Genomic DNA, 144,179 nt, shown 5'->3' with positions numbered 1-144,179 from the left:
CTCCAGGACACTCGAGATAGGCGACCAAGTCCTGATGCGGGTCCTCTCTAGGGAAGGGCTGCATAAGCTTTCACCAATGTGGGAGGACCCGTTTAAGGTCGTCCACATCTCCAGTCCTGGCGCCGTGCTCCTAGAGACACAAGATGGAGTACCAATCCAAAACTCCTGGAACATCCGGCACCTCTGGAAGTTCTACCCATGAGGCAAGGCCCAGAGCCTCTGAAACAAGGCCCAGAGCCTGTGAAACAAGGCCCAGAGCCTGTGAAGTAAGGCCCAGAGCCTGTGAAGAAAGGCCTAGAGCCTGTGAAGAAGGCCCAGTGCCTGTGAAGAATCGCCACCTGTGACACTCACGTAATAATGAGTTGGGGCTGTACATGCCCCGGAGTCTCAGGGGTGCCGGCCTCAGGCCCTGGGGCTCCCGCCCACGCCTAGTGGCAGCACTTAGCTCCGCGCCGGTGAGAAGACTTGAAAACTAGATTAGGTGCCGGGCGTGGCTTTTCATTTGCTTTCCGTAGTTGGCTTCCTTTTTCTTAATCGAAGTTTGCTTTTGGCGTTCCTTGCTGATCTGACCCCCTCACCTCTCACTGCATTTTTCTGGCTCGGGTTCGCTCACCCTCTCTCTCTCTCTCGCATGCCTCGCAAGGGGGCTAGGCAGGTGCCCTCGCGAGCATTTTCTTTCCCCTTCCCTGCCTTCTCGCAAGCCACCCTCGTTCGAGCCCAAAAGCCGGCGTGCTTCTCCTAGTCCGTGCCCCTCGGGTACCGCAACACAAAGCGCCAGGTCAGGGCCAGTGTGATCGACAAATCTTTTAGCGCACTTCCTAACGAGTTTTTGCAGTTCCCGAGCTAATGCAGGCCGCCAAGGCAAGATGGACACGAGGAAATGAGCGCCTTGTGAGGAAGAGGGCGTCCCGAACGTACCAGGGACTTGTCAAGTTGTGCAGTTGCCGAGGCAGCATGGGGAAGCGGAGACGCGGACGTCCAATCAACTGCCATGCATCAACCAAGGCCGCAGGCTTTTGGGGGCCAGCGGTGCTCCGTACTTGACCCTTGGCTTCGCCGCGAAGCCAAGCCCAAACGCACCTTGGGCCCGGGGGCTACTGTCGACGTTCTGGGAATGGGGGTCCCCAGACTTGCCTGCCTGCAGCCCGCGGCGTGGCTAAGCAAGCGGGCCATGCGGCCCATCTTCATCAACAAGGCATCCAAGACCCTCGCGAGGGGCCAAGCCTCGCGAGGCGGACGACACAAGACCTCCTATGGAGTGGCCTAGTCGGGCAGGCTCGCGAGGGGCGGTGATAACAAGGCGAGGCGAACCTCACGAGGCTCTCATGACGTGAGCCGTGAGGATCGACACCAGGCGAGCGCCATGCAGACGCCAACGCGCGCAGCATCCTTGTTTCCTCTTTGTTGCTAAGGAGGCCAGCGCAGGCGAGGAGTACCGAGGCATCAGGCAAAGGTTGCCATATCGGTGCAACAAGACCAAGACCAGAAGGACGGCAAGACTGAGATCATTGTGGAGCCCAAGACGGCGTCACCACCAGAGCCTTTCACAGGCGGAGACTACCTTTGTTAGGATAGTTCATACTAGTTGCCCCCTTCAAAATTGCCCGCCGTTGTTGGCTCCCTTCCCGCTCAATATTTGGGAAGAGGACCACGGCCTTATAAATAGGACTAGCCACCACCATAGGCAGGGGAGAGCCTGAAGATCATCCCCACACACACAAGTTAGCCAAGCACGAGAACACCTCACTCTCAGGAGGTTGTTCTTCCCCTTGTATTTTTCATCATCAGTCCAAGAGGCAATCCACCACCACCACACTGGAGTAGGGTATTACACCACAATGGTGGCCCGAACCAATATAAATCTTGTGTCTTTATGTGTTGCGAGTTCGTCGAGTTCGTTCGCGAGATCTTAGCGAGCTAGGGCGTAGATCGGTGGGAGGAAAAGACTTTGCGCGCACCCCAGTGTTCGAACCTTAAGGGTTTGCCGGAACCCCACATCCGATAGAGCTACCCATTATAAAGGATCTGAGAGCTAAAAAGTTAGCTACCCTTGTTCTCATGAATGAATTTGATCACATAGTACGGGAAGCTAGCGAAAATTTTGATTTTTATGGCATGAATCATGAAAAAATGTTAATAGATGAGATCCTTTATAATAGTGATTATATGTTAAGACATTTTCTTGGAAATAATAATTTTTTTAATGAGAGCCTTAAAAAGGAAATCCCAGTTTTATATGTGATCCAACAAGTTTTTAATGATGTTAATCAAAAATACTCTTGGATTGTAGCCGGTAATCAGAGGGGATATAAAGATGGACAACTTTAGAATGCTAAAATTTCTATGGAAAATGTATTTCAAGATATACTTGAATCTATTCTTTGTGCCTAGCTAGGGGCATAAAACGATATCGCTTGTTGGGAGGCAACCAAATGAATAAAATTTATTTTTGCCTGTTTCTTTCTATTCTTGAGTGTTTGCACAATTATGCTACTATTATGATTGTGTTTTTATGTTTTAATTAGTGTTTGTGTCAAGTAAAGCCTTTGGGATAATGTTGGGTGATATTTGATTTGATCCTCTTGAAAAAAAAGAAACTTTTGCGTCTAGTAAAACAATCGTTTTCTTTGCATTGTGTGCTTATTTTGATGATTCTTTGGTTTGTATCGGGGGGCATAAGCCATGGTAAAGATAGAATACAGTAGATATAATGCAAAAATAAAATATGAATGGGTTTGCAATAGTACTTATAGTGGTGATATGCTTTCTCATACTAACGGATCTCACGAATGTTTTGTTGAGTTTTGTGCGATTAAAGTTTTCAAGTTTTGGGTGAGATCATGATGGATGAAGGAGTAAGGGGGTAAGAAAATCCTAAGCTTGGGGATGCCCCACGGCACCCCAAGTTATTATCCAAAGAAAAACAAGCAACTAAGCTTGGGTATGCACCGCACGACATCCCCTCTTTCTAGTATCGACCATCGGTATTTTACTTAGAGCTATATTTTTATTCGTCACATATCATGAGTTTTGCTTGGAGCGTCTTCTATTATATGAGTCTTTGATTGTTTTTCTTTTTAGTTTGTGTCATCTATCCTTGTTGGACACACCTATTTGAGAGAGCTAAAATTATGCTATGATTTGTTAGAATTTGTGGCACCCCGGCTCAGAGCAACCGGTTTACCATGCATTGCCAGACCAGAGACCAAGTCTTCTGGCAACACACAACATCTTGGTACAGAAAACAACCACTTTATTGATGCTAGCGGATCAAAGTTTACATTACAATAGGTAGTGAGGCCAAGCGGCACGCACAGGGCGGCTGAATAATATGTACATTATTTAGTGAACATAAAGGCCTCAATCATAACAACTATGCGGCAGCGGAACAACGTCGTAGCGAAAGCTCCATAGCACAAGGACATCGATGTGGACACGATCTACACTCGGACAACACTCCTCTCCAATAAGGCTTTTCCTGACATCTCGCACTACACGCCAAGTCAATACATTGAATGTACTTGCAAGCTCACAACAGACATAAACATAATGACAATCAATATCATGATATTTAACCAATTATTAATAATGCAACAATATATTCAACATGCTGTGATCATATCCTTATAAGGAAAAATTCCTCTTACCAATGGAGATCACTTCTTGGATCACCACCCTACCAACCTCAACATCTTAACCAGGAATATCTCGTGATCCTTCCGGCGATCACAACCATGACCCATACTAGGCCTAAAACAATGATCCTTCCGGCGATCACAACCACGACCCGTACTAGTTCTAAAACAATGATCCTCCCAGCGATCACAACCACGACCAACACTTCGTCCTGACCAACCCGATGGCCTTCCCTCCATCGTCAACAGTGCAGAGTTCATAACTTAGTGTGCAAATTTTATTAAATGTTGACCCATGGTGTGACCTACTTTCAAGCGTGTCCGTAACTATGGACTCGGCTATCGATAGATTAATACATTCTGGAGAGGTAGCGCACTGTACCCACACCACGGAACCCATGGCCTCGTACTCCCATTTGGGTGGACCAACGGCATTCCGACGAAATCACTCCATTGCCATGACACTCTCTCGGCCACTTCGACCCACTCCCAACTGGGCTAGTCCTGGGTGGCCCCGTGTCTACCAAAGACACAACGACCACCATCGTGGCCAATTGTCCCTCACGGGGACCGGTGCCAAAAATATCAACAATGGGCACACAAGGTTATGTCTGCTTACCGGGCCAGGGTACCGCATGCCCATAACCTTCCCTCATTGGAGGCACTGACCAGAGGCATGACAACGGACCGAATAAAGGCCTTCCCACACAGGAAAATTTGGTTCCACTGGGAAAAACTCGATTCAGTGGCACCATGACCTGGTCAACGATATATTCAAGTTGTATTATTATCAGGTTCAACTTAAATTGAAAATAACCGGTGTCATAGTATGCCATGAAGGGCAACAATAACATATGCATCACATAATACCGGAAAAGACTGAGTCGACTATATCCGCACTAAGCATAACCATCACCAACTCTTGACACTCCTCTGGTCAAGATTAAACCTCACATTAAATAGAATCTTTTCTAACAAGTTATATCATTATTCTGATGCAAGAAAATAACTTCAATTAGTTCCTTATATCCATAACCATATTATTTCTACCATAACAAAAAATAAATTCTAGTCTCTTTATCAACTTAGTTGGCTCTAAACTTTCTGTAACACAAGCGTATTAACTTGGACTAGCACTTAACAGAATAGGAATAACACAAAAATGATCTATATGCATGGATTAAATCATTCATTCAAGTAGGAAAATCACAAATATTGCAATGGCACCATGAAAATGTTGTTGTGGCTTGCCTTGGTGCAGATGAGGTTCACAAGCCTCCAGGTGATCCTCAAGACAAGCCTCACTAGTCTGAAAACAATTACAAACAAAAAAGGAAATCATCAAGAACCCTTCTGAAATTCACCAGAAAATCTAGGCAGCAGGGAAAAATACCATTTTTGGTGAGCTGCTAGATTTCTTTGCAAAGAACACAATGCAAAAAGAATCAATTCATTTGGACTTATGGTTGAAAAGTTATGGTTGTTTAAAGCTCTCTGTATATAAATGAAATTTTAATTTAAATAAAACAGACTGGAGGGGGGTGACATCGAAGGCGTAAAGCCTTGGGGCGCCACCACTCATACCACTTCGCGCACGTACTGAGTGGCTGACTAGCGGGCCCCGCTAGTCAGATGAGGGGGGGAGGGGAAACAAGACAGGGGGCGGCGCGGCTTCGCCGAATCAAACGCCGGCGACAAGGGCTTCTTGGCCAAAACAAGAGGGAGGGATCGAGAGAGGAGACTGAGGCGCACCTGCCCGTACCCGTAGAGTAGCTAGGGGTGTTCGAACAGTGTCGGAATCTTCCTCTCTAGCGGAGACAGGAAGCAGAGCTCACCGGTGACGAAGACGACGGCGAGCAGAGGCGACTCCAGGGGTTCCCACCGGGTGGAACGATACCACCATAGAGTGGCGGAGGCCCTGGAAGGGTTGGCCTGGCCTGGGAGGGGCCGGAGCTATGGGAACGACCCGAGGGGATCACTGACGAGCTCGAGCTCGGGGACAGCGGCCCGCGTCCTGCCCGGCCGGATAGCGGCCCACGTCCTGCCCGGCTGGACAGCGGCCCGCGTCCTGCCCGGCCGGGCTACTCTATTTATAGCCGAGCGTCGAGGGGGGGTTCGGGCTTCGCCGGTGGACACCTGGACACGGCGCCCGGCGACAGGCAGCGTCATTGAGATAGGGAGAAGGAGAAGGAGCTCACGCGGGGACTGTGGGTGAACGGGGACGAGCACAGGGGCACTGGGGTGACGATGAGCATAGTGCGCACCGCACTGTTTCGTTGGCCGGACCGTGCCCGTGCTCGCTGCGGCGAGATCCGGCATCGGCGAGTGCTGGGGGAGAGTTAATGGGGCTAAGACGAACATGATGGTGAGGTTTGGCACGCTTAGGCAGGAGGGGAAGCAAGGACGCGATCAACAGAGGCTCGGGCGCGTCGCAGAGCGCGTCGGCCGCATGCCAGCACGCCTGGACGAACGCAGTCACCGCGCGAACTCTGACCTCATGCCAACCTAAGCCCAAATTTCATGTCTGGCGTATTGTTCGTGTTAGTTTTGAATGTTACCACACTTTGGTTTGGATCCAGACGCAGTAGAAAAGATTTCACAAGCCTAGTAAGTTTCTGATCAGTAACTTTGAGAGCTTACTGTGGTCAAACGGCTGGGAGTTGGGAGCTGAGTTTTGGAGGGTAGCAATCATCTACTAAGGTGATGATGCACAAGAAAAATCAGCCCCAAAGGAGCAAGTAAAATGGTAGTTGTCGTAGAAACTACCATTTCTGTCCAAAACAGAAAATATTTTCTATAGCAAAAATATTCCAAAAAGTCATGCAATATTTTTCCTCAGGAAGGTGCCCTAGGGTTCCAAGAATATTTGTGAATTGTGTCAGATTTTTGTTGGCAATAAAAATTGGGTTTGCTTTGGAGCACATTGATCTAGCTAGGGTTTAAGAGAGGGAAATGATTATTTTTCATTAAGGAAACATATTCCAAATATTATTTTGAGATGAACCAGAGGGGGAATGATGGTTAGAGAGGGAAATGGGACACTTGGGTGAAAGCCAAGGGGTACCCAAGTGATTAAGTCCATATGAAAGGATTCAAAAACTCCAAATTCAAAATCAATCCAACTGAAAATCTGGCAAATAAAGGAGGCCAAAAACTAGGCTGTGACAAACCTCCCCCACTTAGAATGAATCTCGTCCTCGAGAGTCGGTTGCTTGGGAAAACCATTCTGGATAATGTGTCTTGAGAAACTCTTCCCGTTCCCACATGGATTCTGACTCTGTGTGATGCTCCCACTGAACTTTGTAGAACCATCTTACTTTGCTGCGTGTGACCCTTTCCATCTGATCCAAAATTTTAACCAGCCTCTCTTCATATGTTAAGTCCTTTGCCAACTCTACCTCTATCATAGCTGTCTTTTTCTCAGGCGGCGATATGCATCGCCTCAACTGTGAAACGTGAAACACGTTGTGCACGTCTGACAATTCAGGGGGTAGTTCCAACTGATATGCAACGGTACCCACTCGTGACCTAACTCGAAATGGACCAATAAATCTAGGTGACAGCTTTCCAGGAGTCAGAAATCTCTTGAATCCTTTCATAGGAGTGACTCGGGGGTATACCTGTTCTCCGGGTTCAAAATTGATCTGTCGGTGCTTTGCATCATAATAACTCTTCTGCCGAGATTTGGCCAATTACAACTGTCTCTGATTTCCCTAACTTGTTTCTCAGCTTCCATCATGAGATCTGTCCCGAAAATACGGCTATCTCCGGTTTGAGACCAATTTAAAGGAGTGCGGCACTTATGGCCATACAAAGCATCATATGGTGACATCTTTAGACTGGTCTGGAAGCTGTTGTTATAAGAGAACTCGGCATATGGCAAACAGTCTTCCTATTTGGATCCTTGGGCAAAAGCACATGCTCGCAGCATATCTTAGAGTATTTGGTTCACCCGCTCTGTCTGGCCATCGGTTTGGGGATGATAAGCGGTACTGTATTTCATTGTTGTCCCCAAGGCTTCATGGAGACGTGACCAAAAAGCGGAGGGAAAAAGTGAACCTCGATCAGAGGTGATGGTTCGGGGTACTCCATGCAGACTGACTATCCTGGATACATACAGTTGTGCAAGTTGATCTGCTCGATATGTGGTTTTGATCGGGATAAAGTGAGCAACCTTGGTTAAGGTGTCCACTATGACCCAGATTGCATCATTGCCCCAGAGTGTCTTGGGCAGTCCTGTGATGAAATCCATGTAGGCATCATCCCATTTCCATTGTGAGAATGGCAGGGGTTGGAGAAGTCCGGCTGGCTTCTGATGGTCTGCCTTTACCTAGTTGCATATGTCACAACAGGCTACAAAATAAGCAATGTCTTTCTTCATCCCATCCCACCAAAATACTTGTCGTAGATCTTCATACATTTTCGTACCTCCAGGTTGAATAGAATACGAAGATTCATGTGCTTACGACATGATCTTCTGCTTTATATCCACCTGATTTGGTACACAAATTCTTCCACGGAATCGGAGAGTACCAAATTGATTCTTTGAGAAATATGAAGTCTGTCCTGCTACCACATTTTTGGCACATTTCTGCAGAACGGTGTCATCTGGCTGTGCCTTGCGGATCTCTTCAATGGTGGGAGTGACTTCCAAAATATTAGCATCAACTATGGCCAGGTTGAGCTGAGCAATCTCCTCTTGAAGTTCAGGAGGCAAGGATTCCAATATGACATTCAGGCTGACAGGCTTTCTACTAAGTGCATCGGCGACCATGTTGGCCTTACCCGGGTGGTAATTTATTCCAAGATCATAGTCCTTGACTAACTCAAGCCACCTTCGTTGACGGAGATTTAAATCTGGTTGAGTAAATATATACTTGAGACTTTTGTGATCGGTAAAAATTTGGCACCTCTTCCCGATGAGATAGTGTCTCCAAATTTTTAGAGCATGAACAACCGTGGCCAATTCCAGATCATGAGTGGGATAATTTCCCTCGTGGGGTCATAGCTGTCGCGATGCATAAGCTACTACCTTGCCGTCTTGCATAAGTATGCATCCAAGTCCTTGTCTGGAGGCGTCGTTGTACACATCAAAACTGCGGTAGATATCTGGAAGAGTTAACACCGGTGCGGTCGTTAGCCGTATCTTTAGCTCATTAAAATTTTCTCACAGTCCTCAATCCATTCAAACTTCTTATCTTTTTTGAGCAGCTCCGTCATGGGTTTAGCAATCTTGGAAAACCCTTCAATGAAATGACGCTAATACCCGGCTAATCCAAGAAAACTCTGGATCTGTGATACGGTTGTGGGTGGCAACCAATCGAGCACATCCTTTACTTTGCTTGTTCCCACAGCTATACCTTCGCCGGATAGCACATGTCCAAGGAACCCAACCTGCTTGAGCCAAAATTCGCATTTACTGAATTTGGCGTATAGGTGATGGTCGCGGAGTCGTTGTAACACTGCTCGGAGGTGTTCCTTATGATCTTCTTAACTCCTTGAGTAAATAATTATGTCATCGATGAAGACTCCCACGAACTTATCGCGGAAGTCCATGAATACCTTGTTCATCATATGCATGAAGAAAGTAGGGGCGTTGGTGAGAGCAAAAGACATCACTGTATATTCATAAAGACCGTACCGAGTGGTAAAGGCGGTCTTAGGAATATTCTCCTTTTTAATCTTGAGCTGATGATATCCAGTCGGTAAATCAACCTTGGAGAATACTTTGGCCCCACTTAGTTGATCAAACATGTCACACCCTAATTAGTTCAAGCATTAGAGTGTGCATCATGTTTAAATTCCTCTTAAATTTGAAATGGGGAAGACAGAACCCCCAACCCCCCTGGAAACAACTAAGGTTTACTAAAATTATTTTTCAATGAACCTGAAATGCCCTTCTAAAAAGTTCACTCTCTTTGTCTTGGGATAGAACCTCTCGCAAAATTGGTGCACAATTTTCTAGGTCAATAGAAGGTCATTGAATTAAATCATAAGTATTTGACTTTGGGCATTTAAATGCTATAAAATAATTTAAATGCTCAAATAATTCTGGAAATAAATGTTTGCTGTTGGAAATATTCTAAACAGAGCCCACAATTATTTTCAGGATTTTTGGAAACGTTTTAGTATTTTTAATAAAGCCCAACAACTGCAGTTAAATAGAAAAACAGAAACAAATCAAAAAAAAGAGAGAGAGGGAAGCCCACTTGGGCCTTACCTGTGCTGGCCCAGCCCACCTGGCTCGGACCAGCCGACTGGCCTTGCCAGTCGTCGTCCTCCTCCCGCCAGGAGGACGAGGAGCGCGTGGCCGGTGCCCGCGGCCACACGCCGGCCACCTCCTGCTTCTGCCGACGCCCTGGAGACGTCCAGGGATGCCACGCCGACCCCCACATCCCCCTCTCATCCTCCATCACTCTCCCCCTCGTCTCCCTCACCCTCTCCCGTGATGGCCGAGCGCGATCCTCGCCGCCGTTCGCCGTAAACGTCACCAGAGCCACCCCCTCGCCCCTCCGACAAGCCCAATAGATCCGCCTCGTCGCTCTGGACCTCTCCGCTGACCCACGCGACTCCAAACGCCGCCGAACACCGTCTTCACCCTCGTCTTCAACCTCGGGCACCCGAGCCGTCTCCGGTCGATTTGGCGCCACCAGGACCTCCCCGAGCTCGCTGACCCCCTCTCCGACCCCGCTATGAGCTCCTCTTCCTCTTCCCCTAGCTCCCGTGCTCGTTTGCCCTCTGTAGTCGCCACTTCCACTGCACCCGAAAGCTCCTCGCCGCCGGCCATGGCGGCGTCGTCGCTAGAGCCACAGTGGCTCGAAGCCAAGCTCACCGTTGTGCTCAGCGCAGCACCAGGAGTGCGTAGCCACCACCAGCTCCTTCTCCCATGCACCGTAGCATCGAACCCAACCCCGTCCGAACTCCGGCCGCCGCTGTCGAGCTCGCCAGCGTCGTTTCCGGCGTCCCCGTGTCCAACCACTTGCACCACTGGATGCGGCAGCTCCCTAGCTACGCGTAGCACGTCTCCACCAGCGATTTGGTCACCGAAGGACCAAATCCGAAGCTCTCCGCCGTCTTGGCCTCGCCGGCGACTCAACGCCAGCGGGATTAGCCCCGCTGACCAGGGGTTTGACCGCAGTTTGACTCCATCTGAGACACTGACATGTGGGGCCAGCTTCTAACTAATTTAGATTAGTTTAAATTAGAGCTAATCACTCTGTTAGAGGTTAATGACGTCGTTAACTACCCCTCTCTCACTGACATGTGGGCCCAGAGCCTAACTAACCCAGTTTAGTGCTAACTAAACACTAACCAACTCTGTTAGTTAGCTGAGAGACTGACAGAAGGGGCCCACTAATCAGGTTTGACCTGGGCTGGCACCTTTGACCCACTGATGTCACAGTGACGCAGTGCTGACGCATTAATTCAATTTCTGGATTTATTCTTTAATTCGAAATTCCAGAAAATAATCAAAACTTCTAAAAATCATAGAAAATCAACCATAGCTCCAAATGCAAAGATTTATATATGAAAAATGATTAGAAAAATTCAATCTATCCATCTGTAATGGTTTCATGCATGACAAAACAAGTTAACCTTGCTGTTTAAGCAGAATGAGGTAATGCACTAATAAAGCCATGTTTAATAAGCTAATAACTGAATCTTTGACTCAAATGAGTTCATCCCATTCTGTTTTAGCTTGCATTAGGCCAAGAAACCTTCATCTTGCCATGTCACAGCATGCATCATATTGTTGCGTATTGCCATGTGTTGATTATGTTTCGGTGTGTCTTTTGTGGTAGGTTCTGCCTCCGAGGATAACCCCGAGTATCCTTCTGAAGGGCAGAACCCTACTACCACTACAACAGGCAAGCAACCCATTGATCATTCCGATACAAAACCATGTTCTCGCTTCTGCTCTTGTTTACTGCATTAAGACAACGCGATTCAAACTGCTGTGTGTTACGGTAGTTGAACCCTTATCCTTTGCATGACCTGTCATTGCCACAGTAACTAGATGAAACCCACTAGCATGTGTAGGAGTTGATTGAGCCATGTATGTGATTCCTACCTTGCTATGCCTGCTATGCTTAGAGTTGTGTTAGGTCTGGTTCATCTGGGTGATGGGCTAGAGTGATATGATATGTCGGTAATGTGAGGAATGTGTTGAACATGTTTTGGTAAAGGTATCGATGAGAGGCCATGTAGGAGTACATGGTGGGTTGTTTCATTGAGACCGTCCATAAGAACTGAGATCTGTATGCGTGATTTAAGATTCAGCTACTACCACACATTGGGCCCTGAAATATGACCCCGCTCGACTTACTGAACCCTCTCGCTCTTTGTCCAGGAGTTGCAACTAGTTTGTGGTGTTTGTAGGATATGTGTTGGCGGCCGTGCATAGCGCTGACCCTAGGGGTGGGCTATGATGCGGTAGATACACCGTGGCCGGGTATGCCGGGCGCCCGTTTGGCGTCTCGGGACCCTGTACACATCGTTTGGGGCCGTTGAGGACACCCCGGCCGGATTTCCTTGCGGATGGAACCTGAATAGGCGATAAACCAGGACTAGAGACTTGTGAGGTTAGTCAGGTCGTGGTCTACACCCACGTCAGTTTTCGCTTGAAGTCTGCCGAGCACATGTCGTGTGCAGACGCTAAGTGGTGGAAACATGTGTGACGAAGTACACCCCTGCAGGGTATAAAACTATTCGAATAGCCGCGTCCGCGGTAAAGGACTACTTGGTTGCCTATACAGTTCATAGACAAGTTAATGGATACTATTAAAAGACTCAAGATAAGTGTGAGTACCGAGGATGGCCCTCTCGTAGGATGACGAGGGAGGATCCTCGGTGGAGTATTGTGTTGGTGAGTAGTGGACTCGTGTGCGAAAACTATTTTACTGGTGGAGTTCCGTAGGATAGCTTAGCCAAGAGTCAAAGCTGGGTTGCTACAATAAGCCCACCACCTTCTTGAGAATAAGCATGTATAGTAGGTTCTGTTGTAAGATTTGCTCAGTACCCTTGTACTCATGTTTGCTTAATTACTCTTTTTAGACGACAACACCGCCCCCTCCGATGGGTTCCATGTAAACCTTGACGTCGACGAGTGACTAGCCTCCCAGGTGGTGATCCTGGCCATGGAGGGCCCTATGTAGATAGATAGGATTCGAGAAGCCTTCTTTCTTTCTAGTGTCTGTACTCAGACTAGTTGCTTCTGCATGTGCTTGTATCATTGTATGACTTGAGTGTCGGGTCATGTGACCCCTATCTGTATGAACATGTTATGTATGGCTCTCTGGAGCCTTTAAATAAAGTACTTGAGTTGTAGAGTTTTGTGTTGATGCCATGTTGTATGTACTCATATCGGGCATATTGTGTGTATGATTGAAATGCTTGGTATGAGTGGGATCCGACAACCTAGTTGTTTATCCTTGGCAGCTTTTCTAATGGGGAAATGTAGTCTAGTGTTCCTCGAGCCATAGTAGTCTGCTACAGCCTGGTTCACCGGAGTCCTGCTAGCCCAGCACTACTGTTCGGGACACTTGAGTGGCCGACATGTGTTTCACTTCGTTCCTATGTCTGTACCTTCGGGGAAATATCACGCGGTGACTTCCGGAGTCCTTCCTAGCCTGCTACAGCCCGGGTTCCCCAGAGTCCTGTTAGCCCGGTGCTACAGCCCAGAATCACTCGCTGATGACCGACATGCTCGATGAGATTCATGTATGCCTGTCTCCATAGGTCTGTGCCGCTTTGGGTTCATGACTAGCCATGTCGGCCCGGGTTCTCTGTCATATGGATGCTAGCGACACTATCATATACGTGAGACAAAAGGCGCAAACGGTCCCGGGCCATGGTAAGGTGACTCCCGTGGGATACCGTGCGTGAGGACGCAAAGTGATATGAGGTGTTACTGGCTAGATCGATGTGGCTTGGAATCGGGGTCCTGACAGCATTGGTATCAGAGCTGGACTGCCTGTAGGTTCGTTGAGCCAAGCTGGTCGATGTCGAGTCTAGAAATGCTTTAGTTATATGTAGGGGAATTGATTGTGGGAGGGAATGTAAGGCTCTTTTACTCCTTTACCCTATGCCTCTGATCTGAGTCATTCTCTTCTCATTCAACGTGGGTTAAGGACTAGGCTCTCTTCTTCTATCAGGTTCACATGTTACTAATCGTAGTAGCTTATAGGATTGCTGTTATAAGCCCGAGTTCAGTTTATACTATTTTAGTATGTTGCTAATTGGATCAAAACCTTGATATGATGTTGTTGAGTGGTATTGCGAACTGTTGTGGATGTCTCAAATCTTTTTCTGAGCATTTACAGCTGTTATGCTGTCCAATTTTCCCTAGAAATTCTGATGTCTTTGCATTGTGGTTGTGCTTTCAGATGGCCAACCGTGTTCAAAACCAATTGGTTCGCATGACCTGGTGCCTCGACGTGCCCGGTCATACTGCTATGTTAGTCCGGGTAATGATCGAGACGGGTTACCATTGGCATCCCGAATACACCGTCGAAGAGCAATTCCGAGACTTTAATCAAAGCCAATATTTCTGCACCGTCAGGATATTTCCTTCTTATCAAGCCCCTTCACTATTCCTATGGACTCGGGGTTACTGTTGAGATGGCTGTGCAGGATGCTGCCTATTCCATGATGACCATCATGCGAGTCCGGACTGGCCTGCTTCGGAACACCGACTTCCGTTACATGCCAGCTTCACTTCCGGGAGCGCAAGGGTATCTTGAGGCTATCTATGCTAACTCCACTCAGGAGGACTCATTAACTCGTACCACTGCTGAGATGCTCGAAGATAAGGACCGGGAGAATCGGGCCTTGAGGCTGGAGCTTTTCAATAGCCATGCTGATCATTGGGCTATATTGACTCGGTTTGCACATGCGGTGCAAGCTGGATGTATGGATACAAGGGATCTGTATCCTGTGAGATCATCTCTGCCAGACATGGTGGATTGGCGTGATGTGGGAGGCATCACCCCACCCCGTGGTCCCCGCAGGCCACCGTTTGTTGGTCCAAGACCTCATCCTAGCCCCTATGGTCCACAGGCTCCTCAGGACCGTCTGTTCTTGGATGATCATGTTGAACTTCCAGGCTATGGAGGTGACTTCTATGAGGACTACTACGGAGCTGTCTGAGTTAGTAGTAGTACCACTAGTATTGTAATAGTTGTATATTCACTGTCCTGCGTGACTTGTGGACTACGACTTGGTGTGTAATCAATTCCGGAGGTGTAGTCAAATAATGTATAGGAGCTTGGAATGCCTCCGATGAGATGAACGTCTTCCATCATAGTTGTACTGTAGCTTGGGCTTGTACTAAACTATGTATGATGTGTATGACCGTTGGTATATACATGGCAGTCTTATATTACCATGACATACGGATGGACATCTATGCATTCCGTGTTATCCATTACATTCTGCACTTCCTTGCTAAGTTTGAGCCATCCTTATCTAAACCGTTGTCTTGTTTTCTCCTAGGATGGTCAACACCCGCAGCAACCCTGCTGCCTCGGAGCAGGGGGAAGCCAGTGCAGCTAGGGGTGAAAATCTGCCTCACCCGCCTTCTCTGGCCGAAGTGATGCTGGGGGCGGAAAGAAAGAAGCGTGAGACTAACCGCCTGCTAGAGCGGATTGAGCAGAACACTGCACGCCATCCGCGAAATGACTTGGTGTCAATCAATGACTTTATCAAGCTGTACCCACCAAAGTTTAACCATTCCGTCGAGCCCCTCGACGTGGATGACTGGCTTCGCAGCATCACCCACAAGCTACGTTCTGCCAACGTAGCCGAAGCCGACAAGGTTACTTACGCTGCCTACCATCTCAAGGCCCTGCTAGCCTCTGGTGGGAAAATTTTTAAGCTATGCGCCCGGTCGGCCAAATTACTACTTGGGCTGAATTCAGTGAGGCTTTCCGTGAGCATCACATTCCGGAAGGTCTCATGGATCGCAAGAGGGTCGAGTTCTGCAACTTCACCCAAGGAAGACTGACTGTGGATGCTTATAGTCGTGAATTTGGGAATCTGGCACGTTATGCCCCTGAAGAGGTGTCTACTGACACTAAGAAGCAGGCAAGGTTCCACAAGGGACTTAGCCCTGAGCTTCGCCGCGATCTTCGTCTGCACGAGTGCACCTCCTTTCAGAAGTTGGTCAATAAAGCCATCAGTGCTGAGATAGGCCAGACTGATTATGACGTTTCACGCAAGCACTCCCGTGATTTTGGCTCTTCATCCGGCTCTGGAGCTCAGAAGCGCCGGGTGTGGATCCCAAGCACGGCACTGCCACCTAGGTTCATCCCGAGGCCATCCTTTGAGGCGCCTCGTCCTAACCAGCAATTTGCACCGCCCAAGCCCTATGGTGGCCCCACTGCTAATGCTGCTCCACGCCCCAATATGGTGACATGCTTTAAGTGTGGAGAGCCAGGTCACTATAATCGAGAGTGTCCCCAGAACAACAACCCCAATCAAACTGGAAAGTCCGTTGGTCGTGGTAAGCCCACGGGAAAAACATTCTACGCTAAGCCGGCCACCACTGCACATGGCCATGTCAACTATGTTTCAGCCGAGGAGGCTCATGAGGATCCTAACATCGTCCTTGGTACGCTCCTTGTTAACTGCCATGTGGCATCTGTTCTTTTCGATACTGGAGCATCTCATTCATTCATATCCGAGAACTATGCTCGATTGCATAACACGACATTCTGTGACATGCCCTCTACCATGGAAATTCAAACCCATGGCTCTAGATGGCAAACTTCTAGAGTAAGCCATGGGAATGAAATTCTTGTCAATAGACTTGTCTTCCTTGCATCCTTAATAGCTCTCAAGTCCTCGGACATAAACATCATCTTGGGTATGGACTGGATGTCAGCTCATTATGCTAAGATCGATTGTGCCACTACAACCGTTCAACTTAATCACCCATCGGGCAAGAAAGTCAATGTCTTAACCCAAGTGGCCAAGCGCCAACTTTACTCCCTAAATGCCAACCCCCTTCCAGACCTTGAGGATGTTTCGGTAGTTGAGACTTTCCGGATGTCTTTCCAGAATAACTGCCAGGTGTTCCACCTGACAGGGATGTTGAGTTTGTGATAGACCTTGTTCCAGGAACCGTTCCAATTTCTAGAAGACCCTACAAGATGGCACCCTTAGAACTAGCCGAGCTTAAGAACCAACTCGACGAGTCCTTGAAAAAGGGTTTCATCCGTCCTAGTTCCTCTCCTTGGGCTTGCCCCGTCCTCTTCGTTAAGAAGAAGGATGGAACGGATCGAATGGTTGTGGATTACCGACCTGTCAACTTGGTCACCATCAAGAAAAAATGCCCGCTTCCCAGGACCAACGATCTGTTTGATCAGCTCGCTGGATCCTTAGTCTTTTCCAAGATGGATTTGAGGTTGGGCTACCATCAAATCAAAATCAGAAACGGGGACATTCCCAAAACAGCCTTTGTTACTCGTTATTGCCAATACAAGTACACCGTCATGTCCTTCGGTTTAACAAATGCCCCAGCTACCTTCTCTCGGTTAATGAACTCGGTCTTCATGGAGTACTTGGATAAATTCGTCGTAGTATACCTCGATGACATACTCATCTACTCCAAGAATGAAGAGGAACATGCTGAACATCTAAGGCTGGTATTGATGAAACTTCGAGAGCATCGCCTTTATGCCAAATTCTCCAAGTGTGAATTTTGGTTGCCAGAAGTGACCTATCTAGGCCATGTAATCTCTGGCAAGGGTATTGCTGTCAATCCCGAGCGAGTTCAAGCCGTCCTTGATTGGACTCCACCTGAGACGGTTAAGCAAGTTCGGAGCTTCCTTGGCTTAGCGAGCTATAGCTGCCGCTTCGTCGAGAATTTCTCCAAGGTTTCTAAACCTCTAACTGAACTCCTCAAGAAAGATAAAAGGTTCGAGTGGACTCCACTTGCGAGTTTAGCTTTCAGGAACTGAAAAGACGCCTGACATCTGCTCCCGTACTGGTACCACCAGACTTCTCCAAGGACTTTATTATCTATTGCGACGCCTCGCGACAAGGACTAGGTTGCATACTCATGCAAGATCGTTAGGTAATTGCCTATGCTTCACGGCAATTACACCCACATGAGGAAAATTATCCCACACATGATCTAGAGCTTGCAGCTGTAGTCCATGCACTTAAAACTTGGCGACATTACCTTCTCGGTAATCGTTGCGAGATCTTTACCGATCACCAAAGTTTGAAAAATATCTTCACCCAACCAGATTTGAATCTCAGGCAAAGACGTTGGGTTGAGTTGATCTCGGATTACGACTTAGGAATAACTTACACACCGGCCAAACCAATGTCATTGCTGATGCGCTAAGCCGTAAGTCCTATTGTAACAACCTGATGTTACAACAAAGTCAACCACTTCTCCATGAGGAATTTCGTAAGCTTAATCTTCACATTGTTCCTCGAGGATTCCTATCCACCCTGGTGGTGAAACCTACCCTTATGGATCAAATCATAGCTGCCCAGAAGCGTGATAAGGGCATATCCCAGATTAGGGAAACCATTGCTAGCGGAGTTGCTAAATGTTTTTCTATGGATAAGCGGGGTGCTGTCTTCTTCGAGAACCGTTTGGTGGTTCCCAAGAAACAACATCTACGCCAGTTGATCCTTAAGGAAGCTCATGAATCCCCTCTCACCATTCATCCCGGTAGTACTAAAATGTATCAAGACCTACGCCAGAGGTTTTGGTGGACTAGGATGAAGAGATAAATCGCTCAATACATTGCTAATTGCGACGTTTGTCATCGTGTTAAAGCAGAGCATCAACGGCCTGCTGGCACCCTTCAACCTTTGGCTATTCCTGAATGGAAATGGGATAAAATCAGTATGGATTTCATCACTGGGTTTCCCAGGACCAAGAGAGGGAATAATGCCATCTTCGTCGTAATCGACCGACTTTCCAAAGTAGCCCACTTTCTACCTGTTCGTGAGAGTATCACCGCTAGCCAGCTAGCCGAATTATACATCTCCCGAATAGTGTCTCCTCATGGTGTCCCATTGTAAATTAACTCAGACCGTGGGAGTCTCTTCACCTCTCGATTTTGGGAAAGTTTCCAAAATGCTATGGGAACTCGTCTCTCTTTTAGTACGGCCTTCCATCCTCAATCAAGTGGTCAAGTAGAACGAGTTAATCAAATCCTGGAAGATATGCTCTGAGCTTCTGTTGTCTCGTTCGGAATGAGTTGGGAGAAATGCCTTCCATTCGCAGAGTTTGCTTATAACAATAGTTATCAAGCCAGCTTGGGCAAGGCTCCTTTCGAAGTTCTCTATGGACGAAAATGTCGAACGCCTCTTAACTGGTCAAAAACCAAGGAAATACAACTCTTTGGCCTGGATATGATTCAGAAAGCAGAAGAGCAGGTTCACGTTATTCATGAGTAATTGAAAACAGCCCAATCTCGTCAAAAGAGTCAATATGATCGTAAACATAAGCCTATGACTTATGAAGTCGACGAGAAGGCTTACCTTCGGGTTACTCCGTTAAAGGGAACCCATCGTTTCAGTATCAAAGGCAAATTGGCTCCTCGTTACATTGGACCCTTTCGCATTCTTGCCAAACGAGGAGAAGTTGCCTACCAATTGGAACTACCTTGCATCTTTCCAGAGTTCACGATGTCTTCCACGTTTCTCAACTCAGGCGTTGCTTCGCGGATCCCATCCGTGGAGTGGACCACGAAATGCTTGATCTACAAGATAACCTCTCCTATCGGGAATATCCTGTTCGTATCCTTGATCAAGCCGAGCGTACCACTCGACGTCATAATATCAAGTTTCTCAAGGTTCAATGGTCACACCATTCCGAGAAAGAAGCCACTTGGGAAAGGGAGGATCGTCTTCGACTCAAGTACCCCACCTTCTTCCCGGAGTATCCTAAATCTTGGGACGAGATTCTTTTGAGTGGGGGTGAGTTGTCACACCCTAGTTAGTTCAAGCATTAGAGTGTGCATCATGTTTAAATTCCTCTTAAATTTGAAATGGGGTAGACAGAACCCCCAACCCCGCCTGGAAACAACTAGGGTTTACTAAAGTTATTTTTCAATGAACCTGAAATGCCCTTCTAAAAAGTTCACTCTCTTTGTCTTGGGTTAGAACCTCTGGCAAAATTGATGCACAATTTTCTAGGTCAATAGAAGGTCATTGAATTAAATCATAAGTATTTGACTTTGGGCATTTAAATGCTATAAAATAATTTAATTGCTCAAATAATTCTGGAAATAAATGTTTGCTGTTGGAAATATTCTAAACAGAGCCCACAATTATTTTCAGGATTTTTGGAAATGTTTTAGTATTTTTAATAAAGCCCAACAGTTGCAGTTAAATAGAAAAACAGAAACAAATCAAAAAAAAGAGAGAGAGGGAAGCCCACCTGGGCCTTACCTGTGCTGGCCCAGCCCACCTGGCTCGGACCAGCCGACTGGCCTTGCCAGTCATCGTCCTCCTCCCGCCTGGAGGATGAGGAGCGCGTGGCCAGCGCCCGCGGCCACACGCCGGCCACCTCCTGCTTCTGCCGACGCCCTGGAGACGTCCAGGGATGCCACACTGACCCCCACGTCCCCCTCTCATCCTCCATCACTCTCCCCCTCATCTCCCTCACCCTCTCCCGCGATGGTCGAGCACGATCCGCGCCGCCGTTCGCTGTAGACGTCACCAGAGCCACCCCCTCGCCTCTCCGACAAGCCCAATAGCTCCGCTTCGTCGCCCTGGACCTCTCCGCTGACCCACACGACTCCAAACACCGCCGAACGCCGTCTTCGCCCTCGTCTTCAACCTCGGGCACCCGAGCCGTCTCCGGTCGATTCGGCGCCGCCAGGACCTCCCCGAGCTTGCTGACCCCCTCTCCGCCCCCGCTGTGAGCTCCTCTTCCTCTTCCCCTAGCTCCTGTGCTCGTTTGGCCTCTGTAGTCGCCACTTCCACCGCACCCGAAAGCTCCCCGCCGCCGGCCATGGCGCCGTCGTGGCTAGAGCCACAGTCGCTCGAAGCCAAGCTCACTGTTGTGCTCAGCGCAGCACCAGGAGGCCGTAGCCACCACCAGCTCCTTCTCCCATGCACCGTAGCGTCGAACCCAACCCCGTCCGAACTCCGGCCGCCATTGTCGAGCTCGCCGGCGTCGTTTCCGGTGTCCCCGTGTCCAACCACTTGCACCACTGGATGCGGCAGCTCCCCAGCTACGCGTAGCACGTCTCCACCGGCGATTTGGTCATCGGAGGACCAAATCTGAAGCTCTCCGCCATCTCGGCCTTGCCGGCGACTCAAAGCCGGCGGGATTAGCCCCGCTGACCAGGGGTTTGACCCCAGTTTGACTCCATCTGAGACACTGACATGTGGGGCTGGCTTCTAACTAATTTAGATTAGTTTAAATTAGAGCTAATCACTCTGTTAGAGGTTAATGATGTCGTTAACTACCCCTCTCTCACTGACATGTGGGCCTAGAGCCTAACTAACCCAGTTTAGTGCTAACTAAACACTAACCAACTCTGTTAGTTAGCTGAGAGACTGACAGAAGGGGCCCACCAGTCAGGTTTGACCTGGCTGGCACCTTTCACCCGCTGACGTCATAGTGACGCAGTGCTGACGCATTAATTCAATTTCTGGATTTATTCTTTAATTGGAAATTCCAGAAAATAATCAAAACTTCTAAAAATCATAGAAAATCAACCATAGCTCCAAATGCAAAGATTTATATATGAAAAATGATCTGAAAAATTCAATCTATCCATCTGTAATGGTTTCATGCATGACAAAACAAGTTAACATTGATGTTTAAGCAGAATGAGGTAATGCACTAATAAAGCCATGTTTAATAAGCTAATAACTGAATCTTTGACTCAAATGAGTTCATCCCTTTCTGTTTTAGCTTGCATTAGGCCAAGACACCTTCATCTTGCCATGTCATAGCATGCATCATATTGTTGCATATTGCCATGTGTTGATTATGTTTCGGTGTGTCTTTCGTGGTAGGTTCTGCCTCCGAGGATAACCCCGAGTATCCGTCTGAAGGGCAGTACCCTACTACCACTACAATAGGCAAGCAACACATTGATCATTCCGATACAAAACCATGTTCTTACTTTTGCTCTTGTTTACTGATTTAAGACAACATGATTCAAACTGCTCTGTGTTACGGTAGTTGAACCCTTATCCTTTGCATGACCTGTCATTGCCACAATAACTAGATGAAACCCACTAGCATGTGTAGGAGTTTTTTTAAGAGGCATGTGTAGGAGTTGATTGAGCCATGTATGTGATTCCTACCTTGCTATGCCTGCTATGCTTAGAGTTGTGTCAGGTCTGGTTCATCTGGGTGATGGCCTAGAGTGATATGATATGTCGGTAATGTGAGGAATGTGTTGAACAAGTTTTGGTAAAGGTATCGATGAGAGGCCATGTAGGAGTACATGGTGGGTTGTTTCATTGAGACCGTCCATAAGAACTGAGATCTGTATGCGTGATTTAAGATTCAGCTACTACCACACACTGGGCCCTGAAATATGACCCCGCTCGACTTACTGACCCCTCTCACTCTCTGTCCAGGAGTTGCAACTAGTTTCTAGTGTTTGTAGGATATGTATTGGCGGCCGTGCATAGCGCTGACCCTAGGGGTGGGCTATGATGCGGTAGATACACCGTGGCCGGGTATGTCGGGCGCCCGTTTGGCGTCTCAGGACCCTGTACACATCGTTTGGGGCCGTTGAGGACACCCCGGCCAGATTTCCTTGCGGATGGAACCTAAATAGGCGATAAAAATGGACTAGAGACTTGTGAGGTTAGTCAGGTCGTGGTCTACACCCACGTCGGTTTTCGCTTGAAGTCTGCCGAGTACATGTCATGTGCAGACGCTAAGTGGTGGAAACATGTGTGACGAAGTACACCCCTGCAGGGTATAAAACTATTCGAATAGCCGCGTCCGCGGTAAAGGACTACTTGGTTGCCTATACAGTTCATAGACAAGTTAATGGATACTACTAAAAGACTCAAGATAAGTGTGAGTACCGAGGATGGCCCTCTCCTAGGATAATGAGGGAGGATCCTCGGTGGAGTATTGTGTTGGTGAGTAGTGGACTCGTGTGCGAAAACTATTTTACTGGTGGAGTTCCGTAGGATAGCTTAGCCAAGAGTCAAAGCTGGCTTGCTGCAATTACCCCACCACCTTCTTGAGAATAAGCATGTATAGTAGGTTCTGTTGTAGACTTGCTGAGTACCCTTGTACTCATGTTTGCTTAACTACTGTATTCAGACGACAACACCGCCCCCTCCGATGGGTTCTACGTAGATCTTGACGTCGACTAGTGACTAGCCACCCAGGTGGTGATCCTGGCCATGGAGGGCCCTATGTAGATAGACAGGCTTCAAGAAGCCTTCTTTCTTTCTAGTGTCTGTACTCAGACTAGTTGCTTCCGCATGTGCTTGTATGATTGTATGACTTGAGTTTCGGGTCATGTGACCCCTATCTGTATGAACATGTTATGTATGGCTCTCTAGAGCCTTTAAATAAAGTACTTGAGTTGTAGAGTTTTGTTGTGATGCCATGTTATATGTACTCATATCGGGCATATTGTGTGTATGATTGAAATGCTTGGTATGAGTGGGATCCGACAATCTAGTTGTTTATCCTTGGCAGCCTTTCTTATGGGGAAATGTAGTCTAGTGTTCCTCGAGCCATAGTAGTCCGCTATAGCCCGGTTCACCGGAGTCCTGCTAGCCCAGCACTACTGTTCAGGACACTTGACTGGCCGGCATGTGTTTCACTTCGTTCCTATGTCTGTCCCTTCGGGGAAATGTCACGCGGTGACTTCCAGAGTCCTGCCTAGCCTGCTACAACCCGGGTTCCCCGGAGTCCTGTTAGCCCGGTGCTACAGCCCGGAATCACTCGCTGATGACCGACATGCTCGATGTGATTCATGTATGCCTGTCTCCATAGGTCTGTGCCGCTTTGGGTTCATGAATATCCATGTCGGCCCGGGTTCTCTATCATATGGATGCTAGCGACACTATCATATATGTGAGCCAAAAGGCGCAAACGGTCCCGGGCCATGGTAAGGCGACACCCATGGGATACCATGCGTGAGGCCGCAAAGTGATATGAGGTGTTACCGGCTAGATCGATGTGTCTTGGAATCGGGGTCCTGCGAAAACAAGTCATCAATCCGTTGCAGCAGATATTTATTTTTGATGGTGACATTGTTCAGATGACGGTAATCCACACACAAGCGGAGGCTGCCATCCTCTTTGTCCATGAAGATAGCAGGTGATCCCCATGGTGAAGAGCTGGGACGGATATATCCTTTCTAGAGCATTTAATCAAGTTGTTTCTTTAGCTCCACTAATTCTGATGAGGGCATCCGGCAATACTTCTTGTATAATGGTGCGGTTCAGGGCACAAGATCTATTGTGAACTCAAGCTCTCGATCTGGTGGCATGCCTGGCAGCTCTTCTGGAAATACATTGGAAAACTCACTGACCACAGGAATTAATTCCAATTCAGCCACAATGGTGAAGACCATTTCTTTCTTGGGTATGCTTCTGCGAGCATAGAATTTGGTAGCTTGCCCCTCTTGACTGGTCAAAGTGACTTTTCGGGTTGCACAATTTATGCATACTTGGTATTGAGTTAGCCAATTCATTCCCAAGATAACATCCAGTTTAGTACACTCAATAAGTATCAAAGAAGTTGAAAAGCAGACTTCGTTGATCTTGATTTCCAGATTACGGTAGACCAGATTGCTCCTAATTATGGATCCCGGGGTTTGTACCAGCATATTCTTGCCCAAAAGCGAACAAGGAAATTTGTTTTGGGCAACAAAACACTGAGAGATAAAAGAGTGGGAAGCCCCAGAGTCCAATAAAATAACAGCATGTATGTTGTTAACAGGAAACATACCAATGACGACTTTGGGGTTTTCTTGGGCTTCATCTGCGGAGAGGTGATGAACGTGCCCAGTGATGTGGTGCTGGTTCGGGCATGATTCCATAAAGTTGACTTGTGGCCAGTATAGAGCATTCGCCTTGCTGTTCTTGGGACACTGTCTAGCATAATGTCCGGTTTGCCCACAACTGAAGCAAGCATAGATGCGCTGGCGCTCCTCATGCACTGGGTTGGGCACGACATTCTTGACTTGCGTGGTGGTCTTGTTAACATTTTGTTGCCAGTTGGGCTTGTATTCCACCTAAGTCTGCTGCTAGGTACAAGCCTTTTGTACGGGTTGCCCATCCTTCTTTGGCTCAAACTTGCGCTTGTGATCATTATTGACAGGCATGTTGCCTGACACGAGCTTGTGCTCCCTTTCCGCAATGAAAGCTTTGTTCACCAGAGTTTCAAAATCTGGGAAATCAAACATGCTGAGAGTATACCGGAGTTGCGGGTTTAGTCCACCAAGAAATCTGTCAATCTTTCTTTCTTAAGTGGCCACATCATGAAGGGAGTAATGTGACAAATGATTGAATTTTTTTCAAATATTCACACAGAGACTGATGTCCTTGGATGAGCGCGAGAAATTCTTGCTGCTTAGTCTTCATAATTCCAGTAGGGATATGACATTTCTGGAACTGATTTGTGAATTTTGACCAGGTGATTTCCTCATCAGCAGGCCACATGGCATTTATATTTTCCCACCATATGGCAGCAGCGCCTTCAAGATAATGAGTTGCAAATGGAACTTTATCACCTTCTTCAATATGAGCAATCTCAAGTTTCCTTTCAATGGTTCGCAACCAATCGTCTTCTTCCAAGGGGTCAATAACCTGACTGAAAATGGGAGGCTTGGTCCTTTGAAAATCCGACAGCTTTGAGTGATGACCGTTCTAATTTCCATTCTGAAGAACCATAGCTTGTACACTCTTTAAAATTTCAATCAGATCATTATTCCGTCTTTCCTCAAACACACGTAGTATTTGCTCAGTGGAGGGGAGATTTGGCGGTGGAGGCGGTGGTGGAACATACGGCTCGGGGGAGTGTCCTGCCTGTCATGCGGAACGACAAATAGGAGTACCCTCGCGAACGTTGCTACTGCTGCCTCCCCGCGGCATCCTATTGTAATATTTCCCAAGACAACGCAAGCGAGATGAGAAGCATTCAAAATAGATTGGGGAAAGGCGAGCAACAAAAGCCCGAGAGAAACCGAAAAGATGAATAAAACACGGCTAAAGAAATAGAGTTCCAACATAATTATACATAGACTCATACATGAAAGATACATAACATGCCAGGTTCAACTACACACATACATGAAACGAAACCTCATGAATCGTACGACTACACTCGTACATCATCTGGACGACTGCGAATACTCAGGAACTCTACTGCTCTGCTGGTGCTGCGGGGTCCTCTCCTGACTCAGATCCTGAACTGACATGGTTAACTGAGACCTTCGGGTTAAATGTAACACAGCGACGCTACGTCGAGGGCTCTCCCTTAGGGGCAGGTGCAGGGTGAAGCATCGGGGCTACATGAGTAGTGAGAAGTGAAACCCACTCAGCAGGAGCACTGAAAGGATTCACGGTCGAGGCACCCGAGCTACTCGGAGGAGTTATGGGTGAAATAGGGGAACTAGAACTGACTAGAATATAAGGAGTAAATCCTAGGGAGGATGGGGTAGTGGCAGATCTAGTAGAGACTAGAGCAGATGCTAAAGCAGTACATGCACGAGTCAGCTCCCGAGCCAGCTCGTGGATCATAAGATAGCTAGCGGTGATGTAATGAGCAAGATGGCTAGCAACACTATCGGACTCCGGATCAATGATAGGGAAGCGGACACGACCATTGTCATGCAGAGAAGGATAGTAGTAGAAACCTGGGTGGTTCTGCATCCGGGCCTCGTTGTAACGAAGCTCAACAAGGACCTCTCATGCAGAAAACTGGATAGCCTGGGAAGCGGTAGAAGCGTAACCACTCCGAGAGGTACGAGTGTAAGTGCTGGAGTCAGAACTGGTGCGCAGAGTAACCACTGCGTGATACTCGTACACTGAGTCAGCTAGACATTCCCGTTACACACGATAAATTTGATCGTCAACGAGGGGGTTCAACTAACGCCACACGTTACGAAGAAGATGTGGTGACGTGTACGACATCAGCTGCAACTGGCACGGATACAGCACCGGAGCCATCTACACTCACAACCATAAGTAGGTTAGCATAAAAATAAGACAAGTATATGCAACGCAACAACCAGCTACCAATGCTACCGGCACTCAACCTAAACTCGTATCTACCGTCCAGTCAACACGCCATAGTCTAGCATGGCCTACAGTCAGCGCGGCTCTGATACCAAGCATTGTGGCACCCTGGCTCAGGGCAACCGGTTTACCATGCAATGTCAGCCCAGACACCATGTCTTCTGGCAACACACAACATCTTGGTACAGAAAACAACCGCTTTAGTGATACTACTGGATCAAAGTTTACATTAGAACAGGTAGCGAGGCCAAGCGGCACGCACGGGGCAGCTGAACAATATGTACATTATTTAGTGAACATAAAGGCCTCGATCATAACAACTACGCGACAGCGGAACAACGCCGTAGCGGAAGCTCCATAGCACAAGGACACTGATGTGGACACGATCTAGACTTGGACAGCACTCCTCTCCAACAAGGCTTTTCCTAAAATCTGGCATGACACGCCAGGTCAGTACATTGAATGTACTTGCAAGCTCACAACAGACATAAACATAATGACAAACAATATCATGAAATTTAACCAATTATTAATAATGCAACAATATATTCAACATGCTATGATCATATCCTTGTGAGAAAAAATTCCTCTTACCAACGGTGATCACTTCTAGGATCACCACCATACCAACATCAACACCTTAACACTACTAGGGAAAACCTTATACACAGAAATTTAGCAATAGCGCGGGTTAAAAAAGGGCGCTAGTACTAGATAGCAGTAGCGGTTCAGAATAAACCGCGCTGCAGATACGATTCTAGAAGTAGCGCGTGTGCCCGTAAAAGCGCTACTACTAATATTCCCATTGCTGGAATGATGGGCTACGCATAGCAGTAGCGGCCTTGTAGGAAACGTGCTACCGCTAGGGCATGAGTAGCAGCGCGTTTCCTTGTAACAACGCTACTGCTAATGGAAATAAAATAAAATGAAAAACAAATAGAAAAGTAAATGAAAATGAAAGAAACAGAAAAAGGAGAAAGGAAAAAAATAAAATGTAAAGCAAAATAAATGAAAAAGCAAAAAAACTGAGAAAGGCTTAGCTGTAGCGTGTGTTAGTAAGAGGCGCTGTAGCTAACTCAGCTGCAGCGCATTTCGAGGACCCCCGCTATAGAAACAGAAAAGGAAATAAAAAAGAGAGAAACTTACATATGTATAGCAGTAGCGCGTTTTGGAAAAAGCGCTATAGCTACCTTAGCTATAGCGCGTTCTGCGAAACGCGCTACCGCTAGTTTTGACTTAACCAAAAAACCGTTCCCCCCCCCGGCCACCACTTGCCCCCCAAATCTCTCGACCCACCCCGCCGCCGTCTCCCCGATTCGTCGTCGCCCCACTTCGCCGCCGTCTCCTGCCGACGTCAACGCCCCCGGAGCCACCAGAGTCGTGCGCCGTCGACGCCATCGGAGCCGTCCCCAACGCCACGGAGCCGCGCGGCCTCATCAACGCCACCGGAGCCGCCGTCGACGCCACCGGATCCTCCCTCGCCAGAACTGCCTCCCTCGCCGTCACCGGAGACGCCCCTGCCTCCCTCGCCACCACTGCCTCCCTCGCCACCACCGGAGCCATCCTCTGTAAGCCCCCACCCCTCCTCTCTCTCTCATGCATAGGTTAGCTAGTTTAATTATGTTAATTATCCAGGTTAGGGCAAAAATTTAGTTAGGGCTTTGACAGAGAAGTAGTTAGGTTAACTAGTTTAATTAGGTTAATTACCTAGGTTAGTGCAAAAATTTAGTTAGGGCTTTGACAGAGAACTAGTCAGGTTAACTAGTTTGATTAGGTTAATTATCTAGGTTATTTAGGCAAGTTTTATTTTAAAGATGATCCCTTCCTAGACTTTTATTGTTGATTATATCTTTTCATTGAAGTGGTCATGTTGTTTGTGCCCAAGTGGCTTTGTTGTTTCAATGAAGCTGAGTGGCCTATATATATTTTGCGGGAATGTTGATTCATTTCCGTTCCGGCAAATTTCAGGTTCTCGATTTGTCCACTTTTTAGCAAAGGTCATGCCGAAATTTTCCGTGAATTTCGGCATGACTTGTGCTACAAACTAGGACATATCGAGTGCCCGTGTGATTTGCCGCACCAGGAAGGAGTCAACGTTCCTGCAAAACAATAGGCCTTTTTTATGTCATTATTCATTTTATTAGGTCTAGAATTAATTGACTAGATTTAATCATAGGAAACATGGCTAGCAACGATGAAGGACAGGGTTCTGGTGATTGCGACGACGCCTACCGGGCGGCAGACGAATTTTTTAGCCTTACCGATGATCAACCGATGTTATTGCTGGGCCCACCGGTGGCATCGGGGACTGAGACCGACACGCAGACCGGTGCTGAGACTGAGACCGGCGCTCAGACTCAGACAGGCATCGAGACCGGCGCTGAGACTGAGACCGGTGCTGCCTCGGGGAGCGGAGCCGGTGTAGAACCGAAAGCAAAGAGGCAACGGGTTCCTAACAAACTCAGGACTACTAGAGTGGTGGTCACGGAGGTGGACGACGGCAATTTTGAGCCAACGGCGCCCGAGGAAGCGCGTCGATGCTACGGCAATCAAATAGGCTGCATCGTACGGACAACCGCCACCATCAACGATGAGAAACTACAGAAGATAGAAAATATGAGGAGCTCCCTCCTAAAGAAGTTTCACCAGATATTCTTGTTCCCGGGCCGGAATGAGAAGGATTATAAAGATCCAGATGAGGACCCGGCAATGAAGAAGATAAACAAACACGCCATGACCAAGTTTAGCGACGCGTTGGCCGCCTGGAAAAATCGAGTGAAAGCAAGGATCATCGACAAGAAGGAACCCTACTCCGAGATTGTAAAGGATAATCCGACAATCACGGAAGAGCAGTTTCAAATATTCAAGGAGGCTTGCGAGGCCGAAGATGCCAAAAAAAGTCTAAGTACATGAAGGGGCTTCAAGAGAGGAACATTGGGAGCCACCACCTCGGAAGCCGTGGTTACGGCGGAAAGAGGTCCAAATGGGCCAAGGAGGACGCGGAAGCCGCGAGTCTGGGCATCCCAGACCCCTTGGCGGAGTTCACCGTCCCGCAGGAGCGTGACGTCCTCAGGGCCCGGCACCGTTGGGACCCAGTGAAAAAGGTTTACGAGACAACACCGGTCATTACGGAGTTCATGAGACTGCTGGTAATTTTAGTTTCTGATCAATTCGACTGCACACGTTAGTCATATTTGTAAACGATCGTTGTGCCTTTTGCAGAGAGAGCAGCACAGGATTGCGGCCGAAAGCGACTCGCCGTCTGAGGCATTGGCGAGGCCCAAGTGGGACACTCCATTCAACCGGGCGTTGAACATATTGAAACAACAACCGGTGGATACTCGACCGTCGTATGGACGCGTGCACGGTGTCGGAGACGGCGCCACGTGGAAGAAGTACTACCGTGAGACCACGGAGGAGAGAAAGGAAAGACGGAGGTTAAATGAAGAAAACATCGACAAGAGGGTTGAGATTGCGGTTGAGAAGAAATCAACTGAGACAGTCGCAACAGCGGTAGCTGCCGCAAAACAGGTGGCTTTAGATATTTCTACTACCTTGGTTCCGGCCGTTTTCAATTGGACCAGGCAAAATCCAAAAAAAGATGCAGCGGACTTTCCCCTTGCTGACTTCTTGGCGGGGAGCAGCTCGACTAGCGTTGCACCAGCACCTGCAGCTGCACCTGCTCCCGCACCGGCTCCCGCACCGGACGTGCTAGGCGGTGCTTCGTCTTTGGCTGAGCTCGACGCCCTCACGGTATCTGTCACACCGGCCCCCTTCAATATAAATGTATAATCTCCCGTTTTCGTTGCCTTTCGGATGTCTCACGTCGCAGACTTTTCTTTGCAGGCCGACGAAACCCCGTGCACCATATTGTACACCATCGGCGACCAGAAGGTGGACGTGGGGAAGGCGACGATAATGGAGCCGAAGGAACCATTGTTCCACAGCCGGCCGATCCCCCCGAACGTCTTCAAGGTTTCCGTGGCCAGTGTCAAACCGGGCCACGAGAATTTGCCTCCTCCAGTACTACTGGGGGATGACGACGAGACACCGCGGCGGCTTGGTGATTGTTGCAATGCTGGGTGGGTCCTGTTGTGGCCAAAGAGTCTGCTTCGTCTGGAGGCGGCCGGGAGCACACCCACGAGCACGCAGCCTCAGCAAGGTATGAACATCAACACCCCACCTACCCAATTATCGTCGGGTGTCGGGTTGGGTGATAGCGGACGGGGTAAGGAGGAGGCTCCATTAGTCGCTGATGACGTCGCCATGGATGAGGATGAGGACGACGATGGCGCTGCTGAACAGTATGTCTATACTGGCGCCTCCTCAGGGTTTGAGCGTCATGAGTCGGTGCCTGAATTGCCGTCTCAACATATTATGGACGACCTTCCGGTAGTAAAGAAGTTTAGGAAGAGAGCGAGGAAAGGCAAAAAAGTTGTTTCTATGATCCAGCCGCCTCAGCAGCCTCGGCTTCAGGACCGTATAGATATCCCCGGTGCGGATAAATGGCATATCCCCGGTCAACCAATCCTACCTGCAACAGCGCTACGGGCCAGATTCGGCGATCTAAAGAGACTTCATGACGATGTGCTGCGGGTAGAGAAAGACCTCATCGCCTCGAAAGATCCAGGATACCCACTCTACGTGGTTAACGTTCCGCGGCAAATGTCGTACGTCGACAGCTTCCCCGCGGATAAGTTCTTCCTCCGATTCGATTACATATTCGACATGTTTCACGTGAAGAAGCTGGATTTTACGTTTGTCCGCCTTTATGCCTTGCACATGAACTACATCATCGGGGTTGAGCAGATATCTCATATCTGTGTCGCTGACCCGTACTACATGCACGAGGGCTTCTTGGGAGTCTGCGCAAATCACCGTGAATACGCGAGGGATTACATCGTCAATTTCATGCTCGCCAATAAGGACAAGGAGGCGATTCTCGTGCCTTATCATCCCGTGTAAGTCATCCGCGCTGCTATCCTTCCTTCGATTTCAATCATTCATTTGCACGGTGGAGGCTAATTAATTTGAGGACTTATTTTGCGCAGCGGCGGGCGCGCCGTCCTCATCATCCTCTACCCCCGATTCTCCCACGCTCTTTACTTGGACTCGTCGAAGAACATTCACAAAAAGGATTACACCCACATCAAGGATGTTCTCGACAGTGCTATGTTTTACTACCAAGCAAGGGGTGGAGAGGTCAGGGACAAGAAGAGAAGGGGCGGCAGGGTCGCCTTCGGCCATAAGACCGACTTCTGCTGCATCCAGCAACCGAACGATTCTCTTAATGATGGATTCTATGTCCTACACCACATGCTGGAGTACAGACGGGATCACCAGAACCTTCGCATGTCACCTAGATCCGGCGATGCCCATATTCTGCAATGGGCAAAGGACATAGGAGATATCGAGGATCATCGACTTCGAGCTGAGTTCTATAACATCCAGCGCGAACTTGCCCAAATCATCATGAAGGAGGTCGTCGGAAAAACAGGGATGTTCTACGGAGAAGGACAAATGTCGCGGGAAGACGTCCGAACATGGATAGCCTCTCAGCGTCTCGACCTGAAGCCTTTCACTAGGCTCGGGGACTATCTCCCTGACTTGGATGGATGGAACGACATGTTGGAGTGATTGTCGATATATGACAATGTGTCCGTTTAGTCCATACTTTCTGTATGACAAAACTTTGAGTTATGCACGGTGAAACTTTATTTGTGATGTAATTAAACCGTCCTCCTCCTCGACTAGCGAAAATCACTCTAGTTAGGGCATTTTGGGGTACGATGAACTTTGTTATTTATGCTTATGATATGTTGTTTTTATTTTTGCCAAGTCTGTCTCTTTCTGTTGCTCAACTATATATGTTGCATATCATCGACTCATGTGATGATGCAGGTGCATAGATCATAGATGGCGAAGAAGTGCTATGCCAGGAGTATATATACGATAAGTGGCCGGAGTGTCAGGCCATTCCAGTTTCCGAGCGACAGGCAGTAGTTAGTTTAGAGGTTCACGCTAATGCGAAAGAGGGATACGAACTCATGTTCTCAAAGTGATAGCTCTTCTCGCGTATATCATTGTTTAGATGGATGACGATGTATTTGCATATCATTCGAGACTTGTATCACTATTTTCGAGATGATGACGAGAGACCACTTTGTGTTGGATGATGATTATGATGATGACATGATTTGATGAGACTAATAGTATGTATATGCTATGATTACATTTGTATGTGTATGATATGCTAAAGATTATTGTATAAAGCCTATTCAAATACAAAATAAATATGTAGGAAAAAAACTAATAAATAAACTAGTAGTAGCGAGGGGGGAAATTTAGCAGTAGCGCCGCATTGTCAGTAGCGCGTCCCAGCAAACAGCGCTGCAGATAAGATCAGTAGAGCCCTTTCCCAAAGAGCGCTACAGCTATTCATGTATAGAAGTAGCGTGGGACAACCGGCGCTACTGCTATACGTTAGTTGTAGCGCCTTATTAGTAGCGCCGGTGCCCGCGCTACTGAGAGGCCCAAAACCCTCACTGCTGGTAGGCTTTTCCCTAGTAGTGTAACCAAGAATATCTTGTGATCCTTCCATCGATCACAACCACGACCCATAGTAGGCCTAAAATAATGATCCTTCCGGAGATCACAACCACGACCCATACTAGGTCTAAAACAACGATCCTTCCGGCGATCACAACCATGACCAACACTTGGTGCTGTCCAACCCGATGGCCTTCCCGCCATCATCAATAGTGCAGAGTTCATAACTTAGTGTGAAAATTTTATTAAATGTTGACCCATGGTGTGACCTACTTTCGAGCGTGTCTGTAACCATGGACTCGGCTATCGATAGATTCATACACTCTGCAGAGGTAGTGCACTGTACCCACACCATGGAACCCATGGCCTCGTACTCCCATTCGGGTGGACCAACGGCATTCGGACGAAATCACTCCATTGCAATGACACTCTCTCGGCCACTCTGACCCACTCCCAACTAGACTAGTCCTGGGTGGCCTCGTGCCTACCAAAGACACAACAACCACCGTCGTGGCCAAATGTCCGTCACGGGGACCGGTACCAAAAATATCAACAACGGGCACACAAGGTCATGTCTGCTTACTGGACCAGGGTACCGCACGCCCATAACCTTCCCTCATTGGAGGCATCGACCAGAGGCATGACAACGGACCGAATAAAGGCCTTCCCATACAGGCAAATGTGGTTGCACTGGGAAAAATCGATTTAGTGGCACCATGACCCGGTCAACGATATATTCAAGTTGTATTATTATCAGGTTCAACTTAAATTGAAAATAACCAGTGTCATATTATGCCATGAAGTGCAACAATAACAAATGCATCACATAATACCGGAAAAGACTGAGTCAACTATATCCGCACTAAGCATAACCGTCAACAACTCTTGACACTCCTCTAGTCAAGATTAAACCTCACATTAAACAGAATCTTTTCTAACAAGTTTATCATTATTCTCATGCAATAAAATAACTTCAATTAATTACTTATATCCATAACCATATTATTTCTACCATAACAAAAAATAAATTCTAGTCTCTTTATCAACTTACTTGGCTCTAAACTTTCTGTAACGCAAGCATATTAACTTGGACTAGCACTTAACAGAATATGAATAACACAAAAATGATCTATATGCATGGATTGTATAATTCATTCAAGTAGGAAAATCACAAATATTGCAATGTCACCATGAAAATGTTGATCTGGCTTGCCTTAGTGCAGATGAGGTTCACAAGCCTCCTGGTGATCCTCAAGGCAAGCCTCACTGCTCTCTGAAAACAATTACAAACACAAAAAGAAATCATCAAGAACCCTTCTGAAATTCACCAGAAAATCTAGGCAGCAGGGAAAAATCCCATTTTTGGTGAGTTGCTGGATTTCTTTGTAAAGAACACAATGCGAAAAGAATCAATTCATTTGGACTTATGGTTGAAAAGTTATAGCTGTTTAAAGCTCTCTGGATATAAATGAAATTTAAATTTAAATAAAACAGACTGGAGGGGGGGTGACGTCGAAGGCGTAAAGCCTCGGGGAGCCACCAGTCATACTGCTTCGTGCACGTACTAAGTGGCTGACTAGCAGGCCCCGCAAGTCAGATGAGGGGGAGAGGGGAAATGAGACAGGGGGCGGTGCGGCTTCGTCGGAGCAAACACCGGCTACGAGGGCTTCTTGGCCAAAACGAGAGAGAGGGATCAAGAGAGGAGACTGAGGCGCACCTGCCCCTACCCGTAGGGTATCTAGGTGTGGTCGGACGGTGTCGGAATCTTCCTCTCTCGCGGAGACAGGAAGTAGAGCTCGCCGGAGACGAAGACAACGGCGAGCAGAGGCGACTCTAGGGGTTCCAACTGGGCGGAACGGCACCATCGCAGAGTGGCAGAGGCCCTGGAAGGGTTGCCTAGGCCTGGTAGGGGCCGGAGCTATGGGAACGACCCGAGGGGATCGCTTGCAAGCTCGAGCTCTGGGACGGCGGCCCGCGGCCTGCCCGGCCAGGCTACAATCTTCTACTAGTTTGTGGAGTGTTTGAGAGTGGTGGATGATGCTTGAGGAGGCTGGGGGAGGGCTCTATTTATTGCCGAGCGTCGAGGGGGGTTCGGGCTCCGCCGATGGACACCTGGACACGGCGCCCGGTGACGAGCAGTGTCAGTGAGATAGGGAGAAGGAGACAGAGCTCACGCGGGGACTATGGGTGAACGGGGACGAGCACAGGAGCACTTGGGTGACGACGAGCACAGTGCGCACCGCACTGTTTTGTTGGCCGGACCGTGCCCCTGCTCGCTGCGGCGAGTGCCAGGTGAGAGTTAATGGGGCTAAGACGAACATGGTGGTGAGGTTTGGCACGCTTAGGCAGGCGGGGAAGCGAGCACGCGATCAACAGAGGCTCAGGCGCGTCGCAGAGCGCGTCGGCCGCATGCCAGCACGCCTGGACGAACGCGGTCACCGCGCGAACTCTGACCTCATGCCAACCCAAGCCAAAACTTCATGTCTGGCATCTTGTTCATGGTAGTTTTGAATGTTACCACACTTTGGTTTGGATCCAGACGCAGTAGAAAAGATTTGACAAGCCTAGTAAGTTTCTGATCAGTAACTTTGAGGGCTTACTGTGGTCAAACGGCTGGGAGTTGTGAGCCGAGTTTTGGAGGGTAGCAATCATCTACTAAGGTGATGATGCACAAGAAAAATCAGCCCCAAAGGAGCAAGTAAAATGGTAGTTGCTGTAGAAACTACCATTTCTGTCAAGAACAGAAAATATTTTCTGTAGCAAAAATATTCCAAAAAGTCATGCAATATTTTTGCTCAGGAAGGTTCCCTAGGGTTCCAAGAATATTTGTGAATTTTCTCAGATTTATGTGGGCAAGAAAAATTGGGTTTGCTTTGGAGCACATTGATCTTGCTAGGGTTTAAGAGAGGGAAATGAATATTTTTCATTAAGTAAAAATATTCCAAATATTGTTTTGAGATGAACCATAGGGGGAATGATGGTTAGAGGGGGAAATGGGACACTTGGGTAAAAGCTAAGGCGTACCCAAGTGTTTAAGTCCATATGAAAGGATTCAAAAACTCCAAATTCAAAATCAATCCAACTAAAAAGCAGGCAAATAAAGGAGGGCAAAAACCAGGTTGTCACAGAATTTCTCTTTATGCTTCACTTAAATTCTTTGAGCTATGAAATTGCTCTAGTGCTTCACTCATATCTTTTTGAGCATGGTGTGCTTTAATATTGTTGAAGAAATGCTCTCATGCTTCACTTATATTTATTTGAGAGTTAGAATTTTTTTAAAGAAATTCTCTCATGCTTCACTTATATTATTTTGAGAGATGAAAATATTTATGCTTATGTTCTTCACTTAAATTTGTTTGAGCTTGTCAAAAGCAACATATGGAACTAGTCCCAAAGTGATAGATATTCAAGAGGGATATAATAAAAACTTTCATGAAGGTCATTGGACAATATAAACTTGATTTCTTTCAATAGTTTTGTGATATGATGATAATAATATGGGAGTCATGTTGGTGAGTGTCGGTGGGAACGACACCTATGGGATCACTTGGATCCCTTCTACGGTTGGCGAGCGCGGAGTTGTGAAAAGAGTGGGTCTAGTAGCCAGCGCAAAGATCGTTTATCCAGGTTCGGGCTACAAGGATGTGTAATACCCTAGTCCTACTTTGGTGTATATTTGAGTGTTCTTGAGCTTCCGAACTAGGTGCGGTGTGTGTGTAGTCCAAAAGATCTGAATCCTTCTCCGGTACGCCTCAGACCTCCTTTTATAGTCAAGAAGGGGGTCGCCACAGTGGCACACAGGAGGTGGAAAGGTAAACAGTGTACAAGCTTATCGCCTGTCATTACGGGACAGGGCGCATTAAATGCGCCTCTTAGGTGTCCCGTTGCTTTACTGAGGATGGTAAAGAGGCCCGTCCCATCCGTCGCCGTTCCGCCTCGCTCCGATGCGCCCGAGCTGATGAGGCATGTAGCATCACGTAAGCTGGCAGGCTGCTGAGATGGCGTGGTGGTAGGGTCTTCACGAAGATCTGCATGCCACCACGTATGTGCGTGCTGAGTTGGCCTGGAGGCCGTGCGTCGCCACGCAGGTGCCTTCCCAGTTGGTTGGGCTGGCAGCTGTATGGGAAAGGCGGTGGGGTCTTGGCATACGTGGGCCTGGCTGTGGCCCCGCAGGTGTCCTCATCAATGGTCTTGCCGTGGCCCCGACAAGGGTCTCGCCGTGGCATCGCGGTCGTCCCCGGCAAGGATCTTGCCGGGGGTCTCATGGATTTCCTCAGCAAGGATCTTGCCGAGGATCATCGCCTTCTGGTCCTCATCTGATCTTGCGTGTCTATGATCTTCTCGAAGATCTTCATGCCACCATGGAGGTGCCTCCCGAGCCTTGGTTCCAATGTGGTTGGTGGTGTTGGAATCCTTGGGCTCAAGGGTGGCGCGCTCTGTTGGCATTGGGCAAGTTTCCCCGCAAGGCTCTTGCTGGGGCTGCGGAGGCCGCCCTGGCAAGGCTCTTGTCGGGTGAGTCCACCTCGCCCTCTTGCTCTTTGTGTCTCTGGTCTTGGCGTTGTTCTGGTTGTCTTGTGCTTCTGCTTCCTCTGCCCCACTAGGTATGGTCGTAGGCACGGCTCTAACTGTCCGCGCACAAGTAAAGGGGCACAAAAGAGAGCCCCTACTTTTGTGCAGCGACAGGAGCCCCTGGCCTGGGCCATTCATAAGTGCGGCGCGTTGTTGGCCTAGGCCCAAAACGGTGCGCGGGCATGCGTGGCCGAGTGTTACTACTGTAACTTCCTCACCCGTCGCACTTCCCTACGACCCGCGTTGAATGCGTGCGTGGGGGTCGTGCGTGATGTGGGGGTCATGTGTGGGGGAAGTTGCTGCCCTCATGCGTCACATCGTAGTAAAGAGGCGGCTCGCACTTTCCCCGTAAAAAGAGGAAAACGCAGGGGCGCGGCTCATTTACTGAGTGGACTCGGGTTGTGGCCTTCGAGGCGCCCGCATCCTATGATCACAGGGTGGAAAACAGTCGCCTCACTCGTCACCTCAATTTCTGCTTGCTCGCCACATGTCCCCCCATGCTTCGTAGATAGTGGGCGGCGGATGCGTGGGGCATGGGCCTTAAATGACGAGGCGGGAAACTGGGTCGCCACTGATTGGAGCAGCAGGTCGATCTCGATTTCCTGCGTCCGTGATGGCTGGATTGGTTGAGTGGGGTGGCCGAGCCCTGCCCCTGCCTCTTTATTAGAAGGGGAGGGGTATTGGTACTCCTCATTCTTTCATCACCCACCTCCTTCCACCTTGGCTCCTTTCTTTCTTTCACTATGGCGAGAGGGTGCGCCGGCACTTCAACGGTGGCGACGAGGGTCTCCGCCCGACAGCGCGCCCCTCCTTCCCAAGAGCTCGTGGCGGCAGAGCCGGCCACGAGAGAAAGGGGGAGGGGCGAGGCCGAGGTCGCCGTGGCGCTCGGGGGAGAGGAGGACGGGGCTGTGCACCAGCTTCGGCTTCGCCAACGGTCCCTCCCCCAATGGAGGGCCACGTCGGCGACCAGCCTCGCGAGTCCTTTATCAGGCTGCACCGGCTAGTGCGCCGTCGTCTTCGTCTCCCTGCTCCATTCGCTCGGGAGATGGAGCTTGATCTGCCACAGACTCTGAGGTTGCATATGAGGGGCTGCAGGAATGGCGGCACGCGGGTTGATGTCGATTTCCCCGCCCCTCACGTCATGTATCTTCATCGCGGATGGAAGACCTTTACTCGTGTCCACATCCTGACGGAGGGGCTCCTTCTCTACTTCAAATTAATGGAGAACAGCCTACTCTCCGTCAAGGTCTTTGGGGACTTGGGAACTCTCCTAAAGTGTTGCGTGGAGAGCTCCTTCGATGATGAAGACTCCTCCTAAAGCGGAAGTGGTGAGGAGGATAGCGACAGTGACGACGAGGGCGTCGAGCGGGGGGACGTCGACTCCGACTCCGACTGACCGCGTCACCCCTCCCTTGGCCATGTGCCCTGCCAAGGGCCTTCCTCGTCAAGCTCTCCGTCGACGCGTTCCCCGTTGCTCCTTTTTTCCTTCACCTGACGCACATGGGAGGAAAGGGGCAAGAACGGGGATCATGTGGCACTTATCTCTTTTTAGTTTTTAAGCCTATGGGCCTTTGTAAGATTTAAATCTCGTAACCCCCTTGCTCATGTATGCATTCCATACAAATTGTACTTGTAAGCAACATATTAATGAGGAGAAGGGTGTTTGCCGGGTTTTGTTTGCGTGTGGGCAAGGGCCACACGAAGGAACGAGTCCTTGTTATCTTAAGATAGACACTTTACCCCGGCAATAGGCCTTGACATCTTCCTATTGTATAGCTCGGCCACACCCACGCCCTTGGCAGAGGTAGGGACCGAGTAGGATTAGGCCCTTCGCTTGTCTCCTTCCCATCGCACTATAACCAAGATCCAGCCCAAAGTAAGGTTTTCAGACACGGGACAGAGGGAGCAAGATGGCATGAGAACGAGTGAAATCTAGTACGTTCAAGTTTCATACGGAGGAACAGAGTGGGCGAAAAACTTATCTGATGTCACAGCCCCCGGCAACCTTGGCTTGCCATGATCGGATCCTTAGACCTGCAGCCCCCGGCAACCTTGGCTTGTCGGAGTCGGGGCGTCGACCTGTTCTCTTTCTTCTAAATAGCTCAGCAGAAATGTCCATGCACCCTGCGAACCAAAAAAGGACAGGAAGGAACATAAAGACACATACTCGACCTCTATTCTAGGGGTTAGCCGCCGCCAAGCACTATCAACCATAACACAGAGAGAGACTCAACCTAGCATACATGCTAAAACATAGGGCGCCAGCGCTTCATTTATTTATGCTCAGGATTTGTGTCTGGCTTTGTACAAAGGGTTAGATGCCTTGCTGGCAAGGCTTGTACACAAGTTGGTTTGTCGGGGAGCCCAGCAACCACGCCTTATGGTTAAAACTTGCGAAGATGTTCGATGTTCCAAGAGTTGCTCACTGGAATACCATCTCCGGTCTCCAGGCGGACTGCGCCTGTCCTGGTGACTCGTATTACCCGATAAGGGCCTTCCCACTTTGGCGTAAACTTGTTGGAATTCTTGGCCGACTAAACTTGCCGAAGAATAAGGTCGCCTTCCTCAAAGCTTCGGGCACGAACCTTGAGGCTATGATAGCGGCGCAAGGCTTGCTAGTAGCACAGCTCGCACAACCGCCCGAAGACAATCTTCCTCAAGGAGCGTTGGGTCATCTTGTCGCAACTGCTCTTGCTCAAGCTCATCATAAGCGAGCACTCAAGGTGACCCGTGCATGAGTTCCATGGGGAGAACTGCTTCTGCACCGTAAATGAGGGAGAAAGGGGTCTGGCCGGTGGCTCAATTTGGTGTTGTTTTGATTGACCAAAGAACCACTGGCAATTCATCAATCCAGCGCCGTCCGCGTAACACCCCGGATGTAACTTTCCCTATTTGTACTCCAACTCTTGTCGTTTCCGGCGTTAAGTTATATCTATTTCTCGGGTTTGGGTCTTTATCTCCGTGTGTCGTTTTCGTTTTAATGCATCTCATATCATGTCATCATGTGGATTGCATTTGCATACGTGTTCATCTCATGCATTCGAGCTTTTTCCCCGTTGTTCGTTTTGCATTCTGGCGCTTCGTTCTCCTCCGGTGGTCATTTCTAGCTTTCTTTCGTGTGTGGAGATTAAACATTTCTGGATTGGACCGTGACTTGCCAAGCGGCCTTGGTTTACTACCGGTAGACCGCCTGTCAAGTTTCGTACCATTTGGACTTCGTTTGATACTCCAACGGTTAACCGAGGGACCGAAAAGGCCTCGTGAGTGTTGCAGCCCAACACCCCTCCAATTTGGCTCAAAACCCACCAAACTCTGCTCCATCACCTAGAGCGTTCGATACCGATCGCGTGGCTGAAAACCGCACCTCATTTGGACTCTCCTAGCTCCACTTATGCCTATAAATAGCCCCCCCCCGTTTTCGGATCATCTCCTCCTACGAAACCCTAGCCAAAAAAAAGGATCCCCGCGCCGGCCGGACACGTCCGATCCGACCGGACCCATCGCCGCAGCCAACCCGCCGTTGCCACGTGGCCTCCGCCACCTACCGCACTGCCGGCCCGGGAGCCCCCCCCCCCCCCGGCCCCCGACTCCGCCACCGCGGGCCGCCGCCTCGCGCTCGTCTCCGCCGCCAGCGCCCGCCTCCTCCGCCCTCTTCCTCGCGCCCGGTGGCCGGAGCCACCGCGCCGCCTCTCCGGCGCCACCGTGCCGCCTCGCCAACTCCGGCCGTCGCCAGCCTCGTCTTCTACACCGGCGGCCGCCGCCGCCCGCCGCCTCGGGCCACCGCTCCGCCCCGAGCCGGCCCGCCGCCGCCCCGGCCTCTCCTCCACTCCGGCGAGCTCCCCACGCCCGGCCTCCTCCTCTCCAAGTCCGGCAGCTACAGTAACGGCGGCGAACCTCGGGAACCGCGCCAGATCCAGATCTGGAAAAAAAATCATCTCGGTTGACTTTTCTTCCCCGAACCCTAGTTTTTGTGCATATTTTGACCGGTGATATCTCTGCATCCGTTGCTCCGTTTTGGACATATAGTATATCAAAATGTTCGCCTCGACGAGTACATCATTTAATTCCATTGCATCATTTTCATTTGAGCTCATCTTGATGCCCGAAATGCTGCTAGAAGGGGGCTTCGTGAGATATTTGTCAGATCTGCTAGTTCATCTTAGACTTTTGTCATTTTTGCCATGATTGTTGTGTGCATGATATGCCTGTGAGTCCTTCATATATTTTGTTAAGGATTTTGTCTTCTTTCCAGAGGTGCAACCCATGCATTTTTAGGATGTGTGTGGTGACTTGTGCAAGCTTGCAAAGTGAGGCACCCGCTAAACCTGTTTTCAGGGACTTAGTAGTTTTCACCAAGTCTGGGATTATTTAGTTCATGATGCCATATGTTCTTGATGTTTCCTGGTGATCCGTGCCTCTTTTGAGGATGATCAGTAAAGGAGTTTTCTTAATATTGTTATGCTCTATCCATCCATGTCTTTACTTGCAATTATGGAGCACCCTAGCTTGAGTCAATCGAGCTCTACTTTTGCTATGTTCGTGTGCCCGTTAGTATATTTTGTGAACCCTTTTGGCCCCAGGTCACTTTGAGTATTTTGTTAAGCTTGTTGAGTAGCTCCATGCCATGTTCTTACTTGTCTTAACTAGGTCATGTATCATGTTGTTTTGCTACTCCGAAGAGGGCTTCGTGATCTGAAATTTCAGACAAGTGTTAATTTCACTAAGTCTGAAATCTGTTTTGCATTTGCGTTTTTGCCATGCTTGTTTGAACCTCATAATGGATTAATTGGCCGTGGCTCAGTGCTAGTCTTTTGTTAAGCATCTTGAATGCATCCCTGCCATGTATTTTGTTGTCATGTTTGGTGGTTGTAGCATGTTCATCTCATTGCATTTAGATGCCTACTTGCTGTAAATCGCAGACCGATGTCAATTTTGAATCACTTGACATTTCCAAACCGTAACTCCGATTCCGGCGTTCTTTATATTGTTTTCAAGCGATTTCATCTCATCTTTCCAGTGGCACCCTTGGAATTCCAAGTTGAGGCAAGGTTCATGCATATCCTGTCATATTTTGCATTTTGCATCCCGCATCGTATCCCGCATAGCATATCATCATTTCATCATATTGCTTGGTCTTGCACGTGGTTGATTGTATCCTTGTTGCTTGTTTGTCTTGTTGGGTAGAGCCAGGAGACGAGTTCGCTACCGAGGAGCTAGTTGAGTTTGCTCTTGAGGATCCAGTCAACTCTGACAACTGTGCAGGCAAGATGATCATACCCTCGAAATCACTACTATCTTTGCTATGCTAGTTTGCTCGCTCTTGCTATGCCAATGATACGATGCCTACCATTTGCTTGTCAGCCTCCCAATTGCCATGTCAAACCTCTAACCCACCTTGTCCTAGCAAACCGTTGATTGGCTATGTTACCGCTTTGCTCAGCCCCTCTTATAGCGTTGCTAGTTGCAGGTGAAGATTGGAGGCCTTTCCTTGTTGGAACATTTATTTACTTGTTGGGATATCATTATATTGCTATGTTATCTTAATGCATCTATATACTTGGTGAAGGGTGGAAGGCTTGGCGTCTCGCCTAGTGTTTTGTTCCATTCTTGCCGCCCTAGTTTCCGTCATACCGGTGTTATGTTCCCGGATTTTGCGTTCCTTACGCGGTTGGGTTATAATGGGAACCCCTTGATAGTTCGCCTTGATTAAAGCTTTTCCAGCAATGCCCAACCTTGGTTTACCATTTGCCATCTAGCCTTTTTTTCCTTTGGGTTCTGCAGACTCAAGGGTCATCTTATTTTACCCCCCGGGCCAGTGCTCCTCTGAGTGTTGGTCCACCTGTCAGCTGCCGGTGGCCACCAGGGGCAACTCTGGGCCGGCCTACCCGTACCTAAGACAATCTGAGTGTGCCCTGAGAAAGAGATATGTGCAGCTTCTATCGGGATTTGTCGGCACATTCGGGCGGTGTTGCTGGTCTTGTTTTAACCTGTCGAAGTGTCTTGAATTACCGAGATACCGAGTCTGATCGGAACGTCTTGGGAGGAGGTCTATTCCTTCGTTGACCGTGAGAGCTTGTCATGGGCTAAGTTGGGACTCCCCTGCAGGGTTTGAACTTTCGAAAGCCGTGCCCGCAGTTATGGGTGGATGGGAATTTGTTAATGTCCGGTTGTAGATAACTTGAACCTTAATTAATTAAAATGAATCAACTGAGTGTGTTACCGTGATGGCCTCTTCTCGGCGGAGTCCAGGAAGTGGACACGGTGTTGGAGTAATGCTTGCGCAGGTTGTTCCTCTAGCTTTTCACGCTCGCGCTTTGCCTCCTCTTCTCGCTCTCTTTTGCGTATAAGATAACCACCATATATGATAGTCGCTTGCTGCAGCTTCTCATATTTTGCCCTACCCTTCCTATAAGCTTAAATAGTCTTGATCGCGAGGGTGCGAGATTGCTGAGTCCATGTGGCTCACAGATACTATAACTCCAGATGCAGGTCCAGGTGATTCCACTCCAGGTGACGAGTACGATCTCAAGTGGGAGTTCGACGAAGACTCTCAGCGTTATTACGTGTCTTTTCCTGATGATCAGTAGTGGTGCCTAGTTGGGGTTTGATTCGGGACCGTTGTCGCATGTTGGGTTCTCTTTTATTTTGGCACCGTAGTCGGGCCTTCAGTGTATGGATGATGTAATGTTATTTATGTACTTTGATGTGACGTGGCGAGTGTAAGCCAACTATGTTATCCCCCCCTTTATTATTCATATTACATGGGTTGTTGTGAAGATTGCCTAACTTGCGACATATGCCTTCAATGCGATTATGCCTCTAAGTCATGCCTCGATACGTGGGAGCTATAGTCGCATCGAGGGTGTGACAGTCCGCACTTGTGTAGCCTATCAAAAGTTCTTGTCCGAAGGCCTCGCAATACTTCAGCATTTGCCCTCTTAGCCTGTCCGTTGCTTCATGGGTGTGCAAGAGAAGCAAAACAGACCTTGCTACTGAGGTCCTGGATGTATTTCATGAAGGTGTGGCTCATGAACTGCGTGCCGTTGTTGGTGATGACCCTATTTGGCACAGCAAAACAGCAGACTAGTCTTTTGAAGAACTTGACGGCCGACTGTGATGTCACCTTTCTCACTGGCTCCACCTCCGGCCACTTTGTGAACTTGTTGATTGCAACGTACAAGTACTCAACGCCCCCAACAGCCCGGGGAAAGATTCCTAGTATGTCGAGACCCCAGACCAAGAATGGCAAGGAAAGAGGGATTGTTTGGAGAGCTTGGGCTGGTTGATGACACTTCTTTGAATGGAACTGGCATGCTTCACACTTGGTTACTAAGGCCGTTGCATCCTGGAGGGACGATGGGCCAGAAGAAACCTTGCCGACAAGGGCCCTTGACACTATGTTGGAGCCACATATGCCTCTGTGGATCTCTGCCAACAGCTCCAGTCCTTCCTACCGGGGAATGCACTTCAATTTCACACCGTTCGGCCATTTTCTATACGGAACGTCGTCGATGAACTGATACATGGCAGATCGACGGGCTACTTTCTCCGCCTCTTCCTGCTCCTCAGGAACTCAGGAAGTTCCCCTATTTGGAGGAATCAGATGGTAAGTTGTGCCCATGCCGGAGCCTGAGGCTTGATGTTAAGGGCTAAAGGTGTTTCCTCTGCGATGGGAGCGGTTGTCTCTACGGCCAGGGCTTGATGCCCTGCCGGAGTCTATTGCCCCGTCGCAGGCCAAGTGTCCACGGTAGCGGCTTTGCCGGCGGCTCCTGGGAGCTCGGCTGGAAAGTACTTGCCGGGACCTTATTTCCTTCGCTTGTTCTGCCCTGTCGATGGTTCAGCAGATGGTTGAGTAAATCGAAGCACAAAAGTACCTGGTTCCACAGGTAATTTGAAGGCAGCGCATTTCGACAAGTAGTCAGCGATGCCGTTCTCCACTCGGGGAACATGCTTCGCTTATATACCGTCAAAACGCTCTTCCAGCTTCCTCACTTCATCAACATAGGCCTCCATCAACGGGCTTTGATAATCTTTGTTAACTTGCTTGACGACAAGCTATGAATCACCCCTGACGATAATCTTCTTGATTCCTAGGTCTGCCGCGATCCTGAGACCGGCAAGCAACCCATCATATTTAGCAGTGTTATTTGTTGACATGCCCCTGGGAAAGTGCATCTGGACTACATACTTGAGGTGCTCTCCGGTGGGTGTGACGAGCAGCACACCAGCACCGGCGCCTTGCAGCGAGAAAGCCCCGTCAAAGTACATAATCCAGTCGTGACTTGTTTCCTTGCTGGGGAGAGTGGTCTCCTAAATCTCTTCGTCGGGCATTGAGGTCCATTCGCAATGAACTCCGCCTAGACTCTACTCTGAATTGTTGAACTGCTTTCAAACTTCAAACCAAATCTTGACAGGTCCAGAGCCCATTCCACAATTCTCCCGATTGCATCTTGGTTATGCAATATCCTTTGCAACGGGAAGCGGGCGACGATGGTGATTTTGTGTGCTTGGAAGTAATGACGCAGCTTCCTCGAGACCATCAGGAGGCCGAAGAATAATTTCTTCACACCGAAGTACCTAGACCTAGCCCCCTCCAAGAGGGAGCTGACAAAGTAAACCGGGTGCTGCAACATCTTCTTCTTCTACACTATTTCATCTGGTCGCGTCGCTTCTGCTTCGCCAGCGCCAAACTCTGATGGGGGTCTCGCCTTACTGGCGCCAGGCATTGCCGGGGGGAGCTCCGGTTTTCCATACGCTAGCCCTGCTATTGCCATTGCCTCTTCTTCTACCTCCCTCTGTGCCACTAGGACGGCGCTGACCACTTGACCAATATGGCAGAAGTTCGTCGACTGCTTTAGTTATATAAGGGAATTGATTGTGGAAGGGAACATAAGACTCTTTTTACTCCTTTACCTTATGCCCTTCTGATCCGAGTCAACCTCTTCTTTTCTACGGGGTTAAGGAACTAGGCTTCTCATCTTTTTATCAGGATCATGTGTTACTAATCCATAGACTTATAGAATTGATGGTTTCAAGCCGCAGTTCAGTTCCTACTACCTCTGTGTGATAACAGTTGGTCTCGAAACCTTGATATTGTGATGTTGAGTGGTTATGCCACTATTTTGTAGGATATCTCAAATCTTTTTTAGCATTTACAGTCGTTATGTTGTCCGAGTCATCCCAGGTTTCTAAATAGTCTGATGCATTTGTAAATCCTTTCCTTTTGTTCCTGATGCTCCTTTGGGTCAGATTAACCACATCAATCAGTGAGTTGAGGTACTCCATTGCCTCTATACATAGGTTGGAGCTATTATTATGACCCTGGGCATCCTACAGAACCGCCAAGTAATCTAGTAATGCTTTGTAATCCTAGTGTGATGATTCTGGCCATCATTCTCGAAAGCATCCCGTGATGCCTTTTAGTTAGTAGGCATTCTATTCCTGGGTTCTTGAACCCAAGATTCACTCTACTCATTCATGTTGATAGTGTTTGCTAGTTCCTTAGGACATTAGTAATCCTTGCGATAGTCCTCGAGGTCCGTGGTAAATCTTTCTTCCAATACCATGAACCAAAATGGCAGAAGTTCCTTTAAACCAAAAGAACACAATCAGAGTACTCTTGAGGAGTTCGCCATTCCTAATTGTGACTCTGCCAGATCAACCTTTTTGCATGGGTTATCCGGGAGAAATATGTTGAGCTTTGTTCAACATACTAATCTATGCATCCAGAACTCAGAAAATCGTATGTTCCTATGAGTTGTTCTCTTTAGTTGATTTCTGACATTCGTCTATCAATTGATAGTCAAGAGTATGCGTACATTCGTTCATAGATGCCCATTATTCTTGGGGTCTGTCAAGCCCTTCTATTTTAGAATGAATAGGAGAAACAAGCTCCAGTACCTCATCCATTTCTAGGATTGGGTCAAAGCAGTTGTATTCCGCAGATCAAATGCAATCAAGATTTTGGTCTGTTCTACCCTGAAGTATTACCCACTTTATGTCAGGAACGTCATGAGAATTGCAACTTCTCTTATGAATTCTTGGCATAGTGATACTTCTCGCCATCATTATTCATTCCTCAGTGTTGTGTTGTCGCAACCGGAATGCCTACAAGTGAATCGTCATGTGTGAAATCAATACTCCTAGCAACTGTGTTGCTTGGTAGTTAATGGACAATAATCTTATCCTTAGCGTGTTGATTATTGAATCATCACCCTAAGGTTAATCCTTACCTAGTCCTTATTTCTGGTGCACTTTTCGATCAATGAGTTAGGATAGTGTCAATCCTTGCTTATTTGATCATATCGTCTTGCCCTGAAAAGCAAGATTGTTCTCGAGCTTAGTGACATATCGGTGGTTCATGATTTTCTGTATATCTTCTCGGAAGTATAACCAGGTTGTCACCTGACCGCTATGTTGAGTTAGTGATCAAGTTGGTTTCTTATAAACCACCCCTTCTCCAAGAATCTGTGTTGGATACCCCTGAGCTAGTTGGTTAAGCTAAACAACAAGTTGGAGAGTTGGAAGAATAAAAGCTTTGACGAATTTGGTTCTTTCTGAAGGGATATCTTTGTGTTTGTGTGTGTTGAAGAAAGATGATATCTTCACCAATTGGTCCTCGTGATTAGTTGTTGGATCTATTGTCTTGTCAAAACTTTGACTTGAGTATGGGCTATCATCAAGTCAAATCAGAACCAACGATGTTCGTAATGTTGTCTTACTTGTGGTAAATCCCTCGAGCATACACCATTACATCTTTTGGTCTGACCAATACTATCACCTTGTTCACATAACTGTGGAATTCCATCTTCATGAAAATATCGACGATTTGTTGTTGAGCTCATCAACAATATTTTATCTTGTCCATGATTCATGTTGAACATCTAAGTTAGTGATGGAAACTTTTGTAAGCAATTCTTCATGCTAGCTCATGAGGTATATGTTCGGATGAAAGAAGAGACTTCCTCTAATTCACGTGCATTCGATGCAAGTTGCCGCCGTGAATTTGAGAAAGCTTAGTTTTGCTTCCTTCGGAACCATCCCAAGTCAGTCATGCATATGTGTGAAGTATTCTATGGTTTGGAGACTTGCAACCTTCATTCTATATGTATCCCTAGCACGCCAAGCCACTGATTGATTTATTCAAGATAAAGGAGTCTGTTCTAAAGTATTAATCCTTTGGACTTCCGTGCGGAGACTTTGATATCATTAATTATGGTTCCCAACCAAAACTTGGTAGTGTTTTATTATAAGGCTACTACATGGTCATGCTTGTCTGGAACGGTGTGTTCACATGTATGTAGCAGAACCGGCTCATGTTTTGGAGCTTACTACCATAGTTCATTTCCCATGAATCTCGGAACATCATATCGTCGACTTGTGTTGCAACCTTTCCTTCCCCAGACATGCTGTCTGAAGTATCCTGTTACCAACCAGATTCGAATCTCAGGCAGATATGATGGTTGAAACATTCCCAACATTTGCATTTTGTTCCTAGCTTACACCACCATTGTGCCAAATTCCCATGGGCTATCCTTTCCGGTAATTGTTGCTCAAGATCATCTCAAAAGTGGTCCTGCCATGGGTCCCTTCCATTTTCGGTGATAAGCAAAGATCATCCATTACGCTGTCTTCAACAAGGTAGTCCACATCATCCATTCTAGTTAGGGTATGTCATTCTTTCTAACTCCTTCAAACGATTGCTCAAGATTTGCCCTAGGCTGGTATAGAGAATTTCATTGATCTCTGAATCAAAAGTAATTCTTTTTGCCACTTAAGGGATAATTCTATGAGTCATCCTTTTCTAGGGTGTCTCGTTATGGTATCATGGCAACTCAAATCCTCGCTACGTTGACGACCGTTCACCACCTTGTTAGGTGTGGAATTGTTGTCTACCCAGTGAACCCTCATCATCTGTTCCACTCCATCCCTCTAGATGTGTGCTTCGTGTCTTGGCTCGAGAGATGTTGCTATGTCTCATTCCGTGGGTTGATCCTGAGTTGTTCGATCTTCGAGAAGATCGATCCTTCCAGAGTTTCCTTTTCCTCTCGTTGTCATGTTGGCTGGAATTCTCAAAGCAAGATGACGAGACAAAGATGGTGATTGAATAAATGCCTTTATGAAGTGCAACCTAGATCCTGAAGATTATCTTAGTTTGTGTCCCCCCTTCATCTTACCCTACGCTTGAATCTCGGGACGATATTCTTATTTAGTGGGGGGTGAGTTGTCACATCCCTAGCTTCTAGTACTGCATAGTGTTTGCTTTTTGCTTGCATTATGTTTAAATTTTTGGAACTTGAAATGTGGATGTTCAAACCCTAGCACCAAATCAATCCAAAAAGGTTCAACATAAAATAATTTTCAAATAATCGAAAATTCCTTGAGAAAAGTTCACGATTTTTGGTTAAGGTGGAAACCTCTTCCAAAAATGGTGCACATTTTTCTAGGTAATCCTGGATTTTTGAAGTAAATCATATGTATTTGAATTGGGGCATTTAAATTCTATAAATAATTTTAAATGCTCCAACAATTCTAAAAATACCTAAGGGCCTCTGTAATAATTCAGTTAATGCCCACAATTATATTCAGGAATTATAAAAATGATTTGGTTTATAAACTAAATCCAAACAGAGAAGAAAAATAGAAAAACTGAAGAAAATAGGAAAGCAGAGAGAGTGTGTGCTCACCTCGCAGCCCACTAGCGGCCCAGTCCACCCCCACCTTGCGAGTCATCTCTCTCGGCACGCCAAACGGACAGAGCGCATGTGGCCGCGGCACGCCAGCACGCGCCCCTCCACCTCCTACTTCCTACCGCTGCCCCAACGCATCTGGATGACGCCACGCATCACCCCGACTCTCTCACCCACCCCCGCTCGTCCTCATCCCCTCCCCCTCTCGCTTCTGTGCTCACGAGAGGAGGCCGTCGCCGCCGCTCGCCGTAGATGCAGCCACCGTCCTCCCCTCGCCTCCCCGTGTTGTCCAAGACCTCCGCCGTGACACCCTTGACCTCCCCACCGAGCCACGCCTCGCCGGAGGCCTTGCATCGCCACCATAGCCGTCTTCTTCAACCTCGGTCCACCGAGATCATCACCGCCGTTCCACATGCACCGGACCTCCCCCGGGCCTGCTGACCACTCTGACTGCCTCGCCGTGAGCACCTCATCGTTTCCCCTCTCCTCTCTTCCTCGTTTGCGTGTCGTACCCCCACTAACCATCAGACCTGAGAGCTCATCGCCACCGTAGTTCCTCACCACCGTGGCCAGGACCACCCCAGCTCACGCTTGAGTGCGTCACCGTGTTCGCTGCACTCCCAGGAGCATGCAACACCCTTCGGTTTATTCTCTAGTGCATCGTAGCGTCGACCCCTTCCACATCCGAACTTCGGCCACCGCGGATGCACTTGCCGTCGTCGATTCCGGCGACCATGCAGCCTCCCGTGCGGATAGCTAGATGCGGGCGTGCTCGGGCTACCTTCTGGTGGCCCTCGTGCGTCTAGACGCCGCCTGTAGCGCAGCCCCGGTGAGCTTCCTCCATAGCTTTGGTCGCTGCCGGTGGAACTCCAGCGAGGACCGACGTGGCGCAGTCATTATCGCTAATCCTCGTCAGCTCAGCCGCCCTTCTGCCACTGACAATGGGCCCCGCAGCAGGTCAGAGTGCTAGTCAACGCGGGTTTAGCACCGGTGTCACTGATGTGTGGACCCCACACGTAAGGTTTGACCCTGGTCAGCGCTGCTGACCTGCTGACCCAGGCATGACGTAGTGCTGACGCAATTAATCCTTTCCTGGATTTAAATTAATTCAGGGAATTCCAGAAAATGACTTAAACTTCTAAAATTCATAGAAAATAATCTGTAGCTCCAAATGAAATAATTTATATATGAAATATTATCAGAAAAATCCAATCTATCCATTTATGCTACTTTCAAGCATGTTCAGCCAACTTATACCCACTGTATGAGTGAAAACATGCTAATGGCCTTTTAAATACTTCTTATGGAGTTTGCATATGAACCCTTGCTTCATATGTACTTCAATTAAATTTTTGCTAGATGCATTAGTACAAATCACAACATATTGCCATGTCATGGTCATGCATCATATTGTCGCATTGCATTGATTGAGTTCTTTCTCTGTTGCCGGTGTTGTCCCCTCTAAGTAGACGTGGTTTCGACGGTGGGATCGATGACACCAATGAAGAGCTATACTATCTTTGGAAGTGTCAGGCAAGCAAAACCCCTTGTTCATTCTGATACAATCCCACTCTCTCGCTTTTGTTCTCTTTTATTGCATTAGGACAACACCGATTCAACTGTTACATGCTGCGGTAGTTGAACCCCTTTCCTCTGCATGACCTGTCATTGCCACAGTAAATAGATGAAACCCACTAGCATGAGTAGGAGTTGTTTGAGCCCTGATGTCCCTACTCATTCATGCTTGTTTGTCATGCCTGCTACTGCTTAGAGTTGAGTCAGGTCTGATTCATCGGGGATGAATTAGAGGAGTGTGAACTTGTCCTACTGTTATGAGCTAAGTGTGTGAACATGATTTGGTAAAGGTATCTGTGAGAGGCCATGTAGGAGTACATGGTGGGTTGTCTCATTGAAGCCGTCCTTAGGAACTGAGTTCTGTGTTTGTGATCCATGAACAGTTACTACCACACATTGGGCTCTGGGCGCTCCAAGCTCTCTCAACTTATTAATCAACCTGATCTCTGCCCAGGAGTTGCAACTAGTTTCTAGTGTTTGTAGGTAGTGTTAGTAGTCTACCAAGTGGCACCCGGTACTGGTGGGTTTGGGACAGACTAGGCACCATGGACGGGTAGACCTAGCGCCGCCCCTTTGGTGGGCTTGGAACCCAGTACACATCGCTTGGGGCCATGAGCGACACCCCGGCCGGATCTCCTTGCGGATGGAACCCGAATAGGCGATAAACCTGGACTAGAGACTTGGGTGGTTAGTCAGGTCGTGGCCGACTCTGTCGCCAGGCTTCCGCTTGAAGGTTGCCGAGATAGATAACGTGTACATGGTGGTAAGTGGCGAGAGTGTGTGTGAAGACGTACACTCCTGCAGGGTTAACATCATCTATTTGAATAGCTGCGTCCGTGGTAAAGGACTTCTAGGTTGCCTATACAGTTCATAGACAAGTGAAAGTGGATACTCTAACATGCGCAAGATAAGCATGAGTGATATAGATGGCGTTCTCATAGGGAGACGGGATCGGATCTATAGTGCTGTATTGATATGGTGAATATGTGGACTCGTGTGCGCCACCTCAAAAGAGTTGCTTGCAGCCGTTGTTTAGATTAGCCACTGAGTCAAAGCTGGCTTGCTGCAGTTAAACTCCACCACCACTTTGTTGATACCGATGCATATGTAGATAGTTCTAATGTAAGTCTAGTTGGGTACATTTGTACTCACGTTTGCTTAATTATGTTTTTGCAGAGAGACTTCTGTCTCGCTAGTAGTTTCGTGTGGACTTCGATGTTTAGCTTGATACCTCAGCTATGATCTTGTGCCCTCGGTTGGATCTGATAGATAGTCAGGCTTCTCAGCCTTTTTCATTTGTAGATGTCTATACTCAGACATGTTAAGCTTCCGCATGTGCTTTGACTTGTATGCTCTGAATGTTGGGTCATGAGACCCATGTTTGTAATATCTCACTCCTCGGAGCCCAATGAACAAATACTTTGAGTTGTGGACTTTTGTTGTGATGCCATGTTGTATTTACACATATCGGGCATATTGTGTGTATGATTGAAATACTTGGTATGTGTGGGATCCGACAACCTAGTTGTTTATCCTTGGTAGCCTCTCTTATGGTTAAATGTAGTCTAGTGCTTCCACTGAGCCATGGTAGTCTGCTACAGCCTGGTTTACCGTAGTCCTACTAGCCCAGTTACTACTGCTCCGAAACACTTAGATTGGCCGGCATGTGATCCACTTCGTTCCTGTGTCTGTCCCTTCGGGGAAATGTCACACGGTGATTTCCGGTGTCTTGCTAGCTTGCTACAGCCCGGGTTCCCGGAGTCCTGTTAGCCCAGTTGCTACAGCCCGGATTCACACGTTGATGACCGACACGTTCGAGACTGGGTCATGTATGTCTGTCCCCGCAAGTTAGTGCCACTTTGGGTTCACGACTAGTCATGTCGGCCCGGGTTCTCTGTCATATGGATGCTAGCAACACTATCATATACGTTAGCCAAAAGGTGCAAACGGTCCCGGGCCAAGTAAGGTGGCACCCGTGGGTTACCGTGCGTGAGGCCGCAAAGTGATATGTTGTGTTACGTGCTAAATCGGTGTGACTTAGAATCGGGGTCCTGACAACATGTTAGGCAGCTTTCCACATCAAAACTTTTGTTTTTAACATTTACCTACTTGAGGATGAGTAGGAATTAAGCTTGGGGATGCTGATACGTCTCCAATGTATGTATAATTTTTGCCTGTTCCATGCTGTTATATTATCATTCTTGGATGTCTTACAATCATTTTATAGCAACTTTATATCATTTTTGGGACAAACCTATTAACATAGTGCCTAGTGCCAATTGTTGTTTTTTACTTCGCAGAAAATCAATACCGAATGGAGTCCAAACACAGTGAAACTTTTTGGAGAATCTTTCTGGACCAAAAGACACAAGATGGGCCAAAGAAGTACCAGAAGGGGGCTCTGAGGGGAGAGGTGGGTTGTGCCCACCTCGGGGGCCTCCTGCACCGCCTCTTCACCCTATAAATCCCCAAGTATTCCAAAAACCCTAGGGGAGTCGACGAAACGCAATTCCAGCCGTGGCAAGTTCCAGAACCACGAGGGGTTCATAATCCTCATTGGTGCCCTTCCGATGATACATGAGTAGTTCATCATAGACCTACGAGTCCGTAGTCAGTAGATGGAAGTCTTCCTCTCTCTGTCTCTCTCTCTTTTGATTCTCAATACAATGGTCTCTTGGAGATCTATTGGATTTAACTCTTTTTTGTTGTGTGTTTGTTGGGATCAAATGAACTTTGAGTTTATAATCAAATATGTATATTCATGAAAGTTATTTGAGTTATTGATCTCTTATATGCATGATTATTTGTATCCTTGTATTTCTTCTTCGAATCTTTGGTTTAGTTAGGCCAACTAGATTGATTTTTCTTTCCATGGGAAGAGGTGCTTTGTGATGGGTTCGATCGTGTGGTGTTCTATCCCAGTAACAGAAGGGGTAGCAAGACACGTATGTATCGTTGCTATTAAGGATAACATGGGGTCTATTCCTACAAGAATAGATCCTGTATACATCATGACATCGTTCTTATTGCATTAATTACTCCGTTTATCCATGAACTTCATACACTAGATGCATGTTGGATAGCAGTTGATGTGAGGAGTAATAGTACTAGATGCAGGCAGGAGTCGGGGTACTAATCTTAGACGTGATGCCTATATATTGATCATTGTCTGGATATCACCATAATTATTTGAGGTTTTGTCAATTGTCCAACAGTAATTTGTTTACCCGCCGTGTGATATTTCTTGAGAGAAGCCACTAGTGAAATCTACGGCCCCTGGGTCTACTCTTTATCATATTTGCTTTCCGATATATTATTTGCCACTTTTATTTTCAGATCTATTATTCCAAAAACTCAAAAATACCTTGCTGCACTTTTTTATTACTTATTTTATTTTGCATTTTATTGAGGTCTATTTATGCAATCTACCACAAATCAATCTATCTTTTTACCGTGGAGGGATTTACAACCCCTCTTACGCGTGGGTTGCAAGTATTTGGTCTTTGTGTGTAGGTACCATTTACATAGGGTTGCCTGGTTCTCCTACTGGATTGATACGTTGGTTTCATAACTGAGGGAAATACCTACCGTAGTTGTGTTGCATCATCCCTTCCTCTTTGGGGAAATACTGACTTAGTTCAAGCGACATCAATCATTGCCATGGATATCGTCATAATTATGTGTACTTCTATCAATTGCCCAACAGTAATTTGTTTACCCACTATATGCTATTTTCTCGAGAGAAGCCACTAGTGAAATCTACGGCCCCGGGGTCTATCTTTTATCATATTATTTTCATATCTTTATTTCTAAAAACCCAAAAATACCTTACCGCACATTCTCTTTACTTATTTTATTTCGTGTTTTCACAAGATCTATGTATCCAATCTACCACTATTTTATCTATCTTTTTACCGTAGAGGGATTGACAACCCCTCTGAGGAGTGGGGTTGCAAGTATTTGTTCTTTGTGTGCAGGTACCGTTTACATAGTGTTGCTTGGTTATCCTACTGGATTGATATCCTTGATTTCATATTTGAGGGAAATACTTACCGTAGCTGTGCTACATCATCCCTTCCTCTTTGGGCAATTACCGACGTAGTCTAGCCACGTCAAATACCTTGTGTGCAGTTCTATCTTCCGCGTGATGTCCTCCATAGGCTTCGGAGTGACATTTCCGTAGGATTTTTTCCTGTTCATGCTCAAGTACACAATGTCTAATAATACTATCTACTCCTTTATAAAGATGTGGGTCATCCAAAAGTAATGTCTTAAGTCATAAAATATTTTTTTCTTTTGTTGGTATCTGTAACTAGGTGGTAAAAATTTAGCAACAATGTAGCTAGCATAGTTATCATACCAAGGAGTGTTATGAGAAGCATTTATTACAACTAGTTGTTCATCAGGAAACTATCATCAATAGGTAGTGGGTCATCAAGAATATTTTCTAACCTAGACAAGTTATCATCTACAGGGTTCTCAGCTCCTTTCCTATCAGTATTGTGCAAGTCAAATTCTTGAAGCAAGAGAACCCACCTAATAAGTCTAGGTTTAGCATATTTATTTTCCATAAGATATTTAATAGCAGCATGGTCGGTGTCAACAATTACTTTGGAATCAACAATGTAAGATATGAATTTGTCACAAGCAAACACAACTGCTAAAAATTCTTTTTTAGTGGTGGCATAATTTCTTTGGGCACCGTCTAGAGTTTTACTAGCATAATGGATAACATTTAATTTCATATCAAATCTTCGTTCTATAACAGCACCAACTGCATAATCACTAGCATCACACATAATAAAAAAAGGCAAGTTCCAATCAGCTGGTTGAACTATAGGTGCAGAAGTTAAGGCTTTCTTAAGTGTTTCAAAGTCATCTACACAATCATCATCAAAAACAAATGGAACATCCTTTTGTAAAAGATTAGTAAGAGTCCTAGAAGAGAAGTCTTTAATGAACCACCTATAGAAACCAGCATGACCGAGGAAACTACGATTACCTTTGACATCTTTAGGACATGGAATTTTCTCAATTGCATCAACTTTTGCTTTATCCACCTCAATACTGGCTACTTCTTGAGCTTGCATTGGTTTTTCCCTTGAAGAGGAAAGGGTGATGCAGCAAAGTAGAGATAAGTATTTCCCTTAGTTAATAAACAATGTATCAATCCAGTATGAGAAGAACGCGCAAATCACCAATACCTGGACAAACAATCAAACACTTGTACCCAACGTGATAAACGGGTTGTCAATCCCTTCACGGTCACTTTCAATGGTGAGATGTGATAGAGATAGATAAAACTAAACAAAAGATAAAGTAAATATTTTTGGGTTTTTTGGTTTATAGATCTAAAAATAAAAGATTGCAAAATAGTAGATCGGAAACTAATATGATGGAAAATAGACCCGGGTCCATAGGTTTCACTAGAGGCTTCTCTCATGAAGGCAAATAATAAAGTGGGTGAACAAATTACTGTCGAGCAATTGATAGAGCGCAAATTTATGATGATATCCAAGGAAATGATTATGTAATATAGGCATCATGTCCGTGTCAAGTAGAGCGACTCCTGCCTTCATCTGCTACTATTACTCCTTACATGGACTGCTATCCATCATGTATATAGAGTATTAAGTTCATAAAGAATGGAGTAACGCCTTAAGTAAGATGACATGATGTACAGGAATAAACTCATGCAATATGATGTAAACCCCATCTTTTTATCCTCAATGGCAACAATTAAATACGTGTCTCGCTACCCCTTCTTTGTCACTGGGTGAAATCACGCAATATTGAACCCAAAGCTAAGCACCTCTCCCATTGCAAGAAAAACCAATCTAGTTGGCCAAACCAAACCGATAATTTGAAGAGAAATACGAAGATACCAAATCATGCATATGAGAATTGAGAGAAGATTCAAACACACTGCATAAGTAGATTACACACCTCCTATATATTCATAGATAAGATGATCATAAATCCACAATTCATCGGATCTCGACAAACAGACTGCAAAAGTAGATTACATCGGATAGATCTCCAAGAACATCGAGGAGAACATGGTGTTGAGAATCAAAGAGAGAGAAGAAGGCATCTAGATACTAGCTATGGACACATAGGTCTGTGGTAAACTACTCATGCTTCATCGGAAGGGCAATAGAGTTGATGTAGATGACCTCCATGATCGAATCCCCCTCTGGCAGGATGCCAGAAAAGGCCCTAAGATGGGATCTCAAGGGAACAGAAGGTTGTGGCAGTGGAAAAGTGTTTATGTGGATGCCTCTGGTGGTTTGGGAATATATGTGAATATATAGGAGGAAGAACTAGGTCAGGGGGTCACGAGGGGCCCACAAGGTAGGGGGCGTGCCCTACCGCCCTGGGAGTGCCCTCCACCGTTGTCGCCGCCTCATGGCTCTTCTGACTTGAACTCCAAGTCTCCTTTACACGTGTTCACTTGACCCCTTCGAGGATGGTATACTACTTGACATTCCTCTCGTGTGCATGCATAGGTATTGCTGGAGCTTCACGGACGGCCACGAGGAGTGCAAGCGCCAAGGAACACCTACACCACTTGCAAGGGAAGCTTGGAAGCGATGTCTCCTGGGTGTCTTCTGGTCCAAGAAAAATCATCGTGAAAGTTTTCTTCCATTTGGTATTCCTTTTCTGCGAGGCTCAGAAACATACTGGTTCTTTAATTTCTTCTTTAATAGGGGGATGATATTTAAACCACTTCTCTTTAGGGAGATCAACATGAGTAGCAAATGATTTGCAAAAAGAGTGTACTATCTCATAGTCATGTCCATATTTAGTGCTAAACTTGTGAAAAGCATCGATATTCATAAAAGATTTAACACAATCAAACGCAAGCTTAATACCAGGCACTTTACCTTGTCAAGTTCCCAATCTTCAGAGTTGCGTTTAATTATTTCTAAAAGATCCCACATGAATTCAATAGCCTTATTCCTAAAAGAACCTATCGGCATTCTGGGAACAAGGGTACCCAGACTTGCCTACCTACGGCCCACGGTGCGACTCCCTCGGTGTCCTGGTACGGCCCATCTGCAAGACCACCATGACAAGACCCTCGCGAGGGCCCTGGCCTCGCGAGGTGGACGACACAAAGACCTCCAGAGGAAGCGGCCTCCCCGGGCGGCCTCGCAAGGAGCGGAGATTTCTATGAGGTACCCAGCCTCACGAGGCTGCGATGACGTGAGCCATGACGACCAAGGCCAGGCGGGTGCTAGCGGGCGCAGAGGAGGCAGGTTCCTCTATGGTGCTAAGGAGGCAAGGACAGGCGTGGGTTCCCGAGCAATCCCCCAAAGCTTTCCATTCAGGTGCTACGAGACCAAGACCACGGGCTTAGCAGGACGGATGTCATCACAGAGCCCACCACTGCGTCATGACTAGAAGCTTTTGAAGATAAAGACCACCTTTCGTCAGGATTAGATGTACTACTTGTCCCCTTTCAAATTGGCCATTGTGGGATCCCTTCCCGCCTAAGTTTCATGGGAAGAGGACCGAGGCCACTATAAATATAGGTTAGCCACCACCGTAGAAGGGATCCGGATCTGATCCAACCCTTTCCACCCTCACCACCATAGCCCTCGCGATGTAGTTCATTGTCGGTGTACTAGAGTAGGGGTACCCTATTACCCCGAACTCGTGCACGGGCAGTTGCAGCCCCCCCCCCCCCCCGCGGCAAGGCTTGCCGGGTGACCGCCAGGACCCTCCGTGGTCCCCTTAAAGACCATTCAAGAACAAAGTACTCAAGCCAAGGCCCCGGCAAGAGGAGCTTGTAGGGAAGGCCAACCAAGGCCCCGGCAAGGAGAGCTTACCGGGAAGAGACGAGACCCCGGCAAGAGGAGCTTGCCGGGAAGACCACGCACGACATACCAAGAAAGCTTGCCGCGACGAGCCCTGCGCCCCGGCAAGATCCTCCTATCGGTGTACTAGAGTAGGTGTACCCTATTACCCCGAACTCGTGCACGGGCAGTTGCAGCCCCCCCCCCCCCCCCCGCGGCAAGGCTTGCCGGGTGACCGCCAGGACCCTCCGTGGTCCCCTTAAAGACCATTCAAGAACAAAGTACTCAAGCCAAGGCCCCGGGCAAGAGGAGCTTGTCGGGAAGGCCAACCAAGGCCCCGGCAAGGGAGCTTACCGGGAAGAGACGAGACCCCGGCAAGAGGAGCTTGCCGGGAAGACCACGCAAGACATACCAAGAAAGCTTGCCGCGACGCGCCCTGCGCCCCGGCAAGATCCGGCGAGCGACAAGCTTCCGGAAGCGACAAGACGACGGCCGCGGCAAGGAGCTTGCCGCGGGAAACTCCCACTGCGTGCCCGCGCTCCAGCTCACCTGCTAACGTGTCGCTCTGGGACTCTCCCAGAGCGCACGTGGCGGGAGGCCGTGCAGCTAGGGGTACGTGGTGGCAAGCGGAGATGAAGAGAAGCCCATCGTGGCAAACGGTGGCGCTCCTAACGGTCACCTTTTGCACTGTTTAGGAGACTCAGACAGGCATTTAATGCCCTTGTCCCCTGCCGTCAGAGTTAGGTAGGGTACACTGTATCCACAGTAGCGGTAGCTATACCTACCACATCCTTTTTCCGTTTTTACCCTTCCTGTCTGCGTTGCCCCCTGTCGGTGACCCCTTGAGTATAAAAGGAGGCCCAAGGGCAACGTAGAAAGGGGTTCCGCATTTCGGGAACTCAGAAGAACACTCTCACGCTTAGTCTGGCAGCGTCCATCGCTCCTAAGCAAGAATCTAATATACACAAACAAGCAGCAGTAGGGTTTTACGCATCCGTGCGACCCGAAGCTGGGTAAAAAATCGCCCCGCGTGCACTGCCTCGATCCGCTCTTTGCGCGCTCTCTGCCCCCCACCGAACCGAAAGGGGCCATGTCCCCATAGGTGTTGGCGGGAATCAGCATCGCCCCCAACATCTCTAGCGCGCCAGGTAGGGGGGCGTCGGGATCGCGTGAACCCGATCCGGCGTGCACGCAAGCTAGATCTTCATCATCGGCATGCCACCGAAGAAGAAGAATTCGGAGGCAGCTGTTCCGTCCGCGTCGCTTCCACCGCCTCCGGAGCAAACGGATGGTGGAGTGGACGCCGGCGGAGGAATGGGCGTCGACGAAGGTGCCCACAGCGCTGCCAAGTCCAAGGACAAGGCAGCGCAGACCTCGGCGTCCATGCGCGCTCCGCGTCTCTCTCAAGAGGCGCGGGACCAGCAGCGTCATAGCGTCCGCAGCGCCATACGTCCGCTGACCCAAGATCAAGCTGGTGGTTCGCGCGGCGCTCAAGACCAGCATGCACGCCAACATGCTGGCCCCAGCGAGGTACGGTCGCCGGGACGGGACGCTGCTCCTTCTAACTTGGTTAGGAGTCCGAGCACGCCCCTCTCCTCGCACCGTTCACCTCTGCCGCCCACCACCCCAGCAGAAGCCTTGGCGCGGGCCCAGCTGCTCCTGGACTATCCTCCGACGGCGGACAAGACCGACGAATGGAGGGCCACTATCCAGAGCCTCATCGGCTTCGCTAACGGCGACACTGCGCGGCAACCAAGCACCTCGCTGCCACGGCAGGACAACCAGACGCGAGCCGATGGCAACAAGACGGAGGGAGGTGCGACTTCCATGCACTCTCCACTACGAAGGCCAAAATCGCCGACTCGCCGGGTCCACCCCAACAGCGGCTCCACCGCGTCGTCGGACCCACGAGCTCGTCGCGACCAGCGTCAGGTTCTCCACGAACGGCAAAAAGAAGACGCTCGAACCCGCATCGAGCGCCGAAGAGAAGCGCGACGTCAATCCGACAAGCGCGCTGGGCTCTCTGTTGACATGCACGCGCCAGGGGAACCAGGCGATCTACCGTACGCGGTAGGTTGTCCTGCGTTCACCCGTGAGCTGCGGCAAGTCCAGTGGCCCAGCACAAAAAATTTCAAGCCAGACGTGCCGGAGAAGTACGACGGCAAGACGCATCCGTCGGAGTTCCTCAGCATTTACACCATTGCGGTGCAAGCTGCCGGGGGACGAGATGACAAGATCCTTGCCAACTACTTCCCGCTGGTGCTCAAGCCCAATGTCAGGTCCTGGCTCATGCACTTGCCGGACAACTCCATATCTTCCTGGGCTGATCTGTGCCATCAGTTTGTCGGCGCCTTTACGGGCGGCCACAAGCCACATGGCCAAGAGAGCGATCTTCATCTGCTCGCCCAGAAGGAAGGAGAGCCACTGCGCAAGTACATTCAAAGATTCAGCCGTGTGCAGCACAACATCCCAGACGTCCACCCCGCCGCGATCATTAGCGCGTTCCATCAGAACGTGCGAAATCGAAGGATGAGGGAGGAGATGGCGATGTGTAAGATCAGAGATGTCAGCGAGCTTTACGCCCTGGCTGACAAGTGTGCACGCGCTGAAGAGGGGAGGAGGCTCCCCGGAGAGAGTACAGGAGCAGGAGGATCTGACAGTGAGGATGCCGCCCCGGCAAGGAAAGGCCGGCGGCGGAACTACAGAAGGAATAAGGGTAAGGAGGTGCTAGCTGTTGAGCAGACCGGCAACGGAGGTGGCGCCAAGGAAGCTAAGGCTGGTGGCTCCGACAAGGAGGCCCATCCTGTGGCGGCTGCCGACAAGCAGGACAGCTCCGGCAGGCAGTATTGCAAGATTCACTGCACCAAGGGTCACGATCTCCAGAACTGCAAGAAGGTCGAACAGCTCGCTGAGCAACCGCGACAAAGAGAAGGCCCAGGAAAGAACTGGTGAATCCGGCAAGAAGCGCCCCGGCCGGGGGAGGGGGACGCCGCGGCAAGGCCAAGCAGCGGCAAGAAGACAGGCCTCCCCGCGGCCGTGACAAGGATGAAGATGACGACGATGACGAAGACGTGGATGATGATGAGACCGATGAGCAAGAATTTCAGAAAGCCACATAGGTCCTGTGCGTTGATGGTGGCGCCTCTCTGCATACTTCGCACCGCCAGCTCAAACAGTGGATGCGGGAAGTGAGTGCAGCAGAGCCATCCATAGAGTCACGCAAGCCCCTGAAATGGTCCAGCACGCCTATCATCTTCGACATTGGGGATCACCCTGATCGCGTAACTGCGGTCGGGTGCTTGCCGATGTTGGTCTCACCAACTATCCGCAACCTCAAGGTCACAAAGATGCTAGTTGACGGCGGGGCTGGCTTGAATCTCATCTCCTCCGCGGTCCTTCACAAACTTCAGATCCCTGACAGCGAGCTCGAAGAGGCCGGCACATTTCAAGGAATCAACCCGGGAAAAAGCAAGCCGAAAGGGAAGATCACACTGCCGGTCACATTTGGCAGCGAGCTGAATTTCAGAACTGAGAGAGTCACATTTGACGTTGCCGATTTTCCATTGCCCTACAATGGAATCCTCGGCCGTCCAGCGCTCGCCAAGTTTATGGCAGCCTCTCACTATGCTTACAACGTGCTCAAAATGCCAGGCCCGATAAGTGTCATCTCTGTCCCCGGCGACAAGAAGGATGCCCTTATCTGCGCCGACAAGATCTACCGGGAAGCAGCAGCCGCAGCTGATCACCATACACTTGCCACTGAAGCTCCCGGGGGAAGAAGAAGGCCAAGTCCAGCGAGATCTCTGATGCCCACTCCGGCAAGCGCACCTCTTCAGAGTGCTGCGCTACCATCGAGGACGCACCATCGAGCTCCACCGGCAAGTGCAAGAAGACAATGGCAGCTCCACCCGAGACCAAGAAGGTGTCCGCCAAGGAGGACGGCACTGGTGGTACCTTCACCATCAGTGCCACGCTTGACCCCAAATAGGAAAGCGTGCTTGTTGCTTTCCTGCGGGCGAATGTCGACGTGTTTGCATGGCAACCGTCTGATATCCCCGGTGTTCCCAGGAGAGTAATCGAGCACCACCTTGCCGTCTGTCCTCATGCGCGGCCCGTCAAACAGAGAGTCAGGAAGCAAGCGGTGGAGCGCCAAGAGTTCATTGCAGAAGAAATCAGGAAATTGGAAGCAGCAGGCCTTGTTAGAGGAGTGCTCCATCCCACGTGGCTGGCCAACCCTGTAGTCGTGCGCAAGGCAAACGGAAAATGGAGGCTTTGTATAGACTTCACTAATGTCAATAAAGCCTGTCCCAAAGATCCATTTCCCTTGCCACGCATCGACCAGATTGTTGAATCCACAGCTGGATGTGATTTGCTTTCATTTCTTGATGCGTATTCAGGATACCATCAAATCTTCATGGCAGAAGAGGATGAGGAGAAAACCGCATTCATCACCCCTTGTGGCACATACTGTTTTGTACGGATGCCCTTTGGGTTGAAGAATGCTGGTTCCACATTTGCAAGAGTAGTCCACGTCGCCTTTGAGCCACAGATACACAGAAATGTGGAAGCCTACATGGATGATATAGTGGTCAAGAGCAAGGACAAGGCTACCCTGATTCAAGATTTAGAAGAAACTTTTGCAAATCTGCGCAAGATCAACCTCAAGCTCAACCCCGAGAAGTGCGTGTTTGGAGTCCCTTCCGGCAAACTTCTCGGGTTCTTTGTATCTCAGCGGGGAATTGAAGCCAACCCCGACAAGATTAAGGCCATCGAGCAGATCGAAGCACCGAAGCGCGTCAAGGATGTGCGAAGGCTTGCCGGTTGCGTGGCTGCTCTCAGCAGGTTTATCTCTAAGTCTGCTGAGCGCGCCCTCCCATTTTTCAAAATATTGAAAAAGGCAGGTCCAATGAAATGGACTCCGGAAGCGGAGGCTGCGCTGCAGGACTTGAAGAGGTACCTGTCCTCCACTCCAATACTTGTCGCACCTAAGCCACAAGAGAAGTTGCTGCTGTACCTAGCGGCAACCAATCAAGTGGTTAGTGCTGCATTAGTAGCGGAGAGAGAGGCGGATGATGAGCCGGCGATCGCGGCAAGTGAATCCAACGACAAGCAGGGGACTTCCCCAACAAATTCTGGTCCGGCAAGCTCTGGTCTGGCAAGCTCTGGTCCAGCAAGCTCTGGTCCCGACAAAGAAGAATCTGCGCAGATGTGCAAGGACGTGCAGAAGAAGGTGGTGCAGCGCCCAGTTTACTTTGTCAGCTCCCTTCTCCAGGGGGCTAGGTCGATATACTCTGGTGTGCAAAAACTGCTTTTCGGCCTTCTCATGGCCTCGAGAAAGCTGCGCCATTACTTCCAGGCTCACGAGATCACAGTCGTCACTCGCTTTCCGCTGAAAAGGATACTTCAGAATCCAGAAGCAACAGGCAGGATAGTCGAGTGGGCCTTGGAACTGTCAAGCTTTGGCCTCAAGTTTGAGAGCACTGAAACTATCCAAAGCAGGGCATTGGCAGAGTTCATAGTAGAGTGGACGCCAACTTCAGATGAAGAAATTCCAGAGACGAGCATCCCCGTCAAGGAGACAAGCAAGGAGTGGCTGATGTACTTTGATGGTGCCTTCTCGCTGCAAGGCGCCGGTGCTGGCGTGCTCCTTATCGCACCCACCGGAGAGCACCTCAAATACATAGTCCAGATGCACTTTCCCAAAGAGCAAGCAACCAACAATACTGCAGAGTATGAAGGATTGCTTGCCGGTCTTAGAATAGCAGCCGACCTTGGGATCAAGAAGCTCATAATCAGGGGTGACTCGCAACTTGTCGTCCGCCAAGTGAAAAAGACCTACCAGAGCCCGTTGATGGAAGCATATGTTGATGAAGTGAGGAAGCTAGAAGAGCGCTTTGACGGCCTGCAAATGGAGCATATCCCAAGAGCTCAGAATGACATTGCTGATGGCCTGTCGAAATGCGCTGCACTAAAGTTGCCTGTGGAACTAGGGATCTTTGTGCTCAAGCTGACTCAACCTTCCGTGGCACCATCAACTGGACAGAATAAAAAGAGGAAGTTGGTTTCAGGTGACTACTTTCCGGCAGAGCACCCCGAAGCCGCCGCCAAGAAAGTCCCCAAGATCAACGCCAACGATGCTGAGGGGCAGTCTGCTCCGGCAAACCTTGTGGTTTGTTCCATCGAAGCAAACGCTCCCGACAAGTTTTGCTCCGGCAAGCTTGCCGGGGAACATCACGCTCCGGCAGAATCACAGGTTCTTGCCGTAGAAGCGGATGTTCCCGCAGCAACAGGCATGCCTTTAGTCCTTGTTGTCGAGCCGCAAGCTCCAGCATGGGCGCAGCCGATTGTCCGCTTCCTCCAGACAGGAGAGCTTCCCGAAGAGCAAGAAGAAGCTGAAAAAGTAGCCCGGCAGTCAAGTATGTACAAGTTTGTCGACGGCACACTGTACAGAATAAGACTCAACGGTGTGAAATTGAAGTGCATTCGCTAGGAAGATGGGCAACAGCTGTTGGCAGAGATACATGGAGGCATATGTGGTCACCACATTGGCGCAAGAACACTTGTCGGCAAAGCATTCCGACAAGGCTTCTTCTGGCCGACAGCCCTCCAGGATGCAACTGCACAAGTAACCAAGTGTGAAGCGTGCCAGTTCCATTCCAAACAGATACACCAGCCAGCTCAAGCTCTCCAGACGATCCCTTTATCCTGGCCATTTTCGGTCTGGGGGCTCGACATCCTCGGCCCCTTCCCCCGAGCAGTCGGGGGCTTTGAGTTCTTGTACGTTGCAATCGACAAGTTCACAAAGTGGCCGGAAGTGGAACCAGTGAGGAAGGTGACAGCACAGTCAGCAGTCAAGTTCTTCAGGTCGATTGTTTGCCGTTTCGGGATCCCGAACAGGATCATCACCGACAACGGCACGCAATTTACGAGCCGCACCTTCATGCAGTACGTCCAAGATCTTGGCGCCAAGGTCTGTTTCGCTTCTGTTGCTCATCCAAGAAGCAACGGTCAAGCGGAGAGGGCAAACGCTGAAGTGCTGCGAGGCCTCAAGACCAGAACTTTCGACAGACTGCGCAAGTGCGGAAGAAACTGGATCGAGGAGCTGCCGGTGGTTCTTTGGTCGATCAGGACGACGCCAAATCGAGCCACTGGCCAGACACCCTTCGCTCTAGTCTATGGAGCGGAGGCAGTTCTCCCCACGGAACTCGTATACGGGTCACCTCGAGTGCTCGCTTATGATGAGCTCGAGCAAGAGCAGCTGCGCCAAGACGACGCGCTGCTCCTTGAGGAAGACCGTCTCCAGGCTGCTGTGCGAGCCGCTCGCTACCAGCAAGCTCTGCGCCGCTACCATAGCCGCAGAGTCAATGCCAGGAGCCTCGAGGAAGGCGACCTTGTTCTTCGGTGCGTTCAGTCGGCCAAGAATTCCAACAAGTTGACGCCGAAGTGGGAAGGCCCTTATCGGGTGAAACGAGTCACTAGGCCCGGCGCTGTCCGCCTTGAGACCGAAGATGGCATTCCGGTGAGCAACTCCTGGAACATCGAGCATCTTCGTAAGTTTTACCCATAAGGCGCGGTTGTCAGACCCTGTCCTGCAACCACCTTTCTGTACAAGTCTTGCCGCTGTTGCATGTAATCCTTTGTACAGAGCCGGGCGCAGACCCCGTGCACTAGTAAAGTTCATGTGCATCGCACATCTTGTCAGTTTCCTTATGCTATGATTCTTTTTCGCATATATTATCTGACACTTTGTGCAGCACCAAGCACCGGTAAGTGATAACGAGCCCAAGGCTCCATATCATTGCTTTATTTCTCTGTCTCTTTCTCAAAAGAAGGAAGGTTCCATCGCCCACAAGGATTACCGGGGGGGGGGGAGGAGAGGATAATGGTGTGGACCAGGCCGTTCAAAAAAAAAGAGGAGTTTCTCCTTGCCGGGAAGCAGACGACAGAAAAGCTAAGTTGCTAAAGCTTGAGCGATCAGTTTTTGAGTTATTTTCCTTGAACGACCGTGCTTTGTATGGAAAACCTGTGCGCGGAGGAACCAATTCACAGCTAGCTGCGCCCTTACTCTGTTTCGAGTCCGCTCAACGACTTCAGTGAGCTGCTAGCGCCCTTACTTTGCTTCGAGTCCGCTCAGCAACTTAAGTGAGCCGCTAGCGCCCTTACTTTGTTTCGAGTCCACTCAACAACTTAAGTGAGCTGCAACTAGTTGCGATAAGGTTGCTTGTCGGTAGCGGCCTCGCCAGCAGGCTGCTGAAGTTCCGCACTCGGCGCTCGCGGCAAGAATGCCTACACCGACAAGTTTCCCTAAAAAGCGTAGGGTAGGACCATACAAAGCCAAGAGTCGAGTAAAGGAAGTAACACAGCAATGTTTTACCTAAGATAGAGTTATATTACAAGAATAACTTGTCGCGCCCCTAATAAAGTGTTCCCATGACATGACTGGCAGCGGCAAGAAAAGAAGCAAACGAACGGCCTAATCTACGCGATCGCCGTCAACCCTTTTGACCTCGTTCACCCTGTCAACGATGGGTGCTACGAGGGCCTTAAGTGCGTCAAGATCAGCGTCCGCCGGCAGCTTCCTGAGGACGTTGGTGAGGTTGAGGCCCGGATTGCAGAAGGCCACCTTCACCAGCACCTTCTCCAGAACTCTGGCACAAATCGAGCGTGACTCGTCGGCCAACTGCTTCGGGATCCGTTCCTGGAGTTCCTGGAGCGCCACCGCCACACCTTTGAAGAACAAAGTGAGCTTGGCGCTGGGTTGGAGGTTCTCGTCGGAGGAGTATCCGAAGCCTTCCACCCCCAATTGCACCAGCTCCTCTTCGATGACTGCGGCAATGTCCACGAGGCCCTCCGTCCAGAGCTCCACAGTATCTCTGAGAAGATTCTGGGTTTCGGCGGCCCTCGCAAGCAGCGCCTCGTCGGCCTCGATGTCCTTCTTCAAGTCTGCCTCCCGTTTCCTGGCGCTGTCCAACGTCTCCGTCAAGGTGGCCAGCTTCAGCGTCAGATCGGCGTTGGAACCCTTGGCGGCGCTCAATTCCTTGCCCCTCTCGGCGAGTCGGCCCTGCAGCTCACCGTGGGCAAGGGCGTCCTTCTCGCGCTCTAGCTTGAGGGCGGCAAGCTCTTCGCCACCAACCTTCAGATCAGTTTCTAGCTGCGCCACCTTTGCCTCCAATTCTTTCTTGGCGGCCTCGGCAGTCGCAGCCGCATCCTTTGCCTCTTGGAGCGTCCCGCCAAGTGCCCGTTCGCGCGCGGCAAGCTCCTCTTCGTGGCTGTCGAGGTTCACTTTCCGCTGAGTCAGCTCGCCTTCTCGCGCGTACAGCTTCTCGCCGGTGAGCCACTGCTGTTCTTCAGCTTCGGCCTTCTCGAGAAGGAAGGCCTTCCGTTCCTCGGCAAGCTGCTCCCGCTCCTCCGCCAAGGCCCGGAGAGTTTCTCGACGAAGACCCCAGAGCTCCTCCGCACATTTCTCTATGTCCACGCTCGCCCTCGCGGCAAGCGCTTCCCGGGACTCCAACTTGACTTGACGGGCGCGATAGAGCGCCAGCAGCCTCCGCAGCAGCCGCTCTTCCTCGGGCTCTTCACCGCTACTTCCCGGCGCGTCGACGATCGACAACCCAGCGGAGGCAAGCACCTCTCCATCCAGAATTTCTCCTTCCACCGGCGCCCTGGAGCTCGACGCCCAGGGGAGCTTGATGAAGATACCCTCGCCAGCCTTCAGATAGGTGCCGGGCTGGGGCTCCTCGGTGCCTGAAGCTACGGCAACGGCGAAAGGATCGGCGGTCGGTGCAGCGCTTGACGCTCCTGCGGCCTCGGGGCCGTCAGTGCGATCGCCAGATCCCCCGCCAGCTCCCTCGGCAGCAGCCTTGGCGGCCTCCTCGCCGGCGAGCACGTTAGCGCCGGCTCCTTCGGTGGCCGCGGCATCGTCAGTATTGCCGTGTGCGTCTTCTTCGCCAACCGCCTCGGTCTCCATCGGATCCGTGGAGGGTGGGCCTGACGACCAAAGAAGAAGGGAAAATCAAACAAGTTTTCGAGAAAAGAAATCAGTGGAAGACTACAAGGAAAGCTCCGGGCAAGAAGGGCTACCTGTGCTAGGATCTGCCGTCGTGGTCTCCACCACCGGCGGATCATTAGCACTGTCCCTTTCCGGAGACTCCTCCCTTGCCGGATGCTCCTCCCTTACCGGAGGGCACTCCCTTGCCGGGGAGTCCGCCCTTGGCGGCGTAGTCGAAGCAGACGACAAGTCGGAGGAGATCACCACGCCCTCCTGATCAAGCTGCTCTGCTCCTGCACGAACAAAACGGAGATCGGATGTCAACAAAGGAAAAGAGCAACCACGCGCATCCAGAAGCAGAAAGTAAACCATATGCTTACGCTGGGGGCTGCGCTGGTGGCTGCTCTGCGAAGTGATGGCCGGGTCCGGCAGAGTAGTCTCGGACGCGCCTCCTGTCGTCGCAGTGGGCTCGTCCTCGATGACCACCACCTGAGCCTTGGCCCTCTTCGCCGCCCTCTGGGCCAGAGTCCTGAAAAGGAGAGTCCAGGGTGGATCAGATCCGATGCAAGACAAGATCAGCAAGTTGAAGAGCTACAAGAACAAGCAAGGGAATCTTACTCTTCTTCATCTTCCTCCTCGGAACTGAGCGCGGAGAGGTCGAAGTTCGGCCCACTCCCGGCGCGGCGAGGCAAAGAGGTGGGATCCCTTGGCCGCTTGGCGGGGACCACGGTGCCAGCCCGAGACGACCCCGCCCCAGTTGCCTCCCCCGCGGCGACCGTGCTTGCCACGGTAGAGCGCGTCGTGCGGCGCTGCGGCTGTTGACCAACTTACCGCCCTGCTGCATCCCCGGTCCTACTGAGGCGCCTTCTTGGCTGCACTGGGGGCTGCGCTCCAGGTCCTGCTCCCATCAAGCTCCCCGGAGGTGGCGGGCCGCTCGCACCCCCGGCAGGCTCGTTCGACTCGGCGTCGGGCGTGGCGAGCTCTTCTTCCTCTTCGGGCTGCTCCCGTTCGGCAATGCTCATCGCCAACGCCGCGTCCGCTTCCTCCACGGTCAACCCGAATTCACCCGCGGCCGCGGCTGCCGCTGCCTCTTCCGCCCTGGTGGCGATGCGCTCCATCTCTTGATCAGTGGTTTCGCGGGTGAGAAGCTTCTTCTCGTCAGCGCTGACCGCCACCTCCACTAAGCTGTCAAAGAACTGCTGCACGACGTCGCCGGCGGGCTCTTGCCAGGTTGGAGCGATCCCGTGCGAGTCACACAACGGCATCATTGCGCAGATGCGGTCGCGCGAGGAGTTGTTGCATAGAGGAACAACGCCTGCCGGCAACCTGAACCACTCGGGATGCTGTGGGTCATGCTTGAATATCTCCTTAAGCATCTCGTCCAACTCTAGGATGGTGAAATTGAAGTTAAGGCCTGGACGCAACCTCATTATATCCGCCAGGCCTCCAAATTCCCATGCAGGCCTCCCCCTCGCCTGCAGGGGGGCGATGCGCCGGCGAAGGAAATCTGCGCCGACAGCTCCTACAGTCAACCCGGCAAGCCTGAGACGCAAGATCCGAGTGGTGGCGATCGTCAGCTTGTCGTCATCCGCGGACAGAGCGCTCCAGTCATTGCCGCGCACTGCTGGGGCTTGGCGCAAGGCGGTCTACGGCTGCAGGCTCTCTTCTACAATCCAGCACCAATCTGCTCTCCACTCATCCCACTTGCTGCGGAGTTCCCCCTCCAGATAGGTCTCCTTCTTGCCGGCCCGCGAGATCCAGGCAATCCCGCCGGCAAGAGGTTCCCCTCTCTCGACACGAGGCATAAAGAAATGGCGGAAGAGAGCTACGTTGGGGTGGACTCCGACAAAGTTTTCGCATAGATGGGCGAAAATTGCCATGGTCAGAACAGCGTTGGGGGTGAAATCAAGGAGGTGGAGTCCGTAGGTGTTCATAATATCAGAGAAGAAATCAGAGAATGGCGGGCAGAGCCCGCAGTAGAAGAACACGGCAAAGAAAGGATATCCATTAGCTGGAGCTGCTCGTGAGGTGACGGCAGAGAGTACCTTTGTGCGCGGATGTGCCCGCGTCTCCGTCGACCATAAGAGATTGTAGCACTCCCTCAGCTCCTCCGCGGAGAGCTCGGGGGGGAAGGTGGCCCGCTCCTTCCGCAGCGCCTCGAGCCGCTGAGCTTCGGTCGACTTCACAGCTTTCGCGGTCGCGGCCTTCGTGGCCTTCCCCTTCCTAGGCTTCGGAGGCATGGCGGAGGCCGTGGGGGAGATCGACGGCGCTGGTGGTGGCGGCGGCAACGGGAGCGGAGCGCTGCCCTCTTTCGACTTTGGAAGCGGAGGGGGGCGGCGGAGGCTTCTGAGATTGCAACAGCGAATGGCGGAGACGGAGGAAGTGCCCCTGTTTCCCCTGCTTATAAAGAGGGACGGAGCGGACGTTCCGGCCTCCCAAGTGAACAAACTCCCACGATCTCTCCCATGACGCCGCATTTGACGCGTGCCGTTCTGGGCGTGCGCGGTGGGAGCGGAGTTAGATTCGGCATGACCTAGGCCACGCGTGCCCGTGCACTGTTTTGGGCCTGGCCCAACAGCGCTCGGCACCGTGTATGGCCCAGGCCCGGGGGCTCCTGTCGGCGTACTAGAGTAGGGGTACCCTATTACCCCGAACTCGTGCACGGGCAGTTGCAGCCCCCCCCCCCACGGCAAGGCTTGCCGGGTGACCGCTAGGACCCTCCGTGGTCCCCTTAAAGATCATTCAAGAACAAAGTACTCAAGCCAAGGCCCCGGCAAGAGGAGCTTGTCGGGAAGGACAACCAAGGCCCCGGCAAGGAGAGCTTACCGGGAAGAGACGAGACCCCGGCAAGAGGAGCTTGCCGGGAAGACCACGCACGACATACCAAGAAAGCTTGCCGCGACGAGCCCTGTGCCCCGGCAAGATCCTCCTGTTGGTGTACTAGAGTAGGTGTACCCTATTACCCCGAACTCGTGCACGGGCAGTTGCAGCCCCCCCCCCCCCCCCCCCCCCGCGGCAAGGCTTGCCGGGTGACCGCCAGGACCCTCCGTGGTCCCCTTAAAGACCATTGAAGAACAAAGTACTCAAGCCAAGGCCCGGGCAAGAGGAGCTTGTCAGGAAGGCCAACCAAGGCCCCGGCAAGGAGAGCTTACCGGGAAGAGACGAGACCCCGGCAAGAGGAGCTTGCCCGGAAGACCATGCACGACATACCAAGAAAGCTTGCCGTGACGCGGCCTGCGCCCCGGCAAGATCCGGCGAGCGACAAGCTTCCGGAAGTGACAAGACGACGGCCGCGGCAAGGAGCTTGCCGCGGGAAACTCCCACTGCGTGCCCGCGCTCCAGCTCACCTGCTAACGTGTCGCTCTGGGACTCTCCGAGAGCGCACGTGGCGGGAGGCCGTGCAGCTAGGGGTACGTGGTGGCAAGCGGAGATGAAGAGAAGCCCATCGTGGCAAACGGTGGCGCTCCTAACGGTCACCCTTTTGCACTGTTTAGGAGACTCAGACAGGCATTTAATGCCCTTGTCCCCTGCCGTCAGAGTTAGGTAGGGTACACTGTATCCACAGTAGCGGTAGCTATACCTACCACATCCTTTTTCCGTTTTTACCCTTCCGGTCTGCGTTGCCCCCTGTCGGTGACCCCTTGAGTATAAAAGGAGGCCCAAGGGCAACGTAGAAAGGGTTCGGCATTTCGGGAACTCAGAAGAACACTCTCACGCTCAGTCTGGCAGCGTCCATCGCTCCTGAGCAAGAATCTAATATACACAAACAAGCAGCAGTAGGGTTTTGCGCATCCGTGTGGCCCGAAGCTGGGTAAAAAATCGCCCCGCGTGCATTGCCTCGATCCGCTCTTTGCATGCTCTCCGCCCCCCATCGAACCGAAAGGGGCCCTGTCCCCATAGGTGTTGGCGGGTATCAGCATCGCCCCCGACATTCATCCACTATACTTGTTCATCCTCAACCCCTCGTGAGGCCAATCCACCCCAAATCAGGAGTAGGGTTATTGATACGTCTCCGTCGTATTTACTTTTCCAAACACTTTTGCCCTTGTTTTGGACTCTAACTTGCATGATTTGAATGGAACTAACCCGGACTGGCGCTGTTTTCAGCAGAATTGCCATGGTGTTACTTATGTGGAGAAACAAAAGTTCTCGGAATGACCTGAAACTTCACGGAACATCTTTTTGGAAATAATAAAAAATCCTTGAAAAAGATGAAGACTAGGGGGCCCACATCCTAGCCACGAGGGTGGGGGCGCGCCTGCCCACCTGGACGCGCCCCTACCTCGTGGGCCCCTTGGAGCCCTTCCAACCTCAACTCCAACTATATATATTTGCTTTCGGGGAGAAAAAATAGAGAAGAAGGATTCATCGCGTTTTATGATACGGAGCCGCCTCCATGCCCTAAAACCTCTCGGGAGGTGTCACATCCCTAGTTCTGGTATGACCTAGACTAGCTAGTCATTTGTGCATCATGTTTATATTCCATTTAAATTTGAAATGAGGATTGGTGGAACCCTCAGAATCATTTTTGAAAATGACCCAAATAAAAATTTCTCCAAAACGGTCCAAGAAAATGGTCATGTTGCCCTCTGAAAATATTGGACAGAGATAAAAATCAAACCAATATTTTTAAGAGCTCATAGGTATTTATTTTGGGCATTTGGAATTAATGCAGTAATTATTTGCTTTGGATATATATTGTTATATATATAAAATATTGTCCAAAAGTTATGCCATTTATAAAGGAGCTCTGGAATAATATAACTAGCTTCCATAAAAAATGGCATAAGTAAATAAATTGATTTAGTATTATTACTAAATCAGAACAAATGTCAGAAGAATAGAAAAAGAAAAACAAACCAGGAAAAAAAACCTTACCTGGGCTTCTTACCTGGCGCCTCTGGCGCAGCAAGCCAGCCCAGCCCACCACCGCCGTCGTCCTCCTGGCGCCAGTCGGCCAGGCGTGTGGCCGACGCGCGCGCACGGGCAGAGCGCCACGCCACCAGCTCGCCTGCCTGCCTACCCTGCCAGCGCGACGCCGCGATGCTTCTTCTCGGTGCCGCCCCGATCCCCTGGCCTCACCCCCCCTCTCTCCCGTGCTTTTCCCCTTCTCCCTCTCTCTCACCCGAGAATCACCGTCGCCGCCGTCCATAGCCACCGTGGCCTCGGCCACTACCGCACCTCCCCGACACGCTTCCCAGCTCCACCGCGACCCCCTCTCCCTCCTCACCGAGCAAAGCAACCGGGCGAGCTCCGCTTCATCGCCATCGCCGTCGTCTTCAAGCTTCGGCCGACGAGATCGCCGTCATCGCTCCGGCTGCCCCAAGCCTTCCCCGAGCTCGCCAACGACGCCGTTGGATTCGCTGTGAGCCCCGCCGTCGAACCCCCCCTTCTCCCCTGCCTCCCCATGCCCCGCAGGCCGATCCCGCTCGCGCCCGAACTCCGGCCGCCGCCCAAGTGGTCGCCACCGTTGATTTAGGCCGTCTCCGGTGAAACGGAGGGCACCAGTGGATGCGCGCGAGTCCCAGCTTTCCGCGCGTGCCCTCCGCTGCTCGATTGGGCGCCGGAGTGGCAATCCCGCGCCCTCCGCCGCGTTTGCTGCTGCCGCCGGCTAAACGCCGGTGCGTTAGCCCAGTTGACCAGGGGGTTTGACCTCCCCTGGCTCAATGACAAGTGGGGCCCGTCCCAGCTAATTCTAGTTTAGGATTAGTTTAAATTTAATTAACCTCTGTTACTTAACCATGACACTGTCGGGTGGACCCCACGTGTCAGATTTAACCTGGACAGCCGCGTTGACCCGTTGATGTAGTGATGACGTCATGCTGGCGCAATAATATGATTTCTGGATTTAAATTAAACCAGGAAATTCCAGAAATTGATTTAAACTTCAAAAATTCATATGAATTCAACCGTAGCTCAGATTAAAATAATTTATATATGAAAAATTATCAGAAAAATGCAATCTTTCCATCTGTACTAGTTTCATGCATGACAAACCAACTTATACTTGCTGTATAGGTGAAAACACATTATGGCATATATAAGAGCTTACTTTGGAGATGCATTTGAGCTTATGGTTCAAATGGACTTCAAACCAAATGATTACTAGTTGCATTAGCTCAAACAGCATCACATCTACATGCCATGTTCATGCATCATATTGTTGCATATGATTGTGTATTGATTGCCGGCACCGTTCATTCTCGATAGGTCCTGCTCTGGAGCCGTTCCAGAGTACCTGTCTGTGAAGCAGTGCCTCCTCTGTTGATTTACCAGGCAAGCAAACCCCCCTTGTTCATTCCGATACAATCCTACCCTCTCGCTCCTGCTCTCAGTTATTGCATTAGGACAACAACGATTCTTATGCTACTTTGTGCTGCGGTAGTTGAACCCATTCCTCTGCATGACCTGTCATTGCCACAGTAAATAGTTGAAACCCACTAGCATGTGTAGGAGTTGATTGAAGCCATTGTTGTGTTCCTACCATGCTATGCCTGCTATTGCTTAGAGTTGTGTCAGGTCTGATTCAGTGGGAATGAATTGGAGTGTTACGATATGTTCTGGTGCTGAGAGTTAAGTGTGTGAACACGATTTGGTAAAGGTAGCGGTGAGAGGCCATGTAGGAGTACATGGTGGGTTGTCTCACTGGAACCATCCTTAAGCACTGAGTTCTATGTATGTTGTCCAATGACTCGATACTACCACACATTGGGCTCCGGGCGCTCCAAGCCCTCTCGACTTATTAACCAACTTGATCTCTGTCCAGGAGTCGCAACTAGTTTCTGGTGTTTGTAGGTAGTGTTAGTAGTCTACCAAGTGGCACCCGGCCAGGTGGGCTTGGGACAGACTAGGCTCAAGTGGCACGGTGTACCAAGCATAGATCCATCCGGCGAGGTGGGCTTGGGAACCCTGCACACATCGTTTGGGGCCGTGAGTGAAACCCCGGCCGGATCTCCTTGCGGATGGAACCCGAATAGGCGATAAACCTGGATTAGAGTCTTGTGTGGTTAGTCAGGTCGTGGCCGACACCCTCGCCAGCCTTCCGCTTGAAGGTTGCCGAGATACATGACGTGTACATGGCGGTAAGTGGCGAGAGCGTGTGTGAAGAAGTACACCCCTGCATGGTTAACATGATCTATTCGAATAGCTGGGTCCGCGGTTATGGACTTCTTGGATGCTTACATGGTACATAGACAACTTGAAGTGGATACCCTAAAATGCTCAAGACAAGTGTGAGTGCTATGGATGGCCTTCTCGTAGGGAGACGGGAGTGAATCCATAGTAGTGTATTGTGTGGTGATTAGTGGACTCGTGTGCGCCATATCACCTCAAGAGTTTCTGGTAGTCGTAGAACAGGATAGCCACAGAGTCAAAGCTGTCTTGCTGCCACTAAACCCCACATTACCCTCTTATACAAATGCATGTATGATAGGACCTGATGTAAGTCTTGCTGAGTACCTTTGTACTCATGTTGCTTTATTCATGTTTTGCAGCGGAGACTTCGGTCTTACTAGTGTTCTCATGGACTTCGACTAGTAGCTAGTACCTCAGCTACGATCTTGATCGAATGTTGTAGATAGTCAGGCTTTCAGCCTTTTTCATTTGTAGATGTCTGTACTCGGACATGTAATGCTTCCGCTTGTTGCTTGATTGCTCTGAATGTTGGGTCATGTGACCCTTGTTTGTAATAAATGCTATGATGGCTCTTTGAGCCTTATCTATATGAATTGTTGAGTTATGCTGTGATGCCATGTTGTATAGCACATACTTGCATGTTATGCGTACGTGTAATGTGTATTGCTATGTGTGGGATCTGACTATCTAGTTGTTTATCCTTAGTAGTCTCTCTTACCGGAAAATGTCTCCTAGTGCTTCCACTGAGCCCTGGTAGCTTGCTACTGCTCTGGAACACTTAGGCTGGCCGGCATGTGTCCTTCTTCGTTCCTGTGTCTGTCCCTTTGGGGAAATGTCACGCGATGAATACCGGAGTCCTGTTAGCCCAGTGCTACAGCCTGGATTCACTCGCTGATGACCGACACGTTCGATGCTGGGTCATGGATGTCTGTCCCTGTAAGTTAGTGCCACTTTGGGTTTACGACTAGCCATGTCGGCCCAGGCTCCTTGTTATATGGATGCTAGCGACACTGTCATATACGTGTGCCAAAAGACGCAAACGGTCCCGGGCAAAGGTAAGGCGACACCCGTGGGGATACCGTGCGTGAGGCCGCAAAGTGATATGAGGTGTTACATGCTAGATCAATGTGGCATTGAGTCGGGGTCCTGACAGCGTTGGTATTAGAGCCTGACTGCCTGTAGGAATACCAAGCCAACTGGTCGAAGTTGAGTCTAGAAAATCTTTAGTTTATGTAAGGGAATTGATTGTGGGTTGGAACGTAAGGCTCCTTTTTACTCCTTTTACCCCATGGCCTTCTGATCTGAGTCATCCTATCTTTCCTACGGGGTTAAGGAACTAGGTTTTCTCTTCCGTCTATCAGGATCACGTGTTACTACTCCGTAGTCCCATAGGATTGGTTGATCAGAGTCATACCCCAGTTTTGAGTATTTCCGGTGTAGTCTGTTTAGTATGATCTCAGAACCATGAGTAATGTTGATGAGTATGTTACCACCCCATTTTTAGTAGGATGTCTCATTCTGAGCATTTTACTGCCGTTATGCTGCCGGAATTTCCCTAGGAGTTCGGGAGATACTAATTCCTTGTCCTACATTCTACAGTCCATAGTTGATGCTGATTCCGTCTCTGGTTTCGTTTTACGAGGATGTCATCAAGTTCTATTGTTCGTAGCCAGAACCACGGAGATGGTAGGGATGAGGATCCTCCCGACCAGCCTTCGTTGGCAGAGTTCATGTTAGAAATGGAGAGGAGCAAGCGTGAGTCCAACCGCTTGTTGGCACGTATCGAGGAGAACACCGCACATCAGTTCAAAGGATCTGTGACCATTCATGACTTCATTCGCTTGCACCCACCCACCTTTCATCATTCCATCGAGCCACTCGATGCAGATGACTGGCTCCGTAGCATCACTCATAAGCTGCGTTCCGCGAACGTAGCTGAAGATGACAAGGTCACTTATGCCACATACCACCTGGAAGGTCCTGCTAGTCTTTGGTGGCAGAACTATGAGGCTATGCTTCCAGCTGGCCAGATTCCTACTTGGAGAGATTTCACTGAGGCTTTTCGCGAGCATCACATTCCTGAAGCCCTCATCGATCGCAAGAGAGAAGAGTTCCGTAGTTTCACCCAGGGTAAGATGGCTGTTGATGCCTATAGTAGAGAGTTTGAGAACCTCGCCCGTTATGCCACAGAAGAGGTGTCCACGGACACCAAGAGGCAGGCTAGGTTCCGGAAGGGTCTCAACCCCAAGTTGCGTCGTGATCTCCACCTGCATCATTGTGATACATTCCAAGCTCTTCTGAACAAAGCCATTAATGCAGAGACAGCTCAGCTCACTTACGAGGAGTCTCGTAAGCACACCCGTGATTTGGGATCTTCCTCCGGTTCTAGCTCTCAGAAGCGCCGGATTTGGGTTCCGAACTCCGCTCTTCCTTCCGAATATGTACTGAGGCCATCTTATGTGGCACCTCATCCATTTCAGCAGTATGCTCCACCCAGGTCTATTGGTGGACCGCCTTCCAATGCAGGTCCACATCCTACCTCCAAGATTTGTTACAAGTGCGGAGAGCCAGGCCACATTGCCCGTATTTGCACTCAGACCAGAGTTGCTCCACCCCAGCTCGAGAAGTCTATTGGCCATGGTAAGCCATTACGCAAGATGATCAGTGCCATGTCAGCTCCCACTGAACATGGACGTGTGCATCACGTCTCAGCTAAAGACGCTCATGATGATCCAGATGTCGTTCTTGGTACACTCCTTGTCAACTGTCATCCGGCATCGGTTTTGTTCGATACTGGAGCGTCTCATTCCTTCATATCTGAAAGCTATGCCCGCTTGCACGACATGTCCTTTTGTGATATGCCCTCCCCATTACTTATTCAAACTCCTGGATCCAAATAGCAAACTTCTAGGATAAGTTATGGCAATGAAATCCATGTTGACAGACTTGTATTCCTTGCTTCCTTGATATCTCTCAAGTCTTCGGATATTAACATCATCTTGGGTATGGACTGGATGACAGCTCATCATGCCAAGATTGATTGTTTTACCAGGTCTGTTCAGCTCACACACCCATCTGGCAAGATAGTCACCGTCTCCACTAGAGTTGCAAAGCGTCAGCTCTATTCCCTTAATGCCAGCCCTCTTCCAGACAATGAAGATATCCCGGTAGTCCGTGACTTTCCGGATGTCTTTCCAGAGGAACTGCCAGGTGTTCCGCCTGACAGAGATGTAGAGTTCGTCATAGATCTTATCCCAGGAACTGCTCCAATCTCTAGGAGACCCTACAAGATGGCAGCCTTAGAACTAGCCGAGCTTAAGAAACAACTTGATGAGTCCTTGCAAAAGGGTTTCATCCGTCCCAGTTCTTCTCCTTGGGCTTGCCCCGTCCTCTTCGTCAAGAAGAAGGATGGTACGGACCGGATGGTTGTAGATTATCGTTCCGTTAATTTGGTCACGATAAAGAACAAGTATCCGCTCCCCAGGATCAACGACCTGTATGATCAGCTCGCTGGATCCTCAGTCTTCTCCAAGATGGATTTAAGGTTAGGATACCACCAAATTAAGATTAGAAACGGGGACATTCCCAAGACAGCCTTTGTTACTCGTTATGGTCAGTACGAGTACACAGTCATGTCCTTCGGTCTAACCAACGCCCCAGCCACATTCTCCCGCTTGATGAACTCGATCTTCATGGAATACTTAGATAAGTTCGTCGTGGTTTACCTCGATGATATTCTTATTTACTCGAAGAACGAGGAAGAGCATTCCGAACATCTTAGACTTGTTTTAGAAAAACTCAGAGAGCACCGCCTTTATGCCAAGTTCTCCAAGTGTGAATTTTGGTTGCCAGAAGTGACCTACCTAGGCCACGTAATCTCTGGTAAGGGCATTGCTGTCAATCTCGAGAGAGTTCAGGCTGTTCTCGATTGGACTCCACCTGAGACCGTTAAACAAGTTAGGAGTTTCCTTGGTCTAGCCAGCTATTGTCGCCGCTTTGTTGAAAACTTGTCCAAAGTAGCCAAACCCCTCACGGAACTTTCAAAGAAAGATAAAAAGTTTGAGTGGTCCCCACAGTGTGAACACAGTTTTCAGGAACTGAAAAGGCGCCTGACCTCTGCTCCCATACTTGTGCCACTGGATTTCACTAAAGACTTTATTATCTACTGCGACGCCTCACGACAGGGACTAGGTTGCATTCTTATGCAGGATCGTCATGTGATTGCCTATGCATCTCGACAGTTGCATCCACATGAGGATAATTATCCTACACATGATCTAGAGCTTAAAGCCGTAGTCTATGCACTCAAGACATGGCGACATTACCTCCTTGGTAAACGTTGTGAGATCTACACCGATCACCAGAGTCTCAAGTATATCTTCACCCAACCGGATCTGAACCTTAGGCAACGACGTTGGTTGGAGTTAATCACATATTATGATCTAGGGATTACCTACACCCCAGGCAAAGCCAATGTCATGGCTGATGCTCTAAGCCGTAAATCCTATTGCAACAATCTCATGTTGCAGCAAGGCCAACCACTTCTCCATGAGGAATTCTGTAAGCTTAATCTTCACATTGCTCCTCACGGATTCCTTTCTACCCTGGTGGCGAAACCTGATCTTAAGGATCAGATTATCGCAGCTCAAAAGCAAGACACAGGAATTTTCCGGATCAAGAGAAACATTAAGAAGGGAGTTGGTGGATGTTTCTCTATGGATGATCGTGGTGTTGTTTTCTTTGAGAATCGCTTGGTGGTTCCCAAGAATCAACATCTTCGACAACTGATTCTTAAGGAGGCGCATGAATCTCCTCTCACGATTCATCCCGGTAGTACTAAGATGTATCAGGACCTACGCCAGAGGTTCTGGTGGACTAGGATGAAGAGAGAAATCGCTGAGTTCATTGCTAAATGTGACGTTTGTCGTCGCGTTAAGGCAGAGCATCAAAGACCTGCTGGCACCCTTCAGCCTTTAGCTATTCCTGAATGGAAATGGGATAAAGTTGGTATGGACTTCATCACCGGCTTTCCCAGGACCAAGAGAGGGAATAATGCTATCTTCGTAGTCGTTGATCGTCTCTCCAAAGTGGCGCACTTCCTACCTGTTCGAGAGAGTATCACCGCTAGTCAGCTCGCTGACTTATATATTTCTCGAATAGTGTCACTTCATGGTGTTCCACTAGAGATCAATTCAGACCGTGGCAGTCTTTTCACTTCTCATTTTTGGGATAGTTTCCAAACTGCCATGGGAACCCATCTTTCTTTCAGTACCGCTTTCCACCCTCAATCAAGTGGTCAGGTGGAACGGGTCAACCAAATTCTCGAAGACATGCTTAGAGCTTGCGTTATCTCATTTGGTATGGATTGGGAGAAATGTCTTCCTTTTGCCGAGTTTGCTTATAACAATAGCTATCAATCCAGCCTCAAGAAAGCTCCTTTTGAGGTTCTCTATGGACGAAGATGTCGAACACCTTTGAACTGGTCAGAAACCGACGAAAGACAATTCTTTGGACCGGACATGATCCAGGAGGCAGAAGAGCAAGTTCGCATCATTCGTGAGAATTTGAAAACAGCCCAATCTCGTCAAAAGAGCCAGTACGATCGTCGTCATAAGGATATGACTTATGAAATTGGCGACAAAGCTTACCTTTGGGTTACTCCTTTGAAGGGTACCCATCGCTTCGGTATCAAGGGCAAGTTGGCTCCTCGTTACATTGGTCCTTTTCGTATTCTCGCTAAACGAGGAGAGGTTGCCTACCAATTGGAACTACCCTCACATCTTTCTCGAGTTCATGATGTCTTCCACGTCTCTCAACTCAAGCGTTGCTTCTCAGATCCTATCCACGGAGTGGACCACGAAACGCTTGATCTCCAAGATAACCTCACCTACCGAGAGTACCCGGTTCGCATTCTTGATCAGGCAGAGCGTGTTACCCGACGTCATAACATCAAGTTTCTCAAAGTTTAGTGGTCTCATCATTCCGAGAGAGAAGCTACTTGGGAACGAGAAGATCATCTTCGACTGGAGTACCCCGCTTTCTTTCCGTCGACCCCTGAATCTCGGGACGAGATTCTTTCAAGTGGGGGCGAGTTGTCACATCCCTAGTTCTGGTATGACATAGACTAGCTAGTCATTTGTGCATCATGTTTATATTCCATTTAAATTTGAAATGAGGATTGGTGGAACCCTCAGAATCATTTTTGAAAATGACCCAAATAAAAATTTCTCCAAAAGGGTCCAAGAAAATGTTCATGTTGCCCTCTGAAAATATTGGACAGAGATAAAAATCAAACCAATATTTTTAAGAGCTCATAGGTATTTATTTTGGGCATTTGGAATTAATGCAGTAATTATTTGCTTTGGATATATATTGTTATATATAAAATATTGTCCAAAAGTTATGCCATTTATAAAGGAGCTCTGGAATAATATAACTAGCTTCCATAAAAAATGGCATAAGTAAATAAATTGATTTAGTATTATTACTAAATCAGAACAAATGTCAGAAGAATAGAAAAAGAAAAACAAACCAGGAAAAAAAACCTTACCTGGGCTTCTTACCTGGCGCCTCTGGCCCAGCAAGCCAGCCCAGCCCACCACCGCCGTCGTCCTCCTGGCGCCAGTCGGCCAGGCGTGTGGCCGACGTGTTGGGGAACGTAGTAATTTCAAAAAATTTCCTACGCACATGCAAGATCATGGTGATGATATAGCAACGAGGGGAGAGTGTTGTCTACGTACCCTCGTAGACCGAAGCGGAAGCGTTGACACAACGTAGAGGAAGTAGTCATACGTCCTCCGGTTCAACCGATCCAAGTACCGTTACTCCGGCACCTCCGAGTTCTTGACACGCGTACAGCTCGATGACGCACCCTCGATCTCCGATCCAGCAGAGGTGCCGAGGGGGAGTTCCGTCAGCACGATGGCGTGGTGACGATCTTGATGTTCTCCTGTTGCAGGGCTTCGCCTAAGCACCACTACAATATGACCGAGGTGTAATATCATGGAGGGGGGCACCGCACACGGCTAAGGAATGATCAATGATTAACTTGTGTCTTCTAGGGTGCCCCCCTACCCCCGTATATAAAGGAGGGAGGGAGGAGGTGGCCGGCCCTAGGGGGGGCGCCATGAGGAGGGGGAAACCTACTCCAAGTAGGTTTCCCTCTCTTTTCCTTATCTTATTTGGAGGGGGAATGAAAGAGTACTAGCATTAGGAAGTAGTACTAGTAGTAGTAATAGGAAGAGGGGGAGGGAGAAAGGAAAGGGGGGCCGGCCCCCCTCCCCAATTCGGATTGGGCTTGGGGGGGCGCGCCCCCCTCCCTTGCTCCTTCTCTCTTCTTCCTACATGGGCCCAATAAGGCCCATATACCTCCCGGGGGGTTCCGGTAACCTCCCGGGGCTCCAAACTTCTCCGGAACCTTTCCGGTGTCCAAATATATCCGTCCAATATATCAATCTTTATGTCTCGACCATTTCGAGACTCCTCGTCATGTCCGCAATCATATCCGGGACTCCGAACAACCTTCGGTACATCAAAATACATACACTCATAATATAACTGTCATCGAAACCTTAAGCGTGCGGACCCTACGGTTCGAGAACGATGTAGACATGACTGAGACACATCTCTGGTCAATAACCAATAGCGGGACCTGGATGCCCATATTGGTTCCTACATATTCTACGAAGATCTTTATCGGTCAAACCACATAACAACATACGTTGTTCCCTTTGTCATCGGTATGTTACTTGTCCGAGATTCGATCGTCGGTATCCAATACCTAGTTCAATCTCGTTATCGACAAGTCTCTTTACTCGTTCTGTAATACTTCATCTTATAACTAACTCATTAGTTACATGCTTGCAAGGCTTAGGTGATGAGCATTGCCGAGAGGGCCCAGAGATACCTCTCCGACAATCGGAGTGACAAAACCTAATCTCGAATTATGCTAACTCAACATGTACCTTCGGAGACACCTGTAGTACTCCTTTATAATCACCCAGTTACGTTGTGACGTTTGGTAGTACCCAAAGTGTTCCTCTGGTAAACGGGAGTTACACAATTCTCATAGTTACAGGAACATGTATAAGTCATGAAGGAAGCAATAGCAGAATACTAAACGATCAAGTGCTAAGCTAACGGGATGGGTCATGTCAATCACCTCATTCTCCTAATGATGTGATCCCATTAATCAAATGACAACACATGTCAATGGTTAGGAAACATAACCATCTTTGATTAATGAGCTAGTCAAGTAGAGGCATACTAGTGACTATATGTTTGTCTATGTATTCACACATGTATCATGTTTCCGGTTAATACAATTCTAGCATGAATAATAAACATTTATCATGAAATGAGGAAATAAATAATAACTTTATTATTGCCTCTAGGGCATATTTCCTTCAGTCTCCCACTTGCACTAGAGTCAATAATCTAGATTACATAGTAATGATTCTAACACCCATGGAGTCTTGGTGCTGATCATGTTTTGCTCGTGAGAGAGGCTTAGTCAACGGGTCTGCAACATTCAGATCCGTATGTATCTTGCAAATCTCTATGTCTCCCACTTGGACTTGATCCCGAATGGAATTGAAGCGTCTCTTGATGTGCTTGGTCCTCTTGTGAAATCTGGATTCCTTTGCCAAGGCAATTGCACCAGTATTGTCACAGAAGATCTTCATTGGTCTCGATGCACTAGGTATGACACCTAGATCGGAAATGAACTCCTTCATCCAGACTCCTTCATTTGCTGCTTCAGAAGCAGCTATGTACTCCGCTTCACATGTAGATCCCGCCACGACGCTTTTTGTTTAGAACTGCACCAACTTACAGCTCCACCGTTTAATAAAAACACGTATCCGGTCTGCGATTTAGAATCGTCCGGATCAGTGTCAAAGCTTGCATTGACGTAACCATTTACGACTAGCTCTTTATCACCTCCATATACGAGAAACATATCCTTAGTCCTTTTCAGGTATTTCAGGATGTTCTTAACCGCTGTCCAGTGATCCACTCCTGGATTACTTTGGTACCTACCTGCCAAGCTTATTGCTAAGCATATGTCAGGTCTGGTACACAGCATTGCATACATGATAGAGCCTATGGCTGAAGCATAGGGAACATCTTTCATTTTCTCTCTATCTTCTGCTATGGTCAGGCATTGAGTTTGACTCAACTTTACACCTTGTAGCACAGGCAAGAATCCTTTCTTTGCCTGATCCATTTTGAACTTTTTCAAAAATTTTGTCAAGGTATGTACTTTGTGAAAGTCCTATTAAGCGTCTTGATCTATCTCTATAGATCTTAATGCCCAATATGTAAGCAGCTTCACCGAGGTCTTTCATAGAAAAACTTTTATTCAAGTATCCCTTTATGCTATCCAGAAATTCTATATCATTTCCAATTAATAATATGTCATCAACATATAAAACTAGAAATGCTACAGAGCTCCCACTCACTTTCTTGTAAATACAGGCTTCTCCAAAAGTCTGTATAAAACCATATGCTTTGATCACACTATCAAAACATTTATTCCAACTCCGAGATGCTTGCACCAGTCCATAAATGGAACGTTGGAGCTTGCACACTTTGTCAGCACTTTTTGGATCAACAAAACCTTCAGGTTGCATCATATACAACTCTTCTTCTAGAAATCCATTCAAGAATGCAGTCTTGACATCCATTTGCCAAATTTCATAATCATGAAATGCAGCAATAGCCAACATGATTCGGACAGACTTAAGCATCGCTACGGGTGAGAAAGTCTCATCGTAGTCAACCCCTTGAACTTGTCGAAAACCTTTTGCAACAAGTCGAGCTTTGTAGACAGTAACATTACCATCAGCGTCAGTCTTCTTCTTAAAGATCCATTTATTCTCAATGGCTTGCCGATCATCGGGCAAGTCAACCAAAGTCCATACTTTGTTTTCATACATGGATCCTATCTCAGATTTCATGGCCTCTAGCCATTTTGCGGAATCTGGGCTCATCATCGCTTCCTCATAGTTCATAGGTTCATCATGGTCTAGTAACATGACTTCCAGAATAGGATTTCCGTACCACTCTGGTGCGGATCTTACTCTGGTAGACCTACGAGGTTCAGTAAAAACTTGATCTGAAGTTTCATGATCAATATCATTAGCTTCCTCACTAATTGGTGTAGTTGTCACAGGAACCGGTTCTTGTGATGAACTACTTTCCAATAAGGGAGTAGATACAGTTATCTCATCAAGTTCTACTTTCCTCCCACTCACTTCTTTCGAGAGAAACTCCTTCTCTAGAAAGGATCCGATTTTAGCAACGAAAATCTTGCCTTCAGATCTGTGATAGAAGGTGTACCCAATTGTCTCCTTTGGGTATCCTATGAAGACACATTTCTCCGATTTGGGTTCGAGCTTATCTGGTTGAAGTTTCTTCACATAAGCATCGCAGCCCCAAACTTTGAGAAACGACAACTTTGGTTTCTTGCCAAACCACAGTTCATAAGGCGTCGTCTCAACGGATTTTGATGGTGCCCTATTTAACGTGAATGCGGCCGTCTCTAAAGCTTAACCCCAAAACGATAGCGGTAAATCGGTAAGAGACATCATAGATCGCACCATATCAAGTAAAGTACGATTACGACGTTCGGACACACCATTTCGCTGTGGCGTTCCAGGTGGCGTGAGTTGCGAAACTATTCCACATTGTTTCAAATGTAAACCAAACTCGTAACTCAAATATTCTCCTCCACGATCAGATCGTAGAAACTTTATTTTCTTGTTACGATGATTTTCTACTTCACTCTGAAATTCTTTGAACTTTTCAAATGTTTCAGACTTGTGCTTCATCAAGTAGATATACCCATATCTACTCAAATCATCTATGAAGGTGAGGAAATAACGATATCCGCCACGAGCCTCAACATTCATCGGACCACATACATCTGTATGTATGATTTCCAACAAATCTGTTGCTCTCTCCATAGATCCGGAGAACGGTGTTTTGGTCATCTTGCCCATGAGGCACGGTTCGCAAGTACCAAGTGATTCATAATCAAGTGATTCCAGAAGTCCATCAGTATGGAGTTTCTTCATGCGTTTTACACCGATATGACCTAAATGGCAGTGCCACAAATATGTTGCACTATCATTATCAACTCTGCATCTTTTGGCTTCAACATTATGAATATGTGTATCACTACTATCGAGATTTAATAAAAATAGACCACTCTTCAAGGGTGCATGACCATAAAAGATATTACTCATATAAATAGAACAACCATTATTCTATGATTTAAATGAATAACCGTCTCGCATCAAACAAGATCCAGATATAATGTTCATGCTCAACGTAGGCACCAAATAACAATTATTCAGGTCTAAAACTAATCCCGATGGTAGATGTAGAGGTAGCGTGCCGACCATGATCACATCGACTTTGGAACCATTTCCCACGCGCATCGTCACCTCGTTCTTAGCTAATCTTCGCTTAATCCGTAGTCCCTGTTTCGAGTTGCAAATGTTAGCAACAGAACCAGTATCAAATACCCAGGTGCTACTGCGAGCATTAGTAAGGTACACATCAATAACATGTATATCACATATACCTTTGTTCACTTTGCCATCCTTCTTATCCGCCAAATACTTGGGGCAGTTCCGCTTCCAGTGTCCAGTCTGCTTGCAGTAGAAGCACTCAGTTTCAGGCTTAGGTCCAGACTTGGTTTTCTTCACTTGAGCAGCAACTTGTTTGCCGTTCCTTTTGAAGTTCCCCTTCTTCTTCCCTTTGCCCCTTTTCTTGAAACCAGTGGTCTTGTTGACCATCAACACTTGATGCTCCTTTTTGATTTCTACCTCCGCGGCTTTCAGCATCGCGAAGAGCTCGGGAATAGTCTTGTTCATCCCTTGCATATTATAGTTCATCACAAAGCTCTTGTAGCTTGGTGGCAGTGATTGGAGAATTCTGTCAATGACGCTATCATCCGGAAGATTAACTCCCAGTTGAATCAAGTGATTATTATACCCAGACATTTTGAGTATATGCTCACTGACAGAACTATTCTCCTCCATCTTGCAGCTATAGAACTTATTGAAGACTTCATATCTCTCAATCCGGGCATTTGCTTGAAATATTAACTTCAACTCCTGGAACATCTCATATGCCCCATGACGTTCAAAACGTCGTTGAAGACCCGGTTCTAAGCCGTAAAGCATGGCACACTGAACTATAGAGTAGTCATCAGCTTTGCTCTGCCAGACGTTCTTAACGTCGTCAGTTGCATCAGCAGCAGGCCTGGCACCCAGCGGTGCTTCCAGGACGTAACTCTTCTGTGCAGCAATGAGGATAATCCTCAGGTTACGGACCCAGTCCGTGTAATTGCTACCATCATCTTTCAACTTTGTTTTCTCAAGGAACGCATTAAAATTCAACGGAACAATAGCACGAGCCATCTATCTACATACAAACATAGACAAGCAAAATACTATCAGGTACTAAGTTCATGATAAATTTAATTTCAATTAATCATATTACTAAAGAACTCCCACTTAGACAGACATCTCTCTAGTCATCTAAGTGATTACGGGATCCAAATCAACTAAACCATGTCCGATCATCACGTGAGATGGAGTAGTTTCAATGGTGAACATCTCTATGTTGATCATATCTACCATATGATTCACGCTCTACCTTTCGGTCCCCGTGTTCCGAGGCCATATTTGTATATGCTAGGCTCGTCAAGTATAACCTGAGTATTCCGCGTGTGCAACTGTTTTGCACCCGTTGTGTTTGAACGTAGAGCCTATCACACCCGATCATCACGTGGTGTCTCAGCATGAAGAACTTTTGCAACGGTGCATACTCAGGGAGAACACTTCTTGATAATTAGTGAGAGATCATCTTAAAATGCTATCGTCAAACAAAGCAAGATAAGATGCAAAAAGGATAAACATCACATGCAATCAATATAAGTGATATGATATGGCCATCATCATCTTGTGCTTGTGATCTCCATCTTCGAAGCACCATCGTGATCACCATCGTCACCAGCGCGACACCTTGATCTCCATCGTAGCATCGTTGTCGTTACGCCATCTATTGCTTCTACGACTATCGCTACCGCTTAGAGATAAAGTAAAGCAATTACAGGGCGTTTGCATTTCATACAATAAAGCGACAACCATATGGCTCCTGCCAGTTGCCGATAACTTCGGTTACAAAACATGATCATCTCATACAATAAAATATAGCATCATGTCTTGGCCATATCACATCACAACATGCCCTGCAAAAACAAGTTAGACGTCCTCTACTTTGTTGTTGCAAATTTTACGTGGCTGCTACGGGCTTAAGCAAGAACCAATCTCACCTACGCATCAAAACCACAACGATAGTTTGTTAAATAGACTCCGTTTTAACCTTCACAAGGACCGGGCGTAGCCACACTCGGTTCAACTAAAGTGAGAGAGACAGACACCCGCCAGCCACCTTTAAGCACGAGTGCTCGTAACGGTGAAACCAGTCTCGCGTAAGCGTACGCGTAATGTCGGTCCGGGCCGCTTCATCTCACAATACCGCTGAACCAAAGTATGACATGCTGGTAGGCAGTATGACTTATATCGTCCACAACTCACTTGTGTTCTACTCGTGCATATAACATCAACGCATAAAACCTAGGCTCGGATGCCACTGTTGGGGAACGAAGTAATTTCAAAATTTGCCTACGCACATGCAAGATCATGGTGATGATATAGCAACGAGGGGAGAGTGTTGTCTATGTACCCTCGTAGACCGAAGCGGAAGCGTTGACGCAACATAGAGGAAGTAGTCGTACGTCCTCCGGTTCAACCGATCCAAGTACCGTTACTCCGGCACCTCCGAGTTCTTGACACGCGTACAGCTCGATGACGCACCCTCGATCTCCGATCCAGCAGAGGCGCCGAGGGGGAGTTCCGTCAGCACGATGGCGTGGTGACGATCTTGATGTTCTCCTATTGCAGGGCTTCGCCTAAGCACCGCTACAATATGACCGAGGTGTAATATCGTGGAGGGGGGCACCGCACACGGCTAAGGAATGATCAATGATCAACTTGTGTCTTCTAGGGTGCCCCCCTACCCCCGTATATAAAGGAGGGAGGGAGGAGGTGGCCGGCCCTAGGGGGCGCGCCATGAGGAGGGGGAAACCTACTCCAAGTAGGTTTCCCTCTCTTTTCCTTATCTTATTTGGAGGGGGAATGAAAGAGTACTAGTATTAGGAAGTAGTACTAGTAGTAGTAATAGGAAGAGGGGGAAGGAGAAAGGAAAGGGGGGGCCGCCCCCCCTCCCCAATTCGGATTGGGCTTGGGGGGGCGCTCCCCCTCCCTTGCTCCTTCTCTCTTCTTCCTACATGGGCCCAATAAGGCCCATATACCTCCAGGGGGGTTCCGGTAACCTCCCGGGGCTCCAAACTTCTCCGGAACCTTTCCGGTGTCCAAATATATCCGTCCAATATATCAATCTTTATGTCTCGACCATTTCGAGACTCCTCGTCATGTCCGCAATCATATCCAGGACTCCGAACAACCTTCGGTACATCAAAATACATAAACTCATAATATAACTGTCATCGAAACCTTAAGCGTGCGGACCCTACGGTTCGAGAACGATGTAGACATGACTGAGACACATCTCTGGTCAATAACCAATAGCGGTACCTGGATGCCCATATTGGTTCCTACATATTCTACGAAGATCTTTATCGGTCAAACCGCATAACAACATACGTTGTTCCCTTTGTCATTGGTATGTTACTTGTCCGAGATTCGATCGTCGGTATCCAATACCTAGTTCAATCTCGTTATCAACAAGTCTCTTTACTCATTCTGTAATACTGCATCTTATAACTAACTCATTAGTTACATGCTTGCAAGGCTTAGGTGATGAGCATTGCTGAGAGGGCCCAGAGATACCTCTCCGACAATCGGAGTGACAAAACCTAATCTCGAATTATGCTAACTCAACATGTACCTTCGGAGACACCTGTAGTACTCCTTTATAATCACCCAGTTACGTTGTGACGTTTGGTAGTACCCAAAGTATTCCTCCGGTAAACGGGAGTTACACAATTCTCATAGTTACAGGAACATGTATAAGTCATGATGGAAGCAATAGCAGAATACTAAACGATCAAGTGCTAAGCTAACGGGATGGGTCATGTCAATCACCTCATTCTCCTAATGATGTGATCCCATTAATCAAATGACAACACATGTCAATGGTTAGGAAACACAACCATCTTTGATTAATGAGCTAGTTAAGTAGAGGCATACTAGTGACTATATGTTTGTCTATGTATTCACACATGTATCATGTTTCTCGTTAATACAATTCTAGCATGAATAATAAAAATTTATCATGAAATGAGGAAATAAATAATAACTTTATTATTGCCTCTAGGGCATATTTCCTTCACGACGCGCGCGCACGGGCGGAGCGCCACGCCACCAGCTCGCCTGCCTGCCTACCCTGCCAGCGCGACGCCGCGATGCTTCTTCTCGGTGCCGCCCCGATCCCCTGGCCTCACCTCCCTCTCGCCCGTGCTTTTCCCCTTCTCCCTCTCTCTCACCCGAGAATCACCGTCGCCGCCGTCCATAGCCACCGTGGCCTCGGCCACTGCCGCACGTCCCCGACACTCTTCCCAGCTCCATCGCGACCCCCTCTCCCTCCTCACCGAGCAAAGCAACCGGGCGAGCTCCGCTTCATCGCCATCGCCGTCGTCTTCAAGCTTCGGCCGACGAGATCGCCGTCGTCGCTCCGGCTGCCCCAAGCCTTCCCCGAGCTCGCCGACGACGCCGTTGGATTCGCTGTGAGCCCCGCCGTAGAACCCCCCCTTCTCCCCTGCCTCCCCGTGCCCCGCATGCCGATCCCGCTCGCGCCCGAACTCCGGCCGCCGCCCAAGTGGTCACCGCCGTCGATTTAGGCCGTCTCCGGTGAAACGGAGGGCACCAGTGGATGCGCGCGAGTCCCAGCTTTCCGCGCGTGCCCTCCGCTGCTCGATTGGGCGCCGGAGTGGCAATCCCGCGCCCTCCGCCGCGTTTGCTGCCGCCGCCGGCTAAACGCCGGCGCGTTAGCCCAGTTGACCAGGGGGTTTGACCTCCCCTGGCTCAATGACAAGTGGGGCCCGTCCCTGCTAATTCTAGTTTAGGATTAGTTTAAATTTAATTAACCTCTGTTACTTAACCATGACACTGTCGGGTGGACCCCAGGTGTCATATTTGACCTGGACAGCCGCATTGACCTGCTGATGTAGTGATGACATCATGCTGGCGCAATAATATGATTTCTGGATTTAAATTAAACCAGGAAATTCCAGAAATTGATTTAAACTTCAAAAATTCATATCAATTCAACCGTAGCTCAGATTAAAATAATTTATATATGAAAAATTATCAGAAAAATGCAATCTTTCCATCTGTACTAGTTTCATGCATGACAAACCAACTTATACTTGCTGTATAGGTGAAAACACATTATGGCATATATAAGAGCTTACTTTGGAGATGCATTTGAGCTTATGGTTCAAATGGACTTCAAACAAAATGATTACTAGTTGCATTAGCTCAAACAGCATCACATCTACATGCCATGTTCATGCATCATATTGTTGCATATGATTGTGTATTGATTGCCGGCACCGTTCCTTCTCGATAGGTCCTGCTCCGGAGCCGTTCCAGAGTACCTGTCTGTGAAGCAGTGCCTCCTCTGTTGATTTACCAGGCAAGGAAACCCCCCTTGTTCATTCCGATACAATCCTACCCTCTCGCTCCTGCTCTCAGTTATTGCATTAGGACAACAACGATTCTTCTGCTACTTTGTGCTGCGGTAGTTAAACCCATTCCTCTGCATGACCTGTCATTGCCACAGTAAATAGTTGAAACCCACTAGCATGTGTAGGAGTTGATTGAAGCCATTGTTGTGTTCCTACCATGCTATGCCTGCTATTGCTTAGAGTTGTGTCAGGTCTGATTCATTGGGAATGAATTGGAGTGTTACGATATGTTCTGGTGCTGAGAGTTAAGTGTGTGAACACGATTTGGTAAAGGTAGCGGTGAGAGGCCATGTAGGAGTACATGGTGGGTTGTCTCACTGGAACCGTCCTTAAGCACTGAGTTCTATGTATGTTGTCCAATGACTCGATACTACCACACATTGGGCTCCGGGCGCTCCAAGCCCTCTCGACTTATTAACCAACTTGATCTCTGTCCAGGAGTCGCAACTAGTTTCTGGTGTTTGTAGGTAGTGTTAGTAGTCTACCAAGTGGCACCCGGCCAGGTGGGCTTGGGACAGACTAGGCACAAGTGGCACCGTGTACCAAGCGTAGATCCATCCGGCGAGGTGGGCTTGGGAACCCTGCACACATCGTTTGGGGCCGTGAGTGAAACCCCGGCCGGATCTCCTTGCGGATGGAACCCGAATAGGCGATAAACCTGGCTTTAAGTCTTGCGTGGTTAGTCAGGTCGTGGCCGACACCCTCGCCAGGCTTCCGCTTGAAGGTTGCCGAGATACACGACGTGTACATGGTGGTAAGTGGCGAGAGCGTGTGTGAAGAAGTACACCCCTGCAGGGTTAACATGATCTATTCGAATAGCCGGGTCCGCGGTTATGGACTTCTTGGATGCTTACATGGTACATAGACAACTTGAAGTGGATACCATAAAATGCTCAAGACAAGTGTGAGTGCTATGGATGGCCTTCTCGTAGGGAGACGGGAGTGAATCCATAGTAGTGTATTGTGTGGTGATTAGTGGACTCGTGTGCGCCATATCACCTCAAGAGTTTCTGGTAGTTGTAGAACAGGATAGCCACAGAATCAAAGCTGGCTTGCTGCAACTAAACCCCACATTACCCTGTTGATACAAATGCATGTATGATAGGACCTGATGTAAGTCTTGCTGAGTACCTTTGTACTCATGTTGCTTTATTCATGTTTTGCAGCGGAGACTTCGGTCTTACTAGTGTTCTCATGGACCTCGACTAGTAGCTAGTACCTCAGCTACGATCTTGATCGGATGTTGTAGATAGTCAGGCTTTTAGCCTTTTTCATTTGTAGATGTCTGTACTCGGACATGTAATGCTTCCGCTTGTTGCTTGATTGCTCTGAATGTTGGGTCATGTGACCCTTGTTTGTAATAAATGCTATGATGGCTATTTGAGCCTTATCTATATGAATTGTTGAGTTATGCTGTGATGCCATGTTGTACAGCACATACTTGCATGTTATGCGTACGTGTAATGTGTATTGCTATGTGTGGGATTTGACTATCTAGTTGTTTATCCTTAGTAGTCTCTCTTACCGGGAAATGTCTCCTAGTGCTTCCACTGAGCCCTGGTAGCTTGCTACTGCTCCGGAACACTTAGGCTGGCCGGCATGTGTCCTTCTTCGTTCCTGTGTCTATCCCTTCGGGGAAATGTCACGCGATGAATACCGGAGTCCTGTTAGCCCAGTGCTACAGCCTGGATTCACTCGCTGATGACCGACACGTTCGATGCTGGGTCATGGATGCTTGTCCCTGTAAGTTAGTGCCACTTTGGGTTTACGACTAGCCATGTCAGCCCGGGCTCCTTGTTATATGGATGCTTGCGACACTGTCATATACGTGTGCCAAAAGACGCAAACGGTCCCGGGCAAAGGTAAGGCGACACCCGTGGGGATACCGTGCGTGAGGCCGCAAAGTGATATGAGGTGTTACATGCTAGATCGATGTGGCATTGAGTCGGGGTCCTGACAGGAGGGCTGATCTGGAGTCCGTTTGGGGCTCTGGGGAGGGAAATCTGTCGCCATCATCATCAACCTTCCTCCATCACCAATTTCATGATGCTCAACTCCGTGTGTGAGTAATTTCATCGTAGGCTTGCTGGACGGTGATGGCTTGGATGAGATTTATCATGTAATCAAGTTAATTTTGTTAGGGTTTGATCCCTAGTATCCACTATGTTCTGAGATTGATGTTGCTATGACTTTGCTATACTTAATGCTTGTCACTAGGGCCCGAGTGCCATGATTCAGATCTGAACCTATTATGTTTTCATCAATATATGAAAGTTCTTGATCCTATCTTGCAAGTCTATAGTCACCTACTATGTGTTATGATCCGGCAACCCCGAAGTGACAATAATCGTGACCACTCCTGGTGATGACCATAGTTTGAGGAGTTCATGTATTCACTATGTGTTAATGCTTTGGTCCGGTACTCTAGTAAAAGGAGGCCTTAATATCCCTTAGTTTCCGCTAGGACCCTGCTGCCATGGGAGGGTAGGACAAAAGATTTCATGCAAGTCCTTTTCCATAAGCACGTATGACTATATTCGGAATACATGACTACATTACATTAATGAATTGGAGCTAGTTCTTTGTCACCCTAGGTTATGACTGTTACATGATGAACCGCATCCGGCATAATTCTCTATCACCGATCCATTGCCTATGAGCTTTCCATATATTGTTCTTTGCTTATTTACTTTTCTGTTGCTATTGCTATCATCACTACAAAATACCAAAAACACTACTTTTGTTACCGTTACCTTTTGTTATCATTACCACTACTATCATATTACTTTGCTACTAAATACCTTGTTGCATATATTAAGTTTCCAGGTGTGGTTGAATTGACAACTCAGCTGCTAATACTTGAGAATATTCTTTGGCACCCCTTGTGTCGAATCAATAAATTTGGGTTCAATGCTCTACCCTCGAAAACGGTTGCGATCCCCTATACTTGTGGGTTATCAAGACTATTTTCTGGCGCCGTTGCCGGGGAGCATAGCTCTATTCTTTGAGTCACTTGGGATTTATATCTGCTTATCATTATGAAGAACTTGAGAGTTCCAAAAACCAAGATTTATCCCTCAACTACGAGGGGAGGTAAGGAACTGCCATCTAGCTCTGCACTTGATTCACCTTCTGTTTTGAGTAAGCTTGTGACACCTAAACTTGCTTCTGCTATTCATTCTGATATGTTGCATGATATTGATGATGCCACTTCTGCTATGCATGATACTTATGATGAAACTACATCTACGCTTGATACTACTATGACACTTGGTGAATTTCTCGATGAACAACTTGCTAGGGTTAGAGAGAATGAAATTATTGAAACTGATAATATTGACGAAAGTAAATATGAATTGCCTGTTGTTCCTGAGGGCTATGTTCTGGATGAAGAATCTGCTAGAGCTATTCTTGATTGCAATGATAGATATGATCTAAAGAGGTTATTAGCTAAATGGAAGCAGCAATCCCTTAATGCTAGAATGAAACCTGACCCTGCTTTTGCTACTTCACCTATCTATGTTACTGATAAGGATTATGAATTCTCTGTTGATCCTAATATAATTACTTTGGTTGAATCTGATTCTTTTTATGGCTATGAATCTAAAACTGTTGTGGCACATCTTACTAAATTAAATGATATAGCCACCTTGTTCACTAATGATGAGAGAACTCGCTACTTTTATATCCTTCAAATATTTCCATTCTCATTAAAGGGTGATGCTAAGATATGGTTTAATTCTCTTGATCCTGGTTGTGTGCGTAGTCCCCAGGATATGATTCATTACTTCTCTGCTAAATATTTCCCTGCTCATAAGAAACATGATGCCTTAAGGGATATATATAATTTTGTGCAAATTGAAGAAGAGAGTCTCGCACAAGCTTGGGGGAGGCTTCTCCAATTACTTAATGATTTGCCTGATCATCCTCTTAAGAAAAATGAAATACTTGATATCTTTTATAATGGACTAGCCTATGCTTCCAGAGATTACCTGGATAGTTGTGTTGGTTCTGTTTTCAGGGAAAGAACACCGGATGAAGCTGAAATTCTATTGAATAATATGTTGACTAATGAAAATAATTGGACACTTCCTGAGCCAACTCCTGAGCCTATTCCTATACCAACTCCGAAGAAGAGAGGTGTTCTATTTCTCATCCCTGATAATATGCAAGAGGCAAAGAAATCCATGAAAGAAAAGGGTATTAAAGCTGAAGATGTTAAGAATTTACCTCCTATTGAAGAAATACATGGTCTTAATTTACCACCTGTCGAAGAAATGCATAATTTTAATCCATCTCCTATTGAAGAAATACATGGTCTTGATAACCCGACACAGGTAGTAAAGGTAAATTCTCTCTATAGATATGATAAAGCTGAAATCCCATTTACTAAGTTTGCTAGCCCATGCTTAGATGAGTTTGATAAATTTATGGTTAAGCAAGAAGATTCCAATGCTTATTTTGGTAGAGAATTAAAACGCAATGCTGGTATGCTTGAACACTTGGGTGATTATATGGCTAATGTCAAAGGTGAACTTAAACTTATTAGTAAACATGCTTCTATGGTTTCCACTCAAGTAGAACAAGTACTTAAAGCTCAAAATGATTTGCTCAATGAACTGAATAGTAAGAATAATGATTATGCTGTTAGAGTGGCTACTAGAACTGGTAGAATGACTCAGGAACCTTTGTATCCTGAAGGCCATCCTAAGAGAATTGAGCAAGATTCTCATAGAAATAATATAGATGCACCTAGTCCTTCTAAAAGGAAGAAAAAGAAAAATGATATGACTTTGCATGCTTCTAGTGAACCTATTGCTAAAACACCTGAGAATCCAAATGATATTTCTATTTCCAATGCTGAAACACAATCTGGTAATGAACCTGAAGCTAGTGATAATGTTAATGATAATGTTCATGTTGATGCTCAACCTAGCAATGATAATGATATAGAAATTGAACCTGTTGTTGATCTTGATAACCCACAATCAAAGAATCAACGTTATGATAAGAGATACTATGTTGCTAGGAAACATGGTAAATAAAGAGAACAATGTGTTCAAAACCCATGCCTTTTCCCCCCAAACCATCCAAGAACAAGGATGACAAGGATTTTGAGTGCTTTGCTGAAATGATTAGACCTATATTTTTGTGTATGTGATTAACTGATATGCTTAAAATAAATCATTATTCTAAGTACATGAAAGAAATTGTTAGTAATATAAGAAAGATACCGGAAGCTGAAATTTCCACCATGCTTGCTAATTATACTTTTAAGGGTGGAATACCAAAGAAACTTGGGGATCCAGGAGTACCCACTATACCATGCTCCATTAAAAGAAACTATGTTACAACTTCTTTATGTGATCTTGGAGCTGGTGTTAGTGTTATGCCTCTCTCTTTATATCATAGACTTGATTTGAATAAGTTGACACCTACTGAATATCTTTGCAAATGGCTGATAAATCAACTGCTATACCTGTCGGTATTTGTGAGGATGTGCCTGTTGTGGTTGCAAACGTTACTATTTTAACGGACTTTGTTATTCTTGATATTCCCGAGGACGATAGTATGTCTATTATTCTTGGAAGACCCTTTTTGAATACTGCAGGGTCTGTTAGTGATTGCAACAAAGGCAATGTCACTTTTCATGTTAACGGTGATGAGCATACGGTACACTTTCCGAGGAAACAACCTCAAGTTCATAGTATCAATTCTATTGGAAAAATTACATCGATTATTTTTGGAGGTTTTGAATTTCCTCTACCTACTGTCAAGAAGAAATATGATATTCTTACTATTGGGGATGTCCATATCCCCGTCGAGGTAACCTAGTGTTATTCGAAAATTCTCTGGTTCCATGTTATTTGAAATGAGTTTGTTAACAAGACTTGATCAACCTTGTTAATAGGTTCCTTTTGATGATCATGAGATTGATGAATTTAGAAAACACAACTCCCTGTACCCTCCTTTTACTTTCTGTTATTTATATTAAATAAAATAAAAATAATTTTTTCTGTCTGTTATACAAATTATTCGTGCAATATAAAAATACCCTGAAAATAAAAGTTCTCCAAATGCCCTGAAATTTAAACATGTTCTTTTCTGGAATATTTGGCACTGGGAACACAGCAGGGGGGCATCCACCTGGCCACAAGGGTGGAGGGCGCGCCCTACCCCCTAGGCGCACCCCTGCCTCATGGGCCCACGGTGGCCCTCCTCCACTTCTTCTTGCACCCACACACTCCTTCTTCCTCCAACAAACACGATTATCCAGTTCAAACCCAAGTCCAAGCTCATTTTGCTGCCATTTTCGATCTCCTTGCTCAAAGCACCTCTCACAAAACTGCTTAGGGGATTGTTCCTTGGTATGTGACTCCTCCATTGGTCCAATTAGTTTTTGTTCTAGTTCTTTATTCATTGCAAATTTGTGCTGCCTAGGTGACCCTGTTCTTGAGCTTGCATGTCAAATTTATGTGGTTCCAAGTAGTTGTGATGCATGATATAGGCTCTAGGCACTTGTAGGAGTAGTTGCTATCAATTTTGTTGAGTTTGGTTTCCTTTTATTTGAAGTTACTAAAAATTTCAGAAATTTTTTAGAGGAAGAAATATGTTTAGGAAAATGTACCAAGGTGGATCTTCAAGGAAACAAGAGCCCAGGCTTGCAATGCGTGATGCTGATGATGAGCCACCAAGGGACGCTCCAGTGCGGCCCTGTGAATGGCCTTCAGAGGACTTTATGGATCGAGTGGAAATCAAGGAAGAATTTAACGCATATTTGCGTAACGCTGATCTTGTGAGCTTCAAGGAGGAAAAGTGCCTCCAGTACCACTATCTCACTAGTTCCTTTGTGAGGAGGTTTGAATTTTCATCTTCACGCAATTCTCCAACTGTCCTCTTTGATCTTTATGAAAAATCTTATACGATGGACTTAGAGGATCTTACCACTGCTTGCAAACTTCCACAATGGGGTAGTGTTAGGGAACCTCGCAAATCTAAATTTAGAGATTTTCTTGCTAGTATAACTGTGGGGGAATCTAGAGATAGGACACAAGCTACCATAGGGAGCATTCACGTTCCTGCTATACATTATTTTGCTCTCTTCATAGGTAGATGCATTAATGGTAAAGATGAGGCATATCACATGTGTGTCCCTGACCTTAGTATTCTTAGGAGTGCTGTGTTAGGAGATAAATCTTATAATTTGGGAGCCATTGTTGCACGTAGGTTGCATCTTAATAGATTTAATGGAGTTTTCTTTGGTGGAATTTATGCAACCCGCATAGCTAATTTTCTTGGTATAACCATATGTGAAGATGATATTGAGTTGCCTCCTATTTATTTGGATTATGAGGCTATGGTTTGTCATTAGTTTGTTGAGAGGAACGATCAGTTCCTCCAGTACCGACTAATCTTTGACAGGCGACGCACCTATCACGTCGCTCTCCCTGCTTCTACTTTCTTTGACTTTCAGGAAAAAAATGAGATATTTTATAACTAGAGAGGAGGCGGAAGAGTATAAGAGGAGAGCTGAGATAGCTCGCCTCCAAGCTGCGGCCCACGATGCAATGACTGGTGCATCGCAGTACGACCCCGACTATTACTATGGATATCCGCCAGGCCAACTGTGGCCATAGACCAACTTAGGCCAAAAGCCAAGCTTGCGGGTGTATGTATTTCTCACCGACATTACATTTATGTTCACACACTCATTGTTAGATGTCGGTGCTCATAGTTTTTCATTGTGTCATCCATGCTAGTTTATTTCCTTTTTATGCTTTCTTCTTGTGTGTTTAATAAACCTTAAGAAAAACCAAAAAAAATTAGTTGTAGCTTTTAGCTAGTTTTAATTTCCATGCTTGTCGTAGTAATTAAAAAGAAAACCCAAAAAGATTTCATGTTCTTCTTTTGCTTGTTGGGAGCTTTCCCATGTAAATAGTTTAATTTCTTTTCTTTTCTTTGGGGGTCGATAGGAGAAGACCATAATTAAATTGTTGAAGTGGCTCTTATATGCATTATTGTTGATCTGACAAAAGAGCCCATATTGCCTTGTCTTCTCCTGTTTATTGAATGCTTGCAGATTGCAGCTTAGTCCAATGCACATGCACTATTATTATTATCCACATCGTTCGGACATGCAAGTGAAAGGCAATTATGACGATATATGATGGACTGACTGAGATGAGAAAATCTGGTATGAACTCGGCCTCTCTTGTTTTTGTAAATATGATTAGTCCATCATTCCTGATTCAGCCTATTATGAATAAACATGTTTGCCATGACAACTAGAGATCATAGTTTCTGGTGCCATGCTTGATTAGATAGGAGCTTATAATGGTCTACCTTGCATGCCAACATGCTATTAAAATGGTTGTGATGTGGTATGATAGGGTGCTATCCTCCTCTGAATGATTTAAGTGACTTGACTTGGCACATGTTCACGCATGCAGTTGAAACAAAATCAACATAGCCTTCACGATATTTATGTTCATGGTGAATTATATCCTACTCATGCTTGCACTGGGTGTTGATTAATTTTAATGCATGTTCATGACTGTTGTCGCTCTCTAGCTGGTCGCTTCCTAGTCTTTTTCTAGCCTTCACGTGTACTAAGCGGGAATACTGCTTGTGCATCCAATCCCATAAAACCCAAAGTTATTCCATATGAGTCCACCATACCTAGCTATATACGGTATCTACCTGCTGTTTCAAGTAAATTTGTATGTGCCAAACTCTAAACCGTCAAATAAATATCCTGTTTTGTATGCTCGAATAGCTCATGTATCAACTAGGGCTGTCCGTGTCTTCCATGTTAGGCGGGTTATTCTCAAGAGGGGTGGACTCCGCTCCTCACTCACGAGAAAGTAGGTGGTCACCGGGATGCCCAGTCACATGCTTTATGCAAACTAAATCAAAATAATTGCAGACAAAACTCACCCTGGGACTCTTGTTAGTTGGAGGCACTCGTTGTTTCGAGCAAGCCATGGATTGATGCTTGTTGGTGGAGGGGGAGTTAAACTTTACCATTTTGTTTGGGAACCGCCTATAATGTGTGTAGCATGGAAGATATCGCCATCTCTTGGTTGTTATGTTGACAATGAAAGTATACCGCTCAAAATATTATTCACCTCTATTTCAAAACTGAGCTCTGGCACCTCTACAAATCCCTGCTTCCCTCTGCGAAGGGCCTATCTATTTACTTTCATGTTGAGTCACCTCAGTGGGAGAGCACCGTTGTCATTTGCATTCATTACTGTTAGTTTACATTGAGTATGAGTTGACTGGATCTCTTTTACCATGAATTACAATGTCTAGTCAGTCCTTGATCTTTAAAGGTGCTCTGCATTTATGTTTTGCGGTCTCAAAAAGGTCTAGTGAGATACCATCTTGTTATATCATATTATGATTGTTTTGAGAAAGTGTTGTCATCCGAGATTTATTATTATTGCTCGCTAGTTGATTATGGCATTGATATGAGTAAACATGAGACCTAAGCGTTATTGTGAATATGGTTAGTTTATAATCTTTGATGAAAACTTGAATGCTGGCTTTACATATTTACAACAACAAGAGCAAAGAGAGTTTGTAAAAGTTTTTCTTTATCACTTTTAGTTTGTCAACTGAATTGCTTGAGGACAAGCAAAGGTTTAAGCTTGGGGGAGTTGATATGTCTCCGTCGTATCTACTTTTCCAAACACGGACTGACGCTGTTTTCAGCAGAATTGCCATGGTGTTATTTATGTGCAGAAACAAAAGTTCTCGGAATGACCTGAAACTTCACGGAACATCTTTTTGGAAATAATAATAAATCCTTGCAAAAGATGAAGATCAGGGAGCCCACACCCTAGCCACGAGGGTGGGGGCGTGCCTGCCCCCCTGGGCGCGCCCCCCTACCTTGTGGGCCCCCCGGAGCCCCTCCGACCTCAACTCCAACTCTATATATTTGCTTTCGGGGAGAAAAAAATAGAGAAGAAGGATTCATCGCGTTTTACGATACGGAGCCGCCGCCAAGCCCTAAAACCTCTCGGGAGGGCTGATTTGGAGTCCGTTCGGGGCTCCGGAGAGGGGAATCCGTCGCCATCGTCATCATCAACCTTCCTCCATCACCAATTTCATGATGCTCATCCCATGCGTGAGTAATTTCATCGTAGGCTTGCTAGACGGTGATGGGTTGGATGAGATTTATCATGTAATCGAGTTAGTTTAGTTAGGGTTTGATCCCTAGTATCCACTATGTTCTGAGATTGATGTTGCTATGACTTTGCTATGCTTAATGCTTGTCACTAGGGCCCGAGTGCCATGATTTAAGATCTGAACCTATGATGTTTTCATCAATATACGAGAGTTCTTGATCCTATCTTGCAAGTCTATACTCACCTACTATGTGTTATGATCCGGCAACCCCGAAGTGACAATAAACGGGACCACTCCCGGTGATGACCGTAGTTTGAGGAGTTCATGTATTCACTATGTGTTAATGCTTTGGTCCGGTACTCTATTAAAAGGAGGCCTTAATATCCCTTAGTTTCCTGTAGGACCCCGTTGCCATGGGAGGGTAGGACAAAAGATGTCATGCAAGTTCTTTTCCATAAGAACGTATGACTATATTCGGAATACATGCCTACATTACATTGATGAATTGGAGCTAGTTCTTTGTCACCCTAGGTTATGACTATTACATGATGAACCGCATCCGGCATAATTCTCTATCACCGATCCATTGCCTATGAGCTTTCCATATATTGTTCTTTGCTTATTTACTTTTCCGTTGCCATTGCTATCATCACTTCAAAATTCCAAAAACACTACTTTTGTTACCGTTAACTTTTGCTATCGTTACCACTAGTATCATATTACTTTGCTACTAAATACTTTGTTGTAGATATTAAGTTTCCATGTGTGGTTGAATTGACAACTCAGCTGCTAATACTTGAGAATATTCTTTGGCTCCCCTTGTGTCAAATCAATAAATTTTGGTTGAATACTCTACCCTCGAAAACTGTTGCGATCCCCTATACTTGTGGTTTATCAGTTATACATCGCAAGGTGTCCTGAACCTGGTAAACTGCCATGTTCATCTTCTTCCCCATTCACGCAAATCAATCAAGGCTAGGTTGTGGGGCGACAAACTTGAAGCTTGAGTGGTTGAGAACTTTGCACACGCCCCAGAGTTCAAACCTTCTTGGGTCTGCGGAGCCCTAAATCCCACATTTGGTACGGCAGGTAGGGGTGTGTCGATGTCTGCTCCTTCGCTGACCATGCTTTCATCCTCGCCTCGTTGTGCCCATGGTGGGCGCCGCCTTGCAGGCATGGCCGCCCGAGGCATACGGGGGTGCCGCGGGTTGCCCTGCTTTCACCCCTGATCTGCGACTGGTGCAATGGCCGCCGAAGTTTAGGCTAGCGTTGCCCCCACGATACGATGGTGTTGCGGACCCTGAAGGTTTCTCCGGTCATACGTGCAGGCCATCGTGGCAGCGGGCCGTCACGACAAGGCCATGGCGAACTGGTTCCCCCTGGCTCTCACGGAGGCTCCTCGGTCCTGGCTCCGCGGCCTCCCGCGCGCCTTGATCTCCTCTTGGGAAGAACTCTGTGACCAGTTCGTCACACACTGCGCGGCTCCGGTGCCCCACGTGGTCGCGTGCATCATCGGCAGATCACAGGCGCCTGCGTCTGGCAGCCACATCAAGCAGTTTATCCGTCGGCAAGGTACTGCCTAGCCGCAACGCAGGGCTGTACAAGGCCGCGCTGGGCCTGAAGCCGCCATCACCTTCAATTTAGGAGACCACGCCATGGCCACGACAGCGGCGAGTGCCCTTCCCATGATGTGCATGCCCACTATCAGCAACGTCGTGGTGACCAAGACCCTCTGTCGGTGTCAAAACTGGCGGATCTAGGGTAGGGGGTCCTGAACTGTGTGTCTAAGGTCGATCGTAATAGGAGGCAGGGGACACGATGTTTACCCATGTTTGGGCCCTCTTGATGGAGGTAATACCATATGTCTTGCTTGATTAATATTGATGTGTATGTGGATTACAAGAGTTGGTCTACCACGAGAACGTAACGGCTAAAACCCTAGAAGTCTAGCATGTATGATTGTGATTGCCTCTATGGACTAAACCCTCTGGTTTTTATAGACACCGGAGGGGGCTAGGGTTGTACAAAGTCAGTTACAGAGAAAGGAATTTTCATATCCAAACGCCAGGCTTGCCATCCATGCCAAGGAGAGTCCCATCCGGACACGGGAGAGAATCTTCTGTCTTGTATCTTCATGGCCCATCTGTCTAGCCCATGTCCAACAGGTTGGACGCCCGAGGACCCCTTAATCCAGGACTCCCTCAGAAGCCCCTGAACCAGGCTTTAATGACGAGGTGTCCGGCGTACTGATTGTCTTCGGCATTGCAAGGCGGGTTCCTTCTCCGAATACCCCAAAGAACCCTTCAAACACAGAAAATGTGTCCCGCTCTGCAAAACAGGTACCACACAGAACCGCAAAGAATATAATATTTTACAACTCCAATCCGCTGACAATTTTTGTAGCGTGACATCACGTCATAGCCCGGTCATTATTTCGAACCGTTTTTTAGCCTCTCGCTTCATGTTTCAAGATGCGGTTTTATTGGCACGTCTTGTGAAAGTAGAGATTGTGTCCCGTTATTGCGGGATTCTCATCAATACGGGTGTGGGTAATCCAACCGCGCCACCTGCATGACCCTTAGGGAATAGGCGAGTGGGGAGGCGCTTGATATTCACTGCCTTTATAAAAGGATAAGGATTCACCCCTTTCACCCATGCCTTCCTTCTCTCTGCCCATCCATTCTCGAGATCTAGCGCCCAAGTTTCCATCCTTCCCACCTCGAAAAAGCACTCCAGCCATGTCCGGATCTGGAGCTCTTCAACATGGGGGCGCTGGACTAGAATTGAAGAGCTTCTTTACTTCATAACTTTAACATGTTAAATAATGGACTTGTAGTACGGCTCGCTCCGACCTTGATCAATCCTCATCTTTGGGAAATTCACTGGATCCGAAGGTGATGGACAGCATGTCCCTTCCGATGGCCTTCCTCTCCCAAGACTACAGAGGACGCTGAAGTGTTGTCCCGAAGGACCCTCCCGACTCAGGAGGAGGCATAGGTGGCCATCACGGTGGCACCAGAGGATGATACCTCGGCTGCTGGACACATGGGGGAGCAGATCCTCATGGACACTGGCGATGGGGGCCATATCCAATTCGGCCCCCAGCCGAATACAATCCCGGCGACCTATATCGCTCCGGAATCCGGCAAGTAGCCTCCTTTGAAATAAGGAGGTGCAACAATTCCCCCGGTGACCTCTGTCCATCCATAGGCACCGGATACTCTACTGGAAGCGCTGCGAAGCGCTTCCATTGTTGAGGAACACCGTGTCCTTATGGGTATGGTGATTGAGAGGGTTCAGTCCGTTAACAGCAGACTTAACTAAGCCCGCACCAGCCTTCTAACAGGCTTTGAGGTAAGCGATGCAATTGTATAAAAAGAATGTCATAGTATAGATAGTAGCCCCTGAGACTATGTCTGGTGTTCGGAAGGAAAAGCCGGACAGAGGATCTGTCGGCATTCTGGGAACGGGGGTCCCCAGACTTGCCTGCCTGCGGCCTGCGGCGTGGCTCAAAGGGGGGCCCAGCATGGCCCACCTACACCAACAAAGACCCAAGACCCTCGTGAGGGGCCAAGCCTCGCGGGGCGGACGACGCGGAGCTTCCTCAGGCATGGCCTCATCAGGCTGGCTCGCGAGGAGGCGGAGAGATCAAGGCGGGGTACCTCACGAGGTGCCCGTAACGCAAGCAATGACGACCAAAGGCGCCAGGCGGGTGCCAGCCCGCGCAGCGTCCTCCTTTCCTCTTTGGTGCAAAGGGAGCAAGCGCAGCCGCGGAGTACCGAGGCATCAAGCAAAGGTTGCCATTTCAGTGCAACAAGACCAAGACCAGAAGGACTGCAAGACGGAGGTCTTTGTGGAGCCCAAGACGGCGTCACCACTAGAGCTTTGTGCAGGCGAAGACTACTTTTTGCAGGATAGTTGGTACTAGTTGTCCCCCTTCAAATTAGCCCGCCATTGTTGGCTCCCTTCCCGCTCAATATTTGGGAAGAGGACCAGGGCCTCTATAAATAGGACCAACCACCCATAGAACAAGAGAGGGACGAGGGAAGAGAAAAAGACGAGAGAAGGAAAAGAGGATGGAGAGAGAGAGAGAAGGGTGACTGAACTCCTCACAGCAGTTCATCGCCCCAGCCAAGAGCAGACCCTCGCGAGGCCGTTCTTCCTTGTATTGTTCATCATCATCAGCCCAAGAGGCAATCCACCACGCCACACACTGGAGTAGGGTATTACACCACAACGGTGGCCCGAACCAGTATAAACCCTGTGTTATTCGTGTTGTTCTTTCCATTGCTTAGATCTTAGCGAGGCGGAGGGGTGCATGTAGGTAGGAGGCGAAATCTCCGCGCGCACCCCGGTGTTCGAACCTCAAGGGTCTGCCGGAACCCGAAATCTGACATTTGGCGCGCCAGGTAGGGGTGCGCCGGAATTCATCTTCCACCGCCCCGTTCTCCTCCGACCATCGCGCCCATGTCTGACGCTCGTCGGGCCCGCGCCGAGTGCCAGGCCGCTCTCGCTTCCCGCGTCGCCCAGACGGCTCCTGTCGGCAGGCGTCCTCGCCGTTCCCCGTCACCTGCCATCAACGCCGCCACCGGCCTGGCGGGGGACGAGCAGCAAGCATCGTCTTAGCATCCATTCATGCGGCAAGACAGCCGCACCGCTACTCCCTCGCTCACCCCAGCTGGTTCTTCGTCCCGCGCGCTCCGCGCACCCATGGAGGCTCGAGATGCGCTCATCGCGGCAAACGAGCTCCTGCGCTACAATCCCATCGACGACGTCTACGAAGAATGGCTCGACCGCGTCGCCGAGCTTGTCCGCGCCGCAGGGGGCTCTCCTGCGCCGTCCGCTCCGCTGCACCGCACCCCGCTCCGCGTGGGCGACGAAGCTCCGGCGGCGCCCCGGCCGCCTCCTCCACAAGAAGGCGCCATGGCTCCAAGGCGCGTGGCCCCTAGGCGGAACCCGCTCCGTCAGGTACCAGCGCGGCAAGAGCAGAGCTGCCAAGAAGTCCCTCGCCCGCAAGAAGCTGCCCGGGCGCTCCCTGCTCTAGCACATCGTGACCATGCTCCTGCTCCCGCACGTCAAGACCCAGCTGCAGCGCGTGGGGACATGCAAGACCAAGCTCTCCGTCACCCAAGGCCTCCCATGGCCACAGCAGGCTGCCGTCCCTTCACCACCGAGCTACGCAGCGTCGCGTGGCCCGGCAAGTTCAAGCCGGACCTGCCTCCTCGTTACGACGGCATGGGTGACCCTGCGGAGCTCCTCCAGCTCTACGAGCTGGGCATCGAAGCTGCCAACGGAGACGAGAAGGTCATGGCGAACTGGTTTCCCATGGCACTCAAGAATGGGGCCAGCACCTGGCTCCTGAACCTGGCTCCAGGCACGATCTCCTCCTGGGACGAGATGCGCACCCGCTTCATCGCCAACTTCCAAGGTACTCGCGACCGGCCACCCGCCGTGAGCGACATGCGCCGCATCAAGCAACAACCCGGGGAGACCCTGCAGAAGTACATCCAGGGCTTCAACAACGCATGCCTCAAGATTCCCAAGGTGACTGAGGAGGCCATCATCTCAGCCTTCTCCGACGGCGTGCGCGATGTCAAGATGAAGGAGGAGCTGGCGATGCATGAAGACTTGTGCACTTCCTTGGAGCTGTTCAACTTGGCGACCAAGTGCGCCAGGACTGAGGAAGGGCGTCTCTCCCTCCTCGAGCTGCCTGCCATAGACCCAGAAGAGAAGAAGCCCAAGGCCAAGGACATGAAGCGCAAGGGGGTTGTCGTGCTCGCGGCAGAACTAGACACCAAGCGGGGAAGAGATCAGCCCGAACCTTCCAAGGGTAGCCGGTACTGTGTGTACCACGACCTCCACACCCACAACACCAACGAATGTCAAGAGCTCCGAGCCGTGTGAGAAGGAAGGATCGGCCGTCGCCCCGACCGCGGTGACCGGGGCTACGGTCGAGGAGGAGGAAGGAACGCAGGACGCTGGGAAGACCGTGGCCCGCGCCAAGGGTGGCACGATCAACCTCGCGAGGATCGCTGGCAAGACCCGCCTCGCGAGGGAGACTGGAGGGATCAGCCTCGCGAGGATCACCCGCATGGCAATGCATGCCTCCCTCCGCTGCCGCCGCAGCGAAGGAGAAATGAGGACCGCCACCATGACGAGGGGGCTGGGGGCTTCCAGGAGCCGCGCACGATCGCCTGCATCCTGGGCAGGGCTCAGGCCCCAGCCTCTCAACGCATCTTCAAGCAGTTCGCCCGCAAAGTGAATGCAGTCCTCCCCAGGCTTGAAGCCATGTGCCCTCTCAGGTGGTCGGCGTGCGCCATCATGTTTAGCTCAGCAGATCAGCTCAAGTGTGCGGCTACAGCCGGAGTCCCCCCGATGCTTTGTTCCCCAATCATCAGCAACGTGGTGGTCACCAGGACCCTCATCGATGGCGGGGCAGGGCTCAACATCCTGTCCGTGGAAACATTCAACAATCTCCAAGTGCCCTACAGCCAGCTTCAGCCAACCAAGCCCTTCTCCGGAATCACCGACGGCTCCACGGTCCCGATTGGGTAGGTCCGCCTCCCTGTCACCTTCGGGGCACGCGACAACTACCGCACCGAGCTCATCGACTTCGACGTCGCCCACATTCGCCTGCCGTAGAACGCCATCCTTGGGTACCCGACGCTGGCCAAGTTCATGGCCGTAACTCACCACGGCTACAACATCCTCAAGATGCCAGGAAGTGGCGGAGTCATCACGGTGCCCTGTGAAGAGAAGGACGCGGTGTGTTCCCTGGAACGAGCCTTTCAGGCCGCGTCACTGGAATACCCGGATCGCGGAAGTAGGAGGCTTCCCGAGACCGCCCCCAAGAAGAAGAAGACATTGTCCGGCCCGGTCCCTCAGGAGGCAGGCCCCTCTAGGCCCGTTCCTGCCCAGGGGGAACCTCCTTCCGTCGCATAGGAAAGCACGCCTAGCGCCCTCCTCAGGCAGGGCTCGGGGGCTCTCCCCTGGAGGACCACCAACCTGGCTAGGGTCACGAAGGAGGCGCTTGGGCACCACATGGAGGCGTGCTTCGAAGCACGTTTCCCTCAAGACGGAGTAAGGCAAGGAGAGCTAGACCCTCAGGAGTTCGTCAGCAAGGCCATTCAGGAGCTACAGGAGTCAAGGGTCATGAAAGGCGGTCACCGTCTACCAGCAGTGGCTCCCCATCCAGGCGAGGATGGTGGGCTACGCGTATGCATCAACATACCAGGGCTCAACCGAATCACCTCTCTGGAGCACCCCTGGCCCTCGCGAGTGGGGCGCTGCGGAGGTCCACCCCACAGCTGCGTTCGCATGCCTTACAGCTTGCCGAACGCGGCTGTCACATACCAGCGCCTCATGAGGGGCATCATGGAGGCACAAGAGGCCAGGCGTTTCGCAGCCCTGGCGGAGATGGAGATGGCCCGCAGGGAGCCACCAGCGCATCCGGAGCCTCCTGAGGCCCCTGGGCCTGGGGGCTCGTGAGGATCGGCTTTTGCAGCCCACCGAGTCTGCTACACCAACACCCCTTCGTCCTCAATGTCATCAGGTGACATCTTTCAAGTTTCACTTCCAGCTGGGAGCACCCCCCCAGGGCTGCATTATTCCCAGGTCGCGTGGGTCCGTCCCTGCGTCATGTATCCCTTTTATTTCATGTTGCTAGCTTACCTTGTTGGGGGCGCCCCTCGGGCCGCATGATCCCCAAGTCGCTTGGGCCAGACCCAACGGCGTGTATCTCATTTGCAGTTATTTCCGGTTATGCGTCATACCCACCATGCTTGATTATTTGATGCCGGCCCACAGCACCTCTCCTTCTCCATGCCGACCGCTTGCACGTTAAAGGGGGGGTACCTGAGCATCGCGACTCAGGGCTCTTACTGGCTCTCCAGCCCTCACCCTCTGGCCTTGTCCACGGCATCGCGACTTGGCATACCAGCGACGGCTGAGACCAGCTCGAGGGCCGGGACCCGAGGACGTAGAGTGTCGGCATCTAACCAAATTTGCAGGGACACATCACAAGATAAGGCCCAGTGCCAGTCGCAACCCGCCTAGAGGTAGGGCCCCGTGAGTCCTGCGCTGGCCCATGGGTGCCCAGATACACCTCGCCAGGCCCTACCGTGCCAGCCACGTGTCAGGGCGGGGCTGTACACGCCCCGGGGGCTCCTCCTGGAGGGGGCCCCCCTCCCACGTACCAGTGGAAGCACCATGCTCCGTGCTGGCTGACGACACTGCCGAGGAGCGGCTATGCCCGTACACATACGGAAGCGCTATGCTCTGCGCTAGTGATAAACAACTGAGGGTGGCCCCCGGGTCGCATCAACCTCAGGGAGCCCAGAGCTCAGTGTATAGCCTCATCATAACGCCTCCCCTCGGGAGTGCCGCGCGACGGGGCTGGGCACGGGGGCTGCGCCTGGGTCACACCCAGACGCATGCCGCCCAGCCAGCCCCCCCCCCCCGGGCCTGGTTCGTCGCGCGTCTCTCCCCGAGCGGAGCCAAGGTACGTAGGTCGTTTGAGCACCAAGGGGGACTCCTGAGCATCGCGACTCAAGAGCCTAACTGGTCACGTAGCCCCTCACTCCTTAGTTTCGAAAGGCTAATGCTGGGTAAGGTATGCGCGCGGCCGTGCTCTGCAGACATAGAACGGTAGATCCACCCACATCACACCTCCCTACTTGTTGTTCGTGCGCCAAGGGGGACTCCTGAGCATCGCGACTCAGGAGCCTAACTTGTCACGTAGCCCCTCACTCCTTGGCCCCGTCTTGGTTTCCTGTCGGGACTAACGCTGGGTGAGGTATGCGCGGGCTGGGCTCTGCCGGCATAGAACATAAGCAAGTAGGAAGGAAAAGCGCAAATTTCAAGGAATTCAAAAGCAAATATTACAGTCCACACTATTATCTCAATGCCAAACGCAAGTTTAAACGCCTCCCCGAGGCATGATACATGTGCAGGAATTAAAGGCAGGACAAGAGCCACAACGGAGTCACTTGTCGGTGGTGGAACATCGCGGAGTGGGTGCGCCTCATGGAGCAGTGGGGTCGGCAGCGCCTTGCTTCGGCTTGGTGCTGAAGGCCCGGAACTTCCCCAGCAGAGCCTCCGCGCGACCCTTCACGGCCTCGGCAGCGGCAGCGGCACGCTCGCCGCTTACTGGCTCCAGCAGGCCGTCGAGGTCGACATCGAGATCGCGAAGGTAGATGTGGGTGAGCACCCGCGTGAGTGCTGCAGAAGACAGGACACGCGCCTCGTCCTCCACCGTGGGGCCAAGGCCAAGGGAGACATCTTCAAGAGCGCAAACCAGGAAGGGAAGCAGCTTGGCGGGGCCGTCCTCGGCGCCAGCCAGCAGGCTCTCCAGGCCGCTATCATAAAGCGTCCTCGGTGAGGAGCGAGCCTTCGCCTCCATCTCCGTGAAGGCCACGCGGTCCTCGGCAAGAACCAGGGCCTTGTCGTCCAGCTCGGCCTTCCTCGCCCCCAACTCCTGCTCCAGCGCGCCTAGGCGGTCACGGCGCTTCCTGAGCTTGACCTCCCTCTCCTTGACGGCCGCCTTGCGAGCCTTCACACCTTCTTCCTGCTCTTGGCGAAGGTGGACCTCTTTCGCAAGCTAGTCCCGCAGGCCCTGCAGCTCGTCCTCCAGCGCCTTGTAGCGACCACGGACGTCGACCACCTCCCCCAAGGCTGCATCACGAGCAGCCTTCGCCTCAAGGACGGCCTGCTTCTCCTCATCGCAAGCCGTCGAGGCCTAGACCAGCACCGCCCAAATCAAAGCGTTGGAGTGAACCCATCCGGAAGCCAGCTCCAAGCACCCGGCCACCAAGCGAGGGTCAGCGCCAAGAAGATCCTGCCGCAGTCGGTCCAGCTCAGCGACAGCACGATCCAGAACGGCAAAAGGAGTCGGAGAGACAGTAGCCGGTGGAGTAGGAGGAGAAGGTGGTTGCGCGGCCACAGCATCCTGAGGCGGAGTCTGCTGCGCCCCATTGGCTGTAGTGACGGCGGCAGGCAAGGACACCTCGGGAGTCACTTGGGCCGTGGGGGCCGACCTCGCCCCAGCCGGCTCAGCCATGCCTCGCGAGGACGACCGGGTAGGAGACGCCCGTGCGTCGCGGTCACCCTCCTTGGCGGGCAGAGGCGCTGCCACAGATGGAACCTCAGGAGCTCCCTTCGACTTCTTTCCTGCGGGCGCCAGCCTGTCCAAGAGATGCGGACATCAAGCCTCAGAAGCAGAATAAGAAATAAAGACAAGAATCAAACGCTTACGGGTCATCGCCAGTGAGCTCGAGCGGCCTCCGGCCAAATTTGAAGCCTGAAAGCCGGCTGGAAGGGTCAACCTCGGGAAGCTTGGAAGCGGAAGGTGTAGTCCGCCTCGGGGCCGGGGCAGACCCGCGGGAGATCAGCCCGGTCCTGTCCTTCTTTGGGATCGGGGGCAAGCTCCCGCCGTCCTGCTCGTCGTCATCCACGTCGTCATCGCTCGGAGAGAGGCGGAGAACGCGGGACCTGCACCGGGGGAGGGGAGCCCTCGACTCTCCGTCAGTCGCCTCGGAGTCAGGCCCTCTTTCCCACTCCCCTCCTTCCTCCTCTTCGCTGGAGTCGTCGGAGGGCACGTCCACCAGTTCCTCGGGAGTTTCCATGGGCACGGGCCCATCCCCGTTGAAGACGGGCATGGACTCCACTACCTGCTCCCAGTCGTCGCGGAGGAACAAGGGTGTAGGAGCACCCTCCAACCTCGCCACATCGCCCCCGACCAGAGATTGGAGGACCGTAGCCAGATCTCCGTTGGCCAAGGCCGCGGGGCTCGGATGGGGCCTCCACATCGGGAGTGAGTACAGCCGAAGCGGAGCCAACTGGTGCTCCAGGAATTCCCTAAGCAGCGACGCGCCGGTCAGCTTCGCCGCCGCCATGTTGGCTGGCCTCAGATCCGCATCCATCTTCTCCAACACCAGCTTTGCGCGGGGGTCCGCGAGCTCCGCTCGACCCCAATCGCTGGAGCTCGTGGGCTGCTTCGTGGGCAAGATCAGCCGAGGGTGAATGCGCCCAGCATCCGCCAAGACCCACTTGCTCCTGAAGCCCTCAATCCTTTTCCCATGGTTCGAGATGGCAAGGGCGCCGCCGTACGCGATGAAGCTCGCGCACACGGAAGCAGGACCGCGAGAGGTCCGGAGGTAGAAGTAGTGGCGCAGCAAGGCCACTGAGGGCTGCACCCCTACGTGAGCCTCGCAGTAATAGGCGAAGTTTGCCAGGAGAAGGACGGAGTTGGGGTGGAGATGCAGAGCCTGTAGCTTGTAATGGCGGAGGACAGAGGAGAAGAACTCGGAGAAGGGAGGCACCAGGCCAGTAGCAATGGCACTTACGAAGAACGGATAGAAGCTGCTCCCTTGACCCTCAGGGGTGGCGGAGCCGGCCTTGAACACCTTCGCCCCGTCGATGCCCCGCGCCGCCGCCATCCAGCGCAACCGGGCAAGGCTCGCCTCTGACACGTTCGGCGAGACCAGGGCAGACGAGTACCAAGCTACGACCGGTGGCTGACGAGGCGCCATGGCTTCCTAGGTCACGCGGTCGGAGTAGATCTGGAAACTTTGGAGGAAGGAAGGAGAGGCGCAAGAAAGGGGATCTAAGCAGCAACCGGAGAAAGCAAAAAGCAAAGCCTAGGCAGATGCCGCTCCTTTATCAACTCGCACGGTTGCTAAGGCGCTCACGTCCAATCAACTGCCACGTGGCGCCCAAGGCCGCAGGCTGTTAGGGCCTGCGGCGCTTCGCTCTTGCCTTTCCGCCTCCCTGCATGGCCAAGTCCAGGCGCGCCTTGGGCCCGGGGGCTACTGTCGGTGTTCTGGGAACGGGGGTCCCCAGACTTGCCTGCCTGCGGCGTGGCTCAAAGGGGGGCCCAGCACGGCCCATCTTCACCAACACAGACCCAAGACCCTCGTGAGGGGCCAAGCCTCGCGGGGCGGACGACGCGGAGCTTCCTCGGGCATGGCCTCATCAGGATGGCTCGCGAGGAGGCGGAAAGATCAAGGCGGGGTACCTCACGAGGTGCCCGTGACGCAAGCCATGACGACCAAAGGCGCCAGGCGGGTGCCACCAGTGCAGTGTCCTCCTTTCCTCTTTGGTGCAAAGGGAGCAAGCGCAGCCGTGGAGTACCGAGGCATCAGGCAAAGGTTGTCATTTCAGTGCAACAAGACCAAGACCAGGAGGACTGCAAGATGGAGGTCATTGTGGAGCCCAAGACGGCGTCGCCACCAGAGCTTTGTGCAGGCGAAGACTACTTTTGTTAGGATAGCTGGTACTAGCTGTCCCCCTTCAAACTAGCCCGCCATTGTTGGCTCCCTTCCCGCTCGATATTTGGGAAGAGGACCAGGGCCTCTATAAATAGGACCAACCACCCACAGAACAAGAGAGGGACGAGGGAAGAGAAAAAGACGACAGAAGGAAAAGAGAAGGAGGGAGAGAGAGATAGAAGGGTGACTGAACTCCTCCCAGCAGTTCATCGCCCCAGCCAAGAGCAGACCCTCGCGAGGCTGTTCTTCCTTGTATTGTTCATCATCATCAGCCCAAGAGGCAATCCACCACGGCACACACTGGAGTAGGGTATTACACCACAACGGTGGCCCGAACCAGTATAAACCCTGTGTCATTCGTGTTGTTCTTTCCCTTGCTTAGATCTTAGCGAGGCGGAGGGGTGCAGGTAGGTAGGAGGCGAAATCTCCACGCGCACCCAAGTGTTCGAACCTCAAGGGTCTGCCGGAACCCGAAATCTGACAGGATCAAGTAATTTTCGCAGGAGACTAACCAAATATGTCTTATGTGAATAAGCAGGCGTCATTGCTGGATGTGACCTCTCATGTTGCTGAGGTCTCCGGACTAAAGCAGATTCTGGAGTGGGCCGAGGAAGAGCTCGGCCGTGTAAAAAAGCAACTAGAAGACAAGCAAGATATGCAATGACCTTTTGTATATCCCGAAAGGATGAATGATTTGTGCTGACCATAGTGCCATGATATTTGTTAGGAGCGGCGACCAAGGAGGAGGCCCTCAAGAAGGCGCTGGCCAAGGCCGAGGAGAGAGCGGCAAAGGAACAAGCCACCCATGAAAAGCATGAGGCCAGGGTCGGTGAGGTGTAGCAGGAGCTCCAGGATGCCGTGAAGAAATACGAGTCCTTGGAGCACTGCGTTGCGGATCAAGAGTTTGAACGCGCCATGGCCCGGCAAAGCGCACATGATGCCCGGGTCGAAGCCCAGGGTGCCCTCCAGGAAATCCAAGAGGCTAGACAAATCGCGGCGGGTAAGGCTTTCATTATGCAGAGCAAATATGTGAGGAAGAGGTATCTCTTACTAACCTGGATTTGGAGTTCTCCAGGAGCGTTTGCGGATTTACCGGGCAGTTTTGCCGACGCTGCGGAGTTCTTCCGAGCCGAAGAGGGGAGCTCGATGGAGAAGTTGTTCTGGTTGCAATACCTTGCGCCAGAACATCCGGTGCCCTTTAGCGATCAGCTAAACAGCTGGTCGAACTGCATAGGGTGGCCTAACTAGCCATGAAGGATTTAATAATCCGGCTATGGCTTGCCGAAGTCATACCCAGCAGCTACTTCGGGCTCGTGAAGCGGCTGGTCAATGCCTGCCCCGCCGGCTTGACGTCATCAAGCGGTCACTCTGTATCGAAGGTGCGTGGATGGCCTTCGCCCATGTAAAGATAAAGTGGGCGAAGATGGACGCCGTCAAGCTTGCGACTGAGGGACCGCCCGCTGGCAAGGAGCACCGGACACCGGAGCGGTATTTTGATGATGTCCTCAAGGAGTCCCGCATTGTGGAGGGCCAGTGTTCAAAAGACATTATCTTCAAATGAATACATTCATGTTATCTTGTCTTGTATGTTGAAACAAAGCCGTTATGTAATATAATGCTTGTTTATTATTAAAAAAAGTCCTCCTGTGCGACCGTTTTTATGAAATCTGAGAGTTGGCCAGTCGTCGGCTTCAGCCCCCACGTAGGTAGTACGGGGGTGTTCGGGATGGAATCTAAACACTCTTGATGCAAGAATTTGGTCCTTGAAGGAGGTATTTAGCGCAAGGAACCAGGCAATCGGACTATGTCGCTTTATCACCCTCACTTAGCCATAGGAGTTTGACAATAATTTTTTTTGGCGCAGCCCCTAGTATTCATTAGTCCGGACTAGGGTGTTGTAAACACCTGATCGGGTGAAGTCCGATCCATCGCATAATGCGGAAAAAATCGCAAGAGATTTTAACCTCCGAAGACCTGAACGGCTCACGCTGCATCATGCCAGTCAGTTTTCGGCTTTCTCTACTGAGGAGCTCATCCGGATAAACCAGGACACAATCGCAGTAGTTCTCCCTTTACTACCCTAGTCGATAGAGCGGAACGTAAGATAGTAAGCACAGGAGCCGGGCAACCCAACTATTGACCAAAGACATGATTCGGAGCCGTTGCATATAATGCTAAATTCGGGGGCCGAACTATACTGTAAAAGTGTTCGGACTTGTTGCCGTAGTATGGAGCAGAATAAAGCCCCTGGCGAACTACAGCGTACCAAAGTGTATGGATGCAATCGATAAAATAGCGAAATAAAATGAAGTAGTAAGCTAGTGCCACATAAGTTGGGCTGCAAACTGTTTCCATTATGATTTTGATTAGTACGTCAAAGTGTATTTGTACAAATAGTGCGATAAGCAACAGTGGATATTTAACATGCCAAGACCAAGGGGGAGCTATGTATGGGTCCTGAAAACAGGTAGAATGATCGTTAAGAAGAACATTTAGAGATTCCCCCACACGTCTGTGCTACTTGCTACCTTGGTATGTCCGTCCTTCGAAAGGACCGATTATCAGGCCGTCAAGAGGGGCATGTGGAAAAGAAACTTGAAAAGGATAAAAATAAAAGTAAGAGTATGTGTGTCCAGGGAAGGTCCAGCCGTATTGTGGACCACAATCCAGTTACGCCTCCAACTGTGCCCATGGTATTTTGAGTGCTTAGTTATGTACGCGCGGTACATATGCCGCCATTTTGTCTAGACTGAGACAGAGGCCGAATTGCTAGTCGATCTCCTGACAGGATGGACTGCCCTGCTGCAGAGTAGTCCGGACTCGTTCTACAGTGTCCGGGAGCGTGGCCGCTGAATTAAGGTTCTGCTTGTTAAGGCCGCTCAATACTTCTGCTGCCAGGGCCGCAGTGTGCTCCTCAGTATGGAGGGAGCATTCTGTGTTTCCATCAACTTTGATGACACCTCATGGCCCAGGCATCTTGAGCGTGAGATAAGCATAGTGCGGCACCGCATTGAATCGAGCAAACGTGGTTCATCCGAGCAGTGCATGATAGCCACTGCAGAAAGGAATGATATCAAAGATTAACTCTTCGCTTCGGAAGTTGTTCGGAGATCCGAAGACGACCTCCAATGTGATTGAGCCCGTGCAACAGGCCTCTACAACTGGTATGACTCCTTTGAAGGTAGTTTTCATGGGCTTGATCCTTGATGGATTGATGCCCATTTTGCGCACTATATCCTGATAGAGTAGGTTGAGGCTGCTGCCACCATCCATGAGGACTCAGGTGAGGTGGAATCCATCAATTATTGGGTCAAGAACCAGTGCGGCTGAACCACCATGATGGATAATTGTCGGATGGTCCCTGTGGTCAAAGGTGATCAGGCAGGATGACCATGGGTTGAATTTTGGGGCGACTGGCTCTATCGCATAGACGTCCCCTAGCGCACGTTTGCACTCCCTCTTGGGAATATGGGTAACTTATATCATGTTCACCGTTTTGACCTGGGGGAAACTTCTTCTGTCCCCCTTTGTTCGACAGATGGGGCTCCATGTTGTCATTCTCGCTTTGCGACCCCTTCTCCTTGTCCTCGGCATTTAACTTGTCGGCATGTTTAAAGACCCAACAGCTCTAGTGGGTATGATTAGCTAGTTTATCAGGGGTGTCATGGAACTGAGATGGACGATCGAGTATGCAGTCCAGGCTAGAAGAGCCCTGATCATTCCTTTTATATGGCTTCTTCCGCTGACCGAACTCGGAGCCACTGAATCCAGCGTTAACTGTTGTGTCATTAGTATTGTCACCATTGTTTTGACGCTTATGTCTATTGCGTCGGGTCTTGTCGTTGCTATTCTTGGTTTCAGTGATGCCAGGTTCATCTACATTATTATTGCTACGGGCTAGCCAACTATCTTCGCCCGCACAGAAGCGGGTCATAAGTGCCGTGAGGGCCGCCATAGACTTCAGCTTTTCTTGGCCGAGGTGTCGGGCAAGCCATTCGTCATGGATGCTATGCTTAAAGGCCGCTAGGGCTTCGGCATCTAGGCAGTTGATGATCTAGTTCTTTTTAGTTAAGAACTTGGTCCAGAATTTGTTGGCAGACTCTTCGGGCTGTTGAACTATATGTCCTAAGTCATTGGCATCCGGAGGTCTGACGTATGTGCCTTGGAAGTTGTCGCGGAAGGCCTCTTCTAGGTCTTCCTAGCTGCCAATAGAGTTTTCAGGCAAGTTGTTCAGCCAGTGCCGGGCCGGTCCCTTGAGTTTTAGGGGGAGGGATTTGATGGCATGAAGATCATCACCGTGGGCCATATGAATGTGGAGAATAAAGTCTTCAATCCATACCGCGGGATTTGTTGTTCCATCATATGATTCAATATTCACGGGTTTGAACCCTTCTGGGAATTCATGTTCCATTACTTCAGCAGTAAAGCAGAGGGGGTGTGCGGCGCCTCTATATCGGTCCAGATCGCGACGTAGTTCGGATGGAGTCCATCTGCTGTTTTCGGCCCGGACAATATTGTGCTTGTCATGTTCGGCTTGATAGCCATCGTCGCGTGTAGGAGCACGCCCCCGCTAATCTTAGATCAATCTGGCCGGACCTGCTTTATTCTCCAGGTCCTACCTTGGGTCATATGTGTATCCCTGAATGGTTGTGTCTCTGCCTTTACGGCGAGATAGTATGGGTTGCTGGTATGGGCTCGCGTGCGTCGTCGTTGAATTGAGGTAACAGTTTACCCTTCGGGTAACTTTTGGTTGGGCACACGAGGCCATATTCCTTGGCTGCCAAGACATTAGTCCATCAGTCGTTGAGTAGATCTTGATCAACTTAAAGTTGCTGCTGTTTGTTTTTCATGCTCCTTGCAGTGGCTATTAGCCGTTGCTTAAAGCGCTCCAGCTCGAGAGGTTCCTCAGGCACGATAAAGTGTTCATCATCGAGGCTCACCTCATCCTCGGAGGGTGGAAGGTAATTACTATCCTCCGAGTCTTTGTGTGCAGCCTGTTCATCAGGGATAACTTGCACATCCTCCCGATCAACTTGTTCAGAGTTTTGCTCGACGGGATTTTCCTGGTCTTTGAAATCATCTGGAGTATTGTTGTCTCTCATGCTGGTATTTTTGTGTCAGGACCCCAATTCCAAGTCACACTGATCTAGCCTGTAACACCTCATATCACTTTGCGGCCTCATGCATGGTATTCCCATGGGTGTCGCCTTACCATGGCCTAGGACCGTTTGCGCCTTTTGGATCACGTATATGATAGTGTCGCTAACATCCATATGACAGAGAACCCAGGCCGACATGGCTAGTCGTGAACCCAAAGCGGCACAAACTTACGGGGACATACATACATAAATCAACATCGAGCATGTCGGTCAGCGGCGTGTGAATCCGGGTTGTAGCACTGGGCTAACAGGACTCCAGGAACCCGGGCTATAGCAGGCTAGGCAGGACTCCGGATGTCACCGCGTGACATTTCCTGAAGGGACAGACACAGGAACAAAGTGAATCACATGCCGGCCAGTCAAGTGTTCCGTAGCAGTAGTGTTGGGCTAGGAGGACTCCGGTGAACTGGGCTGTAGCAGACTACTATGGCTCATGGACGCACTAGACTACATTTCCCCATAAGAGAGGCTGCCAAGGATAAACAACTAGATTGTCGGATCCCACACATACCAAGCATTTCAATCATACACACAATATGCTCGATATGTGTAAATACAACATGGCATCACAACAAAACTCTACAACTCAAGTACTTTATTTAAAGGCTCTGGAGAGCCATACATAACATGTTCATACAGGTAGGGGTCACATGACCCGACACTCAAGTCATACAAACATACAAGCACATGCGGAAGCAAACTAGTCTGAGTATAGACACTAGAAAGAAAGAAGGCTTGACGAAGCCTGTCTATCTACATAGGGAACTCCATGGCTCGGAATCACCACCTGGGTGGCAAGTCACTCATTGATGTCGAGATCTATGTGGATCCTCCCTCCTAATCCTACGAGAGGGCCATCCGCGGTACTCACACTTATCTTGAGTCTTTTAGTAGTAACCATTAACGTGTCTATGAACTGTATAGGCAACCAAGTAGTCCTTTACCGCGGACGCGGCTATTCGAATATATGATGTTAACCCTGCAGGGGTGTACTTCTTCATACACGCTCTCACCAATTATCGCCGTTTACACGACATGTACTCGGCAACCTTCAAGCGGAAGCCCAACGAGGGTGTCGGCAATGGCCTACCTAAACACTCAAGTCTCTAGTCCAGGTCTATCGCCTATCCAGGTTCCATCCGCAGGGAGTCCGGCCGAGGTTTCCACATACGGCCCCGAACAATGTGTACAGGGTCCCGAGACACCAAACGGGCGCCCGGCATACCTGGCCATGGTGTATCTACCGCATCATAGCCCACCCCTAGGGCCAGCACTATGCACGTCCGCCAACACAGATCCTATAAACACTAGAAACTAGTTGCAACTCCTGGACAGGGAGCGAGGGTGGTTAACAAGCCGAGAGGGCCCATTGGTTTCGGGCCCAATGCATGGTAGTAGCTGGTTCTTGAATCACACAAACAGATCGCAGTGCTTAAGGATGGTTCCAATGAAACAACCCACCATGTACTCCTACATGGCCTCTCATCAATACCTTTAACAAATCGTGTTCAACACATCACTCGCCTTACTGACATATTCATTTCACTCTAGCCCATCACCCAGATGAACGAGACCTGACACAACTCTAAGCATAGCAGGCATAGCAAGGTAGGAAACACAGACGTGGCTCAATCAACTCCTACACATGCTAGTGGGTTTCATCTAGTTACTGTGGCGATGACAGGTCATGCAGAGGAAAAGGGTTCAACTACCGAAGCACACATCAGTTTGAAACATTGTTGTCTTAAATGGAGTAATGAGAGCAGGAGCGAGACCATGGGATTGTATTGATATTATCAATGGGGCTGTTTGCCTGACAGAGTGTTAGTGGGATACTGCCCTTCAGTTGGATACTCATGAATATCCTTGGAGGCAGAACCTACCATGAAGAACACATCGAAACACAATCATCACATGGCAATATGCAAGAGTATGATGCATGCTATGACATGGCAATATGGTGTGTCTTGGCTAATGCATTGTAAAACATGTTGGTTTGAGTCTATTTGAACCAAAGATTCAAATGGAAGCTCATGTTATTAAGTCATATAAGTGCATTAGCTTGTTTCACTTAAACAACAAGGTTAAAGTGTTCTCTCATGCATGAAACCATTACAGATGGAAAGATTGAATTTTTCTGATCAAATTTAATATATAAATCTTTGCATTTGGAGTTACAGATTAATTTCTATGAATTTTTGAAGTTTGTAGTATTTTCTGGAATTTCCTGTATAAAAATAAATCCAGAAAATACTTATTGCGTCAACAGTGCGTCATGGTGACGTCAGCGGTCAACGGAGCCGGTCCAGGTCAAACTGACCTGTGGGTCCCGCCTGTCAGTAGTTAGTTAAACTAACTAAGTTTAGTTAGCGCTAAACCTAGGTTAATTAGCAGGGCGGGCCCCACTTGTCATAGACACAGGGGGTCAAACTGGGCCCACCCGAGGTCAAACTGAGTCAGCAGGGTCAAACACGCCGGCGTTTAGCCGCCAGCGAGGCCAGATGTGGCGGGGCGATGCGGGTTTCGTGCTCCGGCGACCAAAAAGACGGCAGAGCACGTCTACGTGATGCGGGGAGTGAGCCGCGTCAAGTGGTGGTGGCGGTTGGGCTCGGGGTTGCCGGAAACAACATCGGTGACGAGCGTGGCGGTGGCCAGAGCTCGGGTGAGCTCGGGCTCATTGCTAGGGAGCACGGGAAGGGGCATGCGGTGGTGCTACGGGTTCCTGGTGATGAGGCGGTTGTAGTGGACAAGGTGGTGTGGCCATTGGGTGGCCGGAGCATCGTCGGCGACGAGCTTGGCGGCAACGCATTGCGGTGAAGCTTCGTGCGGTCTCTACGGTGCTAGAGAGAGAGAATGGGAAGGATGGGGAGGTGGCTGAGCTCATGGCGAACACGATGGAGCAGAAGGCGAGGTCGGGGACAAGCTCGTGCGGCGGGGACGGCGAAAGGGATCTCCGGCGACGGCAAGGTCGTTGCAGTGGCTTCGGGGCAAGCGAGCGCTCGGGGCTCGGCTTGCTCGAAAGAGAGGAGGGCGGTGGAGCTACCTGACACAGTGGCGCAGCGCGAGGACGACGGAGAGCGCGGCTACCTCGATGGTATGGCGGCAGGGGCGTCGGCCATGGCGGGAGAGGGCGAGGGAGAGAGGCAGGGGAAGAATGGGTGTCTCCGGGCGGTCGAGGCGTCGATGTGGGGCTCGCCCAGGTGTCCACAGGCGCGAGTGGCAAGTAGGTGGTGCGGTGGAGAGCTCTCGCACGCCGGCGTCACCTCCTTCCTGCCTGCCTGGCAAGAGGAAGCAGCTGGCTGGCACGGGCCAGCACAGTGCTGGGCCGCCAGGTGGGCCGGTTGGTGGGTTGCGGCCAGGTAAGCGGTTTGTCTTTTATTTCTGTTTTCTGTTATTTCTGCAAGTTTGTGGCGTTTCTAAAAATACTTAGGCATCTCCAAAAATCACCAAACTGCACATGTCCACTGTCTGGAACATATCCAACATGGAACATTTCAGTATGGGATTATTTGGACATTTAAAATATTTACTAGTATTTAAATGCCCAAATGCAAGTTACATATGATTTAATTCAATGATATTGTGATGACCTAGAAAAATGTGAACCCATTTTGTCAGAGGTTCTAACCCAAGGCCAAAAGGGTGGACTTTTTAGAAGGGCATTTCAGGTTCATTGAAAATGATTTTAGTAAACCCTAGTTGTTTTCAGGGGGGTGCTGGGGTTTCTGTCATCCCCATTTCAAATTCCTAAGAAAATAAACATGATGCAACACTCTAATGCATGAACTAGCTAGGATGTGACAACTCACCCCCACTCAAAAGAATCTTGTCCCGAGATTTAGGATCCGTTGTGAAGAAGGTGGGGTACTCAAGTCGAAGACGATCCTCCCTTTCCCAAGTGGCTTCTTTCTCAGAATGGTGTGACCATTGAACCTTGAGAAACTTGATATTATGGCATCGAGTGGTACACTCGGCTTGATCAAGGATACGAACGGGATATTCCCGATATGTGAGATTATCTTGGAGATCAAGCGTTTCGTGCTCCACTCCACGGATAGGATCCGCGAAGCAACACCTGAGTTGAGAAACGTGGAAGACATCATGAACTCTGGAAAGATGCGGAGGTAGTTCCAATTGTAGGCAACTTCTCCTCCCTTGGCAAGAATGCGAAAGGGTCCAATGTAACAAGGAGCCAATTTTCCATTGATACCGAAACGATGGGTTCCCTTCAAAGGAGGAACCCGAAGGTAAGCGTTCTCGCCGACTTCATAAGTCATGAGCTTATGTTTGCGGTCATATTGGCTCTTTTGACGAGATTGGGCGGTTTTCAATTTCTCACGAATAATTCGAACCTGCTCTTGTGCTTCCTGAATCATATCCGGGCCAAAGAGTTGTATTTCCCCGGTTTCTGACCAGTTAAGAGGCATTCGACATTTTCGTCCATAGAGAACTTCGAAAGGAGCTTTGCCCAAGCTAGCCTGATAACTGTTGTTATAAGCGAACTCAGCGAATGGAAGGCATTTCTCCCAATCCATACCGAAAGAGATGACAGAATCTCATAGCATATCCTCGAGAATTTGATTGACTCGTTCTACTTGACCACTTGATTTGGGGTGGAAGGCGGTGCTAAAGGAGAGACGAGTTCCCATAGCATTTTGGAAAATTTCCCAAAATCGAGAGGTGAAGAGACTTCCACAGTTTGAGTTAATATCCAATGGAACACCATGAAGAGACACTATTCGAGAGATGTACAGGTCAGCTAGCTGGCTAGCGGTTATACTCTCACGAACAGGTAGGAAGTGGGCTACTTTGGAAAGACGATCGACAACGATGAAGATAGCATTATTCCCTCTCTTGGTCCTGGGAAACCCGATAATGAAATCCATACTGATTTTATCCCATTTCCATTTAGGGATAGCCAAAGGTTGAAGGGTGCCAGCAGGCCATTGATGCTCTGCTTTAACACGACGATAGACGTCGCAACTAGCAATTTATTGAGCAATTTCTCTCTTCATCCTAGTCCACCAAAACCTATGTCGTAGGTCTTGATACATTTTAGTACTACCAGGATGAATGGTGAGAGGGGATGCATGAGCTTCCTTAAGGATCGGCTGCCTTAGGTTTCGTGCCTTGGGAACCACTAAGTGGTTTCCAAAGAATACGACACCTTGATCATCAATGGAGAAAAAATTCGCGACTCCTTTCTTAATGTTTCTATTAATACGGAAGATTCCCTGATCTACCTTTTGTGCTTTGATGATCTGATCTGTAAGGGTAGGTTTTGCCACCAGGGTGGATAGTAATCCTCGAGGAACGATGTGAAGGTTAAGCTTCCGAAATTCCTAATGGAGAAGTGGTTGACCTTGTTGTAACATCCGATTGTTACAATAGGATTTATGACTTAGTGCATCAGCCATAACATTGGCTTTTCCCGGGGTGTAAGTTATCCCGAAGTCGTAATCTGAGATCAACTCGACCCAACGTCTTTGCCTGAGATTAAAATCCGGTTGGCTGAAGATATATTTCAGACTTTGGTGATCGGTGAAGATCTCGCAACAATAACCAAGAAGGTAATGTCGCCAAGTTTTAAGTCCATGGACTATAGCTGCAAGCTCTAGATCATGTGTGGGATAGTTTTCCTCGTGTGGGTGTAATTGCCGTCAAGCATAGGCAATTACCTGACGATGTTGCATGAGTATGCAACCTAGTCCTTGTCGCGAGGCGTCACAATAGATAATAAAGTCCTTGGAGAAATCTGGTGGTACCAGTACGGGAGCAGATATTAGGCATCTTTTCAGTTCATGAAAGCTGAACTCGCATTGTGGGGTCCACTCGAACTTTTTATCTTTCTTGAGGAGTTCAGTTAGAGGTTTAGAAACCTTGGAGAAATTCTCGACGAAGCGGCGACAGTAGCTCGCTAAGCCAAGGAAGCTCCGAACTTGCTTGACCATTTCAGGTGGAGTCCAATCAAGGACAGCTTGAACTCGCTCGGGATTGACAGCAATACCCTTACCAGAAATTACATGGCCTAGGTAGGTCACTTCTGCAAACCAAAATTCACATTTGGATAATTTGGCATAAAGGCAATGCTCTCGAAGTTTTGTCAATACCATCCTTTGTTCGGCATGTTCTTCCTCATTCTTGGAGTAGATGAGTATGTCGTCAAGGTATACCACGATGAATTTATCCAAATACTCCATGAAGATCGAGTTCATTAACCGAGAGAAGGTGGCTGGGGCATTGGTTAAACCGAAGGACATGACGGTGTACTTGTAACGCCCTCGATGCGGCTATATCTCCCACGTGTCGAAGCACGACTTAGAGGCACAACCGCATTGAAAGCAATGTCGCAAGTGAGGTAATCTTCATACAACCCATGTAATACATAAGGGAAAGAGATACATAGATGGCTTACAATCGCCACTTCACACAATTACATGAATAAAGCATTACATCATCCAGATACAATCAAGGTCCGACTACTGAACCAAAATAAAAGAAGAACCCCAAATGCGACAAAGGTCCCCGATCGACCCCAACTGGGCTCCACCACTGATCAACTAGAACGAAACCACACAAAGACAAGATCTTCATCGAGCACCTCCTGAGCTTGGTTGCGTCATCTGCACGGTCTCATCGGCACCTGCAAGCTGGTTTTGGAAGTATCTGTGAGCCACGGGGACTCAGCAATCTCGCACCCTCGCGATCAAGACTATTTAAGCTTATGGGTAAGGTAAAAGTATGAGGTGGAGCTGTAGCAAGCGACTAGCATATATGGTGTCTAACATACACAAATGAGAGCGAGAAGAGAAGGCAAAGCACGTTCGAGAAAGTATGATCAAGCAGTGATCCTAAAACAACCTACGTCAAGCATAACTCCAACACCGTGTTCACTTCCCGGACTCCGCCGGAAAGAGACCATCACGGTTACACACGCGGTTGATGCATTTTTAATTAAGGTCAACTTCAGGTTTTCTACAACCGGACATTAACAAATCCCCATCTGCCCATAACCGCGGGCACGGCTTTCGAAAGTTCAAATCCCTATAGGCGTGTCCCAACTTAGCCCATCACAAGCTCTCACGGTCAACGAAGGAATAGACCTCCTCCCGAGACATTCTGATCAGACTCGGTATCCCGGTACAACAAGACATTTCGACAGGGTAAAACTAAACCAGCAACACCGCCCGAATGTGCCGACAAATCCCGATAGGAGCTGCACATATCTCTTTCTCAGGGCACACTCAGATTGTCCTAGGTACGGGTAGGCCAGCCCAGATTTGCCCCTGGTGGTCACCGGCCCGGGGGGGGGGGGGTAAAATAATGATGAACCTTGAGTCCACGAAACCCAAGGGAAAAAAAGGCTAGGTGGCGAATGGTAAAACCAATGTTGGGCATTGCTGGAAAAGCTTTACTTAAGGCGAACTGTCAAGGGGTTCCCATTATAGCCCATCCGCGTAAGGAACGCAAAATCCGGGAACATAACACCGATATAACGGAAACTAGGGCGGCAAGAGTGGAACAAAACACCAGGCATAAGGCCGAGCCTTCCACCCTTTACCAAGTATATAGATGCATTAATTAAATAAGATATATAGTGATATCCCAACAAGTAAACATGTTCCAACAAGGAACAACATCTCCATGTTCCAACAAGGAACAAACTTCAATCTTCACCTGCAACTAACAACGCTATAAGAGGGGCTGAGCAAAGCGGTAACATAGCCAATCAACGGTTTGCTAGGACATGGTGGGTTAGAGGCTTGGTTCAACAATATGGGAGGCATGATAAGCAAGTGGTAGGTATCGCAGCATAGGCATAGCAAAAGAGCAAGCAACCAAGCAAGCAAAGATAGTAGTGATTTCAAGGGTATGATCATCTTGCCTGAAATCTTGCAAGGAAGAAGAACGAGTCCATGAAGAAGACAAACGGACGTAGTCGAACGGTTCCTCACGAACGCGACGTTATCAGAACCAACCCGAAGAAACAACACCGGAAAAGAGCAAACAACCTATTAAGCAACCACCACATAATCATGGCATGATGCGCAAAGAAGTATGATGCATGTCTGGTTTAAAGAGGCATGGCATGGCAAAGAGCACAAACAATCCTACAAATTAAGTGGAGCTCAATATGCAACGGGTTGTATATTGACGGAACACCACATCAATTATTTAGTTCTCTCTCGTTTATGTACCCAACAATATTAAATGTTGTTAAGCATGTCAAGAGGTGAAACATAAAGGGATTGTCTATCTAAACAATTTAAATGGGGCCGGATATAGCAAACAACAAATCCGGTAAATCCCCATATGCATTAGTAAATCAATGCAAACAACAACTTAAATATTTTTAATTGTTGTTATCATGATGCAGATGACATGAACAAGTTTATGCAATTTTTATTAAAACTTGACAAGAGCATTATTATGAAGCATTTGACATTGTGGTGGAAAGGAAAAGGGTGCCACGACGATGAATCCGAAAATGATGCGACAACAACATATCGGTTCTCCGGTAGCCCACGGGGATAACGGTGCAAAAGGAAGTGACGGGAGCGTGTCATGCAAGGATGGTGGGGTGCTCCCGATTACGGGGTTCCCACATGTCGGTGGCAAGGCAAAAGAGGGGCAACGTGCATCGAACAACTCCTACACGGAGCAAACACGAGCATTTCATACATCACATGCAAGCGTTCTCGGACGGTCGTCTCGTGGTTATACCTTCGAAGCGTGCAAAAGGGACGGTTCTCGTTCGGTGCAAAGTAGAGGAAGTAGACGTTCTCGGGACGTTCGTAGTGGAAGTAGTCGTTCTCTCATGCTCTAGGGTCGACGGTAGAGGTACTTGCGATCTCGGCGACGGTAGTGGTACATGTTGTAGTGGAACTTGGGCGTAGTGGTACACGGCGATGGTAGTGGCACACGTTTTCGTAGACCTCTGGGGTCGTCGGTGGAGGTACCTGTCGCATCGCTGAGCGGACTTGGCGTCTTCACGCGTAGGGATACTTGGCGTTTCTGGTTCGGTGGCCGTTTTTGGCATCGGACGTCGAGGTACTTGGCGGATCCGTGGAGCTCGCGGTCTGTCGTGGTACTTGACGGTGTCGCACGGGGCAGCAACATGGCAGTCTTGGTGGCCAACAAAGGGGTCACGGTGACCACGATGATGAACAGGGGCACGACACCACGGCGGGGAGGCGGCGTGCCCATTTCGTCTGTCACGGGAAACCACGCAGCAGCAGACACAACGGCTCTGGCGTGGGGCTACCCGGTTCTCGCCGGAGCCATGGCCAGAGACGGGTGGCGTGGCTTCCTGAGGAGCCTAGGGCGATCATGCAGGAGAGGGAGGCAAAGGCGGGAGGAGGCACTGAGGCGGGCGTGTGAGGGGGCGGCCACGGCGGCGCTGGTCGCCGGCATCAGGCCGCGTGGCCCGCGGGCAAGCAGTGAGGCGAGGAAGGCAGCAAAAGGCGCGGGGAAGGCAAGAAACGGAGGAAGGGGGCCGCACGAAGGGCGTCGTGCTCGCCGGCGTAGGGCGGCGGCCTACTAGAGAGGAAGCAGGAGCAGAGGGCGGCAGAGCAGCGAGGCGAGAGGGAGAGGTCGAGCGTGAGATGGGGTCGGGCAGAGGCATCGAGCGCGGGCGCTCCTTCCTAGCGGCGCGAGCAGCGGGACAAGAGGAGAGACGAGGGGGAATCGGGAAGGACGAGGGGTGGCGGCGCTGGTGTTGGGGTCGAGGGAAAGGGAGATCGGGCTAGGGTTAGGTAGTGAGGGTGCCGGTTGGGCCTATGGTGGGCCGAGGGGAGCAGGGTGGCCTGACTGGCCAGCCCAGAGGAGAGGGAGGCTGCTGGGCTCTCCACTCCCTCTCTCATCTATTATTTCTTTAACAGAAAACAAGAGAAGAAAAATAAATGAAGAGGGATTTTAGGGAGCAAAGTTGGACTCGCGAATAAATTTCCCGGACTCACAAAAATATGTTAGGTCCGAGAAAATTAGGAAAGACCAAGATTGAAAGAATAAATTCAAATTTCTTTGAATTTAATTCAAAAGGTTTGAACTAGGGTAGGTTCTAGGAGTTTCCAAAAATGTTGAGAATTTTGGTAGAGTTCTGGAAAATGATGAAAGAATAAATGGCAAGGTTCGAGGTCAAGCAGCGAGATAACAAAGGCATGGGGAAATTTGCAAGTGTGTTTTAGGTGATTCCAAAAGAATGGATAATTTTTATAATAGCTCCACTAATATCAGGAGGATATGTTATAAAGAGAACTCACCCTGTGAATTCCCTCAATTTAAATGGACCGAACATCCATACGATTTATTTAGTTGAGTTGCAACAATTAATGATATGATGGCATGATGACATGATGCAATGCACATGATGCAGAGATGAATGCAACCGACGAAACAAATCAACAACGAATCTCGGAAACCCTGGAAGGCATCTGAAGCTCCGGTCTTGGGGCGTTACAACACTCCACCACTATGAGAGGATCTCGTCCCGAGATCTAGAATGGCACCGGAGGGAAAACGGAAGAAGAAAGAGGTAGAACTAAGTTGCTTCTTTGACAAAAGAGTGAAACCGACGAACCTTGAGAGGTTGAAAAAATTTAAATAAAGAAAAAAGAAAAAAAATACAATGAAGATGATGAGATTGCAAGAACTCCGTAAGATAAGAAGAACATGGGATGCAATGAGAACCATGAGGTTATGTGACAAGATAGATATTGACACCACTCCGGTTAAAACAAGATAGAGAAGGAATAAGAATGATATAATTTGGACAGCACTCCGGTAGAAAAGAGAAGGAAAAACTTGATAAGATGGAAAGAACTTGAAGAGATGACATAACACTCCGGTTAAATAGATAAGCACGAAAAGAACATGATCTTTGATGAAACAAGATGATGGTTGAAGAAAGCAACATCACAACGCCTCCGGAACAAAAGTAAGAATGAAATGGAATGAACGAAGGGAAACACGATCTTGAGGGAGCACACTTACAACAAATGCTAGAACGGAGTTGTTAGAAAACCAACAACGAAAAGAATAAGCTTGATAAGGTCTTATGGAGTACATCTCAAATTATGAGGTGACAACCTGCCACTCACGGGAAAAGAATTGGATTGATAAGAACAAGGAGACGAGAAACTATTTCACCGGGAGGATAAATGAAAATCTTGGATCATATAATATCACCATTAATAGCATTACTTCTTAGGGAAAGCTTTAGGTGAAATATAACCCAAGATAATTCCAATGACGAGATTGATGGATTTAAAATATCTCATTCATGACAACATGTGAATCATGAAGCATGAATTCCAAATTATCAAGAATGACATAATACCACCTCCAATGATACGGAAGAAAGATTGAACTCCGGATTGCAAGATGAGAATGTTTGAGCTCCTTAGAAATGAATGTTGATGAACACTTCGAGAAGGAATTTAAAGCCTTGATGAACCACCATGTAGAACCTTCATGAAGAACTCCGGTAATAAAAGAATGATCCAAAATAATTGAATGATGAAAAGAATAAGATTTAAGCCTCGCAATGATTTAGATAGAGAACTCCGTGATAATATAATTGAAAGAGGTTGGAACTCCGGAAAAACAGGAATTGAACAAACTCGATGAAACAAGAATAAGAATTACATTATGCTTATCCTTCACCAATTAAATTGATGACAATCAATGGATTCGACATATTACTTATTCTTGTAGAAAAGATTAAGATAGATATTGCGCAAACTTGAAGAGGTCTTTAATGATCCACCGGTAGGATTGGAAAGAACGAATGAATTGATATGATAAACAAAGGAAGAGAAATGTTGAATGAACCACCGTAAGAATTGAAAATGAACGAAGAGAAGATAAAGAAACACCGGGAAGAATTGAATGAAAGGAGATACTTGAGACAATCTAGATACATGAGAACGAGGGGATCACGAACTGATTAGAGATCACTTGAACAATGCACCGGTAAGATTTGGAGAACAATGGCCTTCGGAGTAAAGAAATGGAAACAACTCATGAAATGCTCCGGATAGGTGAAAAGAATACTCATAGTCTAAACAATTATGAGAGGATGGCAACAAGCTAGCACCATGAATCTTTGAGAGACCAGATAAGATATAGAGGGAAAACTCTTCTTCGGTCTTCAAAATCTGAGAATGCCTTCGAGAAACACCACCATGAATTGTTGAGGCACTCCAGAATGAAAAATTAGAAAGGTTGAACCAACAATGAAAAGAATTTGAAAGATCTTGTAGAAAGACATTTGACTAATGACAATTCATTCTTACGTCAAACTTCGAAAAGAATTTGATGGTAGCTCCGGGAAAATAAGAAGAGTCAGGTAAGATCCTGGAAAAAGACCTGTGGGTTAGGGCCCACTCAAAAGAAACACCATAGAACGATTTAAAAGAGAGATTGCACCGGTTAAATAAAATGGCTTGAAAGAGATAACAACCTCAAAATATCTTGGACGGAATGATAATGGAGACACAAATCCTCTTAGATATTATCAGCACTCCGGAACAAATGAATAGCGAGAAATGACTAAATGTGAGGTGCACCGGCATGAGAAGGCATTTGAAATACGGAAAAGAATATGATCAACACTAAAAGCTTGAATTAACTCCACCGTAAAAGGAAAGAATGGAGAATGATGAACTTGAAGCTCCATTAGGATCTTCATGAAAATCACCGGGTAAGAACATTGACGGGAACGAATGGGGAGTCTTCATATCAATAAGATGATACTTGATTAAGAAATCTGAGTCCTTGACGAAACAAGGGTGGGAGGGCGGGACAACAAAGACAACTTGGGATGGATGAAACAAACACCGTTGAGAAAGCTGAGATTGAATCTTGCGGATATTGAAAATGAACGGATCCGCTTGAAAAGAAATACACTGGTTGAAAAGGGTTGACATGACACTCTCGATTATCAAGAAGGATTGGTATCCACATCGGAGTATGAGAACACCATTTGGGGAAGGTATGGAATCAACACTTGACATTGAAGCAACTCGAATACCACAACTCAAAACAAAAACAAAGGATTGGCTTGCAAAATAAGCCGGAACAAACATATGATAGAGATTTCGTCTGAAGTTTTCGTGGTGGGTCCTACACGGGCTCGATCGTACAACACCATCATGTACAAGGCAGTGCACATGACATACGAAGCGTCCCCGAGTCGGCATAGCCAAGGACTCTTTAAGACGCAACGAGACCACTGTAAAACCGACCGTGAGTAGGCGGACCACTAGACGTCGAACCCCAATTTCAAATCATACATCTGTCGGAAAGATATCCTAAGAGCTACTTGATTTCCGACCTATAAACTCCCGAAATTTTCCGGTTATGCAATCAGGTGTTGGGGATATAGGGGAAGCATAATATCTCACCCAAAACTAGCAAATCCTACATCCAGCTGTATCCATCCTTCAACACATAACCAAGAAACCTTCGGAAATCGTCTACCTCAACCTTCGAAAAGCATCTGTTATTCAAGTTATGGCAATACTCCCGAACTCCCGCCCCAGTACTGGGTGGCGTCGAGGTTATCTCACCAACGAACTGCATAAAAGAGATTTTCGATGTCGGCGTACTAATCTCAGGTATTCCAGAATTGCAACGATAAAATTATGACGACAACACCTTAGATCTCAACTCCCCGGGACACTTCCACAAAACCCCTGACAGGAGGCACCAAGACAATGTTCTCATCATAAAACCACCGAAACAATTCCAAGATACCCGCGTGATCCTAAAATTTTTTTTAGTGAAATTTGAGAAGAGAAGAGTCAAAACTCTACGTCAGGATGCCTTACCAGAGCGATGAGGAGACTGGGGAGTAAAAAGAATTCCTAACTCTCCGATATATATAATCCTAAATGACTGAAAACATTTTTCTAGACTCAACTCGTCCGCTAATTCGATCAAGCAGTGGGGGCTCCTAAGGTCGGGGAAGGCTCTGATACCAAATTGTAACGACCTCGATGCGGCTATATCTCCCACGTGTCAAAGCACGACTTAGAGGCACAACCGCATTGAAAGCAATGTCGCAAGTGAGGTAATCTTCATACAACCCATGCAATACATAAGGGAAAGAGATACATAGATGGCTTACAATCGCCACTTCACACAATTACATGAATAAAGCATTACATCATCCAGATACAATCAAGGTCCGACTACGGAAACAAAATAAAAGAAGAACCCCAAATGCGACAAAGGTCCCCGATCGACCCCAGCTGGGCTCCACTACTGATCAGCTAGAACGAAACCACACAAAGACAAGATCTTCATCGAGCTCCTCCTGAGCTTGGTTGCGTCATCTACACGGTCTCATCGGCACCTGCAAGCTGGTTTTGGAAGTATCTGTGAGCCACGGGGACTCAGCAATCTCGCACCCTCGCGATCAAGACTACTTAAGCTTATGGGTAAGGTAAAAGTATGAGGTGGAGCTGCAGCAAGCGACTAGCATATATGGTGGCTAACATACACAAATCAGAGCGAGAAGAGAAGGCAAAGCACGTTCGAGAAAGTATGATCAAGAAGTTATCCTAAAACAACCTACGTCAAGCATAACTCCAACACCATGTTCACTTCCCGTACTCCGCCGAAAAGAGACCATCACGGTTACACACGCGGTTGATGCATTTTTAATTAAGGTCAACTTCAGGTTTTCTACAACCGGACATTAACAAATTCCCATTTGCCCATAACCGCGGGCACGGCTTTCGAAAGTTCAAATCCCTAAAGGGTGTCCCAACTTAGCCCATCACAAGCTCTCACGGTCAACGAAGGAATAGACTGTCACGACCGGTTTTCCAATAAAAATATTTATTGAAAAGCCAATCTTTTAAGTCCAGTATGAGAGAAATCCTCCACACTGGCAGACAAATTCTTGATACAATAAGCCAGTAGCATAAAATATATTACAGGGTCGAACTACGGTTGCTCAACCAAATTATTACAAGTACGCCAATAATCATACATAATGGCGGACAGAACACAGTGGTGTGGAGACATACTACTGACTCAAGGATAGGCTGGTGGTGGAAAAACACAGCGGGGAGAGAAAGACAAGACTTTACGTCTGTCATCTCATCGAACGTCGATGAGAGGCTCGATGAATTTATTTGGTAGCGGAAGCGGATATAAAACAGTGGCCAAATCCAGGGTCGCACAAGACTGACTGGGACTCCTCTAAGTGTCGGGCTCGCTATCGAACTCTTCATCCATGAGATCGCCTTCGTCAGCATCTAGCCAAATCAACAAGCCAGTGAGTACTTTGAAAGTACTCGCAAGACAGTTCGGACGTAAGATATAACAAATGCATGCATGGATGCAACAAGATTAATTCCTTAATGCACAATAAACAAAACTGGCATAACGGGTAAGTAAAAAGGAAAAAAACGGCGGTAGTCCGCCTGAAATTCCACAGAACATAAATAAGGACTGATCGGGTGTCTGAAGCGACGCCTCGAAAGGTGAACAAATAAAAATAAGGAAAATGATGCCACAGTCGGGCATCTCAGCGACACCACATAAAGGGCTTTAAAAGAAATGCCACAGTCGGACGTCTGAGCGACATCACATAAAGGGCTTTAAAAGAAATGCCACAGTCGGACGTCTGAGCGACATCACAAAAAGGGCTTTAAAAGAAATGCCACAGTCGGACGTCTGAGCGACATCACATAAAGGGATTTAAAAGAAATGCCACAGTCAGACGTTTGAGCGACATCACAAAAAGGGCTTTAAAAGAAATGCCACAGTCGGACGTCTGAGCGACATCGCAGAAAGGGCTTTAAAAAGAAATGCCACAGTCGGACGTCTGAGCGACATCGCAGAAAGGGCTTTAATTCACAAGTAAATAATACTCATAATAAACATTCAATTCATGAAAACAAACGGGTTAGTCCATCCACAGGAGTGATCATTTAACCGGACTTAGCACTCATGCGATTCACCGGAGTCTCTGTCATCAAAGCTGACAATTGATTAGGATAAGAAGGAACGAAACTTGACATGGAAGAGATGATTTGGAGGAATATATGACTATGCAGAGTTTGTACAAAAATTTTCCCACAGTCAACGGATTTCCGTAGTCTTGAAGGACTAGTTCCGTTTACGGTATTTCAGAAGAAAACACAGCTAACCGGTACACACCCATCCTACCTCTCGATGCTAGGAATCACCCTAGTCATCGTCCAAGAAAAACTTTTGAGACGGGGAGATCACAATCTCGAATAGCATGGGATCAAATTTATATACGCGCGCTCTAAGGGGTGCCCCCCTCTCGGTCCCAACCGGAAACACCCATGCCCCCTGACCGGATGACTGGCTTTAATCCAGGGCCATGGAACCATCATCACGGCCTCTCCTCTTTGGTGTGTACCATGAAAGCGGTTTGGAACTTACTAAACCATATTCCTTGCGGAAAACATGTGGTAGTACAAGGAAGGAAATGATAGGTACTGGACCGATATGGTTTGACACTGAAGTCACATAGTCTGGCGTAAGACTGGCATGCTACAACACTGCCGTCGTACCCATCCTCATGCCAACGCATGGCCATTCATATTCACATTCATCCACGTATGGATCATCGAACTCACTTACCTCATTATCACATAAAATAACGTTCATCGGTATACTCACCGGCATGCCATGAAACTAACTAAATGCAAAACATGCCAAGACACTCATCATATCAAAAGTTCAAACATGCTTTCCTGGTTCAGAGTAGTCGGAGCCTAGCTCGGTGAAGTTCACGGCTCCGTCACCTCCTTCGGTATCTACGTTTAAAGAAGATATATGCGCTAATGTAAATACCAAGGAGAGCACAGAAGGTAAACCAAATATTTTTCAAATAAATCTGATAAAAAACTAGACAAAATTTTAAAGAGAACAGAAAACGAATCAATCAAAAATACTTTTCTGATTAAAAGTTATAAGGGTTTTTGTCCAGGGACTTATCTGTAATGAAACAGAAGATTTCCAGGGGCTAGTTTATAAAAGCAGAAAACGCTTCGGTAGCGATTACGCCAGCCCGAAGAGAAAACATATTTGGCAGAGAGCGTTTTCAGATAACGCTTCGTTTAGAAAGGACAGAGAGGCTGACAGCGGGTCCCACTTGTCATGTTTAAATTTCAAATGGGAGGGACGAGGCTCGTCGGCGCCCGAGAGCTGCTGTGGTCGCCGGCGGCGATCCACGGCAAGGCATGGGGATCAGAGTTTACCAATGTGCTCACCGTGTCCTTCCGCAACGGTGGGTGGTGGTGTTGGTCGCCAGTGAGCAGCACGTCGACGGCGGTCTCAACTCCGGCGGACGGTGGTTCGGGCGTGGATGGAGCTCGTCGGAGAGGGCTGCAAAGATTAAATTGAGGTGGGGGTTAGACTACTGGGTGCAAGAGAGGGCTACGGACGAGGTTTGGGCGCCGGAGGTGGCCTCACCGAAGTGAATCGAGCTGGAGGCCGAGGCGGGGCGAGGTGGCCGGAGCCGGGGAAGGAGACCTCCTCGAGGTCCTCCCAGTGGCCTGGCGGGGTGTTGGTGAGTAGTGGAGGTGCTGCGTGCACGAGAGTGAGCTCGGGACCCCTTTATATAGGCGGTCCGAGGCGGTTGCCGTGAACGGAGATTTCCGGCGAGCGATTACGGTGGTGCAGTCCTCGGTCGGGGTGGTTAGGGGGTCGAGCATTATCACGGAGGTTCAACGGGTCCATTTTTGTGCTAAGCTGGCTGGGGTTTGGGCGTTTGGGTCGAGCTCGACGGAACGGGGTGGCGCGGGCCCGTCGGCGGCAGAGAGCGCTCTCCGTGCGTGCTGCGCCACGGCGACGGTGCCGCATGCGTGCGCTGGCACGGAGAAGGCCACGCGGAGCCACCAGAAGATTTGGGCGGTGCCGAACGGCGTTGCGCCGCCGTTCTCCTCCCTGTCGGCCGTTACGGGGAGCCGGCCACCGCAAGACACGCTGGAGCAGGCGGGCCAGGGCGCCACCGACGCCAGGGTCGCGCCAAGTGCGCGTGTGAAGCTTCGGACAAGGAAACGAGGCCGTGAGCAACGTGCCAAGTGCACTGTGGCCGCGTGACTGAAACTGTCGAAACTGAAGATGACACTGAAACTGAATTTCTGAACATTGAACAGTAACAGTGCCCACAAGGTGTTCGACCGAATGAAATTGGCCTCTGGTGATTTTTCCTTGAGCTGATTTTTGGTGGGGTGGCTTCTCCTTGCTCAAATAGGCTGCCTGAATTTTGGTGGAATTTTTGGAGGAGTGTAGATATGAATTTCACCAAATTTGGCAAATCTGGTCCAAACTTGCAGAGACTGAATTTTGAAAAATTTGAAAAGAGGAGGAGTGAATCAAGATGGTTCTGGATTGTGGGTTCAAAGGACAATCCAGGAGAATTGGTTTGAGGTCAAAACTCAAATGCAATAGGGCACTTGCTTTGAAAATCTCTCAGGCTCCAAATAATTTTCAGAATTGAATTGAGGGAAAAATAATTGGAATAAAAATCCAAAACCAGTTTGGATTAGTTGGGACAGAGAATTTAGGTTGATCAGCATGTCTTCTAAAACTTGGTTTACGCGTTCTGTTTGTCCATCAGTCTGAGGATGGTATGCGGTACTGAAGGCTAGTTGGGTTCCCAGAGCCTGTTGTAAATGCTCCCAAAATCTTGAGACGAACTGAGTGCCTCTGTCGGAAATTATAGTCTTCGGGACACCGTGCAGACAGACTATGCGGGAAAGATAAATTCTGGCAAGCCTCTGAGTGGTGTAGGTTGTCTTCACTGGAATAAAGTGTGCTACTTTGGTCAACCTGTCAGTGATGATCCATATGGCATCATTCCCGTGTCGTGACCGAGGTAATCCGACAATAAAATCCATCCCTATTTCATCCCATTTCCACTCAGGTATTTTGTTAGGTTGCAGTAGTCCGGCTGGTCTCTGATGTTCAGCTTTTATGCGTTGACACGAGTCGCAGCATGCAATGAAAGCGGCTATGTCCCTCTTCATACCGTGCCACCAAAATCTTTCCTGAATATCCTTATACATTTTGGTTCCTCCAGGGTGGATCGTATATGGAGTGGTGTGTGCTTCAGTTAAAACTTGCTGTTTAAGGTCTTCTATGTTTGGCACGCATAGCCTTTCTCCGTACCATAATATTCCTTCATTGTCTATGACGAATTCCGAGGCCTTGCCCATACTCAACTTCCTTTTAATTCCTTCAATGCTAGGGTGACCGGACTGAGCCTCTTTAATTTTCTCCACAAGGTGTGGTTGTATTTCCAAGTTTGATATGGTGCCTTCTGCTACCATTATCAAGTTGAGCTTGACAAATTCTTGATGGAATTCGGGCCTCAAGCTGTGCAGATAGTTCCCGTCGGAGCTGGGGTTCCGACTCAGGGCATCGGCGACTACGTTTGCTTTCCCTGGATGGTAATGGATACCAACATCATAATCCTTTACCAATTCTAACCAGCGGCGTTGCCGTAAATTTAGTTCTGGCTGCGTAAAAATGTATTTGAGGCTTTTGTGATCCGTATATATCTCACATCGATTCCCAAGTAGAAAATGCCTCCATTCCTTGAGTGCATGAATAACTGCTGCCATTTCTGAATTATGAGTGGGATAATTTTCCTCGTGTTTGCGAAGTTGCCTTGAAGCGTAGGCGACAACCTTGCCTTCTTGCATCAACACGCATCCGAGACCCTTTCTGGATGCGTCACAAAATACTTCAAAATTCTTGTGTATATCGGGTACAATTAATATTGGTGCTGTTGTTAACTTCCGCTTTAGCTCTTGGAAGCTTTTCTCGCAGGCTTCTGTCCATTCAAACTTCTTATCTTTCTTGAGTAACTGTGTCATAGGCTTGGATATGGTGGAAAATCCTTCAATAAATCTGCGGTAATACCCTGCCATTCCCAAGAAACTTCGTATGTCTGTTACGCTGGCTGGTGACTTCCAGTCGAGTACGGCCTTGACTTTCTTTGGGTTCACTGCTATACCGTCTTGAGTCAGCACGTGGCCTAGAAAACCTACTTGTCTTAGCCAAAATTCGCACTTGCTGAACTTGGCATACAATTGGTGTTTCCTTAGCTCTCCTAGTACAATCCTGAGATGTTCTGCGTGCTCTTCTGGTGTTTTGGAGTATACCATAATATCGTCGATGAATACTACGACAAATTTGTCCATAAACTTCATAAATACTTTGTTCATGAGGTGAACAAAATATGCCGGGGCGTTAGTTAATCCAAATGGCATCACTGTGAACTCGTACAGTCCATATCTGGAGGTGAAGGCTGTTTTGGGGATATCTTCCGTTCGTACCTTCAATTGATGGTATCCTAACCTTAAGTCAATCTTTGAGAATACCTTGGCCTGAGCAAGTTGATCAAACAAATCATTTATCCTTGGCATCGGGTATTTGTTTTTGACTGTGACCATGTTAAGTGCTCGATAGTCGATACACAATCTCAGCGTTCCATCCTTCTTCTTGGCAAATAAAATTGGTCATCCCCAAGGTGAGGAGCTGGCCCGAATGTACCCTTTATCCAGTAATTCCTTTATCTGCTTCTTCAATTCGATCAACTCGGATGGTGCCATTATGTATGGTTTCTTGTATATGGGGGTGGTTCCTGGTGCTAGCTCAATACGGAATTCTATTTCTCGATCTGGTGGCATGCCTGGCAGCTCTTCAGGGAATACATCTGGAAATTCACACACTACTGGAACCTTGTTTAGCTCAGAAACGTCCACCTTATTTAATCTCGGTTGCCGGGGTCTTTTTCCTTCCTTGGCTGATACTCTTATTGTCTTCCCTTGGTGGTGTGTGAGAATCACGGTCCTGTTGAAACAGTCTATAAAACCTTTATTGGTGGTTAGCCAATCCATCCCTAGGATGACATCCAGCCCTTTATTTTCCAATACAATAAGATTTGCGTAAAACTCCAATCCTTCAAACTCAATGACCACATTCTGACAGTAATTCTGAGAAACTTGCTGAATCTCGGGGGACTTGATTATTATGGATTTCTCCAAAGGAAGCATCGAAAAATTATTTTGCAAAGCAAAACTTTTCGAGATGAAAGAGTGAGAAGCTCCAGAATCAAACAAAACCATTGCAGGTATTGTGTTGACAGGAAACGTACCGAGTACGATATCCGAAGCATTTTGTGCCTCCTCTTTGGTTACGTGGTTCAGATGACCCTTCCTGTGGTTATTGTTGGGATTGAAATTGTTTCGTTTGGGCGTTGAATTATTGTTGTCGTTGTTCGGCTTTGGGGTTGAGTTCCTTGGCTTGGGGCACTGTTTGGCATAGTGCCCTTCTTCTCCACAAGCGTAACAAGTAACGCCGGGGCGATAGGTGAATTCCTTGTCCCTTGCATGAAAATTCTTGATTGGGCGTGAGACATTGGATGAGAATTTGGGTGTCCCACCCTTTTTAAAATCTATCTTGCTTCGGTGATTGCGAGTGTGGTTAGTCTGGTCCCTTTTTCGCTTGCGGATATCTTCCAGACCGCGTCTCTCATTTTCCAGAGTAATGGCCTTGTCCACCAGCGTTTTAAAATCAGGAAAAGTGTGCACGACCAGTTGGCATTTAAGTGCGGGCGCCAGACCATCAAGGAATTTCTCCATCTTCTTGATTTCAGTCATACGCTCCTCATTGGCGTAGCGGGATAATAGGGTAAATTGACTGTTGTAATCTGACACTGTCATGTTTCTTTGTTTGAGGTCATCAAATTCTCTCTTCTTGATTTTCATAATACTCTTAGGAATATGTGCACCACGGAAACCTTCCTTGAAATCATCCCAGGTTATGTCATTTTCGTTGGGATGCATGTGCAGAAAATTCTCCCACCACGATGCGGCTGCTCCTGTGAGATAGTGTGGAGCATATAGTACTTTCTCGAGATCTGAACACTTTGCAATAATTAATTTCCTCTCCATATCTCGAAGCCAGTCCTCGGCTTCAAGAGGCTTGTCAGTGTGAGAAAATGTTTGAGGACGTGTCTTCTGTAGCTCAGATAACTTGGAATGTTGCTGATACTGTCCATGGTGATTTCCCATGTTGATGACTTGGTTCATTATTTCACGATGTTGTTGCTGACTCTGTTCATAAAGGCGGCACATTTGTGAAAGTGCCGATTCATTTCCCGGTTGGCTTGACTGTCCCTGAGTGAACTCGTTGCTGGGTTGTGCATCATAATTTTCCTCTGATGGAATTGGCATGGAGCGAGTCCAAGGACGAGACATTTTTCACTCTGGGGATATATTTTGTAAAACCCATAAGAAAAGCGGAAAGAGTCGCAAAAACAAAACCATAAAATGCATAAAGCTGGCAAATAGAATTAAATAACTCAGCTTACTTAAGAAAAAAAACGACTTGCGCACGGAGAAGGACTGCTCATTACACATCTTACACGCGGGCGGTAATTATACAGTACATCACTCAGGATATGCGTACCTAATCCTGACATGTTATTAAGGCTAGTGCACTTCTCCAGATCCTACATGATGCGAAAACAGGCTACTTCTCCCAGCCTATGCACATATCTTACAAAGCGGTACAACACACGGCAGCTAAGCGTACTCAGGCAGAAATGTTGACGACCTCCCTTGCCCTGCCGAGGGCGAGGCGTAGCGAGGTTGGGGACTCAACCTCCTCCTCGCTAA

The sequence above is a fragment of the Triticum aestivum genome, chromosome 2A, assembly GCF_018294505.1.
Source record: "Triticum aestivum cultivar Chinese Spring chromosome 2A, IWGSC CS RefSeq v2.1, whole genome shotgun sequence".
NCBI lineage: Eukaryota > Viridiplantae > Streptophyta > Magnoliopsida > Poales > Poaceae > Triticum > Triticum aestivum.
The sequence above is the reverse complement of the archived record's forward strand: the minus strand, read 5'-3'. Positions refer to the sequence as shown.